This window comes from Budorcas taxicolor, chromosome 15 (assembly GCF_023091745.1).
Source record: "Budorcas taxicolor isolate Tak-1 chromosome 15, Takin1.1, whole genome shotgun sequence".
Taxonomy (NCBI): domain Eukaryota; kingdom Metazoa; phylum Chordata; class Mammalia; order Artiodactyla; family Bovidae; genus Budorcas; species Budorcas taxicolor.
The window spans coordinates 52,477,706-52,620,384 of record NC_068924.1 but is presented as its reverse complement, the minus strand read 5'-3'; the positions used below and the strand labels follow the sequence as shown (position 1 = coordinate 52,620,384).

At 49.1% G+C, this 142,679-nt stretch overlaps 3 protein-coding genes and 1 pseudogene across 5 annotated transcripts; 2 read left to right on the top strand and 2 right to left on the bottom strand.

The window, feature by feature from the left end:
* Nucleotides 1–9,551: 9,551 nt before the first annotated feature.
* TPBGL (trophoblast glycoprotein like) lies at nucleotides 9,552–10,724 on the bottom strand. Its single transcript, XM_052653381.1, has one exon. It carries the CDS (start codon nucleotides 10,722–10,724, stop codon nucleotides 9,552–9,554), a length of 1,173 nt encoding a protein of 390 aa, XP_052509341.1.
* A 38,942-nt stretch (nucleotides 10,725–49,666) lies between these two features.
* On the bottom strand, nucleotides 49,667–102,086 carry SLCO2B1 (solute carrier organic anion transporter family member 2B1). 3 transcript variants are annotated; one of them, XM_052652616.1, is made up of 14 exons: nucleotides 101,773–102,086; nucleotides 88,904–89,034; nucleotides 87,729–87,866; nucleotides 85,182–85,344; nucleotides 81,515–81,748; nucleotides 81,183–81,281; nucleotides 78,489–78,679; nucleotides 65,943–66,045; nucleotides 61,440–61,797; nucleotides 59,061–59,226; nucleotides 54,169–54,332; nucleotides 52,957–53,021; nucleotides 52,490–52,610; nucleotides 49,667–51,480 (listed from the first exon to the last, which is right to left on the bottom strand). In XM_052652616.1, exons 1-14 carry the CDS (start codon nucleotides 101,786–101,788, stop codon nucleotides 51,300–51,302), a joined length of 2,130 nt encoding a protein of 709 aa, XP_052508576.1. In that variant the 5' UTR covers nucleotides 101,789–102,086; the 3' UTR covers nucleotides 49,667–51,299. The 3 variants fall into 3 exon arrangements, with proteins under 3 accessions (XP_052508576.1, XP_052508577.1, XP_052508578.1); XM_052652617.1 differs by having other exon boundaries at nucleotides 81,515–81,745; XM_052652618.1 differs by lacking the exon at nucleotides 87,729–87,866.
* Nucleotides 102,087–116,247: 14,161 nt separating this feature from the next.
* LOC128059920 (olfactory receptor 2AT4-like) lies at nucleotides 116,248–124,949 on the top strand (annotated as a pseudogene).
* Nucleotides 124,950–126,694: 1,745 nt separating this feature from the next.
* Nucleotides 126,695–127,660, top strand: LOC128059919 (olfactory receptor 2AT4-like). The gene has a single exon (XM_052652171.1). The coding sequence runs from the start codon at nucleotides 126,695–126,697 to the stop codon at nucleotides 127,658–127,660; it is 966 nt and encodes a 321-aa protein (XP_052508131.1).
* The last annotated feature ends 15,019 nt before the right edge of the window (nucleotides 127,661–142,679 follow it).

Here is a 142,679-nt window from a genome sequence, read left to right as displayed (position 1 = left end):
ATAGTAACATTAAACAACTGGATCTTGAAATTTAAAAGATGATGCCAAATAAAAAGATAATACCACCTACAATAGCACCAAAATGGAAATACTTAGGTGTAAGTATAGCAAAATATGTGCACAGACTCTGTGTACATCTGTAAACCAGCAAATATTGATGAAAGAAAGAAGACTGAAACAGATTGAGGCATGTGCTGTGTTCATGGATTAGAAAACTCAATATTGTTAAGGTAGCAATTCTTTCCAAACTGACTATAGATTCAGTGCAATCCAAGATCTCTGCAGGATCTTTTTTACAGATATAGACAAGGTAATCCTAAAATTTATATGGAAAAATAAAGGAACTAGACTAGCCAGGCAATTTTTAAAAGGAAGAACAATTAGAGTTTTTTACTTCCTGATCTCAAGACTTAACTGTGAAGCTGCAGTAATTAAGACAGGGTGGTTCTGGTGAAAAAACAGACACATCAATGAAATGAACTCCAGAATCCAGAAATAGGCCAGCACATATCAACTGATTTTCCAGAAAGGTGCAAAGGCTATCTAATTGTTCTTTCCCATAAATAGAGCTGGTGAGGCTGTGAAGGAACTGGAACACTGCTGGTAGGGATACAGAATGGTACAGATGCTTTGGAGAACAATTTGGCAGTTATAAGTCTGCTTGTGTGCTAAGTTGCTTCAGTTGTGTTGAACAGTGCGATCTAATGGACTGTCACCCGCCAGGCTCCTCTTTCTATGGGACTCTCCAGGCAAGAATACTGGAGTAAATTGTCATTTCCTCCTCCAGGGGATCTTCGCAACCCAGGAACTGAACCTGTGACTCTTAGGTCTTCTGCACTGGCACACAGGTTCTTTACCACTATTAAAGATACTTATTATAAGACTTAGAAGTTCCACTCCCAGAATAAAAAGTTCTGTCCCTGCAAAAATTTGTATGTGAACATAAATAATGGATGTACACATAGCTTAAAATATCCCAAATGCTCAAGCTAGTGTGAATGGATAAACTATTGTATAGTTACACAATGGAATACTACTCAGCAATAAAAATGAACAAATGAATGATACATACAATAAGGATGAGTCTCAAAAGCATCATGCTAGTGAAAGAAGCTAGACTTAAAAGGACAAATATATATGCATCTATTTATATGACATTCTGGAAAAGGCAAAACTATGGGGATGGAAAACAGCCCACTAGTAGCCAGTGTCTGGAGTTGATCTGAAGGGTTGGCTACATTAGGGGCAGCAGGAAGTACTTTGGAGGGTGATGGAACTGTTTCATATTTTGATTGTCAAAATCAACTGTATGCCAGAAAAGAGTGTATTTTTACTCTATGCACATATGTATCTCAATAAAAAGCAAAAAAAAGTAAACAATTTATAGCTCGCAAACTACAAACAATATTTATAGGGCTTGTACCATTTGCTGGGGCTAATGCTGGATCCTGAAGACAAAAAGATAAGTAAGATAATCCTTTCCTTCAAGGAGCTCACAAATTCACAAGAATATAAGGCATGACGACAAAGATTTGGACTTGATGTTGAGGGATATTGGGGATGGGGGCTGACACCACTCATGTCATGCCATGGAGCACTAAGGAGGGGTGGGTAGGGTAGGAAATAAGGCAAGCTTCCTAGAGAAGGCGTTCCTTCAACTGACTTTTGAAGGATGAGAAGCAGTTAAGCAAGTGAGGAGAAGCTACAGGCATTCCAAATAGAAGAGGTGGCACATGGGAAGCCTCAGGGGTGAGAAAAACAGACCTTCAGGGAATTGTAAGGACTTCGATGTGGCTAGAATGAAGGGAACCAGAAGAGCTAACGGGAGATGGGACCAAACACAGCCGTGGAGAGGAAGGTTACAGATAATTAGCCCAAAGGGCTTGTTGTTGTTGTTTTTTATTCAGAAGGTAGGTAGTGGGACAGGTTTTAAGCAGGACAGTGTGATGGATCAGATTTATGCATTTTTAGGGTCACTTTGGCTGTATTGCAGAGGATGGGCCAGAGGGGAAGGCCAGAGGCAGAGGGATCAGGGAGGAAGCTGCGAAAGGGATGTGGCTTAGAGATGCAGAGGCTGTGACCAGGTAGGGAAGAACTGATTGGCAAGGTATTTAGGGGCAGAATGGCCAGAACCGGCTTCCCACTCAATATTTAATATTCAGTCTCAGCACCTTTGCACTCGGTTTCTCCTGCCTGGATTCATCTTTCCCAGGCTCTTTGCAGAGCTCCTTCCTTCCCGTTCTTCAGGGTAAGACCTTCTCAGAGAAGTCTGCCTGACTACCCCATTCAAAGGACACCCTTGCCCATCACTCCTACATCATTCTATTTTCCTCATAAAAAGTATCTTGTTTGTTTACTTGTTTATGGTCCAAGCACATGGGCTCTGAGTTCTTAGCCTACCTTGACCCCTATCAACACTGTGATCTTTAGCAAATTCTCCTTCAGTTGCCATAGTTTCATTTGTGAAGTAGGAATAATAATAATTCATAGGGACTTCCCTGGTGGTCTAGTGGTTAAGAAGCAGTCTGCCAATGCAGGAGACATAGTTCAGTCCCTGGTCTGGAGGATTCCATGCTGCAGGACGACCAAGCCCACGTGCCGCAACTACTGAAGCCCGAGTGCATAGAGCATGTGCTGTGCAACCAGAGAAGCCACCGCGATGAGGAGCCACACGCTGCAACAAAGAGCAGCCCCCTCTCCCCGCAGCTAGAGAAAGCTGGCACAGCCAAAAACAAATAGCTACTTCATAGAACTGTCATCAGGCTAAAATGGGGTAATATACGTAAAGTGCCTAGAAAAACTCCTAGCTTCTGTCGAACATAGTGCTTGGCACATAGTAGGCACTTAATAAAATAGTTGCTGAACTCCTGCTGCAGCAAAGTCGCTTCAGTCGTGTCCGATTCTGTGCCCACCGGGCTCCCCCGTCCCTGGGATTCTCCAGGCAAGAGTTTACTAAATGAAAGAAGGCATAGTCCCATGTCCACCAGCAGATGGCACATGTATGGAAAACATTTTTTAAAACTGGTTCGGCTCTTACACAAATCAGCCAATAGATGTCACTGTTGCTCCCTGGGTCAAGGAACCAAGCCAGAGCCAGAGGCAGATGTTGCCCAGCTAGGACGCTCAAGAATCCCAAACGGAGGACCAGAAAGCGATAATCGTATGAAAAAGTCAAAGTCTAGAAACTAAAGCTAAATGACGTTTTACATATATATTCTAAAGCCCCGTTTTCCGTTTTCTCACTTTCTTGACTAGTAACAAGGGACTGGCCACACAGGCATCTTCTGTACCTGCAGCCCCAGTTCAATGAGGTGAGAGGTTGTGGGAGTTAGAGGGTGTGGGCATCTGACACGCCGCAGAGGGAGGCCACGAGCCCCATGTAATGGCTTTTCCTCCGTGCGTCGGATTTCTGTGGTGCAGAGGCAGTGCTCCCGTATTTCGGCGCACCAGGATCAGGCACCCAAAAGGGAACTGAGCCCAGCCCCTGGGGCAGGGGCGTCTGGTCTGGTGCAGACAATGGGCCAGAAAGCAAATCAGCCCACACGGAGGTCTGGGGGTCTGTCGACAGGAGGAAGACAGGCCAGGAAAGCAGAGGGGACTCTTGAAACGTCCTGCTGCTCTCTGTTGGGGGTAAGGATCCTGGGTAGAGGGTACTGTGCGAGCAAAGGTGTGGGGGGCCTGGAATAGCTAGATTCTTGTACTAAAAATCGGAGTAGCCTGGTATGGCTGGAGAATGGCATTCAAGAAGTCGTCTAGCATGGCTGGAGGACAGGGTCAAGGACAGGGAGTGAGTCCGGTGCTGCAGACTGGCAGTCTAGCACTTCTTTACCCCTCCAGGTCTTAGCCACTGGAGTCCAGGGCCAGCAGCCTGGTACTGTCCTAACTTCTTGTCCCAGCATAATTATTAATAGAGGCCCCTTGTGCTCTCCAAGATTTCCTAGTTTGGACAGTCACCTCAGTTAGCACTTGCCCCCCTCCCTTGCCTCCACTATCCCAGTGACCCCATCTTTACTAAGCACAGGATGTGGCCCATCTCAGCAGGTGCTAGCAGAGATGAGAGGCTCAGAAAGGATGACTTTCAGGCAGGGGGACCTCGGAGCCTGGGGGTCCAGAGCAAACCCCTTTCCCTCTCAGAGATGGGAAGAGATGTCCCTTCTTTTGAGAGGGAGCCCTCAGGAGGGTTTCTGCTGGTAGGGGGCTGGAGGGGGTTTCTGAGGCCTGCAGGAAGCTGCTGATAGAGGTTAAAGAGAGCTCCCCACCCCTTCTTTGTTGGCTTTTTATCTCCACGTCACCACAGGCCTGGCCACAGGAAGCAATGACCTCAGAGGCACAGATACAGAGTCAGGAGTTTGGGAAGCCCTGCCAGGTACTCAGACCCAGAGCAGGGCAAGGGAAGACCCCAGGGGGCGTCCGGAGCTGTGGATCTATCTGCTCCTAGCACCTGGCATGACCTGGACGGGCTCCTGCACTCGCTGAGCCTCAACTTCCCCATCAGTACACAGGAGGGTTAGCTGAGGTGGTCTCCAGAGGAGCGGCCACCCCTGAGCAAGTCACACGAAGCAGTGCTGAAGGAAGAGGGTAGAGGCGGCAAGAGAGGGGTGAGGGAGCCAAGAAGGGACTCTGGAGGCAGCCAAGCACATTACCACAGGAATAATAACTGCCCCGGTCACCTCTCCCAGTCCGGGAAAGGCCATGCCCATAAATTAGGGCCGTGAGTCTGCCAGGCAGACTTAATGAAGAAGGAGATGGGCCTCAGTGAGAGCAGACAGTGCCTCTGGAGGTCACAGGTCCAGCCCCAGTCTGGACAGAAGGAACCTGGAGCCAGGGAAGGGCAGGGGGTGTCCATGGTCAGGGGTGGAACAAACCAAATAGGTAAAAGCCGGCTCTTAGGTGTTCGTTGCTGAATCCCCAGCACCCAAGCACACAATGGGGCCTAACCTCTGTTTCTGACTGACCAGGGAACCAGATGACATGGCAAATCATGCTGAGCTCAGACTGAACCCCAGCCCTCTGGACTCCAGCTGGGCCCTCATCCCAGAACTGAGGGGCCTGGGTAGGAATGGGGGCACAGAAGTAAATGCCTTCTCAAGGAGATGGTGATTGTGGCTCTCCTCTGTTTTTGGGAGGAAATTTCAGGTTTTACAGGGCCACCGAACCCCAGGAAGTCTGACAGGTTTCTTGCCTCAGAGCCGCCTCATGTCTGTCACATTTCTGACAGTCACACATCTTTTTTCTCCCTTTCTCCCTGCTCTCTATCCTACCTGCTCTTTTTTAAAAAAAAAAATTTACTTGGCTGTGCTGAGTTTTAGTTGCAGAACTAGTGGGACCTAGTTCCCTGACCAGGGATGGCATCCCAGTCCCCTGCATTGGGAGCAAGAAATCTTATACAGTGGACACCAGGGAAGGCTTTACCCTACCTGCTGTTTCAGGGCACATCCTGGATGGAGCTTACCCCCAGCACTTGGGCCCTGTAGTCCCCTGCCTACCTCAAACTTCCAGCAGCATTCACAGCATCTGATTAGAGGGGGAGGCTGGCCATTCGGGGGGTCCTTGGTGCTGCTGAGAGGGTCTGCAGTGAGGGGGTGCATCAGGGTGTCAGGGGAGAACTAGCCAGACCCCTCCATCTCACCTTTTCCTGCAAGGACTCTTTGCAGCCCCTTCCCTTACCCCCATGCCCGTCTGGCCTCCTGTGGGCACAGCTTAGCTGATTCCTATGTCTCCTGTGCTCAGCATGAGGCTTGCCACAAAAAGGATGGGCACAAAAAGAAGGAAGGAACAAGCGAGAGAAGCATGCAGTTCTCTTGGCCCACATATCACATCTCCCTGCTTCCCTGAGTTCTCCTCTGAGGGCGGAAGTCCCTCTAGTGCAGTGGAGAGTGAGGGGAACACAGAACCATCTTACCCACAAACATCTTCCTATCTATCCCAGCCATAAACATTTTTTTTTGAATTCTCAGACTAATAGATCTTCCTGCCTCCACACCCTTGCAGAAGCTGATTCTTTTGATCTGTCTTTGTTCAGCAAACTCCTATTCATCCTTCAAAACCCTGTTCAAATGTGACTTTAAGACGTTTCCTTAGGCTGGGTACAGGGGCCTCTACTCTGAGCACACAGTTTCCTGTGACTTCGTTTCTCTAGAATTTGATTGAATGTAATTTCTCCCCTGGGTCATTAGCTTTTCTAGGACTGCAAAGTTGTATTCAGTAGAGAGTTAGCAAATGGCTGGATCTGCAGAAGAGGCTGGGACCCCTGGGGACCTGCTGATTGTCCCATAAAGCCCAAGGCCAGTGCAAGACTGCAAGAAGGGAAGCAGCTCAGAGACAACATTTAATGGGAATCAGTGAATGACACTAAGGTTAAACGTCAACTGGCATAACTTAGGTACTCAATTTGTTGATTTTTGACAACTATTGATTTGATGTTTAGCTTAGCATCAGCTCTCATCTAAAACCCTCCAAGATTTTTGCTGACAGTGAGCCACAGCTAGTAGCATGTTTTATATGCCAGGATTTACTGCAGTCTTAGGTTACAGTGCCAGAGGACATGTCTTTGGAACTGAGGGTAGGGGTGACCTGTTAGAGACATAGTTCTCTAACCTTGTTAGAAACCCATTACTATTTTGTCCTGCGGGACTGGCAGAGCATTCTTTGAAGGCCACTGACAGATGGATGGAAATGCTTCCAAATAATTTAACCCTTTCTCAAGAGGGATGACTGAGAAGAGGGGTAGGAAATTTGCTGGGAGAATATAAGGAGACTCATGACTGTTTTTACTTGGTGAAAAGCCAGCTGGGGTGGGGAGTGTTCCTGGCCTGACGGCAAAGCTGGGACTGTCAAGGAGTCCCAGGCTGCTTTCTCTGGCCCTAAAGTGGAAGGGAGGGATTGGGCTCTTCCCAGAGAGAGGGTGCTCCTTGCTGACACAGTTTACCAGGTTTCCCACATCACCTTGGAGGTCCCTTTCAATGTTTAGAAGACACATATTCTAGAACTTCAAGATTCTAAAATGCCAGAATTCTAGATATTCGCCATGCAGTTCCAGGGTTCTGAGACCCTGAATGTCAAATAATTCAGCCTGGGGACCTTGAGGAGGCGACAGCCTCTTGCCCTAACCCCACTGGCCTAGAACCCACCTATCGTCTCATCCACATTATCTCAAGGGGCTATTGTATACACACACACACACACACACACACACACACTGCTAGGCTGCCTCCCCTCAGCCTCTCATACACTCAAGGTGCAGGTCTTAGCCCTGTAGCCAGGAGAGCATGGCATGACACAGGACATAAGGGAGGATCAAGTAATTCAACAGAAGTGCTGTGTTTGGTCACTCAGTCGTATCCGACTCTTTGAGACTCCATGGACTGTAGCCTGCCACACTCCACTGGCAAGAATACTGGAATGGGTTGCCATGCCCTCCTCCAAGGGATCTGTTCAACCCAGGGATCAAACCCAGGTCTCCTGCATTGCAGGCTGATTCTTTACCATCTGAGCCACCAGGGAAGCCCAATTCAACAAAGGAGATGATGCCAAAGCAGCAGATCACGCATCCTCCTCTTGCCTGCCTGAATCAACTGCTTCTGATTCTCTGTAGCTGGACTTCCTCCCTTGACAGACTCATCTGATGCTAGTTAATTTGTCAGTCTAATGACACCACCCCCACGACCCCCCATTCCACCGAGTGTTGAGGAGTCGAAGGGTAAGAGAATGAAGAGGAACCATAGGGTCCCACCCTGGCTGTGGATAACTCTACCTCAGGATGAAAAGCAAAACTGGTTTGGAGAGCCATGCCATCCCAATGGGAAGTCCCTCCATATGTCTAGCCCCAATCCTACGATGTGCCGTCAGAGCCCGCTTCCCCCCAGCCCCCAGTCTGAGAAAAGACATCAAGAGTCACTGTTTCATCTCAGGAAGCTTCAAAATGCTCTGAGTGTCCCCTCCCCCCCTTCAGTGACCAAGGTCAGCAAGAATGACATGGCACCACTTCCAAGAGCAGAGTATCTGAGGTTATTGCAGACTTTATAGAAAACTGCCCAAAGGAGATCCAGATTTCTAGGGGGGGAGAGGCCTCAAGCCAATATGTTGGAGGAGGGTGACTTCCTGTGTGCAGAGGCAGCACAGGCCAGCCTTTCTGCTTGACCTAGGGGTGGGAGTCAGGGAGAGGCAGCCCCCTCCCACTCACCAATTGTGCTTTGGGATCATGCAGAAGGCAGGGTGCTGAGGCTCTGACCCTGGACAGGAGGGCTTGTGCCTGAGACAGGAGGAGAGGCCCCCTTCCTCTTCCAGAAGTCATATGGGGCAGGGGATGGGCAAGGATGGTGAGGTGGCAGCAAGGAAACTTCAGGGGAGAAGAGTCACATGGGTGGGAAAGAGGACGTGGCCAACAGCTCCCAGCCCTTCAGAGCCTCCTCTTCCACCCCTCTCTGTGGGCACAAACGTCAGCTGACCCAGGTTCTAAGGCCAGCGCATCTACTTTGCACCCCCAGGACTCTCTCCTCCAGGATCTCTCATGAGGATCTGCTAGCATGGTTGGGGGGGAGCGGTGCTTGGCACCTGCCTGTTTGGCAGGGCTAGAGAGCTCATCCTAAGAGGAAAGGGGGGTGGGCATCTCCCAGGGATGGAGTCCTCACTGGACCTGACCCAGTGAGTGGCAGGTGTGGTACTGAGTGCAAGCGATGGGTGTAGAGAGAACTGAGAGCCCAAAACTTGGGTAAAGAGATTTAACTCAGATCGGGGTAAAGAGCTGAGAGTCTCAAACTGGGAACAAGGACTGAGTATTGGGGTATGAGAACCCAAAGTGGGAAACGCTGAGGATCGGCTCCACACTAAGGGTTTAACGAGGTGTCCTTGTCCCTGGGACGGCAGAGTTAGGAGCTGAGTGCCAAGCCTGGGCCAAGGAGGGGCTTGAGCTAGAGCTGAGGTGGTGGGTGGTATGAAATACATCTTCAGATAGGGGGAGGGTGCCCAGCCCTCAGAGCCCCCAGATGTAGGTCTGTATGCAGGATGAGCGGGGAAAAGAAAAAAGGCTCAAAGTCCACAAAAACCTTCTGAAGGGGGTGCTCTGATTCTGAGACTAGAATGGGATGTGAGGGCCCCTGAGCACTAGAAGGGAGCTGAGGGCTGCAAGCTGGAGTGTAGTTTAGGGGGGTGTTTCCTAAAGAGAGGTCTGGGTTCAATGCACAGGGTGGTGGAAGCAGTCTCAGGGGCTTGGGATAGAAGGACAGGGTCTCCGAGTGAGTCCTGAAAGGGGGAAGGGGCTTCGGGTGGTTCAGGAGGGCTTTCAGAGCCTGGGATGAGTGGATGGGGGTGGTTCTGGAATCAGAAGAGGGTGTCTCTGGGTCTTCGATGGTGACAGCTCTCAGAAGCTGGGGAGAAGGGGTACAGCTCCAGGCCTCTGGGTGGGGGAGATGCCATAATCCAAAGGTCTCAGGGCAGGGGCAGGTCTCAAAGCCTCAAGCTCGCGGGTGTCCCATACCCACGGTCTCGGGCGAGGCGGCCTCAGTAAGGTCATCAGCTGGCAGGGGCAGTCCCCAAGTCAGAACAGCCGAAGCTCAGAGGCCCGAACCCGGGGAAGTGGCGCGAGAGCCGGTGGGCGCGGCCGGGGCGGGCGCGCGGCGCGGGTCGGCGGCATCCTGTTCGTAACGGTAGTGGTAGCCCTCCATCTGGTCCCGGCACGCCTCGCGCAAGTTGCGCATCCAGCGCTGGATGCCGCGGCGGTTTAGGTAGAGCACCATAAGGAAGATGAGACCGATGAGCGCCAGAACCAGCCCGAAGAAGACGTAGGAGGCTTCCAGCTCGGGGCCGGCGACTTCCACTTCATCCCCGCGACCGTCGGCATCGCTGTCGGCGCAGCGCAGCTGTGTCTCGTCCAAGTCCAGGAAAGGCCGATTGTGCAGCGCCCGCGGGGCGGCGCAGCGCAGGCGCCGCGCGTCGGGTACGCGCTCCGTGGCGTTGTGTAGCCAGGCCAGCAGGGGGCGCGCGGCGCAGCCGCAGCGCAGGGGGTTGTCCGCGAGCAGCAAGCGCGGAGCCGGGAGGCCGCCATCGCGTTCTAGCGCCCGCAGCTCGTCGGGGTCCAGGCCGGCCAGGGCGTTGAGGTGCACATCCAGCTGCTCCAGGCGCGGCCGGCGCAGAGCGGCGGGCGGCAGGCGGCTAAGCGCGTTGCCCGCCAGGCCCAGGAGGCGCAGCTCGTCGAGCGGAGCGAGCGCGGCGTCCAGCGCGGCCAGCAGTGCGGGGCCGCCCCGCGCCAGCGCGTGGTTGAGCTGCAGCGAGCGCAGCGCGGGCAGCCCGCGGAAGGCGCCGCCGCCCAGGGTGCGCAGCGGGTTGTGGCTCAGGTCGAGCGCCGTCAGGCTGGGTAGCCCGTCGAAGGCGCCGTCCTCCACCACCTCGATGTTGTTGTGCGTGAGGCGCAGGGCGGTCAGGTGCGGCAGGCGCACGCCGCCCTCCGCCGCCTCCTCCCCGTCCGCGTCCCCGCCGGCGAAGGCGGCCGCGCGCAGCACCGTCAGGTTGGCGCCCACGATGGTGAGGTTGCGCGCGTCGGGCGGCACGTCCCGCGGCGGCTGCCGGAGCTCGGCGCCGGACGCGCAGCGCAACATCAGCTTGGGGCCGCCGAAGCAGTAGCACTGGAAGGGACAGGGCGCGGCGGGTCGGCTCAGCGCCGCCGCCACGAGCAGCAGCCCCGGCAGCAGCGGGCCCCTGTGCTCCGGCTGTCCCGCGCGCGGGGCCATCGCAGCTGCCCCCACATCCAGCGCCCGGGTCGCGGCGCTCACCAGTGAGTGCGGAGCGCCTTGGGGGCGGGGAGGGGGGCGGGTGGGGCAAGTCCTTGAGCCCGAGCGCCCGGCGGTCGTGGTCCTTCCGTCCGCTGGCTCTAGAGTCCGAGGAGCCTTCACTTTCCTGGTTGGGGCGAGAGGGGACAGGCAGGGAGCGGAGCCCCCCGCCCCCGGTGCCCTCTTCGCCCTGCGCACCGGCCTCCGAGTTCCGCGGCCGCTCTGGGCTCAGAGCCGAGTGGGCAGGGTTTGCCTCCCCCCTCCCCGCCTCCCAGCCGCCTCCTCCTCCCCCAGCGGTGTCTCCGCGCCCTCCTAGCGGAGAGGCGGGGTGGAAGGCTCCCGAGAACCAGGGCTGTGGGCTGCTGCTCTTGTCCCCCCCACCTTTCGGCTCCCGGACTGCTGTGAAGTTTGACTCTCCGAGGTTCTGACTGAGTTCCCTCTCATCTCCCCCACCCTCCGCGTTTAAGCTGGCTCCTTCCTCTTACCTCTCAGGCACGTGTGGGGCGGGGCGGGACCAGGCTGGGGAGAGCTGGCAGGTGGGTCAGCATCTCCAAGGGAGAATTCAGGGGCAGGATTTTAGAGTTCTTCCTCCAAGTGCAGGCAGGGATGAGGGGTCAGCTGGGAAAGTTCCTCGTTTTTCAGCTGCTTCCTAATTCCTGTGATCAAGGAGAGGGCGTGCTAGGAGAGGAAAATCCCCAGCCTCAGCCCCCTCTTCTGCGACCCCAGTTTCATCTGATCTGGCTCTGCCAGCATCCCTCCACGTTCCAGGAGACCTCCATCTTTTCCACCCCACCCCATCTACCCGAGGAAATCAAGACAACCCCCCTCTTCCTTCCACCCCTCTTCCCCGCAAGTCACTGGCTGCTCCGCCAGGATTTCTTCCATCTGGTTTTCTCCACCAGGCTGGACTCCTCCCCCAAGCACTCTCCTAGGCCCTGGGACCTGGTGGGCGTGGTGATTAAGCTCTTTGCTGCCCCCCTCCTTGCCCCAGCACCTTGGACCCCTGCTTGATTGTCCTGGGTCTCAGGACCTTAGGGTTGTTGGATGACATCAGCTGCCCCTCCTCCTCTCCAGGGTACCCCACCTGTGAATGGGAAGGAGGGTTTGGGGCTCCAGATGTGGGGAGACCAGAAGCAGATTTTGCACTGTTGGAGTAGGGGGTCTCAGAAGGGACCAAGGCTGAGCTGTTTATAGGTTTGTTTTGCTCTGGATTCCCGCCCTCCCCCACCACCCCTCCAGGGAAGCTCCAGGCCTGATTTAAAGAGACAGGCTCCTGAGAAGGGAGCTCTCCTGGCCTTGGCATGAATTATTCAGGCTGTAGCAGTTGACACTTGATCCTCAGGCCCTTCTGGTATAAGCAGAGCTGGTTGGGATAAAGGCTCCCCCCAACCTAAGAAGCAGTCTGTTTCTCCTGAAATTAGGGATTGCTGGGTTCACTCCTTCCCTGAAAGTATATTTAACTGATCAACTGACAGATCAATACCACCTAAGGAGAGGCCTGGGTCTGAGACAGGGTTCAATACTGAAGTCCAGGGCTATTGATGCTGGGGGTGGGAGGAAGACCTCTCCTCCTTCCCACTCTCTCCCCTGTCCCTACTGTCACTCCCGAGGTTTGGCAGATGAGAATAGCAACTTGCACATGCATATTGGACATGTCTTTTCAGAAGTGGGGTTGTATACTTACATGTATGTGTAGAAGCCAACTTAACATGTAAGCAGGCCTAGGTGTGTCCACATGTGAGCACATACACACACTCATGCTCACTTGTGTGTGCCTACACATGCGCAGGAAGGCTTGCATAAGCTTGTGCACAGTTCCAGGCAGGCTCAGATGTGCTTCTTACACGTACTTGCGGAAGCATTCATATGTGTGTACATGTGAACATAGATTTGAGTGCATTCTAGTATGTGTCCATAGATTCATAAGCACGTACATATTTGAACATTCATACTTCTGGGCCCATGCAGGTGCCTGGGTGTGTTCTCAGAGGGACGAGCTTAACAGACTTATGCAAGCACATGCATCCAGAGGTCGGCCAACACACCGAGCCCACTCCTGCCCTCCACCACACCCTTGGTCCATGGAGTTAACAGGGTGTGTTGTCTTTTCTTATATGGCACAAGAGCTCAAGCATGCCATGGACGCTGGGCCCTCAGCTGTTGCATTCACCCCAGCCCTGGCCCATGTCAGCTCCAAGCCCCAGCTCTGACATCTTCCCCAGTGGGAGGCACTGGCTCTTCCTCATTGTTGTGTTTCTGGCACACTGACTAGCGCAAGAGACTATGCAGTAAGTGTTTGTAAATGAATGAGTGAATGAAAAGGTCTTTGGTTTCCTGTCCTGCTGCGTACAGCCCCTTCAGGCTCCAGCCACTAAGACATCACAGGCCAGCCGTCAAGGCCTGCTCTCCCTTCTCAGGCCCCATAGTGGCTGGTTTCTGATTGGCTGATGGCCTCCAGGGGAAGCCCTGCAGGGGAGCCAACAGCTTTGGTGATGGGGGTGGGGATGTGTGTGCATTTACTAGACACCTCAGTTGGGGAAAGGAGGCCCAGAGAGAACCTAGGACCATCAAAGGACAGAAAACAAGACAATGACTGTGTTTTATAAATGGGGTGGTGAGGCCAGAGGCCAGGGACTTGTCAAAAAACTTGTGGTCCTCAGGCCTTTGCCTGGAAACCTGACCCCAGCACCTGGCCCAGGGCTCTGTCCAAGGTAGTAGGTGTGTCTGAGTGGCCAGCACCACAGGAAAATCTCTTCTTGACCCCAGGGATCTGAGGCCAAGAACAGATGGCAAGTAGGGTCTGGTGTGACCTTGGACCTCTCTCCACCTCTGGGCTGTCAGCTTCTATTTCTGCAGAGTAGGTGGGCTTCTGAATTTGTCATTTCTGGTCCTTTTAGAGCAATTGTGATAATGTGAAGGGAAAATGTTTTGAAACCAGAAAAGCCATATTAGGGTCTAGGCACCTAGCACCCACATGATTCTGGATGAGGCATTGCCCTTTTCTGGGACTAATTAGTTCCCATGCTGTTTGGCTCTGTTCCATCTTCCTTCATCCCCCAACACCTCAAATTCATGGTAGATAGTAGAAGGAATGAGTTTCTACTTGCTGTCTCTCTCTATGCCTCTACCCTGCCTTCTCCCCTGTCTCCCCTCTTTCTGCAAGTGTTCCTTATCTCTGTCCAGTTTCCCTTAGAACCAAGTCTGTGAGCCAGTTGGGGGATCTCTGTTCTCTGGAGGAACAGCCTTCTGTGTCTTGGGAGTATCAGTGTTTGGTATGTAGTAGGTGTTCAATAAACGCATTCAGTAAATGCGTCTTGAGGCTGTGTGTTTATTCCCTGAGGCGTCCAGTGGATTGCTCACTGTTTAACTCTCATGGGGTGCTCTCTTCCCTTGATTCTTTTCCTCCAGTCTAGCCTACTGTCCCTCAGGGCTCTACTTGAGTTCTGTCTCCTCCAAGAAGCCTTCCTGGCTTCCTTCTCTCTCCTTTGAATTTCACTGAGTGATCAGAGGGCTAGAGCTGTCCTGAACCCCCTGACTGTCGGCAGCTGGAGCTCACGACAAGTCTAATTTCTTGCGTTGTCAGCACACAGCTTAGAGCTCAGCATGGAAAGGGCACCAAGGAACATTTACTAAGTGAAATAATGATTTAAGAATCTCTGGCTCTGTCCACCCCTGTGAAGCAGGCTAGGTGAGGATCCTTCACCTCTGCTTTACACCAGGAGACAGCTGCGCAGAAAGGTTAAGTGCTTTCCTCAAGGTTGCACAGCTAACTGGAACCCGCGCCTGACAGGAGCTCAGGTTTCCTGCTCATCTTCTCTGCTGCAGCCCTCCCCATCCTAGGTTCTCTCTCTAGGGAATGTGACTGGGTCAGATCCCAGGGGAGCCTGTGGGCAAAGAGCTCAGGCCCTCAGGGTTTCCTTAGGACTCAGCAAACAGATCACCCCAGCTCCACCCAGGCAGAATGATCACGTCTGCCATGCGCCAGGTTGTGAATCACCCATGTCAGCCTTGAGGGACCTGAATTCTTGAATTTGTTACCTCACTAGGTCCCAGAGCCCCCCTCAGGCTTCCAAGAAGCTGTCCTTCCCCTAAGCCCCAGTTCCTACATCCTCTTCTCCCTGCAAAGGCCCTACCCTCTGTATGCTCCACTAAGCCTTTATAGGGAAACTGGAGAGGTGTTCAACTTCCCCAAGGTCACCCAGCAGGTAGCTCTTACCCATCCATTTTGTCTAGCTCCATTTTGTCCAGCTCCATTTTGTCCCTTAGGGGAGACTCAGTGTTACTGGAACCTATGGGCAAGTCTGTCTTTCCAGCTCCGTTTCCCTGTTTGCAAAGGTGTATGTGTGTGTGTGCAGGGGATGGTCTTGGAAGGCTTTTAAGTACTGTGCCCCATGGCCTTTTAGGGACGAGGGTCCTGGAGCTGCCCAAGTTGGTGCCCCCATCTTTTCAATATGTGACCTTGAAGCTGGCCCCACCTTTAATTATAAAGTGCGCTAGGACGGCCTGTGGCTCCTCCAGAGTCCCATGCTGTAGTAGTAGTAACCCAGGCTCCCGCTTTCCTGGTCGCCCTCGTGCTGCCTGCCTTTCCCTCTGCTCCCCCTTCCTCCAAGGCAAGTGGAGGAGCAGCCCGGCAGGCCTGACATGATGAAGCTCAGTCATTAGGTAGTGGAGGAGGCCCCAGGTTCTCTCCTGTAGCTCCAGCACTGGTGGGGAGGGGAAAACTCCACTGCAGGCTTTACTGTTCCCATTTCTCACTGCCCCCCTCCCTCGCCCCACTGCCACGAGACACAGGAAAATCCGTAGACCCAAGATCCATTTTCTCCATTGAGTCAGCAGAGGCCACACTCTGCTTCTGAGGGACTGGCAACCGGCTTTTAAATAACTCAGATATTTAATACCCTCCTCCTCCACTCTGTGGCCAGGGCCTCTGGGGAAAGCCTAGAATAAAATTGGATGAATCCTCTGAAAGTCATAAGTGCTTCTGCCCACATCTCAACCCACCCTCCCCCACTCAGGCTGCCAGGCCATGGAGGAAAACCTGATTCCTTATCAGCTTTGCACAGTGCTTTAGGCAACCCAGTACTCTTAGTACTCTTCAGTACTCTTGCCTGGAGAATCCCACGGAGGGAGGAGCCTGGTAGGCTTGGGGTCGCAAAGGGTCAGACAAGACTGAGTGACTTCACTTTCGCTTTTAGAGTTTCTAAGTGGTGCCCCCGACTTGGTTTGTTATCACAAGTTCGGAACTGGAAACTGAAGTGTAGAAAAGGGGACTGACCCCATCTGACTTTAAGTCTTGGTCTGCTGCTGGCTGGCTGTGTGACTTTGAACAGGTCCCTGTCCCTCTCTGAGCTTCTATCTCCTCACCTGTGCTTCATGGTGGTTCAACCCGTGGGTTGCCACTGGTCCCTCTAGCTATTATGTTTCATGAATTGGTGCCCTGGTCTAGGTCTCTTCTCACGGAGCTACTTTTTGCCTCCATACTCTCCTTGGGGAAGGCTAAAGGCCAGAGCAGACTGAGGCTCAAGGCCATGCAGGGTCTGGCGCTAGGATTCCAGTGTAAGTCAGAGACAGGAGTGGGTGGGGGGAAGGGAAAAGAGCAGAGTTGGATTCTTTTGTCCCTTCCTCCCCACTCCCCTTCCTTTCTTCTGGAGGTGGAGGTCAGGACAGACCAAGGGCAATAGTACTTGAATTTTGGCTTCTTTAAGACTAAGGCTCTCAGCGGCTGTAGATATAATTTGAGAAGGTGGGAGCAGAACCCTCTTCCTAAGTTGTGTCAGGATCAAGGTCCTGATAATGAAAGTTAGCGGGCCCAGTTCTCCTGGCTTCACCTCTGTTCTGTGTCATTTGGAAGACAGGGATTGATGTCTGCATTGGTTATACGGGAACACTGGAAGATTAAGAGCTGTGCTTGGGGTCACCTCATGATGAGGTGACCCTAATGATGGAAGAGGGCATATAGTCTAGGGTTTTTGATTCCCAGCTCATCCCACCCTGCTCTAGCAGGAAACTGGGGGCCGAGGGATGGGAATGGAAGAGGCAAGTGGGTTCGCACTTAATCTGGGAGTGACCTTGCTTTGTTTTACTTCCCTTGCATCCTCTTGGGTCTTCCTGATCCTCCTGAGCTCTGCTAGGCCTTCTGTGTGTGTGTGTGTGTGTGTGTGTGTGTGTGTATCTGTTAGTTGCTCAGTCATGTCTGACTCTTTGCAACCCCATCAACTGTAGCTTGCCAGGCTCCTCTGTCCATGGAATTCTCCAGGCCAGAATACTGGAATGGGTAGCCTTTCCCTTCTCCAGGGGATCTTCCCAACCCAGGGATCAAAGCTGGCTATCCTCTGGTCTTTGCAGAGGAGATTCTTTACATTGCAGGCAGATTCCTTACTGTCTGAGCCACAGGGAAGCCCTACCAAAGCTTCTGCTTCTAAAATTACATAATTTTAGAATCAAAACACTGAATTTTAAGAACCACAGACTCTGGGAGCCATAGAACCATGGTCTGTTTCAGTCAGAACATAAGACTCTTATGCTGCTGGTAGTATGAATGGTGGTGAAGCACTTAGAGCTTGTGGTAGGTTGTTATATTAATATTCCTCAATGAAACCTGTCTTTCTGTATCCATACTTTTATGCTGTCCCTTCACCGAGTTTGGTTTGGCCATGTGAATTTCTTCGGCTATTGAGACATCAGAAAATGTGATGCAAGCAGAGGATTAAAAGGTGCTTGTCCCTGAGGCCTCCCCTCTTCTTGCTCCGCTGAGATCTCCAGGCATAGAAACCCCAGTAAGCCTCTTAGGGGAAGAGACCAGCAGTGAGCCATTCTGCTGAAGCCCTCTAGACCAACCAGCTCCCAGATGATCTTCCAGCTGATGCCAGCTGCCTGCATGACCCTAGATAAGACCAAGAGAACTACCCAGCTGACCTGAGCCCAAATTGCTGACTCACAGAATTGTGAACAGATAAAGTGATTTCTGTTTTAAGCTTTTAAGTTTTGGGGGGTGGTTTGTTACACAGCAGTAGATAACTGATTCAGAGCCTTAGCATTAGATTTGTAGAATCTTAGTCACCGATTCCACGTACCCCTACAATCATAGTATCGGAGATTCTTTGGTGTAGTACCTGAAGAATAGAAGGATCCTGAGAACTCATTTAACTCTCGCTCAGTGCTGCCCTCTAATTCACAGAGCAACTGACCCACTCACTCTCTTCCAACCTGGAGCCCCCTGCTCAGGGGTCCCTGATTCTTCAGTATCTGTCCATCATGTCACAGAGTCTTCTTGTTCCACTCCTCAGTTGGTTTCTCAGTTCTTAATTCTTAGAGAACCTTCCCATGCTGATCTGCTTGCTCTGGTCTTAGGAACTAAATGTGGACATGGTGGAAATTTGTTGTCATATTTATCCCAATTCCTGGCACAGTGCCTGGTACAGAGTGAGGGTTAATGAACATACCTTGAGGAAAAACAACCACCACAAAGCTTTTCTCATCTTTTCTGCCCTATCCCCCCTTACTGAGTTCTGTGATCTGTCCATGGTGCTGAATGCCTATCCTTGCTTCTATCTGCCTCAGAATGGCTACTTCCCAAGGGAAGAAGTCTCTCCCATGTCCTGGAATTCACTCAGTCTCCCTCCCTGTTTCCCTGTCTCTCTTTGCACCACCCCTCATGTCCTGTCTTCCTCACCTTGCCCCATCCTTCATATTCAGATCATTGGCCTGAACTATTTAATGCAAACTAATATGAGGCGATGTATACTGATTAGGATTAGATTTAGCTGTAGGCATCAGAATGCACAAAACAACGATCTCTAAAATGATATGGAAATAGGAGGGTTTTTTCCTTTCATAAAAGGAAGCCTGGATGTAGCAGTTCAGAGTCTGAATGGTTTCTCTATGGTTATGAGAAATCAGTACTTCTTCCAGCCTCCCACTCGGCTTGCCCTAGGGTGTAGTCCTCATTCTTGTGGTACAAAATGGCTCCTAGGGCACCAGCCATCACATCCGGTAGAAGACGGAGGCAAAAGATAAATAAAGGTGCCCTTTCCTTTTATGGTTACTTCTCATAATTTCATCCAACACATTCACTGGCATGGGCACATCTAACTAGCTTCAAGGGGCTTGGGAACTTTAGTCTTAACTAGGTTGGGGGGGAGGAGGCAATTTTTCCAGCAAAAAGTTGTGGTCCTTATTACTGAGGAAGGAGGAGAAGTAGTTATTGAAAAGTAACTAGAAATCTCTGACATTAGTGATGAAATAGTGCTGCTGATGGTGACCGTGACTATGGCATACTACTTATGTTGATGGTAACAGCAGTGCTTATGGTGGTGGTGGTGGTGGTGGTGATGATAGTGGTGGAGGTGATGATAAAGCTGGTGGTCAATATAAGCTCATGTCCAGGAGCAGAGCCTGGACCAGGAGAATACCCAGAAGATAGACCCAGGGACTACAAGGTGTCTGGAGCTCGGGGCCGGCTCCAAGCCACAGGAGAGTGATTTCTGGCACCCCTGCTGCTTTGCAGTTCATCAGCCATGGGCCTCTCACCTTCCTGAGTCCAGAAGAGCATGAATCAGATCCCTCCCACACCCCACTTAGGCTGGAAATAACCCTGGAATGAAAATTTAAGGCCTTAGGGAGGTGAAGCAGGAAGGGTGATAATGGGCTTCCATTTATTAGACAATAAACATTGATGGAATTTGTTGTTTCACTCAAGGAAATCTTTGCTGTGAAATGTACAGAGACACACATAGACACATAGCCTCCAACATAAGACAAACGGTTACAAAGATAGACATGCAGAGAGAATTACAGATATACAGAAACAGGCCCATTGTCATGGAGACCCATAGGCCCAGATGCACTTAGTCTAACAAAGAGGCATCAGGATAGCCCCTCTCCCCAATGAGATGCAGGCCATCCAGCCATCTTATTCCATAGGACAACTTACAAGTCACCCCTGGGTCCTGGAGGCTGAAGTCCTGAAGACACCAGGGAGCCAGAAGTGACATTGAAGAGGGGGCTCATAGATCAGTAGCCAATCAGAAAAGGAAGCAGTCTGACCTTTGATACGCCTCCCACCTGGGGAGGGATTGTACCATTGCACTGTGGCCTGCCCCAGGCCAGCCCAGGTTCTGTGGCTGAAGGTGACCAGGTGGGGTGGGAATTGGGTAGGAGGGGGTGTGTCCTCCAGGATGTCTCCCCCCAGGGGCCCAAGGACACACCTGGAGGCCATTAGCAGAGGAGCCATCAGGCAGCAGGCTCCAGCTCCAGGTGAGGAGGCGTGATGTGAACATGTGGCAGCCTCCCGCCAGCTGGAGCTGGATCCTGGAGGACACCTTGGCCTGGGTGGTTCCAGCATCACTCCCCCAACACCCACGTGGAATGTGGAGGTAACTGCAGCACAGGCCTTTGCGCTCAAGATTGTGGGTGAGCCCACCTCCAGTTTACCTCTTGAACCAGATTTCCTGAATTTCATGGTGACATTCTTCTCCTCAGAAGGCATCCTGATGACTTCACTGCCCCCTCCTCCATCACCCCACCGAGTCTTTCTCTGCTTCTGCTCAGAGCTCCTAGGTGACATCGCCCTGACCTGCCTACCCTTTCCATTGATCTGTGCTTCTTGGTAAGTGACAGCCCTGCCTAGCTCCAGCCGCTGCCACCCTCCCCCTATACCTAGCTGGAGCAGCTTTACTTCACTGTAGTTTCAGTTCTTTCTTCATGATGGGATGTTTGAGCCCCAAAGGGGGCTGAGCCCCAAAGCGGGCTAAGCCCCCTTTGGGGCTGACTCATTTCCCACCACTGGAGTGCTGGAACTCCCAGCTCGTGGAATAGCCCCCAGGGAGCCCCACTCTGTGCAGACAGACCATCTATTGCCACACTAGCCTAGGCTTGGTGGTTTCCTGCCATCCCAGAGCCTCTGCTACTTTCCCAGATGCTTGTTAACCATTTACCATGACAACTTAGTGCTGGCTTCCCCCAGTGGGTCATATTCTAGGTCCCTAGATTTTCCCAACTATATCCCAAAATGGTAGAGAAAGCATTCAACCTTAGGTGTGGTAGGGGTAGCTTTTCTCAACCCTAATAAGAGCCTGATTTCCTGGGCATCTCTCTGAGTTCATCACTTTATGGAAGGCTGCAGATGGGTAGCAAGACATTGAAGCCTCGCCAGAACATTGATTATTGGCTGCCCCACATGTTCCTGGACTTAGGACAGGAACCTCGGGGCAGAAAATAGACAGCAGCCCACACAGTCAAGAAGCAGTTTTCTACTGAGGCAGTCCCGCGCTCAGCAGCCCTGTGACAGACAGCCCTCCCTCCTCAGTGCAGGGCCTGACTGTGGTGACGGCTGCAGCTTGACTCTGCCAGTGTGTCCCCTGCCCTGCGCTGGGGAAGGAAAAGAGAAGCCAGTTGGAAGTTCAGAAAAAGAAAGGCCAAAAAGGAGCCCACAATTGGCCCTAATTAGCCACTGAGAGAGAAAAAAAGGAGGTCAGAGGGCTGAGTCTACTTCTGAAAGAAAGCGCCTGGCAGGCAGAGCCGTGCCTGATTTGTGCTCTGCACCTCCCAGCACAGGGCTGTGTATGGGCCCATCTGACCCCGAACTATTCGCCCCGCCAGCTGGGGAAGGGCACCACATCCATCCACAGCAGTCGTGGCCCTCTCCTCTGGAAGACGCAGCTGGCTCTAGGGAGGAGGGAGGGAGGGAGGGAAGGCCGACTGCACGGAGTTCAGCGCTTTACATACATAGTTGTGTTTAATGCTCACAGTGGCCCTGAAATGGAGGTACTTTGGCCCCAATTTTTAAATAAAGAAGTGGACACTCAGGTTAAGTAGTTGACCCAAGACCACACAGCTTAAAAGGGGCCCAGTGGGGAGTCCAGTTCAGGCTGTGGGCTCTGCAACCTGTGCTCGGGTGCTATAAAATGAGCACTCAGAGGCCAGAGCCCTGGTCTATGTCACCTCTGTGCCCCCAGCGCCCAGCCTGGGGAGGGGCAGGCACGTGGCAAGTGCTGAGAAGAGCTGTTGGACTCAACAGGCAGGACAGGCTGAACCGGGGAAGGACTTAGAGAGGAGGACAGATGGAGGGACAGTGGAGGCTCCACCAAGACAGGCAGATCACCACCATGCCTGGGAACACCGTGCAGAGGGCCCTCGGGGTGGGGTTTCCCTTGGGCTGAGGACAGTGCTGGACTGAACACAGCCTGTCCCCAGCCAAGGGGGGAGATGAGGAAGAGGTACGTTTCTTCTCCCCATTTTGCTGCTCCTCCTACCCCCCAGCCCACCCCAGATGGTTAAGCTGAAGCAGAGACAAAATGAGGAGCCTTTAGCTCTTGCTGGAGCTGAGCCACCCCCGCTTAGCCTGGGCAGATCACCAGCAGGCCAGCTGGGCCAGGGCCAGGCCGTGCTCCAAAGTGGTAGGGGGAGCACTGGGGAGGGGAGGAACACTGGGCATCAGGGCAGGACCCCTGTGGGTGCAGCACCCCTCCACGCAGGCTGCTTCTTCCAGGAGGTGCCGAATGCCCCTCGCATAGGAGAGAGCCAGTAGGGTGGGGAAGGGGAGGAGCTTCCTTTGGCCCTGTCTTATGAGCACCCTGGTAGCAACTGGAGAATAGGAGAGATCTATTTTGGGTCAGGCTGACTTCAAAGCCTGGTTCAGTCTTCACAATCACCACTCTGAAACACAGTGGTTCTCGAGTTGGATGTTAAAGTTGAGGAAACAGGCACAGAGGGAGCAAGTAAGTTGCCTAAGGTCACACAGTAGGAGGAGGGCTGGGATTCCACCCCAGGCTCTTTGGCTCCAGGCCTGCTCTTAATCATCATGCTCTCCTGAGAAGAGCAGTGAGAAGCTTGCCTGTCTGCACCCACCAACAATTAGGGGCCCTCAGTATTGTGAAAAACATCAGTAGAGTATGTCTGATTAGCCTCATCAGTGCCCAGCATGGGACACGTGTGTTTTTAAGAGGGATCACCATTATCCTTGGCTGAAGAATTGCATGGGGTTTTCTAATTACAAATTATTCCTGCTGGATTTCATTATTCTCCCACTTGTACTGGCTTTTTGTGTTCTCAATAATCTTACAAAACTTTGAAAATCATAATCGGCCCAGCTTATTCGCTAGGTCTTAAAATATACAGCTCAGCTTTTGTGAAGGCACAGTGTTGTTTAACAAGTGAATGTTTGACTCAGTATTATAAGAAGACAGCGATTATTTGAATTTTACCATTTCACATTTATCATGAGTCAGAACAGCAGGACAGAAATTTACCTGCCTATAGAAAACCTTCATTCATCCAGAAAGCAAATTTCCTGTGGTTGAGGGAGGTTTTAATTTAAGTGTTTTGAGCTGTTTTCAGCCACTAGTCAACTGTTGTAAGCAAGTAGCCTGGGTTAATTTGCTCATTTCTAAGTGCAACTTTTCACTGAGGACTAAAAATTATTCAGATTTCACAACACTAACAGAGAGAGCAGAAACAGAATGCTTTATATCATTCAAAAGAAGAAGAAAATGCAGTGGTCATCAGGACCCAGCATAGACTTACTTTCAGGCTAATCTCCTATCTCCTCCTTTGGGAGAACCTGAGATCAGTGGGTCTATCAGAGTCTTGACAAAATCTTGATTTCAAAAGGCATTTGACCATATGATATCACTTATGTGTGGAATCTAAAATATGACACAAATGAACCTATTTGTGAAACAAAAGCAGAATTACAGACATAAAGAACAGACTGGTGGTTCTATGGTTGGTGGTTCCAAGAGGGAGGGGTTTGGGGGAGGGATGGAGTGCAAGGTTGGGGTTAGCAGATGCAAGCTTTTATATAGAGAGCTGATAAACAGCAAGGTCCCATTGCATAGCACAGAACTATATTCAGTACCCTGATAAACCATATGGAAAAGAGTATATAAAAAAAGAATATATATGTTTAACTGAATCACTTTGCTGTACTGCAGAAATTAACACAACACTGTAAGTCAACTATAATCATGAAAAAAAAAAAAAAACCAAAAGGCAGTTGGAACATCTCCCAAGGTATTTTTATGGCAAGATGAGGGGCAGGATCAAATAGTGACTGACACTCCAGGGGAATCCCTAGCTGCCTGGCTAGCTGGTGAAGGAGAATTGATTAGCAGATCAATGGCAGCCTGGAGGGCAGACTAGAGCCCTGCTCAGGCTCCATCCCCCAGGTTGACTTGTGGGTCTGATGTATTTTTGAAGGACTTGGATGAGGCCAAATAAAATGTGTATCTAGTCTGTGGGTGGGAGTGTGACGGTGTCAGATGGCCAGACTAGGTTTCAAAATGATCTGAATTGACTTGGCCTATAGGTGACGACTGTAGGTTCAGGTTCATCCAGGTAAATGCCTAGTCCCTATCAGCGAAAATGTTGGGTGAGGGAGAGGGGAAGGAATTATTGAACACATGTGCATGTGGGTGCATGCTAAGTTGCTAAATTGTGTCCAACTCTTTGTGACGCCATAAACTGTAGCCCACCAGGCTCCTCTGTCCTTGGGATTCTCCACTATCTACCATAACCTTTGCATACTATCACTCACTTAATTATGAAACTCCTAAGAGGGGGATGTTGCTCTCATTTTGAGGGGAAGCAGCTGAGGCCCTGAGAAGCTAAGCACTTGCTCTTGGTTAAAAATGGGTGGAGCTGATGTCAAAACTAAGGCTGGTCAGACTCCACCTTCTCACTTAACAGCACTTGATGCGAAAAGACAAAAGTCCACATTTATGAGATGTTAGTCCCAAATTCTAGAGCTGAGGCTTTTCTGAGAATCTCTCTTATTTCTTTTTTTAAAATTTATTTATTTTTTAGTTGAAGGATAATTGCTTTACAGAATTTTGTTGTTTTCTGTCAAACATCAACATGAATCAGCCTTTGGTGTACATATATACCCTCTCTCTTGAACCTCCCTCCCATTTCCTTCCCATCCCACCCTTCTAGGTTGATACAGAGCCCCTGTTTGAGTTTCCTAAGTCATACGGCAAACTCCCATTGGCTATCTATTTTACATACGGTAATGTAAGTTTCCGTGTTACTCTCTCCATACATCTCACCCTCTCCTCCCCTCTCCCCATGTCCATAAGGCTGTTCCCTTTTTCTGTTTCTCCATTGCTAGCCTGCAAATAAATTCATCAGTACTGTCTTTCTAGATTCTGTATATATGCGTTAGCATTCTATATCTTGCTATTTCTGATTTACTTCACTCTGTATAATAGTCTCTAGGTTCATCCAACTCATTAGAACTGATTCAAATGCATTCCTTTACATGGCTGAGTAATATTTCTTTGTGTATATGTACCACAGCTTCTTTACCCATTCATCTGTCGATGGACATCTAGGATGCTTCCACATTCATGCAATTGTAAACAGTACTCCAATGAACAGTGGGGTACTGTGAATTTTTCAGTTTTGGTTTCCTCGGGGTATATGCCTGGGAGTGGGATTGCTGGGTCATATGGTTTTATTCCTAGCTCTTTAAGGAATCTCCATACCATCTTCCACAGTGTCTGTATCAAATACATTCCTACCAACAGTGCAAGAGGACTCCCTTTTCTCCACACCCTCTCCAGCATGTATTGTTTGTAGGCTTTTTGATGATGGACATTCTGACTGGTGTGAGGTGATATCTCATTGTAGTTTTGATTTGCATTTCTCTAATAATGAGCAATGTTGAGCATCATCTCGTGTGTTTATTAGCCATCTGTATGCCTTCTTTGGAGAAATGTCTGTTTAGGTGAGATACTCTTTTGAGATCACCCTGAAGCCAGACTCAGGGTGCAGAGATGAAATACCTAGCACCCAAGTAAGCTGATCAGAGAAACCAACACAACCACAGGCAAATTGGCAGTTCTGGGCATACTGAGTGCTGTGGGAGCCTGGGGAAGACAGCTCTCCTGCCCCAGAGAGTCCTGGAAAACTGTACAGAGAAGGCAGTACTTGGCCTGAGGTCTGAGGATGGCTGGCTGATCTGGGAGCCCAGGGAGCCCAGGGTTGCAAGCCCAGGCAGGGGGCACCAACTTGGGCACTACATTTCTGCCCCTCTGGGCTCACTGTAAGGCCCAGAAAGTGTCTGGGCTGAGGGGATGGTGAGATTTGCCCACCCTCCACTCCCAGACCCCAGTCCAGAAATGGAGGGAGAAAGCAGAGTAAAAGTGGGAGTTCTGGAAGGCACCTGGGAGCCAGAGTCGGGGCTGTGCCTCTGGGAATGCTGAGAGGTTCTGAGACCTTGGGTAGCAAATCTGCCGGTTACTCTGTGACCATTGGCTGTGTCCTTAAGCTATTCCTTCAAGTGAGAAGGGCCAGAGACTGGCATTCAGCGATGGTGAACATGCAAAGAACAGACATTCATGGAGTCAATTTGGCAAAGGAAAGGATGGCACACCACGTCTTTGTGCCCAAGGGGGAGGCAGTGTGAATGACATGTACAAAGGTCTCTGAGGTGGGGCCCCCAGGCTGGGGGTGGGGCAGAGACAGGAGATCAAGAGATGGAGGAGAGGGTTGCTGAGATACAGTTGGCGAGGTCTGCAAAGGCCAGGCCTTGTGGGCCTTGCAAGCCTTGTTCAAGATGTTAACCTTTCTCCCAAATGCAAGGAGAAGCCACTGAAGGCTTTTAAGCAGAAAGGTGACAATTTTATGTGCTGTTCGGAAAGACCACTGTCGCTGCAGGACAAGGGGGGAAAGTGTGAGAAAACAACTGAAGATATTCTTGGGGGCATGCAGGTGGAAGATGCCAGTGCTTGGGCTGGGTGGTGGGGGTGGGAGTAGCGAAGGGTTTGTCACTTGGTGCCTGGTGACAGACTGGGTATGGGGCTGAGGGAGGGATGGCTCTGGGGTGTCCAGCTTGTGGATGATGCGATCATGCACTGAGAGAGGGAAGGCCAGGTGTGGGGTGGCAGAGAGGGTGAACTTGGCCTTGATCCTGATGTGTTAGAGATGCCAAGACATCCAAGTGGAGATGCTGAATGGGCAGTTGGATAGTTAAGCCTGGCATTCGGGAGCCATGTCAAGGCTGGACCTGCAAGGCTGGGAGTTGTTGGCATTTAGTGGTACTTGAAGCTACTTGGATATTCAAGGCCCCCTGGGATCCATTGCCTGCCCTGGGAAGCAGTTCCTGAACTCTACCTTGCTGGGCCACCTCTGGGTTCCCACAGCTTCCCCAGCACTGTGAGTGCTCAATGTCTGTCTCCTTCCTTAGATGGAGAGCTCCTTGAGGGCAGGGGCCATGTTCATCCTTGCATCCCTAGGGCCCAGCCCAGGTCCTGGCACAGAGGAGACACTGGTGGCAGTTTGATAACTGAGCGTGGACAATTTCCCAGTGGATTGGGCTGCTGTAGGAGGGAAGGCGCTTCCCACCCCAGAAGGCACGTTGGGAATGCTCTGCAGCCACTGGGGAGTAGAAGAGATTCCTATATCCAGCAGGTGTTGTTTGGGGACCCTCTCAGCCCTGGATTCTAGATTGCCAGAAACTTAAGTCACAAGTCACACTCCCTAAGGAGGAGGAAGTGTCATTTCCTCTTATCCCTCTGTCCAGAGGTGGGGCTGGGACTCTCTGGGGCCTCCTCCTCTGCTGAAGAGGTTTCTGGAGGCTGTGCTGACCTCAGCAGATGCTTCCCTCCCCCAGAGCCTCTCAGCTCTGGAGTGGCCACCCGAGCGGAGTGAGCAGTGAACGTAGATGCCTTGCTGGAGTTTAGCAGGAGCTGCTGAGGCAGCTTTGGCCAAGGCTTCTCAGGCCGGCTGCCCGCCCTGCCCAGCCACGGCAGCCTCTGCCTTGGCCTGGGCCCTTTTCCCTTCCCCAGCCACCTCTACTCTACCCTATTGCATCCCTTACTGCGGCAGCTTGGCCACTGCAGGAGCCAAGTGGGCCTCCACCTGGAGATTCTGGGGGCTCGGCAAGAAGAGGGTGGGCAAGGAGGGAGAAAAAGAGGGAGCGGATTGGTGAAGAAACTGAGAAGGAAGGCGGAAGGGGAGGGGTCCAGGAAGGGGCAGTGAGATAAGAATGTCCCCACTGAGAGGGAGGGCCTGTCCGATGATCTAGCTCCCTCTCTTTGCCCAGGGGAGCAGGAAGGGGGAAGTAGAAGTGGGGGGTAGTGGTGTGTGTGACCTCCTGGAGGATGCCGGGGATGATACACAGGGCACAAGAAACCCCTGTGTGCTTGGGGAGGTCGGGGAGGGGAGGGAGCAGAGGGCCCAGGAGGCTATGACTGGGACTGTCCAACCTGGAGGAGGGGGTAAGGAGGTAGTGGGGTCCTGGCAGAAACTTTAGGAGTCAAGCTTGGCTGAGACTGATTACTTCCTGTATGAATAAACTCCTACTCTCTCCTGTCTTGTCTCCCCATTCCACTCCCCATTAGTGGAAAAACACTGCCTCTTCCATCTGATTGGGACATTCCTCCTGCATTGCAGGTGGATTCTTCACCCACTGAGCCACCTGGGAAGCCCTGATTGGGACATTCTTAAGGCAAGGAATAGTCTAGAGTCTCCCTGAGGTTGGAAGACTGACTCTGCCACCAGACAGGGGCCAGACAGGACCAAACCTCACTTGGCATTGGGGCAGTGCAGAGAGGAGAGGGGATAGGGGACCTGCAACTCAGACCAGGAGACACAGATGGCACCTTTGATGGACCTAAACTTCCCATGACTGAGCATCCCCACCCCATTCATAGGAGGGAAGGTGAACCCTGAAGCCTGGGAAAAGAGAGAGAAAACCAGCAGAGAGGAAGAGCCCAGCCCCCTGAGCTAAATCCTTAGAGGTTAGTAGAGTCTGATAACATGTACATTGTAACAAGAGGTGGGTATCCTGGGTTATTCCCATGATGGCTCAGAGTGTTCAGCCTGAGATAACTGGTGACTGTGATGCATGCCAGCTGTGCCAACTCTGGTAGCAAACACTGCAAGGGACTGCCAGGCTGCTCCAGAAAACCCAGAACCAACTTAGCTTCCAACCACTATAGGACATGACTATGGGAATTTGAAGGGTTTCCCTGGTGGCTCAGATGATAAAGAATCTGTCTACAATGCAGGAGACCCAGGTTTGATCCCTGGGTGGGGAAGATCCCCTGGAGAAGGAAATGGCAACCCACTCCAGTATTCTTGCCTGGGAAATTCCATGGACAGGGGAGCCTGGCAGACTACAGTCCTTGGGGTCACAAAAAGTTGGACACTATTGAGTGACTAACATACACACATGGGAACTTGAAAGGACTAAGACGGGGTTGTACCATCTCTTAGCTAATAGCATTTCTACACTGAGTTTTAAAATAAAACTTACTTTACTGTTTGTTTCAGAGTGTGCTCACTATAAAAAATTTGAAAAATGGAAGTTGAAAGAAAGCAGACCCATATCCCACTATCCAGAGACTTTTTGGACAAATTTCCTTCCAGTCTTTTTTCTATGCATGGTTTCTCCATGGTTCTGTTAATACTGGTAGAATCTTTTAAACTATTGTCATTTTATTTTGTCTTATAATTCTTAGAGTAATTATACTTTTTTAAAAAAGAGTATAGAAAAACATAAAAACGCAGGGAAAAATTATTCATAATTTTATTAGCCCATCAATCATTGTGTGAAGATATTGGAGCATTTACTTCTAGTCATTTTTATTTGCCCCATGCTTTAAAAAAAAAAACAAAAACATTTAGTGCAGTTCAGTTCAGTCACTCAGTCATGTCCGACTCTTTGTGACCCCATGAGTCACAGCACGCCAGGCCTCCCTGTCCATCACCAACTCCCGGAGTTCACTCGAACTCACGTTCATCGAGTCGGTGATGCCATCCAGCCATCTCATCCTGGGTCGTCCCCTTCTCCTCCTGCCCCCAATCCCTCGCAGCAGCAGAGTCTTTTCCAATGAGTCAACTCTTCGCATGAGGTGGACAAAGTACTGGAGTTTCAGCTTTAGTATCACTCCTTCCAAAGAACACCCAGGACTGATCTCCTTTACAATGGACTGGTTGGATCTCCTTGCAGTCCAAGGGACTTTCAAGAGTCTTCTCCAACACCACAGTTCAAAAGCATCAATTCTTCAGCGCTCAGCTTTCTTCACAGCGCAACTCTCAAATCCATACATGACTACTGGAAAAACCATAGCCTTGACTAGACGGACCTTTGTCGGCAAAGTAATGTCTCTGCTTTTGAATATGCTATCTAGGTTGGTCATAACTTTCCTTCCAAAGAGTAAGCGTCTTTTAATTTCATGGCTGCAATCACCATCTGCAGTGATTTTGGAGCCCCCCCAAATAAAGTCTGACACTGTTTCCACTGTTTCCTCATCTATTTCCCATTAAGAATCATAAACACAAATTCTCTGTAGTTACAATTTTGGAGACAGCGTAATATATTTATAACAACGAAACCATCCACTTGTATTGGAATCCTGGTTCCATCACTTACCAGATGAATGAATGTTAGTTCACTTCCAAAATCTCAATTTCCTCAGCTATAAAATGGGATCAACCAATGTCCTATTGAAAGACAGTTCGCTTTGCAGATTTGCTTATGTAGAACCCCTGGAACACACCCAGCATTTGGTGACTCCTCAATAAAGGTGTAGTGTGCATTTGTCGCATTTTCTGCTGCCTAAGGCCAATCCATTGCTTTGTATTATGTTTTGAGTGTATCTCCCACTAGGTGAGTCCTTGTGGAAACTAGGACCCAATCTTCAACTTCAAAGTCAAAAGGAGCCAGATTCTCTCCCACTCCCACTTCCTGCCAGTTTGACCAGCTGTACCTGTCTCAGAGCTTTGGTGTGACAATTAGTGAGGCTGGCAAGAAGATTCGTTGGCATTCATTTGTACTTACATCATGTAGCAGTGCCATGTCTGGGTCACAGTACGGTGGAGATGTTCAAAGGGCAGGCCAGTGGAAGTGCTGGGGCCATTGTTCCTGTGGTATTATATAACCCTGGCTATGAGTTCAGCTGCATGCTCATTTGGTTCTCCAGCTTTCTCAACCATTCTTAGCTGCCCAGTGGAACTGTTAATCTTTTTTTCTTTTTTTCTGTTTTGCTTAGTTTCAGTAAGTTTCTTTTGCTTGCAATCACAAAGGTTACTTCCTAAATCTTTTAAAAGTAGAATAAATTTCAGGCCTTAGCTTCAATTCCCAGCCAGCATTTTAGATGCAGACAAGTCCTGGATGTGCTGGAATGTCGTGCTTAATGCTGGTCATTTGGACAAAGAACAGGCTGACCCTAGGTCTGTGCCTCATTGTTCAACCCAGAGCCTGCTTGAAGAGAAGAGGTACTGAGAGCTGGTGAAGGAAAGACTGAAGGAAGGGAGAGAATAGGGAAGGGAAGGATTTCCACCAGCCACTTCCTACAGACCGCTTGTGTGTGGGCCACTTGAATTCCTAAGGTTCCATGCGCCACCACCCAGTGAATCCTGTAATTGAGGAGCTTGAAACTGTTGCAGCTCCTGACCTTACATCCTCCTGTTTCCCATAGGATGGCATGACCCAAGATAACAACCTGAGTGTCTCCTGAAACCCTTCGAGTCTAACTCTTTTACGTTTCTTGATCCATGCCTTGCCTCCCTCCCTAGGACACCAGCTCAGCTGGTCACTCTCCCCTATCTTATCTGAATTTGCTCATGGGGACCTTATTTGCCACAAGACTGGTCCTCAGGAGTTAAGTGTCCGGAGCAGGCCTCCAGAGGCCAGGTCACTTTTGACCAGCAAGACTGCTTGCCTGGGTATCTCAGTCCTTGGGCAAGGGGTTGTAGGCAGATCCAGCCAACAAGCAGAGCTCCAGAGACATCAGCCAGGTCTGAGTCCTACCTAGAGCCAAGCTGGGACTATGAGGTTGGTAAGGGGAAATATTTGTGTGCACTTCTAGAGCTCCTGGAGGACAAGACCTGGTTCTCAGTTATCTCTTTATCCCCACTCCCGTCTGCTCCCAGTCCCAGCATTGGGCCTGGTGCACTGTCAGTGCTCAGGAAGCGAGGGTTGATCAGAGCGACTCTGGGGTCCTTGCCTCTGTCCCTTCTTGGCATGCCATCAGAAGCAAGACTGGGACCAGCTACCTCTTCTGGCTCATCTCCCCCATTCCTACATCCTGCTCTAGGCTCCAGACAACCAACTAGTTCCCTGAATGTGTGCCAAGCTGTTTCACTGCCATGCCTTTGTACATGCCGTTCCCTCCACCCAAGGCCCTCCCTCAACCAGGTCAGCGCAGTGAACTCCCACTAATCCATCCTTCCTTTAAGGCTCAGTGAGTGCAATTACTGCCTTCCCTGGGGAGCCTTCTGGAACTGGCCCCAGGAAGTCTTCCACATTGTGACCTCTCTGGGTCCTGCCCATGCGGGCCTGTGTTGTTCCATTTGGCATAGAACGTTGTAGGTCTACGTCCCCTCCCCTAGGCCATACTTCTCGGTCTGTTTCTCTCTGTACCTCCAGTGCCTAGCTAGGACCAGGCAGAGAGGGAAAAACCAGGAGGTATTTTTTGCCTCTCTACCCACCCCCACCCCTTGGAGACAGGAGATGCAGCTGGCAAATTTGCAGGGCTTTGAATGCCAGGCTAAGGAGAGAGGCTTGGTCAGATTTTCATTTTTGAAAAATCCTGGTGGCTGGGACACCCTCATTTGGGGGTCATTTTTTCAATTTGTCCCTCTCTCAGACCAGAGGACAGGGAGTTAGTTCTCAGCAGGAAGATAGAATATGGGCCCCCATGTGGGCTCATGGCTGCCCTTTCCCCTGCAGCCCCTCTTTTCCCCCTCTGCTTTTACTCGCAACCCCTGAGGTCTCTTCCCAAAAGCTTCAGGTCTGGTATCCACGCCCACTACTCAGGGGCCAAGTCTAAACCTCAATCCCCTGTTATGTAAGTGAATTATCCACTGTTCCTAACCAGCGCCAGCCAGATCTCCTCCTCCTCCTAATTGATTTAATCTTCTCATACAGGAGAGCTGGGCAGGGTTGGGGAGACAGTGTTGATCAGAAGCCAACACGTCCATGACGTAGGCTCATTAATTACAGAGAATCTAGGTCATGGATTGGCTCTGGGTGGCTCTGATTCTCCCCCTCCCTTGTCATTTGGGCCTCTGAAAGGACATTTTCAGTTTCTCCTCATTCCTCATACCCCAGACCCAAACAGAATGTTGAGGGTTCCATTAGATCCTATTTCTGTCTCTCATATCTCCCCAAACCCTCAGTGCTAGATGGAAATTCCCCACATTTTAATGTGAACACAGGACACAGCTAAACCTAATTGTTGAGGATTGAAGAGATCAGCAGATGATTTAATTTGGGGGTGGGAAGAGACTGTAGAGTTGCCTTTATTTGCTTTCCACACGAAGCAACTCTCCACTTTGTAGCTTCTCTGCTAGAGGATGTCCTTCTTGTGCAGCCCTAGAGATGGAAGTCTCACTCTCCCAAGAAAGTTCTTCTCATTGTATGATGTCCTTCCTCCCATGAGGCCGAGACCTCAGTCTTGTGACTTCCTCTGGGAGTTAGCTTTGCCTCTGGGGCCATAGGGCATGCCCCAGGACAGCCAGCCAGTTCCTGAGCCATCAGTTTAGTTCAGTTCAGTTCAGTTCAGTCGCTCAGTTGTGTCCAACGCTTTGCGACCCCATGAATTGCAGCACGCCAGGCCTCCCTGTCCATCACCATCTCCCAGAGTTCACTCAGACTCACATCCATTGAGTCCGTGATGCCATCCAGCCATCTCATCCTGGGTCGTCCCCTTCTCCTCCTGCCCCCAATCCCTCCCAGCATCAGAGTCTTTTCCAATGACTCAACTCTTCGCATGAGGTGGCCAAAGTACTGGAGCTTCAGCTTTAGCATCATTCCTTCCAAAGAAATCCCAGGGCTGATCTCCTTCAGAATGGACTGGTTGGATCTCCCTGCAGTCCAAGGGACTTTCAAGAGTCTTCTCCAACACCACAGTTCAAACGCATCAATTCTTTGGCGCTCAGCCTTCTTCACAGTCCAACTCTCACATCCGTACATGACCACAGGAAAAACCATAGCCTTGACTAGGCGGACCTTTGTCGGCAAAGTAATGTCTCTGCTTTTGAATATACTATCCAGGTTGGTCATAACTTTCCTTCCAAGGAGTAAGAGTCTTTTAATTTCATGGCTGCAATCACCATCTGCAGTGATTTTGGAGCCCCAAAAAATAAAGTCTGACACTGTTTCTACTGTTTCCCCATCTATTTCCCATGAAGTGATGGGACCAGATGCCATGATCTTCGTTTTCTGAATGTTGAGCTTTAAGCCAACCTTTTCACTCTCCTCTTTCACTTTCATCAAGAGGCTTTTAGCTCCTCTTCACTTTCTGCCATAAGGGTGGTGTCATCTGCATATCTGAGGTTATTAATATTTCTCCCAGCAATCTTGATTCCAGCTTGTGTTTCTTCCAGTCCAGTGTTTCTCATGATGTACTCTGCATATAAGTTAAATAAGCAGGGTGACAATATACAGCTTTGACGTACTCCTTTTCCTATTTGGAACCAGCCTGTTGTTCCATGTCCAGTTCTAACTGTTGCTTCCTGACCTGCATACAGATTTGTCAAGAGGCAGGTTAGGTGGTCTGGTATTCCCATCTCTTTCAGAATTTTCCACAGTTTATTGTGATCTATACAGTCAAAGGCTTTGACATAGTCAATAAAGCAGAAATAGATGGTTTTTCTGGAACTCTTTTGTTTTTCCATGATCCAGAAGATGTTGGCAATTTGATCTCTGGTTCCTCTGCCTTTTTTAAAACCAGCTTGAACATCAGGGAGTTCACGGTTCACATATTGCTGAAGTCTGGCTTGGAGAATTTTGAGCATTACTTCACTAGCGTGTGAGATGAGTGCAATTGTGCAGTAGTTTGAGCATTCTTTGGCATTGCCTTTCTTTGGGATTGGAATGAAAACTGACCTTTTCCAGTCCTGTGGCCACTGCTGAGTTTTCCAAATTTGCTGGCATATTGAGTGCAGCACTTTCACAGCATCATCTTTCAGGATTTGAAATAGCTCTACTGGAATTCCATCACCTCCACTAGCTTTGTTTGTAGTGATGCTTTCTAAGGCCCACTGGACTTCACTTTCCAAGATGTCTGGCTCTAGATTAGTGATCACATCATCATGATTATCCGGGTTGTGAAGATGTTTTTTGTACAGTTCTTCCGTGTATTCTTGCCACCTCTTCTTAATATCTTCTGTTTCTGTTAGGTCCAGACCATTTCTGTCCTTTATCGAGCCCATTTTTGCATGAAATGTTCCCTTGGTGTCTCTAATTTTCTTGAAGAGATCTCTAGTCTTTCCCATTCTGTTATTTTCCTCTATTTCTTTGCATTGATCGCTGAAGAAGGCTTTCTTATCTCTTCTTGCTATTCTCTGGAACTCTGCATTCAGATGCTTATATCTTTCCTTTTCTCCTTTGCTTTTCACCTCTCTTCTTTTCACAGCTATTTGCAAGGCCTCCCCAGACAGCCATTTTGCTTTTTTGCATTTCTTTTCCATGGGGATGGTCTTGATCCCTGTCTCCTGTACAATGTCACGAACCTCAGTCCATAGTTCCTCAGGCACTCTATCTATCAGATCTAGACCTTTAAATCTATTTCTCACTTCCACTGTATAATCATAAGGGATTTGATTTAGGTCATACCTGAATGGTCTAGCGGTTTTCCCTACTTTCTTCAATTTAAGTCTAAATTTGGCAATAAGGAGTTCATGATCTGAGCCACAGTCAGCTCCCGGTCTTGTTTTTGTTGACTGTATAGAGTTTCTCCATCTTTGGCTCCAAAGAATATAATTAATCTGATTTCGGTGTTGACCATCTGGTGATGTCCATGTGTAGAGTCTTCTCTTGTGTTGTTGGAAGAGGGTGTTTGCTATGACCAGTGCATTTTCTTGGCAAAACTCTATTAGTCTTTGCCCTGCTTCATTCCACATTCCAAGGCCAAATTTGCCTGTTACTCCAGGTGTTTCTTGACTTCTACTTTTGCATTCCAGTCCCTTATAATGAAAAGGACATCTTTTTTGGGTGTTAGTTCTAAAAGATCTTGTAGGTCTTCATAAAACTGTTCAACTTCAGTTTCTTCAGTGTTACTGGTTGGGGCATAGACTTGGATAACTGTGATATTGAATGGTTTGCTTGGAGATGAACAGAGATAATTCTGTCTTTTTTGAGATTGCATCCAAGTACTGCATTTTGGACTCTTTTGTTGACCTTGATAGCTACTCCATTTCTTCTGAGGGATTCCTGCCCGCAGTAGTAGATGTAATGGCCATCTGAGTTAAATTCACCCATTCCAGTCCATTTTAGTTCGCTGATTCCTAGAATGTCGACATTCACCCTTGCCATCTCTTGTTTGACCACTTCCAATTTACCTTGATTCATGGACCTGACATTTCAGGTTCCTATGCAATATTGCTCTTTACAGCATCGGATCTTGCTTCTATCACCAGTCACGTCTACAACTGGGTATTGTTTTTGCTTTGGTTCCATCCCTTCATTCTTTCTGGCGTTATTTCTCCACTGATCTCCAGTAGCATATTGGCACCTACCGACCTGGGGAGTTCCTCTTTTGGTGTCCTATCATTTTGCCTTTTCATACTGTTCATGGGGTTCTCAAGGCAAGAATACTGAAGTGGTTTGCCATTCCCTTCTCCAGTGGACCACATTCTGTCAGGTCTCTCCACCATGACCCGCCCGTCTTGGGTTGCCCCACAGGCATGGCTTGGTTTCATTGAGTTAGACAAGGCTGTGGTCCTAGTGTGATTAGATTGACTAGTTTTCTGTGTGTATGGTTACAGTTTGTCTGCCCTCTGATGCCCTCTTGCAACACTTACCATCTAACTTGGATTTCTCTTACCTTGGCGTGGGGTATCTCTTCACGGCTGCTCAGGCAAGGCACAGCCGCTGTTCCTTACCTTGGAGGAGGGGTATCTCCTTACCGCCACTGTTCCTGACCTTCAACGTGGGATAGCTCCTCTAGGCCCTCCTGCGCGCGCAGCCACCACTCCTCTGGTTGCTCCTCCCGGCCTCCGTCCCTGGCCTCGGAGGTGGGTGGCTCCTCCCAGCTGCCGCCCCTGGCCTCGGGCTCGGGGTGGCTCCTCAAGGTCACCGCCCCTGGCCTCAGGCGCAAGGTGGCTTCTCCTGGCCGCCCCTGATCTCGGACGGAGAGTGTCTCCTCCCGGCCGCCACTGGCCTCGGACTCGGGGTAGCTCCTCCTGGCCGCTGCCCTGACCTCAGACACGGGGTATTGCAGCGCAGGTGGCTGCGAGCCGGCTCACTAAGCGCAGGCGGCTGCGAGCCGGCTCACGGATTATCAACCCTGATTTTTCTCCAGGCTGAATACTCCTGGTTCTTTCACCAGTTCCTCATTTGGTAGACTTGACAGATTACTCCTCACTGTATCTACTATGTGGATAAGACATGGATGTCATCATCCCTCCTGATGAACAGAGCAGAACACACGCCCCAGAAAAAGACCACTACCTTTTTTGATCATGTTATTAGACTTTCACTGATATCAGCCTGAGATCTTTTGGGGTCTTAGCACACTTTTGACTCAATTTAAGGATAGCATCAACTCACCTCCATGGTCATTTTTCTGATGTTAGCAATAGAAAGTCTCCATGATTGCCAACATCTGCTGGATCACGGAAAAAGCAAGAGAGTTCCAGAAAAACATCTATTTCTGCTTTATTGACTATGCCAAAGTCTTTGACTGTGTGGATCACAATAAACTGTGGAAAATTCTGAAAGAGATGGGAATACCAGACCACCTAACCTGCCTCTTGACAAATCTGTATGCAGGTCAGGAGGCAACAGTTAGAACTGGACATGGAACAACAGACTGGTTCCAAATAGGAAAAGGAGTACGTTAAGGCTGTATATTGTCACCCTGCTTATTTAAGTTATATGCAGAGTACATCATGAGAAACACTGGACTGGAAGAAACACAAGCTGGAATCAAGATTGCCGGGAGAAATATCAATAACCTCAGATATGCAGATGACACCACCCTTATGGCAGAAAGTGAAGAGGAACTAAAAAGCCTCTTGATGAAAGTGAAAGAGGAGAGTGAAAAGGTTGGCTTAAAGCTCAATATTCAGAAAACGAAGATCATGGCATCTGGTCCCATCACTTCATGGGAAATAGATGGGGAAACAGTAGAAACAGTGTCAGACTTTATTTTTTTGGGCTCCAAAATCACTGCAGATGGTGATTGCAGCCATGAAATTAAAAGACTCTTACTCCTTGGAAGGAAAGTTATGACCAACCTAGATAGCATATTCAAAAGCAGAGACATTACTTTGCCGACAAAGGTCCGCCTAGTCAAGGCTATGGTTTTTCCTGTGGTCATGTACGGATGTGAGAGTTGGACTGTGAAGAAGGCTGAGCGCCGAAGAATTGATGCGTTTGAACTGTGGTGTTGGAGAAGACTCTTGAAAGTCCCTTGGACTGCAAGGAGATCCAACCAGTCCATTCTGAAGGAGATCAGCCCTGGGATTTCTTTGGAAGGAATGATGCTAAAGCTGAAGCTCCAGTATTTTGGCCACCTCATGCGAAGAGTTGAGTCATTGGAAAAGACTGCTGTTGGGAGGGATTGGGGGCAGGAGGAGAAGGGGACGACCCAGGATGAGATGGCTGGATGGCATCACGGACTCAATGGATGTGAGTCTGAGTGAACTCTGAGAGATGGTGATGGACAGGGAGGCCTGGCTTGCTGCGATTCATGGGGTCGCAAAGAGTCAGACACGACTGAGTGACTGAACTGAACTGAACTGAACTGATGATGATCTTTATGATATTTAAGAATGTCTCCATGTTTCCCATAATTATTCTTTCCTTATACCCTGACATTTATCTTACCATATAATCATGTAATTATACATCATTTGCCCACACAACTATCTAACTATGTATTAATCTATCCACTCACCAACCACACTGTCCACCTACATACCCTTCGTTTAGCTGTGCATAGAATCACTCATGTACTTTTTCACCTGTCCATCTTCCCACCTACCTACCAACCTGATTACCTTTTCCCCACCTATATTTTGTACTTATCTGTACATCCATAAATTTACCCACCATCCACCCATACACCCACTTACCCATCCACACATCCATCCCTTCATCTACTCTCTTTCCCGGTCACCCATACATCAATATTCATCATCCACCCATCTATCCATCCATCCAATACTTTCTGAGATTCTATCACATCTCAGATCTTGTGTTGAGTATTCTGAGTGCTTCAAAGCTGAATAAAATGCAAGCTCTCTGTCGTCTCAGGGGAGGGGATGGGAGCAGATAAGACAGGTGATGCTGAGTATGATAAAACAGGAAGAAAGAAAATGTGTTGGAGGTTCAGAGGAGAGAGAAGTGGCATCTGGATAAGATTATGGATGCTTTCCCAACAGGGGAAACTTTGGTTTGAGCCTTGATGGGACAGTAGTATTTGAGCATACACAGATGTATTGAAAGTAATTCCAAGTAGAAGCAGCACATCAGAGGTATAGAAAGCAGAACTCATGTCTCATTTTGTATGTTCCTGCCAAAGATGCTAGTGCAGATCTGGGCACATTTTAGTAACCTAATACATACTTCCTGATTGATATTTTTTTCTTCTCTGATGGGGACACCCCCAACACTTGATCAGGATAAGAGTTCGCTCTTTCTGTTTAAGAGGATTCTACAGTTGCCTTGCTGATGGCCTTGGGCAAAACGCAAAACGTCTCTGGATTTCTCTAAGTTTAGGGCTGAATTTCTGTCTGTCAGGTGTTCCTTTCCCCCAATCTTAGTTATTTTTATCATGCTTTCTGAAGAGAGATTAGCCTTTCCACATATCTTGAATTTTATTTCCTTTTGTTGGTACAAATGAACTCAATCCCTCCTGTCCTTGACTTCTTCAGCCCTGTTCCCAGGCAAAAAGTCTGTGATGTGGACAAAGTGGGGAGTTCTATGCAAGGGAAATATCACTGAAGTAGAAACCAGGAGCCATGAATTCAGACCCACCTTTGCCATCAGCTTGCTATATGGCCTTGGGCAAATCTCTTCCCCTGTCTGTTTTAAATAATTTTAGCACTGAACACAACATTTGAGATTGCCTAATCCAACATCCTCATCTTAAAAATGAAAAAAAAACAGTCTCATAAAGGGCATGCCACTTGCTATAGATCCTATCTAGATTAGTAGCAAAGTCAGAACTAAGCTTCAGATTTCCTGACTTTCAGTTTGGGATTTTCTTTACCCAACCACAACATTTCATCTCCAGCCACAGCCCCCTATACATTTCAGGGAAAGCTTCCACTCCCACCTCCATTCTCCAAGAAAAAAATGTGAGTCTTTCAGTTGTTCTGGCTATGTGTTCCTGATTCATGTCTAGGTGGGGGCTGGGCAGGCAGTATTTAAGAGCAAGTATTCCCAGCCTGACGGAGTTAATTATGTTCATCAGGAAGAGAGAAGAGAAAGGAACAAGGAGCTCTGGTTATCTACTGGGCTTTAATCAAATTGAGGAACGAGGAAATCCATCACCCAGAGGCTAGGGGAAGTTGAAGAGCTTGGCTTCCGCTGGCTCCGAGTCCTGTAATGGGTTGGGCGCTGTCCAATGTGCTGACATCTTCACTTACTGTTCTGAGTTGCTGGGAGGGGCCAAATCTGGGCAGAGGGACGGCAGCTCTTAGGAGATGGCCCAGGATAGAGCAAGAAAAGGTCTGAACATGTTGGGGAAAAGGTTTGAGTTTCTAATCTTCTCTTCTTCATTTGTCTGTCTGATTTAGAGAAAATATCTGTTCTTAAGACTAGAGTCCTGAACTGGGGTTAAAGAAATAGAAAGAGAAGGGAGCACCCTGAACCCCTTGATTTCAGGAAGTTGCCCCCAGTGTGAGGGCAAAAGCCCAGTCCTTGATCTTTGCAGATTCCCCATATTAAGGGGAGATGTATCTTCTGCTTTTATAAAGTCCTCAGTCTATGGCAGAGAAATGAACTTATCTTTGGGAATTTATTAATCTGGTGGAGAAACCAGATTCTGCCTTTAACTCAAGCTCAAGTATGATATAAGAGAGGCATAGACCATGCCTATATGGAGCCTCCAGTCTGATGGGGAAGACATTGTCTTCCTCTAGAAAACTCTGTTTGGTTGAAGAGACACTCTTCATTTATGGAGGAGCCTGAATTATAATCAGAGAGACAAGATAACAGATAAATTAAAATATGCTCTATAATCAACCAAAGATGTCAGATCTTCACATTTGTGATTAAGGTTTTTGGTGCTAGATATTCAGTATCAACCAAATAAGGCTTTCTGGTAGAGGTGAGTTTGAGTTGAAACTAAAAGCAAGGAACTTGAGCCCTTAGTATTACAATCATGCCTTTTCATTCTCTTATATTCCTTTTGGAATAAGAATAAGCCTGGGCACAGAGAAGGTTCTTATTTAATGAACAATCACCAGAAGATAGAGAGTGAATATACCTGCTTTGTGGGTGTGGAGACTGCAGAGTGAGGCTGAGGTAGGAATCAGGGAGGAGGGTCAGTTGGAACAGAGAGCCCAAGGCTGGGTGAGGGGCGGCAGTGGGTGACAGCATGAGCAGAGAGGTAGCCCAATGTGTGTCCCAGCCAGGGAAGCACTACATACAGAGCAACTCCTTCATGCTTTTGGAGCTGGTAAGAGACATTTTATTGAATCTGGGATTGTTAAAGCTAGAGACTATTAAATTACAAAATCATAGACTGTGCAGCTTCTAGAGTCACACAATCATGGCAAGTTAGAATATTAAAATCATAGCATGTTAGCCGGGCAGAATTACAGTGTGTTAAAATTATAGAACTGTGGCATATTAAAGCCAAATGGCCAACAATCCATATTAGAGCATCTTAAAATCCAAGAATCTCAGTGTCAAAAAGGAAAAGAAACTGCAATTCATTGACTCTATTTGTATCAGTTATGGTGCTGGGAGTATTAGAATATACTAGAGTATTTGATCCCATTTAATTCCTACCCCAGGTTTTAAGCCATTCTACTCCATTCCTACTCAATGCAGTACTTCTGGCAAATGTTTATCAAGCACAGCCTTGGGTCAATTTCGTGACAGGGGCGTCATTGCCTCTCTGCATACCCCACCCCCCAGCTGAATGGAAGCTAAGAAGCTCTCCATTATATAAGCTGCCTCCCTGTAGTGTCCACATATCAGTCCAGTTCATGTCCTCTGAGATACACTAGGTCTAATCTTCCACTCACATGACAGCTTTTCAGATGGCTAAAGACAGTCCTTATTTCTTTCTTCTCTAGGATAAGCTGGTTTGTTCATCATGTAGCTAGAAATGGGACAGCAAGTCAAAGAATATTTGAGCTAAAAAGGCCCTTAGAGGTCATCTTGTCCAGAGACTTCCTTTTACTGCAAAGCAATATAGCATTATGTTTAGGAGCCAGGTCTTTTGAGAAGAGAGATGAGCCTGAATTCAGAATCCAAAGATCCAGCACTAACTTGCTCTGTAACCTTGGGCAAGTTACCTAAAATCCCTGAGCCTCAGTCTCCTTATCTAAAAAATAAAGACAATAATAATATTGACATAGCACAGTTGATGGGAGGATTGAATGAGATAATGCAAGGGAAGCTCTTAGCAGAATGCTTGGCACAGAGCAAGCAGTCAATAAATATTAGCTATGATCATTGGAGGCCCATAGGAGCAGAGATTTGCTCAAGATCACAGAGCAACTCAGAGACAGAACTGGGGTTAGACCAAGGACTCCTGCCTCCCAGCCAAGGACCCTTACATGTACTACAGTTTCACTCTACCTTCCTGGGGAAAAGGAAACTCAGAGGGGACTGGAATTCTTTGCTCTCAGTTAGAATGCAAGTAAGAGAAAGCCTGGTGGCTTATGAGGGCCACAACTACTGAAGCCTGTGTGCCCTGGAGCCCATGCTCTGCGACAAGAGAAGCCACTGCAAAATAAGCCCACACACCACAACTAGGACACAGCCCCCTCTCATTGTAACTAGGAAAAAGCCCACTTGCAGCCATGAAGGCCTAGCACAGCCAAAAATAAAGAAATAAATAAAATCTAAAAACAACACCACAAAGCCAAATGTCTATGGCACACCACCTAAAATTATTCTGAATGCTCCCATGACTAGGCTTACTACACTTTTGGAAATACTGAGACATATATTGAAACGAATGTATATTTGAAACCTTCTCGGTTGGGGTAACTATCAAATCCATAAATGAGCAAGGAGGTCAGGGCAAGGTATTGTGTCTCCTTAAAGTATTCTCTGTACTGTTTTATTATCAAGTTCCTCTAACTTTCTGTCCATCCTCACTTGACCATACCTTCTAAGCCTGTGTGCACTCCTCTAGGTAACAGAGGCCATCACAATAACACACCTCAGTCCCCACATTATTGATCACATGAGTCTTAGCTGAAGAGTTCAAAACATGCATTCCCCACTCTACTGGACAGCACATCAGCCCAACTGGAAATTTAAATATTTTCATTGTATTGCTTTGTCAAAAATTTCACTCAGGTATCATGTAACCAGCCACCCTCCCCCTCTGATGTATTTATTCCTTTCTTTCTCATATCTCTCAAAATTCCTTTCCCAGATAAGAGGATGTCTTAGGTTTTCTTGTGACACCCATTCCAATCTCCTATCACACCCCTGTCTCCACACAGTAGGGACTCCAGTTAGTTTAAAATTCTCTTTTAGTTCTTACACATTTTTCACAATTTAAATATATTTTCCTCCAACCTCAAAAGGACTTCTCAGGTGGCGCTAGTGGTAAAGAATCCCCCTGCCAATGAAGGAGATGCAAGAGACGTGGGTTCAATCCCTAGGATGGGAAGATCTCCTGGAGTAGGAAATGGCAACTTGCTCCAGTATTCTTGCCTGGAAAATTCCATGGAAAGAGGAGCCTGGCAGGCCAAAGAGAGTTGGACACAGCTGAGCACACAGAGCACATGACCTCAAAAACAAACAAAAAACGACTGGTGTGGGGACTTCCCTGGTGGTGCAGTGGATAAGAATCTGCCTGCCAATGCAGGGGACACCGATTTGATCCCTGGGCTGTGACGATCCCACATGCCATGGAGCAACTAAGCTCATGTGCCATGACTACTGAGCCTGTGCTCCACAAGAGAAGCCACCTCAATGAGAAGCCCAAGCACCACAACAAAGAGTAGCCCCCACTCACCATGACTAGAGGAAGCCCACGTGCAAAGCAGCAAAAACCCAGAACTGCCCCCCTCTCCCCTCAAAAAAACAAAACTGATGGCTTAAACTTTCTATTTCCTTAACAAGGAAGCCAGAGGGACGTGGAGCCAGGGTTGGTCTGGCTATTCAACCATGTCTCTGACGACCCACGCTTTTTCCATTCTAAGCCTTGAGAGAGAGGTTCTCCTTGTGATCACAAAGTGGCTGATGTGGCACCAAGTATCCTGACCTCCCAAGCAGGAAGAAAGGGCATGGAAATGAAAAGGATCTTCTCTCATGCCTCTCTCTTATCCAAGAGGGGTGCTTTCCAAGAAGACCATCCCCTCAAATCTCACTGACCAAAATGAAGTCACACATTCATTCTTAGACTACTCACTGGCAAAGAGGAAGGCATCTCCATGAATGGCTTGGATCATCCTGTGGCTGGGCACCTTGTTATTGGAAGGAGAAAAAGGGGATTGGCTGTTGGAAGGCAACCAACAGTGCACGCCACACTCACCCTCTGTCTCCTCTCTGAAGTCTCCCTTCTCAGCTCCACCTCCTCCAGGTGGCTTTTCTTTATTTCCACCCCTTTGTCCTGCGGATCCTCTTCCATCATGTAATTGAACATTCACAGTCTACTCTGCCAAGCTTTTCATCTTTTCATGTCCAAATCTTGTCTCTTTGGCTAGCCTGTGAGCATTGGGAGAATAATAGCAGCTACTAATGAATAAGTACCTATTGGGTGCCAGGCCCTGTTTTGACACTTGTGGTAGCTTGTTTCCAACAGCTCCCAAAGATCCACACCTCCTGGTATCCACACCTGTGTGTGTTCCTGTCCCACGCTGTGCCAAGTTTAGTCTGTGTGACCAAAAGAGTATGATAAAAGTAATGGTATGTCACTTCCAAGATTAGATTATAAAGGATACTGTGGCTTCCATCTTAGTAGATTCTCTTTCTTGGCTCACTCATTTAGTGAAAGTTAGCCCCCGGTCATGAGCAGTCTCATGGAGCCTCTTGTGTAAAATGGAACTGAAACTTTTGACCAACTGCCAGCAAAGGATGGAGACCGGACAACTATCACAGAGGGAGCTTGGAAGTGGATCTTCGAATCCTGGTTGAGCTTTCTGATGACAGCACCCCTGGCTGACACTTGACTGCAACCCCATGAGACATTCTGAGCCAGAATCTCTCAGCTCTGAGTTCTTGATCCTCAGAAATTGTATGTTGCACTCTGCTCAGTCACTCAGTCCTGTCTGACTCTTTGTAGCCCCATGAACTGTAGCCCGCTAGGCTCCTCTGCCCATGGAATTTTCTAGGCAAGAACACTGAAGTGGGTTGCCATTTCCTCTTTCAGAAATTTTGTGAGATAATAAATATTTGTTGCTTTAAACTGCTAACTTCAGGGATAAATTGTTACTCAGCAATAGTTAACTGCTACAGGGCTACATTATCACATTAAACCCTCATCAAAGTCTTGAAACATAGGACTTTTTTCTCCCAATTTTCTGACGAGAAAACCAAGGATGAGATGAATGCAGCTGACTTCCCACACCTGGAAAGTGAGGAGCTGGGATTTGTCCTCATGTCTACTGGATTCCAAAGCAGAGGGAACTTGGTTCTGTTTTCCCAGCTGGAATGTCTCCAGCTTCAAGGTGAAGGTTCCAGTCACATCAGTTAGCAGCTACTACATCTGTTGTGTGTGTGTGAGTCGGGGACAAATACGTTTATTAGAAAAAACACTGGGGTTTAAGAGGGGGATACCTGAGCGACCTTGGACAAGTTCCTGCCTTGGTTTCTCTAGCCATTGTGTGGAGATAATAGTTTTTGTTCTACATTCTTCCCAGGCAGCTCTGAGAATCAGTGTGAAGGGACTTTGTAAAGTGTAATGCTGTGTAGCTCTGTGAGAGGCTCTCACAGACTGTGGAGAGGCTCTCACAGTCTGCAGGGGAGACAGCCCCACAAGGTCACCTCTGTACACAAGGCCAGCGCGCCCTCTCTTCTTCCACCTGACTCTAGGTTCAGGAGACAGAGAATACTGAGAGCAATTGAGGGTCCCAACCAACTGCTCCAGCATCATCCCTCACTATGATCTCTCTTAGACTACACTGTAGTCCTGCTGAACTAGTGGAAATTTCCCAAGCTTGATAGGAACTCTCTGTATTTTGAGCTTTTATCTGTGTAGTTTCTTGTCCCTGCACACTGTCCCCCAACTTCTCCACCTGGTATGTTCCTACTCATCTTTTAAGATTCATCTTAGATGTCCAAACTTATAGGATGCTGCCGCTGACCTGGTTCAAGGCTTCCTACATCTCCTCTTCACTAGAACACCAGTCTCCTGCCTGAGCTCTTGGCATCCAGCTTCTTGTTTCCTTTCAAAGCCCCCATGATGCAGCCTGCAGTCTTTCTAAAGCACAAATCTTGTCATGTCACTCCCTGCTTAAAATAACCAGTCAATTGACTGATCCATCAATCAGTGCTTCAAGGGCTCCTCTGTGCCCTCAGGAAGACATCCAAAGCCTTCAGCTGGAAATCAAGGCTTGGTCCCCACAGGTATCTCCAGCTTCGGCTCTCCTTTCTCTCCTGGTGGCCCTGCACATGTAGTACATCCCAACCACATCACTCTTGTACCGTATCTCAGACACACTTTGCTCTTTCTCTTTTTTTTTTTTATAAAAATGTGATTTTTATTTATTGCTGTTGTGCCGGGTCTTCATTGCTATGTGGCCTTTTCTCTAGTCGCTGGGAGCAGGGGCTACTCTTCGTTTCAGTCCGTGGGATCCTCTTGTTGCACAGCACAGGCTCTAGGCTCACGGGTTCAGTGGTTGTGGCACAGGGACTCGGTTGTGGCTCACCTACGCTAGAGCACAAGCTCAGTCGGGGTGGCTCCCGGGCTTAGTTGCTCCGAGACACGTGGGATCTTCCCAGACCAGGGGTGGAACCTGTGCCGCCTGCAGTTTTTTCTTTACCCCTGAGCCACCAGGGAAGCCCACACCTTGCTCTTTTGTTCCTTCCTACCTTTGCTCTTCCCACTGTTTCTCATGCCCATTCACAGATCCTCTACCTGGGGATTTCCTGCCTAATCTTCAAGGCCAGCTCTGACTTAACCTTTTATGGGAAGCCTTCCATGGTGGCTCCAGGGAGAATCCATAGCATGCCCTTCTCCTCTCTCCAAAATGACTACTCATGCTTTTGTTACTATTTGTCAACTTATCTGCTTATACTGTGAGTTTCCCATCCTTGCCCCAAGGCAGCATCCCCAGCAGGGCCAGGACAAGGGTGTAGAGCAGCCATATAGATTGCTGGTTGGTTGGGTGGTCGAATAACTGAATGAATGAATGGTCAATAGATCCATTCCGGAACTATCACTTCTTGGCCAGCGCCAGAACTGTTTCCAGCATTAGCCCATTTTATAGCAAAAGGGGAAGCAGAAGGAAGGGGCTGCTGGGACTGCTGGAAGGGAGAAAGAAAATCAATAAAAATGTAAATCTAGTTGAGAAAAGCTGTCCCAGGCTGGCTGTGGGGAGAGATAAGACTGGGCTGGCTGAGCCCTGGCTGACAGGGGAAGAGAGATTAGGGGACAGGCAGAGCGGCAGCCAGGGCAGGGCAGAGGGAACGTGTCTCCCCCGATTGGTGCCTCCTCCCTCTGTCTTCACTGTCCTCTTGCACCCCCGTGTGCTCCCTAAATTCTTTCAGGGACAGGAGAAGCGGGGGGAAACTTGCAAACACTGCTCATCAGGTGTACTGTCTGTGAATGGGTATATTATCATTATTTTGTCTTCATACTTTTTTAGGGTACAGGAAGTAGGGATAATCAACCTCACTTTACAGGTGAAGAAACTCAGGCAGAGAAGTTAAATCTTGCTCAGGGTCACACCATAAGTCAGTGGCAGAGTCCAGATTTGAACTGACTTTAAAATTCTGTTCTGTTTTCTCCACTCTGCTGGAGGTCTACAGCCAGGCTTTAGATGATCCCCAACCTCTGAAATCAGATGCACAATTGTGTATAAGTCTCTGAGCATCTTTAATGGGGCATCTATATCTTTTATCTGATTCCCTAAGGTGGTAGTCACCCCCTCCCGTTGCTTATATGATGCTCTGTCCCTGGAGGTGGTGGCCTTTGAGCTGGAAGTTTGGGCAGGACTTCATGAAGTGAGACTGAGAGACTAACAGTGGAGTGGGATGTGAACAAGGCCAGATGGATAGAGGGACAAGCACATGTAGGGGTTCTAGGGGGAAAGAATTCAGCACATCCAAAGAATGGCAAGAGTGCCGTAGCTTCTTGTCCTTGTTTATTTGTGCTCCAGTCGTGGCTTCTGAGGGCGATCTGCCTGCCCTGCAGTTTCTCAGGATGGGTCTGCGGCCCAAAGGAGCTCCCGGCCAGGAATCAGGATGTCCAGTCTGGTTCCAGTTCTGTTCTCAGCTGGTTTTACCACCACAGAATCTAGCAGGAGACTCTACACCTTCTCCTCCAACTCCCAGGGACAGGGTGAGAAGAAAGGGGGCTAAGAGGTGCAACTGCTCATGGCTTCTCATTGGCCAGAAGCCTTGTCAGGGAAGAGGGCTGCTCCCTGTATCTGGGAAGTCCGCTGGCCCTTAGCTGTTCCACCCCTGGCTCTCAGCCCCACATGTCTCTTGCGATTTACTCCTAGAGTCTCCTCATACTGACCAGCCTGGATGATTTTAAGCACCTCAACTTCTTTGAATCTCAGCTCAACCCAGAGGTGGACTCAGCATGAAGCTAAGGCTGCTTGAGCATCAGGGCCTCTACCCAGGCCCAGGGAGAGGCCTCTGCAATACATCCGCGTTGTCAAGTTCTCAGGAAATTTGCAAAGGTTGACACTTTCACCACAATGGGTCAAGATTGCTAGTTCTTTCCACTCCAATTTCCCTTGTATCCCAGCTTCCCTTTATGTAAGGTCGTTGGCATGGGCATTTCTGGAATATGGCTCAGGGGGAGTAGAGTTGGAGATCAATTTAATTTGGGCTTATTGGAATATCTTTATGTGGTTATCAATCACCTCCATGAAGAGATAAATCATTGCTAGCTACCTCTGTATAAAGAATGGCTTCTAGGAATCTTCCTATCCACAGTCCAACTCATTTGGCCTTGTGACATCAAACTGTCATATTCAGAGGTCATCTCGTGACATGAATGTGTTTTCTGCTGCCTTGCCCTGAAGTATATGGACAATAGAGGAGAAACAGTTTTGAAATCTACAGAACCAGAAGCTAGTCTGTAGAAAATATTTCCAATCATTAGGGGGAAATTTTGGGGAGTGTGCACAGCAGATAGTAAAAAAATCTTAGGCTATTTTTCTGAATTGTGAGATACATTGTTTTGACTTCTTTTTAATTCTAAGTAAATATTCACCTTCTTACCTAATCTTGTATTCTTTTGCTTAAAGAGAACTTCCCAAGTTGTATAAGCTCCAGTTCTCACAAAATTGAAGTCTAATCCTGGCTCCAGCATTTACTTTGTGTAATCTTGGTCAAGTTGCTTATCCTTTCTGAACCATTTCCTCTTCTGTAAAACGTGAATGACAATTTGGGCAGGTAAGGACTTGGAAAGACTTGTGACCTTATTCCACTTCTGAAAATGTTACTAGAGGAAGTAGCCCAGCCAAAGGAAAATGAGACCAGACTATACAGAGAGGGGAAGATGTAATATACAAGAAATAATGGTAAGCAATGAATCCAGTAAAACTTAAATCTAAATGACTGGAAATAATGTGGCTGCAAACTGTAAGGCAGTTTGTGAGAAAGATTTCTGTAATAGAAGAGACACTGTGCAAGAACAAATTTATTGATAAGCTATATTTATGATTCCAGATTATTTCTGCAAAACATGGGAAACAAGAGGGAAGGAGGAGGAATACGCAGATACAAACAGCCTCATCTTATTGGATGAGACTTTGAAATTTCTGGCATTGATAAGTACAGGCTCAGATATTTGTTAAACGTCTAAAGGTATCAACCAGTAGAATAAAAATGGGGATTAGAACGTTTGTATCTCCCTCTTCTTTCATACAGAATAGCACTGAGAGCTGCACAGAAGGCCAGAGCTTCTGGCTAAACCCCCAGCTTCTCCCCTGGCCCCCAGCACAGGGCTGCACCTGGGCTGGGGAAGCTCCTGCTAATGACTCCCTGTCTCCTGTCTCCCAAGGATGGGTATGGGTGGCGACAGAATGGGCTGGGAGCAGGTTGGGAAGCCCTCTCTGCTTCCCAGGAAGATAATCCAGGTAGATAAGACCTGGCCGAAAACCAGACAAGGCCTGACACAGACAAGCGCCTGTCTGTTCGGGCCCAAGCAGCCCATAGACCCACTTATTACACAGAATCAGGCATTACTGCTCCTGGGTCACAGGGCTGGGCATCACAAAGAACAGGTTCTCATGCCAACCCAGGCGTCACAGAGAAGATGTTATCCCAATATGTGGGTGTCACAGGAGACATTGTCTACACAATCCCAGCTGACACAGGATCAGGCACTGGGGAGGAAATGGTGAAATTAAGATTCTCGTCACAAAAGTCACAGTAGTGGGCCCACGTTAAACGTATGAAATCTTGGCAATAATGGATGCCAGTGAGTCTATGATGAGTGGGTTTGGTCTTTGAAATTAGAAAATGCCCAAGAGTGGGGCCTGGATCCCCCTCACCACCAGGCAGAGAATAGGCCTCACCCAGACTCTGACACCTTGAGGGCGAGGGCTGGGGTTTCCTGAGTCCAGAGAGGCGGCTCCCTGCTCAGCCAAGGCCCCTGGGGCCTTCACCAGGTTTCTTGAAGGCCCTGCATACCTGGACATCCTGTCTCCCACTGCTCAGGACTCTGCCTCCAGGGGGCGCCAAATAGACACATCTCAATAGAGGCTGTGCTGGCCCCACATTCAGGCTGAGTGGGGCTGGGGAGGAGACCTGAGTTGGATGTCCAGGCCACATAGATGGTCCCAGATGGAAGAGGCCTGAAAGCTGACAAGTTCATTTCCACCTGACCAAGATGGAGGCTGAGGCTCAGATGGAGGCTGAGGCTCCAGGTGAGCAGCAGAGAGGGGCCCGGACCCAGGGTGTGGGGGAGCCTGGCTTACCATTGTCCACTTCTCCATCCTAGGGCCCTGGGGAAGATATGCAGTCCTTCCACCCAGGAAAGTCTGTTTTCAGGCCAGCCTGTGTGGCTGAGGGAGAAAGGCGGAAGACCCTCATGCTCCAGGAGGGGTCAACACAACAAACCCCCAAGGAACTCTTTGGTTCAGATGAACAAACACAGGCCCAGAGAGGGTCAGTGGCTTGCTCGAAGCCACACAACAAGTTAGTGGAAGACTCACAATTGGAAAACAGGGTTCCCAATACCCAATTTCAGGCAAAGGGCCCTGAGGAGGTACTCGCTGTGGCTGCCACTCTTGGCTAGGCTGGGGCCCTGGGACAGCTCACACTCTGGATTCCTCAGGCTCCTTCTTTGCCTCTGATGCTAACAGCTGCTGCTGCAGGCCAGGGTTGGGTTTGGTCGCCTTGGTCCTCTCCTCTTTGTCCTGCTGCCTTAAGATGGCCAAAATCAAGGCAAAGCAGGCCAGGGAGCCTGTCTTGAAGAAGAACTGGAGGCCGATGAACCTGGGAAAGAGTAAGGAACCCTTGAACTCAGGACCTCCCCATTCAAAGCCTGGATGTGCTGTGGCTGGGAGCAGAGTCAGGTCAGCAGTCATCACCCATTATGCAGTGGAGACACTGAGGCCTTGTCAGGGAGAGGCCTCCAGCCCCAGGGCAGTGAACCCAGTCACCATGGCTTTGGCTGGGGAGGCAGGGGAGCCCCTGAAGTTGACCCCCCTGGGAGTCCTTCCTTGGAAAGTGGGAAAGGCTCTGAAAAGGGAGCCCTGGGTTGGGGGAGAAGCCTGGGCATCTCCCCTGCCCTGTCCTGACTGCCTCATGGCCTGGGCTGGCCCTGCCTCTCTCTAGGTCTTTCTAAGGGCTCCAGGGGCCTGTTAGTTGCAACTCTGGATCACCTCGCCTGCCACAAGAGAAGGATTCCTGCTTCTCTAATTCACCCCTCTTCTTTGAGTTTTCCTCCTCTAGGCAGCCCTCCTGGAACCATGCACTCCTGAGCTGGAAGTAAACAGCTCCCTGCTTCCAGATCTACTAGTAAGTCCCTCTCCTCAACTGTCCATTGATCCCAGGGCCAGTAGCCTCTCTGCCTTCAGGGTCCTTTGGGCTCCCCATTATACAGATGGGAAGACTAAGTCCCCAAAAAGGTAGGTCTCACAATGAGGGAGACAGAGCTGGGCCTGGATCCTAGGCCTCCTGTATCCTAGATAGAGCCATCTTCCTACCCCATGCCAACTTCCTGTCTTTCTCACCACTGCTTGGCTTCCCTTAGTCTCCCCTCACTCAGCCCACCTTTGCTAGTTATCAGCTGTGTGACTTTGGGCCACTTACTTGAATCTCACTATCTTCATCCATCCACAGGGGAGACAATATCTAGCTAACAGGCCTGGGGATTAGCACTGGAGAGAGCCTGTGTCACCTTGCTGGTGGGTGTCAGTGGACCTCCCCTCCCTGATGGGACCCCAAGAATATTTTTAGCAGTTTCCCTATAGCCCCCTGGCAATTGACTCCCAGGTCTCACCGGTTTCGGAGGAGGTCATGGTCATAGTAGCGGCAGACGGCCCGACGCCCGCAGCTCTGGGCCCAGTACACACAGGTGGTGTCGATGGCACTGCCGTGGATCACGGGGCTGGGCATCCAGGCTGAAGGAGGAGGTGCTCAGGGGACAGTGGAACCTTGGCATCCCTGTACCCCTCGCCCCGCCCCGTCCCTGGCACTGAACCACTGGGGCTCTGAGCCACTGGGAGCCTCTTAGCCCATTAAGTCCTCAGCCTTCAAGCCTACCCCTCACCCTCGTATTGGATGCTGTTTCCCTGATGGGCTGTTTAGCTGCTTGCGCACCCACGTCCAGGGTACCTAGGTCAGATTTGGAGCCCTGTGGACTGGTGAAGCCTAAGGTCAGGGACTGGTTCCCACTCATCCCTGTGCCCCCCCCAGGCCTGGCACACAGCAGGTATCTGGACCAGTGGTCCCCAGCACGTTCTTTACCCAAAACTCTCATGAGCATGAACTGGATCCCCACAGCCAGAGTCTTGTCTTCTTTCTTCACTCCCCTAACAAGCAGGGAAAGAATGACATGGGGACTGAGAGGGCTCCAGCCTTCAAGGGGTTCTCACCATCCCCCTCTCCCCGACTACCCAACATCAGCCTGCCCCCAGTCTGAAGTCCTTTGTGGATAGGGCACAGGCTCCACACTCCCTTCAACCTATAGAGCCTGTTCCTAGGTATATCCATTGACCATCAGGGCCCTGTGCTGCCCTACCTGTGCGTCACAGCACCCCTCTCTTCCCACGCCCTGGTCCCACCAAATTCTCCCCTTCCTTCTACACTTGGCAAAACTTGGAGCTGGGCAGTCAGACACATGGTTTAACTTCCCTGATCACTATGATACCTCAGCCTGGGTGGCCCTGGTGACCACTGGCTCTTCTTCTTAGTAACCCCAGAGTGCTCGCTATGGTTCAGTTATTCTCTAGTGTGCGCCCCCACCATGTCACCGCCATATAGTAGGTATAGCATTATGCCCATTTTACAGATAAAGAGACTGAAAGATATTTAGACAGGTTGAGTGACTTGGCCAAGATCCCACAGCTGATGGGTGTCAGGAGTCAGAATTTGCGCAGCAGACTGACTGTATTAACTCCTCTTAGGCTGCCTGCTGGGGCATCTGATTCCTCTACTTTCACTCTTGCAGCCAGCCTGACTTATGGATCTCCATGCCTTCTAATATTGTAAGGATGCCTCTTCTAATTTTCTAGAAAAGAAATAGGGAATAACATAATCCCAGCATAAGGAAAATTTGGAAATATCCTGCTCTGAGGTCCTCTTATTACAGCCTCCACCTCAGGAGGTGCTGACTCTGGCCTCAAGTGACAGTTTGTCGGTCCCAGCAGGTATCCTCAGGTCAATGGCTAGGAAGATCTTGGACCAAGAGGGAGTGCACAGCACAGGCTAGGTCCACAGTGGGCACTTAATCCCTTCAACACTTGCTCCTGACTTTCTCTGAGCCTCAGTTCTCCTATCTATAAGATGGGGAGAAAACTTCATCTCAGCAGTTGCCATGAGGATGATGATACGACAGCCTGATCTGCTGCAGGGGCCCAGGACACCGGCTTCTTCAAACCCCTCCCTCCAGATTCCCTGTCCTGCTTGTGGTTAAGGACCTGTTGGTCTCCCCCTGTTCTGGCATGCCCCTGCTTTCACCTTAGGATGAGCATGAAGGAGGGTGTGTGGGTGACACTCGCCAGCGCGGCACCCAGGCTGACCAGGATCATGAAGGGAAGCACCAGGTGGCTGCAGGCCGAGTCGCAGGAGCCAGCTGGCACAGGGCCGCCCCCCGCCACGCAGCTGCAGTTGGTGTAGAGGACCTAGGGTGGGGAGGGGGGAAGAAGAGCCTTCAGGAACCTCTAAGGACAAGCAGCTGGCCAAGGGCACGAGGCTCCAGGAGGCGTGTGAGAGAGCCACGGACACCAGCGGCAGCGAACTGGGGCAGAGCTGGCTGGATGCTGGGACTTCTGACCCATTGGCTGAGTCAGGATTGCTTGAGCTCCAGACAGTATCTGGACACAGGCTGTCTGCACACAGGTGGGCTGAAGCTGTGGGGAGAGGGGGGCAGGGAGAAGAGAAAAGGGAGAAAGAACCAGAAGAGAGTCACCCCCAACACAGCACAGACACACACAGGCACGTTCGCTACACATGCTCGTGTATGTGCTCACACACTCTCACACACATACATTTAATCACACACTCACTACCTGTACACACACATACCTTCACTCATGCTGACAACTCACACCCCACATACATGCTCGTGTACTTATACACACACACACACACCACATACGCTCGCTCATTTTTTTCACCTGGCAATGTCAGAATGTTTGAAATTCCTGATGGTCTGTGCAAATACTAAAGCAGCAAAGAGTATCTGGGGGGAAGGAACTCAGATTTTCCAGTTCAGTGTCCCCCTTTCTGCCTTCCTGAGGTCTTCCCGGACACTGGAGGCTCGAGTGGATTCTCAAGGAGAGATTCAAGTACAGGATGGAGAGACAGACATCACACGGGGAGTCTTGGATCAGCAGGCAAGGGAGGACCAAGGAAGGCTTCACCAAAGAGAGGTGTTGGGTTTGGGTCTTGAGGAATGAATAGGAGTTCGCCAAGAGGAAAACTGGAGTGAGTAGAAGGAGTGCCAAATGAAATTACAGCGGCATGAAAGAAGCCAGAAAACCTTTCCTTGCATGTATGCGAGGGCAGAGGGGAGGCCCCTGGGGTGCGGGACGCTGTGTGCTGGGGCCGCACTGTGAAGAGCCTTGGACACAAAAGGGAACCGACTGCTGTCTCCAGAAGAGGGTGGGCCAGGTGCCCTGTCAGCCATCCTGCTGACAGCGATTTAAAACACTGGATAAAACGTTGAAAGCAATGTTCCGAAAGCATCCATAGGCTAGAAAAAAGGAAAAAGTCCTCAGGTTCAGAACTAAGGGAGGCGAACCCAGGGAGCCGAGCAGAGTCCTGACACAGGTTTTGGCTGCCAGGGTGTTTGCAGAACCCTGTACGATGGAACACAGCTTTCCGGGGTTTGGGGGCTGCAGGGCCAGAGGACGAGCCCTGGCCCTCCCTCCAGCCAGGTGAAAAGCCTAATAGGAGACGCCCGGAAAACTGGGACCCCACCAAAGGCTTAAGAATGAGAAAAAGCAGACCACTTTCTAAAGTGCAAAGAAGTGTCCTTAGGCTGGTGTGGGGTGCATTTGATTCCATCCTTCATCCCCATCCCCAGGTGGCCTGGAAGACCCCCAGTTCTTTCAGAATTGGTCTATACCACCTCAGGCGCCTGAAGGGAGCAAAGCTGACCCAATAAGACCTGGCTTTGCTCCTCTTCCCTGTAGATCAGAGTTTCCCAACCAGCGTGTCCAGAGGCCCTCAGCCTCAGCCAAGAGACAGGTGAGCAGGGATGCCAGCGGCCCTCGGGATGACCTGGTGAGCTCCGGGCAGAGAGAACCCTCTGGACATTTCACCTCCAGCTGTGGCAGCTGTAGACTCTTCCTAGTGTGGAAAGGGCTGGGAAGCCCTGACGTGGATGCCCAAAACCACAGGGAGATTTTAAGCATGGGAGAGACGACCTGATAGCACACAAGCTGCTCTGCTGATTCAAGAGGGTGGACCTGATCCAGGAGTTGAAGAGGCAGGAGGGAGGGAGAGTGGGATGGAGAAAAGGGTTTTGATTTGAGAGATATTGCTTTGGCCAGAATGTTCATTCGGGTTTTTTCCAAACATACATCATATGGGAAAACCTGAACGAACCTTTTGGCCAACCCTATATTTAGGAGGTGGAATTAGGGCAAGGTGAGACACACACACACAGAAACAGAGGAGAGATTAGAGACCTAGGATTCCAGCTTGGGTGACTGGGTGCTCCATCCATTGCATGACAAGGCTATGCTGGCCATATATGGGTCTCCCCTGAGCAGACACCATTTGGACCTTCACTACACTGAGCAACCCACTGGGTTGGAGATACAATAGAGGGACAGGTAAGTGGAGAAATATACCAAGGCCAGGTTACTGGACGTGAACGTGCATCCTGTTCTGAGAGGCAGAATGTTGCTGGGAGGGGTGAAAAAGCTACAGGCCTTTCTCTTGGGGTTTTCCCAGCCCTTTTTTCATATTCATCTAATTCCACGGCAGGAAGTTGTTCTTGTGAATGGCTTCAATCTCTCCAGCTGCTTCTGAGTCTCACTCCCTAGGGCCCCACCCCCTAAGCCCTAGATGCTGCCAGCCAGCCACATCTCCCTTTCTTTCCTCTGGGCCTTCACTCATTCATAAATGGTTACTGAGTGCAGCTGTGATGGACACTGACTGACTCATCCCTGGGCGGAGGAGCTCAAGTCGGCCTGAGGAGGCAGGCTCATCAAGAGACAATTCCAGGACTGCCCTGGCGTCCAGAGTGATCCCTGGTCCAGGAGGATTCCACATGCCACGATGTGGCTGGACCTGTGTGCCACAGCTACAGAGGCCCATGCACTCTAGAGCCTGTGCTTTGCAACAAGAGAAGCCACTGTAACGAGAAAGCTGCACGCTGCAACTAGAGAAAGCCCGTGTGCAGCACTGAAGACCCGGCACAACCAAAAATACATCAATTAATTTTAAAAAGAGAAACAATTCCAGGCCAGCGTGACAGTTTCTGAGTATCAACCAGGACTCAGCTGTACCCTCCCCCAAATGCCATACCTTACATTACCTCTGAGGGTGCTCTGGAGAGGGAGCCGGGCTCAGAGGCCAGAGCCCTTGGGTCTAGTCCCAGCTCTAGCATTAAAACCTTGGGCAATGCCTTGTCCTTTCCTGGGCCTCCATTTCCCATCTGTATAATGGGCATAACAGAAGTGTGTATCACTGCATCCTTAAAATTTCTCAGGCTGAGTGCTTTTCATGGATCATGTCATGTGGCTCTTCACTTAATAAATGTATCTAGATGAAGAATTCTGCACAGTGCCTGGTGTTTATCAGGCACTCAATACTCTCACCCCCACTTTGCAGAGCAGGAAACTGAGGCACAGATTAAACCATTTGCTGAAGGTAACAGAGCCAGCTGGAAGCAGAACAGGGATCTGAACCAGATAGCCTGGCCTCCATGCTCATAGCCCCATATCTGCAGGAGTTCACAGTCACGTGGAGGATCCTGGCCCAGCCCTCAGGGCTGGAGACCTCTAGAATTAGTCTCGCGGAGATCAAACAAGGTCAGGACAGTGAGTGCTAGGACACTTGAAAAGGCTTTGATTGCGATTATTCCAAATGCAAACAGTATACATAGCTCGGGAGGCGCCTGGCTGGCTTCTGAAGTACCATCAACCAGGTGCTTCCCTCCATGCCAGCCTGTGCGGCCCAGGTCCCTCCCCAAAGGGGTCTTGGGCTTAGAGGCTGCTGCCCAGCAGGACACAAAGGCAGGGGTTCTGCATGATGTGGGTGGGGCTCTGGAGAGAGGGAGGTATTGTCATAACAACCAGCCTGACACTACCCACCCACCCACACACACACATACACACACACACACACACACACACACACACACACTATATTCCAGCCTGGGGACCTGAGGAAGGTGAGTATCGTCCCCATTTGCCCTTCAGGGGCAATGAGGGGAGAGGAGGGGAGGAGCCAGCTGGCCCCGGTGGTCTTTCTAAGGCTCCCATAGGACGCCCTGCAGTTACTTATGCTGCCCACTCCTCCCCTTCTGTCCCCAACACCCCACCCCTGCGAGCTCCTTGAGAGCAGGGCCCCTTGGCTCTGGGTCTGTCCTTAGCCCCCAGCACAGGACCTGGCACAAAGGTGGGGCTCCACAAAGGTTTATTGACTGAGTGATTGACTAACTGAATGGGCTCGTTGCTCCAGCCTCCCCCTCACCTCCCTGCCTCCTGGTCTGCATTCTACTCACCTTCCTCCATACTATGGCCTCAAATGTGATCAAACACAGGTCTGACCTCCCCGGCTCAAAACCCATCCAAGTCTCCCCACTGCTCTCCAGATAAAGTCTCTACTCATGGCCCTTCCTTATTCGAGGCTCTTCCTTGTCTGGGCCTTGCTTTCCCTCCATGAACTCTCAGGCTTCTGCCCCAGTTGTATGTGCAAGTGTGTGGATGTGTGCCTGCATGCCATGTGCCGGGCCCTCCCTGCCGGGAAAGCCCTTCCCTAGTTTGCCTGCTCACCCTTGAAGATCCAGCACAAATGCCATGTCCCATGAAGCCTTCTGGGACCCTCCCAGGTGGGCTACATCTCCTTCCATCATTGATTGTCCTTGTGGGGGCCACTCTGTCTGTCACGACCCCTGGAATTCCTGAGTTACTTCCTTCTGCACCTCCCCTGCCTGGACAGCTGGGACCAGATCTGATTCACGTCCGCACTCGGGGCCCTGGCCCAAGACTGGCAATGAAGTCTTATTGAAAGAATAACATTCTGTATCTGCCAACAGAAGGAGAAGACAGGTGATAAACAGAAAGAAGAGCCAGAGAATGAGGACATTCAGAGGTGGAGGGTGTGACAGGCACACAGAGACAGAGAAAGCGGAGTCCGTGAGAGGCAGAGGGGCAGCCGGAGGCCTGACCCACCTGGCTTTTGTCTGGCAGCTCCTGGACTACCCGGCTTGTACAGCCTGCGTGGCAAGGCGTGATGTACTCCACACGAGTGCTGGAGTCGCAGACAGGGTTAAAGTCGTCTGAGGGGCAGGAACAGGACTCCATGCAGCCTGGAAATAGGTCCAGGCCAGGCTGGGCGCTGGTGGGAGAGAAGGCGGGCATGGTTGGTCTGGTTCTCCCTTCCTCAGGCCCGGGCTACCTCGCCCCTGCAACCTCCCCTGAGAGCCACGGTCAGATCTCAGCTCTGCACAGAGTTTTTTACCATCAGAGCTGTTCCATGACACGCAGTGGTGAGCCCCTCTCCAAGGAAACTGCAAGAGGCCTCCAATGGGAGAAGTGGGAAGCAGGGTATGGGCCAGAGGGTCTGAGACCCCTTCCAGCCCCAAGATCCTACAAGTCTTTGAGCTGCTTCTGTGACCATCTCTGTTCTTCAGTGACCCTCTTTTTAGGGGACATATGATAAATTCTTCCCAGAATTTAGTCTCAGATGAAAAGTACCTTTATCTCGATGAGCTGGATTGCTTCCTTTTCTGATAGTTAGAACTATACGTGTGGGGCCCGTCAGGGTACCTGAGTAGCTGTGAGGTCTCCGACCTGTTCCTGCCTCTCTCTGGCCTCAGTCGCTCTGCCACCTTTGCGGATTCCCTCTCCCCATTGCCATCCTGCAGTCTCACGACCTCCCTCTCACTGTAACTCCCCTGTTCACTGCCCAGGGCAGGTATCAGTCCCATCTGACTCCCTTTGAGGGTCTGTTCCCAAGTCTCAGGAGATCCCCTGCTCTAGTCTGGCCAGGCTCGGCACACGGGGACAGGAGATCAGAAGGGAGGGGCCTTGCTATCCTCATCTGTGAAATGGGGATAATGGTAGGACCTCTCCTGGAGATCCCACCAGGGTTCAGTGAGATGGAATATGGGAGCGTCTGAGCGCATGGAAGACCCTCAGTTCTTGGCAGCTGCAGATACCATTAGTTATGATGGAGTATGAAAGTGAAAGTGAAAGTCACTCAGTCGTGTCTGACTTTTTGTGATCCCATGGACGATACAGTCCAAGGAATTCTCCAGGCCAGAATACTGGAGTGGATAGACTTTCCCTTCTCCAGGGGATGTTCCTAACCCAGGGCTCCCGCATTGCAGGCTGATTCTTTACCAGCTGAGCCACAAGGGAAGCCCACGATGGAGTATGAGATATTCTCAATTTGTTAAGTTGGTCCCCAAAAGCTTCTTCAATGAATTAGAACCCAAAGCTCAGTGAGTAAATTGCAAGAATATAGATGAGAATCTGGGTGAGATGAAATGTCAGGTCAAGGTGAGAGACTTCAGAAGAAGAGACAAATGGGGCATGTGAGGTAGGCTGACTTTTCCCCATTTGCTTTAAAAAAAAAAAAAACTGTAGTAAAATATTCATTTACTTTTTAATCTAAAAATGATTAAAAGGCCCTGGCTCCCTCCTCTGACCAGAGGCTTCCTGAAGGCCTGGTTGAAGCCCCTCCTTCATGCCCAGAAGGAACCTCTGCAGACCTTCGAGAAGAGAAGAGACAAGGAAAGAGGGGAGAGGTCAACGAGGTGGGACCTGGGACAGGGTGGGCAAGAGCTGAGTATATCTGGACTGAGCCTCCCCAACAGTTACACAGAAAGAGCCCCTGGTGTGGAAAGTTGGCACGTGGATGGAGGGAGGAGATGCCAAAGGAGAGGAGTGAACAGAGCACGTTGGGGGATGTTAGCTGGGTGTTGTGCCAGCCTGAGCCTGGAGTGGCTTCCCAGGAAAAATGCAATCATTCTGGAGAAGAGGCATCAATGGAACTTCCAACATCCTCTCCAAGATGGTTCCCTAGGGGAAAGAGTCTGTGTCTATGAGGGTTTAGGGGGCAGAAGGGGAAGGGAGAGAGGCTTTCCTCCTGGAGGGTAGAGGTCCTGCCCCTCACATCTGGGGAAAAAGACTGGTACTTTAGGGTCACAGGACAACAGGATTTTAGCTCGCAGCCTATAAGGACCAAGAATCTCCAAGGTCTCCAGTCCAACTCCCTCCCAGGGCATATGTCCCCTGGGCAGCGTTCCTGAGAAGGGCTTTCTTACACGTGCCATCCACACAAGTGGCTTTGCCCTTCCTCAGTCTCCAGCCCGTCCCAGACCTGAGCTGTCCTGCACACAAGTTCCACCCTTCCCTGGTGGTGACTGACACCTTCACTGAGCCTTCGAGGGAGAAGTCCCACTGCTCACAGCGAGCTAAGCGGGGAGAGGTGGGGAGATGTGAGGTGGGGGCTACTCCACTGACCTGGCCTTTTCTGGGCCACCCCTTCCTATGCCCCTGGCACCCTCCTCCAGCTTATGCTCACCGGCTCTGAAACATACTCACCCAGGCTGGTGGCTGATGCCTGCAACCTGATGGGAAGAGCAGCCCATGAAGAAGAGGGGCGTGCTGAGGATCAGGCAGCACAGCGCCCCCAGCAGGCAAAGGGTGCCACAGTGCAGGGGGCCCAGGCGGAGGCGCTTGACCAGGATGCCCCCCACCACGATGCCCACAATGGCCAGCGGGATGGTGAGGCAGCCTATGAGCAGGTTGGCGTAGGATGCTGTGATGGAGAATTGGCGTTCCAGGAACTTGGGCAGGAAGGTGGCCATGCCCGCCACCATGGACGACATGCACACCTGGGACAGGACCACCAGCAGAAAGATGGGGTGGCGCAGGGTCCTCAGCAGCACCCTGGGGAAGACTGTTGGGGTGAGTGGGGGGACAGTCAGGGTGGGCTGGCCGTGCCACACGTTTCCGTCCCATCCTGCCCTGTTCAGCTTGTTCCGTGTCTTCCATCCTGTCTCATTCCATTTAATTCTATTGCATTGAGTTTCATCCCATGACATTCCATCTACTTCTGTTTCATCTTTGAAGTTCGGTTGCATTTCATTCCATTGAGTTAGACTGCATTTTAATCAACTACATTTCTTTCCAACTCAATTCTACTCAAGATGCAATTCCATGTAGTTTGGTTCTATATTATCCTGTTTGATTCTCATTCAGCTCATCCCATCTTATTTCGTCTGTTCTATTATCCATCTCATTCCCCCAACTCAGTCCTTTCCAACCTGTCCTGCAATAGCTCTTTCCAAGGTAACCCAGGCCTCTGTCTTCCCTTCTGTGTCTCCAACATGGGACAGCACCCACTGCCTTGATTTCCCCATTCCTAGTTTATGTTTCTCCATAGCACTTTACCTAACATACTACCCATTTCACTCATTTAGCCATTTTATTGTCACCCAATCAGAATATAAGCATCACCAGAGCAGGGATTTTTATCTATTATGTCAATTGCTGAATCTCCAGAGCCCAGGGTATAGTAGGCACTCAATAAATATTTATGGAATGAATGAGAAAATGAGTGAATGCACATATAGACTCAAGGTGATCAAAGAGTAAAATGTTAGGGTGGAAACTAAAATCTTCAGAGAAAGTTAAAACTGAGCAGGCCTGGTGCTAGGCAGCTTCCTGGAGGTAGGACAGAGGCAGGGCCTGAAGAAGGGGAGGATTTGGAGTGGGGCAGTCCTATAGGGGAGAAGCCAGGGCAAAAGCCCATAGACAAGAATAGAAGGGATGGCTCTCCCCTCTCCTGCCACCTCCTAAACCAATGCCTATGTACAGGTCTCCTCGCTGCAAGTCGACACATTGAGTCAGTCCCGCGGTCTGGGCTTCGGGGCCTTCATCAGCAAGGCCACCCAAGGTGATGCCCAAGAAGGCTTTGTGTGACCTCTTTCCACTGACAACAGATGAGAAATACATGTTTCTGCCCTCAGAAGGCGAGATGAAGTTAGAGACATAAGGCGTGAAGGAGACAGGAGAAAAGGCCTTTCTAAGAAGAGGCATCTAGGTATCGGGGACTTCCCTGGAGGTTCAGTGGTTAAGACATCATGTTTCCCTTGCAGGGGGCATGTATTTAATCCCTGGTCAGGGAACTAAGATCCTGCATGCCGCATAGTGGCCAAAAAAAGGAAAAAAAATCCTGATTCATACCAATAGGTCATTCTATAGGATTATATCTAAAACAATAAACAGTATTTATCAAAAAAGAAAAAAGAAAAGAGGCATCAGAGGAGCAAACTACTTGCCAGGCTGGGCTGGGGCGGGGAGACATGGACATGGGATCCTCTGGGCTGAGTCTGGGGGGGTCCCTTCTGTTCCTGCAGCAGCAGGGCCAGCGTCCCTGTCATGGGAAGTTTCTGTTTGTCCTCAGAGCGTGGGGAGAGCCAAGCCAGCTGGTTCCCTAGCACCCTGGCCTGGCCAAGAACACTTCTCCTTGGGCGCCAGAGAATCAAAACAGAGTCTAGGCAGGGTGTAGCGGGGAGAGCTGGGGCTGTGGAATTCCCCTTCCTTCATGTCCCAGGCCTCCTCCTGTCCGAGTCCCTGGCCACACACGCAGCACATCCAGCCGGCACTTGGGGTGGGGAAGGTGTGACACCGGGCCTTCACCCCAGCCAGCTGCTCCACTTTCCTCCCTCCTTGAACTGCTCTGGCCAGGAGTAGCCTGGGCTTGGTCCAAGCCATATAGGTGACCTCATGGTACAGGTAGGGCCAGGAGTGGGGCAGGGACTGGCCCAAGTTCATCTAGGAAGGTCTGAATCAGGCCAGGAGTTGCTGGGGGTTTCCTGACTCCTGGTGTCAGGGTCATTTCCCCTTCTGTGCCCCAACCCCCACCCCAGCCTACATTCCTAGGCCTCTGGCTGCCTGACTTCAGAGGGAGGGCTCCATCTCATGGACTGCTTCCATCCCGTTCTCCTGGGCTGATCACTACAGTGCAGCTCCTATTCTCTAAACCCCTTCGTCATCTTCAATTGTCCCTAGGGCAGATGGAAAATTCCTGGAGGGCAGGGCTATGCCTATAGCTTAGATAAGGGATACCTGAAGGGGAATTCCAAGGCTGTCCCTAGCTCAGAGACTTTAGCTAGACAGGTGCTTCCCTTGGCTCATCACAATGTCTTCTCCCCTTGGACAAGCCAGGGCCTCTTACCGCTTAGAGACTGTGTCTCCCTTATCAGACAGGAGAACCTCCTCCAGCACAGAAGCCAGGTCTCCTCCTTTAGCCAAGGCAAGTTCTCCCCCCATTCAGGGACTAGGGATCCTCTATCAGACAGGGACTTATGTCTCCCCATCAAACAGCGCCTCTCCCAGCTCAGGGACTATGTCTCCCCCATCAGATTAGGTCAGAGACTGTCTTCTTCTAAGAATCAAGGATTCCAGAAGCTGAAGGACTGTGTCTGCTTCTTCTCTCTGCTGCTCCCTCTCCCAGTCCCAGGTTGTCAAGGCCAAACCTTAGGATTAGACTGGCCTCCCTGGAGCTCAGCAGGAAGCCGAGAAGCTGGCCTGTGCCAGCCCTGTCTTGGTCTCTCCTAGGATCATGTAGGAGCTTGAAACCATCAGAGATAATCTGGCCCAGGACACCCACTCTAGGATCCAATTTCTGCGACTGGCCCCAGCTTTCTTCTGGGCTAAAGCCAAAGCAGTGATTAATAAGCTCTTCCATGGAGCAGGGCACTGGGGCCTTCCAGCAGCTGGGGGTGACCTCAGGTTAGGGAGTCTAAGCCCCTGCCTCTAGGTCCAGCCTCATAGGTTCCAGGCCTTTCTTTCCCTAGGAATAGAGGACAACCAGGCTACTGGTACCCTAACATCAAATCCTAGGACACCAGGGGATAAGTGGCTGATATCCTAATATCAAATCTGAGGACACCAGGGGCTAGATTACTAGTGCCCCAACATCAAATCCTAGGAAACTTTCCCTAAGAAACTCTCCGCTAATTAACTTCCTAATGCAAAAGTCCTTGGGGACTGGGGGTTGGTTTAACCAAACCCTGTGGTTATCACCCTCTTAAACCATAGGCAACTCAATTTACTGTCCTGAGATATAGTCAGAATAATAACAGCAGGGCAGACACGATAATTGAAAAAAATAATTGTACCTTATATAAGCATAGTTTTTTAATAGTATGTAAAGCACCTTTCATTCATCATCCCATTTGAGTCTCCTAACAGTCCTTGAGAGAGGCAGAGCAAAGATTACTGACCCAGTCTTTTAGATGAGGAAACTCTGGTTAGGGGACGAAAGTAACTTCTAAAACATTGTACACTGGGCAGTGCCAGGGGTGGGCCTCTAACCCACCCCTTCTTCTGACTTGCCATCCTGTGCCCTACAAGATCCCGATGCACAGCAGGCACTGTGTTTGCAGGATCAGACTCTTTAGCTAGGATGATGGGGCCACAGCATGGACCCTGGTTACTGATCAATTTAGCTCAAAGTCTCAGGGTCAGAGTGAAATGGATTTCACCCCTCACTGTACAGATGGAGAAAGTGAGGCCCAGAGAGGAGGAGCAAGGACCCAAGATGAAAGTCTAGATTTCTGGACTTCAGCCCAGAGCTCCTTTCACCAATGCTACAGCCAAAGAATTTAATTTAAAAAAAAATTTACTGAGAGCCTCCCGTGTGCAGGCTTTATAGTGGGAGGAGGAAAAGGGTCACAGATGAGCCGTCACAAGCCAGACGCTCAGGAGCTCACTGCTTGGTAGAAGGGTTGGACAGCACAGATCTGAGCTGATACAGGCGCCCTGAGAATTCAGAGAGCTGACAGCAGGGAGAGCCAGGCTGGGGGAAGGAGAGAATGGCTTGACTTCGAGGTAAAAGGAAGCTTTTAATAGATAGTGATAAAAAATGATGTTCTAGGCAAAAGGGACCCTATGAGCAAAGTCTTACAAGAAATGTATGGTGCTTATGAGGGGCCTGTAGGTATGGAAGATGAATCAAGAAAGGTAGATGGGGGGCTGGATTCTGTACAGTCTCACCTGCCTCTCTGGCCCCACCTCTGGCCTCAGCTCACTTACCTTTGATAAACTGGATCACAGTCAAGTCTGGGGCAATCTGAGCTAGGTTGTCTTTCTTCTCTGGGGAGTCTGCAGGGCTCCGCTCAGAAGAGGAATCCTCACCCTGGGAAGACACACGGCCGAGGGCAGTCAGTTAGATGCCCAACATTCTGCTCAGAAGTGCTGTGGGTGAGGGAAGGGAGCTCTGGGGGAGGAGAGGACAAGGGGTCTGTCACTGCCAGCAGCGTCCCATTTGTTCTTGGCCCCGCAGATACTTAGCAAGTGGTTTTTGAAAAGTGGGTGAAATTCCAATGGTTGAACTTTGTCATCACCATCATTAACATCATAATAACCAACATGACCATGAAAATTCCCACAACCGCCATCATCATTATTCTCATCATCTTAAATATCACCCCCATTCATATCACCAATTTCACCACCAACAAACAACCAAGATTGGCCTTACTATTGTTGTTGTCTCTGGGAAGGTCACCAACCACCTGCACAATCTCACAATCATTGTCATCATCATGGTCACTTGACCCTTTACGTCACCAGCAACAACGTCATGATCAGAATCACTGTCATCATCGCTGTCTCTCCCGTCATTGTCATCCCTACCACTGTCTTCACCACAACCGGCAGCATCGCCAGCTTCTATACAAGGTTATCACCATGCTACCTTCAGTTTTATATCACTCACGGCTGTCATCACATGGAGAGTCACCACGAGCAGGTACCTCCAGGGCCTGTCCTGTTCCATCCTGTCTGCAGCAACAGGAAGGGGTCTGGGTTGGGGGAGGCAAGAGGCAACAGCCCCCTTCTCCTCTTGGAGGAGTCAGACCACAGCCAGAGGGGATTGCTCAGCCCCTGGACCACATTGCAAGGAGCCTCACAGCTACCCTGGGGTGTGCTCTTCCACGTGGGAGAGGATGGCTTCTGTGCAACTCCTGAGAAAAAGGTCTTCAATCCCAGAAAAGAGATCAGAGGTGATACAATTATAGTCTTCTGACTGCACCAAGGAGGGAAGGGTAAAATGACAAATAACAGTTAATGGTTATTAAGCATTTACTACCACCCCAGTGCTGTTCCAATGACAAGTCCGTTAACTCATTGAAACCCCACAGCAACTTTCTTAAGAACAGTATAATGCCTGTTTTTCAGGGGAATAAAACTGGGACACAGAGAGATGAAGTAATTTGCCTGGTCACACAACTAGTAAGTGGTCTGGCTAGAACCTGAATCCAGATGGCTTGACTCCAGGGCCTATGTGCATTTGGTCAGTTTACCCTAAAAGCAGGAGGGAACCAATGCTCTGCTCCGATACAACAATGCTTTCATACAGCTACTATCACTGTGCACATTTTTATATGAGTAACTAAGTCTTAGAGAAGTTGCTACTGGGTCACTCAAATATACGTGATCTAGTGAAGTCTGATTTTACTACATTAAAAAAAATTTTTTTTTAATTTATTTTTCTGGTTGCACTGAGTCTTCGTTGTTGTGCTCCAGCTTTCTTGAGTTGTGGAGAACAGGGGCCACTCTTCATTGCAGTGCCTGGGTTTTTCATTGCAGCAGCTTCTCTTGTTGTAGAGCACAGGCTCCAGAAGCATGAACTGCAGTAGTTGCAGCTCACGGGCTGAGTAGTTGTGGCACACAGGCTTAGCTGCTCCGTGGCACGTGGAATCTTCCCGGACCTTGGATCGAACCCGTGTCCCTTCATTGGCGGGTGGATTCTTATCCACTGTACCACCAGGGAAGTCCTGATTTTACTACGTTTTTATGTGCAGTCTGAGACGAGGATTAGAAGCAACAAGTTCCATGGAAGAAGACTGAAGCCCAGTGTGACAAGCAGTTTGGACAAGGCTGTCCTGGGAGGAAGTGAGTACTTCCTTGCACAACATCACCCAACTAGCACGGGACAGAACTAAGATTTAGCTTAAGCCTGCCTGAGTTAAAAACACACATCTGATCCACCAAGCCTGTGAATCTGAGATCTGGTGCAGGGCTGGCAAAATTAGGAAGCACCATTGTGGGAGGATGTGAAGGGGCCTGAAATCCCATAACTAGGAGCATGCTAGCACAAGCTGGCTTCCCCTGGTCTGGAGTGCTGTCCACCCTGGGGAAGGGTGGGTTGGGCTGGAGAGTCCATCTGGGGTCTCAGTTCTGCCTCTTTTCTCCCTGTAGAGCCTCTGTGAGGCCCCTACAAGCTTCACCCTCTGGCTGGTATATGACACCTTCTCTTTTGTTGCCCATCTTTTATGCTAAGGAGCAAATGTGGGATTTCCCCACATTTTAGAACCTCCATGAGGGCTCCCAGGCCAAGAGTGCCCTGTTCCAAGCCTCCTCCACCTTGCTTCCAGGTGTTGACTGGCTTAAGCCTAGCCTCGCCCCCGTAAGGAAATTTATTCCAAAATCAGTTCAAGTGTGTTTGTTCCCCTGTAGGCTTCTCCCTTCCTCCTCTCTACTTCTATCCCAGCAGGTACTGGCCTCTGGATTCCCTGGCCTCAGGGGAGGTTTGTAGCAGGGCAAAAAGTCATGGCTGCAAGATTTTCTCCCTTCTGGCTTTTGTTTCCAAAGCCTGACTCCATCGAAGAGATTACACTGAGAGTTGTGGGGAGGGTGAGGTGAGAGGGAGGCCCCTGAGCAGTCTGTGGGTTCCCTGAGCAGCAGGAAGCCACATAGCCTCTGTGACAGTGTCCAAGGAAGCAGTTCACTTCAAAAGGGCAGGCTGCAGACTGACTGAAAGAGGCTGAGTTCCCATGTTGCCACCCACATGGAGCTCCTCAACCCCAAACAAGTTAAGGGGGACCACATGGACCGTGGGGAATTGAGGCTGATGCCTGCTGGGGGTGCGGTGGTGGTGAGGATGGGACCTCCCTGGTGCCTAGATATCCTGTAAGACCTCAGGACATTTGCTTTACCTTGGTGCGAGAGCCCCGAGAAAGGCTGAGGTTGACTTTCCTGCTGAGCCAGCAGGGTGGGCATTCAGAGTAGAAGTTGATTTTCAGAGGAAACCAGGAATAATCTACCTTATAGACACTTAGAGTCTGAGTCAAACCTTGTTTGACCTCTCTCCTGCTGAACTCTGAGCTCAGCAAGAGCAGGGACTGCGTTTACCTCATTCCCTGTTGAAACCCTGGTGCCTAGCCCAAGGCCTTGAGCCAAATGGTGGCTGTCTGAGGAACATCTATGGAAAGAAGGAGTGCAGGAGATGGCTTCAATGGGCAGTGGGTATAGGCAGCACCAGGCTCTTGGAAGAAATGTGAGAACATCAACAGGAGATGCTATTGTGTTGGCAGGAAGCTTGTAGCTATCTGAGATGCCCAGGCTAGAGTCCTCCTTTTGCTCCAAATAAAACTTCACTCACAATTCTTGTGTTGTGCTTTTTTTTTTTTTTTTTCCAGTCAAAAGTAACTTGCACAACATCACCCAACTAGCACGGGACAGAACTAAGATTTAGCTTAAGCCTGCCTGAGTTAAAAACACACATCTGATCCACCAAGCCTATGAATCAGAGATCTGGTGCAGGGTTGGCAAAATTAGGAAGCACCACTGAGGGAGGATGTGAAGGGGCCTGAAATCTGAGTTTTATTTTTCTGGATGAGGCACTGTGGATCTATTATGCATTTTTTTCTCAGAGCTGTGCTGTCTGACGCACCGCTGGAACTGTGACTAGTCCAAACAGAGATGGGCCAGAGTGCAAAGTACGCACTGCATTTCAAAGACTCAGTATGAAGAAAAGGAATGGAAAATATCTCACAATTAGTCTTTTATACTTATGATATGGTAAAACGGAAATATTTTAAATATAGGAGATTAAAGAAAATATTTTATTAAAATTAATTTCTTTTATTTTTGAATGCCATTTGGGCTTCCCAGATGGCTCAGCAGTAAAGAATCCACCTGCCAACGCAGGGTTTGATCTCTGGGTCAGGAAGATCCCTTGGAGAAGGAAAAGGCAACCCACTCCGGTATTCTTGCCTGGGAAATCCCGTGGACATAGGAGCCTGGCAAGTGACAGTCCACTGAGTCACAAAGAGTGGGACGTGACTTAGCAAATAAATAACAACTAGACCATTTAGAACGATGTTTGTGACTCACGTTGATATTTCTTTTGGACATGCTGTCTTAAGGAGAATTAGAAACTCTCCTTACTCCATTCTCAGGCCTAGCCTAGCTATAGGAGAGCATGTGGGAAGTTCCTGGGTCCCAGAGGGAGAGGGTGCCGCCCCAGGAATGGGAGTAAGAAGGGTCGGGATAGATTGATTTCTTCCCAATCTTCCTATTGGGGGTGGGGCAGGCCCATCCTTCAGACACGCAGCATCTTGTGAGTTCCTTGCCTGGGGTTCCTTGTCCCCGAGTAAACAGTAAAAGCCACAGTGTCATCTGCTGTGATACGTGCAAACCCTCTGTGGTCTACACTGCACTTTCACATCCACCCTGTCATTTAATTCCCACAACAGTCTGATGGAGGGATTGTTATTGCACCTACTTCACAGAAGAGGAAACAGAGGGCCTCCCCCAAAAAGGGCACGTGTCACCAGGGAGTAATTGGCAGAGCAGTCTCCGTTACCACCCCCAGCACCATCTTGACCTCTGGGGTTTGGAGACAGGAGGGGAGGGACAGTCCTTAAGGGGCTGGGGGGTCCGGAGGGCATCCAGGGAGAGGTGAGTCTGAGATTGGATCCACAGGAAGGGAGAGGTTATTTGAAGCAGAGGCCTAGTACTAGCAGAAGGGTGGTGGCGGGAAGAGCGGGGTGTGGGAGGTGGGGGGAACCACCCTGACGGCGGCTAAGAGCCTCTCAGGACCATGGCAAGAGAACCACCGCAGAAAAGCACCCCATCAACCTCTACTTGTTACAAGAAATGGCCAGACCCCAAAACCTGCCAGGGTTAACACTGAACAACCATTTCTCCTTTGAAATGCTCACAAACTACTCTCTTTTCCCCTCCATAGGTTGTCAAATATATCTGGAAACCAATTAGAGATTCTCCCCCACTTCCAAAGAAACAGTTTTAATAGAATGCTTGCCAATCAGAAATTGTCTCAGTATTCTTTATACTCTTTAAAACTCACTTTTCTTTCTAACACCTTTGATCCTCTCAAGAAAAGAATGTAACAGCAGATGGGTTCACTTGTCAAGTTTATGAATAAACAGTCACTGTTAACTTTGGGGGGGAAAAAAAGAACTTCTCAGGGCAAGAGTGGGGCGGTTCAGAGGGCCAGAGTGGGGCGGTTCAGAGGGCCAGACTGAGGGGTTTGGGCTTTCTTCTGTGGGTACTGGGAACACTGACCTCCAGTCCCTGTCTCTGAGGCCTTCAGAAGTTCCTTCTCCCTCCCCCATCTGTTTCTGAGGACTCCAGAGCGGGCTTCAGAGAATGACACATCTGGGCTGTGGTTTGCCCAGGTCAGCAGGTCTGGGATCTGGTCTGAACTTCCCCTCTTGGGCTGTGTGCTGACTGCTGCAGCCCGCAGGAGTCGGGGAGCTGTGTGTGGTCCAGCCCATGGGAGAGCCCGCTGCCTGCAGGGCCTGCAGAGGCCAGGAGCTGTCCTTGGAGGAAGCTGGGTTCCTCGAAGGCGCTGGGGCAGAACTGGGACCCCAGCCCCATGGAGCCAGTGCTGACCCTAGTGGGTGATGTGGAACTCTCTGGCAGCCCTCAGCTTCCATCCCACGTGGTCATAGGAAGCAGCCACAGGATGGCTGCTCAACTTGTACACACACACAAACACACACACATGCACACACAAACACGTGCACGCACACATACACGCACGTACACACATGCTTTAATCAGACAAATTCTACTTTTCCATGTCTTTATACCAGTCTTTTGAGTGAGATATAAATTGAGAAAGGGGTTCTACTGCAAAAAACAGTATTTAAAAACACTGGTATAGTCCAATACCACCAAGTTTTAGAGGAGGATACTGAGGCTCCTCCAGGGTTTTCTATTCAACTTCTCATCTCCCACAGGAGGGAGATGGTGTTTTCTAGCAGAGTTCCTGGGCATCTGAGATTCTATGGGGCGGGGGGTGGGAGAGGAGGGTGGTGTGCTCCCAGCTCTTTTACATCCATGGGTTTCTTGCAACTGACCGTGTCTCTTTTCCTTGTGGCTACCAGAAAGCTCAGGACCAAGTGAGTGTTTCCATAATAGCATCTAAATTCGTCTCTCTTTCTCTTTCATTCTGAGAACCTTTTGCTGTTATTTCTATCTTTCTGTGTCTTGGTCTTGATTGAGTGACTCAGCACAGGCCCTGCGACAGCTTTTCTGAGCCTGAATCCCAGCTCCACCTTTTACTAGCAATTCTACTAGGTTATTTTATCTCTCTGCAATTCAGACCCTCGGGTGCAAAACAGGGGTAAAAACTGAACCTATTTCATAGGTAAGTTACAGGGAATAAATGGGCTAATTAATACAAAGGGCGTAGAACAGAGTAGGCAATACAAGTTGGCTTATTTTCCACTCTCTTACGAGCACTGTACGTGTATGTGGTGTGAATAGCCTTGAAACCTTTCATGGAAAATAGTGGAAGTAGGATATAGAAAAGCATCTAAGAAGAATATCAGAAAAAAAAGTCATTTTTCCTTTTAAGAGCTGGCCTGATCCACGCTAAGAACAAGCACTCCTGGTTACTGAGACTGCAGGCTAGGTATTGAACAACCCACCTCACAACCTCGCCTCATTTCCTTTTACAAGCCCCGCCACATGGATATAGATGGTCTGGTTATTCCCATTTTACAGATTTCAGATTAGTAAGTGACAGAGTTAGACTTTGCATGCAGGCTGGGATGGTGCAGACAAAGCTGCTGCTGGCCTTCCTCCCTGCCACAGAGGGAGGTCTTAGACTCAGGCACCAAGGAAATGCTTACATGGTGCATCCTGGGCCAGATCAGCTGGAGTCAGCTCTCTTCTTTAGCCTCAATCTCCTCCTCTATCATTTGGCAGTGTTGGACTACACCAGTGTTTTTAAAACTGGTTTTTGCAATAGAACCCCCTTCTCAATTTATATCTCACCCAAAAGACTGGTATAAAAACATCAAAAAGTAGAACTTGTCTGATTAAAGTGTGTGAAGTAGAACTTGTCTGATTAAAGTGTGTGTGTATGTGTGAGTATAAGGGAGGAAGGTCCTTGGCCCTGCTGGGGAGCCCTTCTCTCAGTCTCCCTGTGGTGGCAGCCTTGGGGTCCTATGGGGTGCAGTTGAAAAGCCACAGAGCAGATCACCCCAAAGGACTTTCCATACCCAGTGACTGAGGAAGCTTGCATCTGTATCAGGCCGGGCAGAAGAAGCCTCTCTTCAGCCCTTTGGGGCCAAGCCCTGCCCTTGCACAGACTGGTGCAGCAGGAAGTGCCACTGGCCAAGCTCTGGACACAATCTTGACCCAATCCCTCTGTCTGTAAGATGCAGTGACGGTTGAGCTGGATGAGGTGGGGTGAGGATCACAAGAGCGGGGTCACTTGGGAAGGAGAAGGACTCCTAAACCAACTGGGAGGGATCTGGAGGCAGTGCCAGCTAAGGAGAGACATTGGGCACAGAGAAGACCATGTCACCCGGCACCCAGCAGGCTCTGCAAGATGGGGCACAGAGTCTTAGGCCAAAACTATAACTACTTGGAAAAGTGAATTTTGGGAGTCACATAGCATTTGAGGCACAGAATCTTAAAGTAATGGAACACAAATACTTGAGAACCTACAACTAGTATAAACTTAGAACTTTAAAACCAGATAATATTAGAATCCCAGACTCTGGGAGATACCCTAAAATAATAGACATGGAGGCTCCTGGGAAATATAACAGAGGCCAGTGGTGCTCAGAGGGTGGGTGCGGACCTGCAGTCCCCAGGGGATCTGATTTCAGTCCTGGGCCCAGGACCAAGGGCAGCTCAGAAGGGCCAAAGGGCCAAAGTGCCAAAGGGCCTGGAGAGCAAAGATGGCTGCTAGCTGAATGGGTCCTATAGCCACTGCCCATATGGGGCCAGATGACCTGCTAGGTGCACTTAGGAGACCTCTTTACTACATGAGCCCTGCAGAGCCGTCTGCCAGGAGCCCTGAGCCTTTGACAGGACCTTAGAAACTGGCTAATTGAAGACAGGGAAACAGAGGCCTAAGAGAGGTGAGGCCTACCCTGGTTCCCTTCTAGAAAGATGTCTGCGTAGCCACCCGAGCTCGAGGTCACAGACACATGGGCAGAGTCAAAGGGAGGGAAGCTGAGCTCCTGACGCTTCTGTACGGCCATGGCTTCCCCCACCCCCCACCTCACAGTCTTCTCTGTGGAGACTGTTAATCCCCTGCCCCCTGGCAGAGAACTCTGTCATTCAAACCTCAGCTGTGTTTCAGTCATGTTCCACCTCTCCGCACCTGGCCTTCTTTCATGACCTGAGAGCTCCCTGGGGCAGGGGCTGTGGGATGCACCCCACTGTCCCCCTGTGAAAGTGGTCATGTTACTATCAAACCTCCCAGAGCTAGCAAACTTTGTTCAGTCTTCTGCCTATTGCATGGACAGACAGACTGAGGCCAGAGACCTCTGGGTCATACAACCCTTTCTATTACATACCACCATCTCCTGGACACCAGTAAAAGCTGCACTTACTTCTAGGAAGGTATTTAGAGAACCCCTGTGAGGGAGTGCTTGAAGGGACTTCAGAAATAGCCTCCCCCTTGACCCTTCATTTTCTCGTGCCTGTTTCTACTCTCTGCAAAAGATACACGACCATGTCGAAACACTTGGACTTTCACCTAATTGGGCCCTTCCTCCTGGTCCATCCACCTCATCAGTGGCCTGAGCACACTGGGCAAGCCCAAGCAACTGCAAGCCGAGGCAGCCTCAGCAGGCGGGGGAACAGTTCCTCCCACTTCAATATTTATTACCTGAGAGCTGCTGGAAGCAGATCGTCATGTTCTCGGCCCTCGGTTCTTTTTTCAGAACCTCTCACCCCCTTCCCTCCCCACTCCCCATCCCCCATGTGCTGACGAATGAATCCAGACAGTCAGACAGGTTCACAGCCTAGGAGCCAGGGTTTCAAGGCATCACAGAGACACAGCTCTCAAAATGAGGATCTCTGCATCACAGCAGCTTTGACTCAAGAAATCGTGTGTTCTCAGAATCCAAGGCACACAAGACATTGCTTCAGGAATCTAAACCCAGTGTCTTACACAATAGAACAGAATGGGGAAGTGACTTGCTCAAGGTCACATGACCGAACAAGGACATATGACTGAGCCCAGCCTAGCCTAGTCTCACCCTTGTTTCTTCCACCTATTCCACCCCATGGCCCAAGTAGCACTTCTCTGTTCAGATTTAGTACCCAACTTGGAGATTACCCATAACTGGTAACCAGTCTCTTCCCTTCTTCTGTGATCATCCCTGCTTCTAAGAACTCTTCTGCAAGTTCCAGGAATTTCGTCTCATTCATATTTTGGCCTGAGCTAGGCAGAAGCGGGAAGGACCATCTGTGGTTCCAAGCTGTCTTCTTCCTTTCCCTGAAACTGATCTCTCTCCAGCACCTGCCTCCCCCTGCCTCTGAGCCAGCATCAGCCCTTCGCTGTCTCTGGGATGACTGACCCATAGCAGAGCAGGATCCAGGTCTGTGTGTTTCCCCTCCTGTGTGGTGCTTTGGACTCATCCCCACACCCTGCCTTACTGCAAATGCACCAGTTCCTGCCTGGACCGACGCCATAGCTGTCACATCAGTCTTCCTGTCCCCAGCTGCTCTCTGCACATCTTCCCTTGCCTTCCAATCCTTTCTGTGCTAGCACCTGGTGATAGAGCCGCAGGACTCCCTCCAGGGCTATCCGCTGCTCTTGAAGCTGGCAGGCAAGGCTTTAATTGTTCTGGCCCCTGCTGGCTGTCCTGACATCAATTTTCTTTAGTGCCCCAGCCCCAGGTATACACCCTTTGCTGCAGCAGGGGGTGGGCAACAGAGTGGTGTGGGTGCCGTATCAGACTGATTTGGGGGTTGAATCTCAGCTTTTCCAGCAGAGGCATTTTCAGCCCTTCATCTTAAGCCCAGACTTTCTTGTTCTAAGAAGGAGACACTATCTCACATTATGGCAAATGTATTCAAATGCACCAACCTGCAACATTAAATTGAATTATTCTTCCTGCAAAATATTTGACAGGATTTTTTATAAATTGTCCCTTTGAAATTAGAATTACTTAGCAACAACTGACTTCCTTAATTTATGATTGTTTGTGGTTTCTCAAAATTCTGGCACAGAGATCCTAAAACTCCTGTAAACAAGGGTGCTAAGAAAATCTTTTGTTCTAATATTTAGCCTTTGATCCTGGTTCCTGACCCAGAGCTCCTAAGAGCTTTGTAATTTCCTGATTGGTAAGAGCATCTGACACCGAGCCCCTAAATCCCTTGGCATTTCCTGGTGATAAGAACATCGTTTGTTTTAATGAGGTGACTCCACTGGGCTCCAGGTTAGCGCTGGTCACCAAAAAGACCAAGCCATGATTGGAAGCTTAGAACTTTCAGCCCACCACTGCAACCTAATTCTGCAGAGAAGGGAGAGAAGCTAAAAATAGACTTAATAATCAATCACGCCGACATGATGAAGCCTCTATAAAAATCCCAATAGTATAGGGTTCAGGGAGTTTCCAGGTTGGTGAACACAGCCACGTGCCGAGTAGGCGATGCACCCAAACTCCACAGGGACAGAGCTCTTGTGCTCAGCACCCTCCTAGACCTCGCCCTAGGCATCTCTTTATCTGGCTGTTTATCTGTATCATTTATCATATCCTTTATTATGCAATGGAGACCTTCCCTGGTGGCTCAGAGGGTAAAGCGTCTGCCTGCAATGCGAGAGACCTGGGTTCAATCCCTGGGTCAGGAAGATCCCCTGGAGAAGGAAATGGCAACCTACTCCAGTACTCTTGCCTGGAAAATCCCATGGATGGAGGAGCCTGGTAGGCTACAGTCCATGGGGTCGCAAAGGGTCGGACACAACTGAGGGACTTCACTTTTTCACTTTATTATGTAATAAACTGGTAAACAAGTGTTTCTCTGAGCTCTGTTAGCCATTCCAGCAAATAACCAAATCCAAGGAGGGCATTGTGGGAAACTCTGACTTGTAGCCAAGTCAGACAGAAGTTGAAGGTAACTTGGGGGCCTCCTACTTGTGATCGGCATCTGCAGCAGGGGCAGTCTTGTGGAAGTGAGCCTTACCCTGTGACATCTGATACTGTCTCCAGGTAGACAGAGGCAGGATGGAGTTAGGTTGTAGGACACCCAGTGGATGTTGCAGAGAATTGATCAGTGTGGGAACAGCCCCATACATCTGGTCACTGAAGTATTGTTTATGTGTTTGTGTGGGGGGCGTGGGAGGTGAGGTGTAAAGGTGAAATAGTATTTGTCTTTATACACCCAGACTTGGGAAAAGAGAAAATCTAACGCACAAATTTTCAGAATATAATGAGTGGTGAATATAATGAAATGTGTATGAGCATTAAAGAAAAATGAATGAAGCTGACTCTAATGACGTATAATTGAGCTTTTATAAGACATTTCCATTTTGTCATTTTTCTTTTGTATTTTAGAGCCAATGTATTATTTCTCGGGCCTCGTGTTTTTGTGGGCCCCTGGAAAACGTAGAGAACCCTAGGCCAGAATCCTCTCTCCTGTCCAGTGGCCTCACACAGTCCTGCCTTCTCCTGTCACATGTGACCTTGAGCACATCCCTGCACCTTCTGGGTCTTAGGACGGTCCTCTGAGGAGAGACGACCTGTCCCAGGAGCTGAGCAGAATGGTTCAGCGAATCCCCTTGCAGCACCCGGCCAGTTGTTACTTATCCAAGAGCCTCTGTCCTCACTAGGCTATGTCTGTTTTAAGGGTGGGGCTCACATGCTGAGCCCCGGGGTCCAGCCTGATGCCTGGTCCCCAGCGAGGCACTCAATAACTGTTTGTCCCCTCACTGTCCCTGAAAAGGCCCTGGTCATTTCTACAGCCAAGTCCTTTGTCCAGGCTGTTTCCCACCTAGAATGGCCCTCCCCGTCCTTGCCACACTTCCACACAGGCTTCAAAGTCCAGTGGAATACCCCTCTCCTCAGAGAAGTCTTCCTAGACCCTCCTGTAAGCTCTCCACATCCTTCCAGTTCTCAGCACTGCTGTAGCATTTCACAATCTACTAAGCACGTTCAGCGACAAGCAGAGGCAGGAGGGTAGTGGTTAGAGTGAAGGGCATGGGCTCAGACAGGCTTTGGGTTCTGGTCCCAGCGGTACTTAACCATGGCACACACTGCCATAAAGCTGAGAAAGTCAAGGCCCAGGGAGGGTCAGGGACGTGCCCAAGGTCACACAAGACACACCTGGCAGAGCCACAGCTGGTACCCAGATCTCCCTGGGTGGGTCACTTCCGGCTCTGGCCCTCGATCCCCTCAGCGGCAGAAGGGGCTGGGGAGATGCACCATGCAGGAATGCTGGGGAATGCAACGGCATGGAGATGGCTTTGGAGGCTGTGACGTGCTGTGCCCAGGAGAATGGAGTTGAAGGTTATACCGGAGGACAAGCGTGTGGGGGCTGGAGCTTGGGTTAGGGTGGGGCAGGGAGGGGGCTTACCTTGCTGACAGGTAGGTCTGAAACTTCCAAGCCCTTTCGCCGGAAGCGAAGCTCTTGCTTCTCCTTGGGCATCTCCTTGGGGAAGAAGAAGTAGGGGATGGCGGCCAGGGCCACTGCGCCAGCCGAGATGAGGAAGCCCAGCCACCAGGCACCCACCCATCGGGGGTCCTTTGAGGTCAGGTTGATGCCACCTGGAAGAGAGGGTGTTAGGGTCGGGATGGGCTGTAGCTTCTTGGCCACCACTCTCGGACCAGCCTCTGAGGTAGGACATGACCTGGGCCGGGGTGGGGAGATCTGGGTATCAGCTGTGGCTCTGCCAGGTGTGTCTTGTGTGACCTTGGGCACGTCCCTGATCCTTCCTGGGCCTTGACTTTCTCAGCTTTATGGCAGCGTGTGTCGTGGTTAAGGTCATGGACTTTGGAAATGGCGTGACCTTGGGCAAGTTACTTAACCTCTTTGTGCCTTGGTTTCTTCCCCTGTAAAGCGTAGATGCTAGTAGTACCTACATCATAAGGCTGATGTGAGAATCATAGAAACTAATACGTGTAGACCACTTAGAATAGTGTTGGCACATAGAATGTCGACAGCGTTTGCTCTTTGCTTACTGTTACTTTTGTGATTGTTATTAAACTGATGGCTAGAATGATTCTTGGGGTTCTCAGACCTGCATGATGGTTAAAATCACAAGGGGTGTGTATCAAAACTACTCAGCCTTTTCCAAGATCAACTTAGAACTGCCACCGGATGGGGTGGAAAGGTGGCCAAGGAATCTATAACTTTAACAAGTTTCCTAGGTGATTTTGAGCCCCATCTAGGTATAATCAGGACAAGATTAACTCAGATATGGGCTTCCCTGGTGGCTCAGGGGTGAGGAATCTGCCTGCCAATGCAGGAGGCACAGGAGACGCAGGCTCGATCCCTGGGTCAGGAAGATCCCCTTGGAGAAGGAAATGGCAACCAACTCCAGTATTCTTGCCTGGGAAATCCCATGGACAGGCGAGCCTGGCGGGCAACAATCCATGGGATTGAAAAAGAATTGGGCACAACCTAACGAGTAAACAACAACAGTCCCAGATGCGCCTCCCTACTGGAGTGCCCATCTCTGCCATCAGACCTCTTGACCCCAAGGCTGTTAGGTACCTCCTTCTTCAACTGCCACAGCACCTGCAAACACTTTCTAACAGTACGGATGCATGAGGACATCAACCCCCTGAGTGGGGCTGGCTCCCAGATGCTTTGTCCTGAGCGCCTCTGGCAGCGGGCCCAGAGGACACAGTCAGCGATCAGCAAAAGCATCTGGAAAGGTGGGGATGGGGTTGGCTTTTGTGCAGTTTCCTCCTCCGCTTATTGTTCCCCCATCTTCTGTTCCAGGCTGGTGGGAATTCACGCACACCCATCTCAGATCTTCCGCTTCTCACATGCTGGTCTGGGCTTGCAGTGGATGTGACCCACACAACCAGTGAAATCCCCCAGAGAGAAAGAAGGAATAGAGAGACAGCACCTTGGTTCACAGTCCACAGGAATGCCATGTCTGCCTGTGAAGGTGTCAGCACCACCAGGATGATGTCAAGAGAGCCAGAAACATACTCCCTTCTCCTGAACTGGGGTGTGTCTGGGAAACTGAGCCCTGACTTTTAAGACTGTTTCATCAGGGGAGAATGGAATTACAACCAGAGACCATGCTGGGCTCCTGGGCCCAGATTTCTAGAAAGAAGGGCGTTGGGGCAGGGCCACCCCTAGTGACTCCTGTTCAGAGCCGCCCAGACCTATCCTGACTAGAGGCGCTCTTGGGCAAAAGCTGGATAACGAGAAGCAGAATCTGCCTGTCCATATTTTTGTGCATGTGCCCCCTGAGGCTTCCAGGGTTGCTGGAAAATCTCCAAGTGAGGGATGGGACATCTGAGCAGCAGGATGCGGCAGGCAGAGCTGGGGGCTTGGAGCTGCTTGGTGTGACCAGCAGGCAGCTGGGACGCCACAGTGACCTGTTCTAGAAACAATCCCCTCCCACTCCCCACAGAACGCCAGAGCTCTGAGACCCCCAACACTCCCCCTTCCTGACTGTCTTTGAACCAACTTCAGTTCTACACCTTGGCCCACCCTGACCACCACCTGGATCAGAGACCCCTTTTCCCCAAATGGTGCCCTCAGCATAGATGGCCAAGCTTTGAGGTGGTCAGAACTTGAAGGGTCCTTAGAGGTCACTCTGAATTTCCCCTCTGAAATGGCCCAAGTTACTGAGTCCTGCTCCAAAATTTTCTCCATCATGTCAGTGTCTTCTCTGGGTCCTGAAGTCTGTCCCCCATAAAGGTGGGAGCACCCCAGAGACCAAGAGAATACATGGCCCTGTCTGTCCTATAATATATCTGAGCAGAGGGCTGAGGGCCTAGGGTTGGGGGAAGTCAGGGTAGAACTAAGTGAAGACTCATAACAACAGTAGCAACAATTACAACTCTCCATCTGATGGCAACTTCTGGCTTATCTCCACATTCTCACTGCATTCTGATTGCAGCTTTGGGAGGTGGACAGGGCAGAGAATATCTTAAAGACGGGGAAGCTGAGGCTCAGAGAGGTTAAGAGGCATGTCCCAGGTCAGTGGGGTTGCTGGGTCCTCTGGTTCAGCGTCTTCTATGAGACCAGCAGTTGATCAACTGTGTCTGTGTGCCCCTGGGGACAGCTGTGTGCTCTGAAGCTCACCTTCTGGCATTCGATCAATGTCCACGTAAAGGCGCAACATGAGGCTGCCCAGCCCATAGGCCATGCCTGGCCCCATCATGGTCACTGCAAACAGGATACCTGCGATAGGAAGCCTGGGTTAGTGCCCTCTGGCCCAGCTTCCTTTCACAGGTCAGGGCCTGCTCAGCCTCCACTGGGCAGGAGCAGCCCATCTCCCCGACTCAGGCCTGGGAAGCTCTCCAGGGCTCCTCTGGGCCTCTAGTGGCCACAGAGGGCAGAGGTCAGGGATTCGTACTTAGCCCGACCTGAGCCTGGCCCTCCCTCAGAGCCCAAAGTGTGGGACAGATCCTCACCAAGGTAGAGGGGCGAGTTGCTGTTGTGGGAAAAGTCATCGATGTAGGAAATGCCAAAGGGCTGAATGGGCACCCCACCCACGCCGAGCAGGGTCTGGGCTGTGAACATGATCCCCACCACAGCCAGGTGCCGAGCCTCTGTGTAGCTAGAGCAGCTGCTGTTGGATGAGGCTGAAGATAGGGCCTTGTTGCTTGGCAGGCACAGGGAAGCCTCAAAGTCTTGTGACATGTCTGCTGAGAGATGATAAAAGTATTAGGACAATAGTTAAGACTCCTATAGCACTTACTGATGGGAGGTACTCTTCTGAATCCCTCTGACCCCCACAACAAACCCAGGGGATGGGTACTCTCATTACTCCCATTTTGCAGATGAGAAAATTGATGCTCAGGCAGCAACTAACAAGGGGTGGAGCCAGGACTGGAACCCAGGCAGTCCAGTTCTAAGTCCGCCCTATGCCACATCTCTGAGCAGAGGTACGTGGAAGTGCCATGGCAACGGCGGGTCTTGAGTGAGGGTGGGGTAGGACAGCTGAAAGACGTGGTTTGAACTGGGTGGAAAAGAATGAACAGGATTTTCCAGAACGGGAAGGTGGTGGTCAGGGGTGGGGTCCAGAAAGAGGCCGCAGCACATGTAAAACCAAGGTCTTGAGAAGTTCAGCATGGCTGGCTCACAGAGTGTAAGGGTCAAGGCCAGGGCTGAAGGCAGGGCCCAACAAGGGAGGGGCGCTGCGTCTGGGCTGTGGAAGCAATGGTTCCCTTAGGCCTTCATTCTGGGAAGGGCTCCTGTCAGCTCGGGATGCAGAGGTAGAGTGCAATAAAGGGAAATTTCTTAATTTAGTGCCAGACATTTGTTTCCTGTAGCTCACCAATATTTGGTGAGCAAACTTAAGAAGACCCTCATACTATTATTACCCCAAATGTGGGTAGAGAAGTGGCCTCCTCTCTGCAGCTGGCCAAGTCCTTTCTGGGAGCTGGGTCTCTGAGCCATGTCCACCCAGCCCAGTGAGACACTCTCTAGGGCTGGAAAAAGCCATGTGAACCAAGTTCAAGGACTTAGACCCTCAACAGATTGCCTGGGTTGAAGACGGTGAGACTTTGGCGGAGGACCTCAGCCCCTCTGGCCTTGGTTTCCTCATCTGTCGAAAAAGCCTTGTAGAATGAAAGTTCTACAGAAATATGGAACTTACAAGCAGAAGAATTCAGTGGTCAGAGCAGAGGCTCTAGGGGCCAGGCTAGCAGGGGATGTCTACTAGTTGTGGGCCTTGAGGAAGTACCTCCCTCTCTGAGAGTCAGTTTCCTCATTCATAAAATAGGATAATGATAACACCTGCTCTAAGGGTTGTAAGCGATAGGAGTGGTGAGTGATGCCTGTGACAGTGCTTACTAGATGTGAAAGTGATTATAGGGATCTGTCTTTTTTTCCACCCCTGAGTCCCCAGCAGAGGGCCTGGCACATAAATATTAATGTGCTGGATGCTAAGTTGCTTCAGTCATGTCTGACTCTTTGCAACCCCATGGACTATAGCCCACCAGGCTCCTCTGTCCATGGGGATTCTCCAGGCAAGAATATTGGAGTGGGTTGCCATTTCCTCCTCCAGGGGATCTTCCCGACCCAGGAATCGTACCCGTGTCTCTCAAGTCTCCTGTATTGGCAAGTGGATTCTTACCAACTAGCGCCACCTGGGAAGCCCAAGGATATCTTTTGAAGGTTTTTTGTGTGTGTGTTAGTCCCCTAGCCGTGTCCAACTCTTTGTGACCCCTGGACTGTCGGCTGCCAGGCTCCTCTGTCCATGGGATTCTCCAGGCAAGAATACTGGAGTGGGTTGCCATTTCCTTCTCCAGGGGATCTTCCCAACCCAGGAATCGAACCTGGGTCTCCTGCATTGCAGGCAGTTTCTTTACCATCTGGGCCACCTTAATGATAATTAATAAATTAATGATGAGGAATGAGTGAATGAAATAGCCTTGTATGTCAGTTCAGGGTGGGTACTTAGAGGTCACCAAGTCCAGTTCACCCATTGGACAGATGTGGAGACTGAGGCCCAGACAGGAGAAGTTTGCCTGGGGTTCCATAAGGAGCAGAAGGGTGTGGTATGGTGGTGAGGATGGAGAATGTGTGTGACCCTGCACAGGAAAAGCTCTGTTAAGGTGAAAATTCTGGATGGGGAAATATGAGTAAGTATAATTTTTTGGCATCTGAGTCAGACCTCTTGACAGTTCTCCACTCTGGCCTAGAGAACCACTCGGCTGTCTTCTGGGACTTCCCCCCTTTCCAGCCACTGCCTGAGCAGCTTCTTCTACCTTCTTTCTACATCACAGTCAGACGCCGCCTCCTCCAGCTCACTCCAGCCTCCAGGGTCCATCCTCTACTCGGGTCTCTACCTGCTCCCCCTGGCTGTCCTGTGCTGGACTCTCTGTCTGCAGCAGAGCTGCCCATGCTCACACCAACCCACGCTCCCTCAGAGCTTCTTAGGGCTGGTGGTATCTCCTCCATCTTTCCATTGCTCGGCCTGGCACAGAGTAGGAGCTCTGGGGTCCGAGCTGATGGGAAGACAAGGGAGAAAGGATGCTTTCTGATAGCTCTCCTCCCCTGGGAAGCCTTCCATGATGCCCGGCTGGGCTGTGGGCTCCTTCCCTGGGCTTCTTCTGCCCAGCTCTTCCTCACACAGTTGATACACTGGGTGGGGGCAAGGGAGGTATTGTTTGTTTCTGTTTTCTCTCCCAGACTGGGAGCTCCCAGAGGGCAAGGACTGAGTCCCTCAAGAGGGTCCAACACAAAGTAGGAAGCACAAATATTTTCTGGGGTGGACCACCAGATGGACAGATGGGTGGAGAGGGTAGGAGGGGTAACGGAGGGGAGGATAAGTAGGTGGATGGATAGGTAGGTGGGTGGATGAATAGATGGGTAGATATGTAGGTGGATGGATAGGTGGATGGGTGGGTAGGTGGGTAGGTAGATGGATGAATTGATGAATGGATGGGTATGTACGTGGATGGGTAGATGGATAGGATGGGTAGGTGGATGGATGGGTAGATGAGTGAATGGGTGGAGAGATGGATGGGACAGGGAGGGTTGCTTGAGTTCTTCTCCAAGGGACAGGCATCCATCTGTCAAGCTGACTCTCAACAAAATCCCACTGGGCTAAACAGGGGCTTCACTATTCTGTCTAAAATTCTTTCATGTTTGTGTCTGTTCTTTCATTCATCCATTCTTTCATCATGCTTTGACTTCCTGTGTAAATTAAGCATCAGTACACATCAAGTGCTTAGAACAGTGGTACCTAGTAGGTGGTGTGTGATACTGGTATTATTATTCCACAGATATTTATTGAGGACCCACACAGACCAGGGCCTGCCTAAATCCACCTCCACCTCAAAAAAAAAAAAAAAAAAGCAGCACCATACAAGCAGGCCCTTACCAAGAGAAACCCAGAGGGCCTCAGCTTTCTGCCCCAGGACTACCCCCCCCCCCCCATCACCACTGCCCAGGGCTGCCAGAAGGACTCATCTGGGCTGAAGCTGAAGGAGGTAGTGAGGTGGGGTGTGGGGGACTAGTAGGTGTTCTGGGAAGCTGGGCCCATCCTGACCGCTGGAAGCCTGGGGGTGGACCCTGTGTATGAGTGTGGCAACTCATATCCACCCTCAGCCCAGCCCCTCCTGTTCTTACCGGGGCTGGTGTGGTCATAGCGGTATGGCTCTGAGATGAAGTGCGGGACAGTCATTAGTATGCCCGCCAGGGCCGCAAGGATGGCTCCACACCCGATCAGGCGGGGCCGATGTACTCGGCTGCCGAAATAGCTCACAAACACGATCAGGGCTGTGTTCCCCACCTGCAAAGGCATGAGAGTGAAAGGTTGTTGTTGAATCACGACGCCGGGATTCTTGGCCCCCGGAGGAGAAGAATTCAATCCGGGGCCAGAGACGAGGCTTGATCGCTCAGAGCTTTTGTGTAATAAAGTTTTATTAAAGTATAAAGGAGATATAGAAAGCTTCTGACATAGGCATCAGAAGGGGGTAGAAAGAGTACCCCCTTGCTAGTGTTAACAATGGAGTTATATACTCTCCAGTAAATCAAAAGAATGTCTGGAGGTTGTAAAGACCTCATCAGACCTACTCCCATAATTTACATTTTAGGATAATGGAATTAGCCAGAAGGTTTAATCCAGACTGTCCTAAAGCAGAATACATTGTTGGTATATAATCCTAGTAAAGAGCAGGTCTACTCCCATAATTTACACAATCAGCCAGAAGGTTTAATCCAGAGACTGTCCTCAGGCAGGATACATTGTTGTTCTATAATCCTAAGGAATGTAGAGAAGGAAAAAGTTTGTCCTTTCTTCCTCCTTGAGAATTCCAGACCCCTCTCTCCTTGGGGACCCCTAGACTTCTTATCAACCTGCCTAGGAAATGACTCTCTCAAGAGGACCCATGAAAGTAGAGCCCTTCTGCAGAATGGTTGAATTAGAATCATTCGGGTCCCTGTTAAAAACACAGATTCTGGATCCTCCTAGGATGTGTTCTATTTACTGCTCCAATAGAGGCGAGAAATAAGAGCAGCATGGACAGGGCCAGAAGTTCAATTTCATTCTAGAATGCGGGTTGGGTCCCATGTTAAAACACAGGTAGTAGGACAGTCAAGGACAGGGATTTGAGCTTCTGGGATGTCATGAATGGGAAATAAACGAAGTCTGGGTCTCCCAGGTGGCGCTATGGAAGAGAATCTGCCTACCAATGCAGGAGACATGGGAGACCCTGGTTCGATTCCCAAGGTCAAGAAGATCCCTTAAAATAGCAAATGGCAACTCACTCCAGTATTCTTGCCTGGAAAGTTCCATGGACAGAGTTGCCTGGTGGGCTACAGTCCAAAGAGCTGGACACGACTGAGCACAGCACAGAGTAGATCTGCCCGTGTGTCTAAACCCAGAATCAGAACTTCCGTCTTGTTTAGTGCTTCCCTGGTGGCTCAGATGGTAAAGAATCCCCCTGCAGTGTGCGAAACCTGGGTTTGATCCCTGGGTTGGGAAGATCCCCTGGAGGTGGGCATGGCAACCCACTCCAGTATTCTTGCCCGGAGAATCCCCATGGATAGAGGAGCCTGGCAGGCTATAGTCCATGTGGTCACAAAGAGTCAGACACGACTGAGCAACTAAGTACAAAAAAAGTCTAAAGCCACAGGACTAAGGCTGGTATTTCAAGCCTTAGAATTAGAATCCTTGGATGTGGGTGCTGGAGGGGCCTGGAGGGCTGTCAGGGCAGGGCGGGCTCTGCTGTCAGAAGCTGGGGTGTGTGTGCTGCACTCCACTCCTTCTTGGTTGTGACTGTGGGTGGGGTACTCACCTGTGAACCCCAGTTCTTTGCTGATGGAGTGGGGCAGTATCAGCAGAGGGGCCTTGGGAGGACTGATCCTGAGAGGGACAGCCACTCTCCATTTTTCAGACGGGACACTGAGACCTACAGTCAGGGAGTGACTTGTCCGAGGTCCCACAACTGCATAATGACGGTAATGACATTCTTTCCCCATCTCTGACATCTGGGAGTGGGGTGATAAGGAGAGTCTGGGGACTGAGTGGAGACCATGGGCCTTGGGTTGGGAGGAATGTGACATATCACCCAAGGGAGAGACAATTTCACAGAAATCTTGAGGGCTGGGGAGAGAGTGTTCTCTGAACAACAGCCTTCTCCCAGGCAGAAAACATCTGGTGGGGGAGGGGCTGGGCACAGCTGGACTCTGATCTCCAAATCCACCCAGAGGAGCTTGTCCAGGCCTCACGGCTGGGCTGTCAGCCCAGAGGCAGAGGCCTGTGGATCCTGCAGCAACTCCGCGCCCTAGTATCATCCGCTCCCTTCTCTGCCCTAAGGTCCCAAAGTTTTGCCTTTGATCTCATTTAAACCTCTCTCCCTACTGTTGAGTTGGCTTCCTCTGATTCCTTCCTGGGCCAGACAATTGTCGGGTGCCTGAAAAGGTGAAGGAACCAAAAGGAGAACGGTGGGGAGGTGTGGGTAATGGGGACCCTGCCTAGCTCTAAAATCCTCTGTGAACCCCAGCAGAAGGCCCTCCCCAAGGGTGCGATTGGAAGGAGCTCTGATGGGGTTGCACGTGGCACTGGGGGAAGGGTTTACATTAGGGCCGTGAGGGAGGGGGAGTGGAGGTGAGAATCTCCCTCAATTCCCCACCACCTCCCCTGCCCCGTGGCTACGCTGCCGGGGCCAGTACCTCATTGAAGGCGGCCAGCAGCCCCGAGGTCTGACTGGAGAGGCCGAAGCGCTTCTCCACCGTGGAGATGGAGCTCTTGAGGTAACCGGAGATCATGAGCTGTGCCAGCTGCAGCAGGCTGTGGCACAGGACGAAGAACTGGTGGAGGCGCCGCAGGTGGAGACAGTTGTGGAGGAGCATGCAGAGAGACAGAGACAGAGAAAGGGAGGAAGAGTCAGAGGGGACAGACATACAGGAGGAGCAGAAGGAGGGAGAGGAAGAGAGGGGGAGTCCAGGGCAAGAAGAGAGAAAGTGTTATCGGGGTAGTGCATGGATTCTCACAGGCCTGAAAAATAGGAAAGCTGTCCTGGGTACCCCGGGGGTCTGGGGGAGACTTGAAATCCACAGGACTGAGAGTAGGGTCTTCACGGGGCCAAGGATGGTGGGAGCCCCTCTGTCCTCAGAGGTCTCCCAGGCTGGACTAGAACCCCACCCCCATCCCTAGGAAGCTCCCCAGATCTCACCTCGCCCCGCCCCACCCAGTCCTTGCCTGAACTTCCCTGGGCGACCACCTGCACACAGCGAACCCCCAGCTACACTCTCACCTTACTCAGCCTCATGCAAACACCCTGCCTGCCTGCAGCCCTCCTGAAAACCTGGTCGAATTCCTAAGAGAAAAACGTGTCTCACAGAATTAAAAATAGGGTGTTTACGCTGGAGCTTAAAAAATAGAATGTTTGTTCTGAGTTTTGGTTTCCTCATCTGTGTAACAAGGATGACACCCCTGCTTTGCCAGGTTACTGTGAGAGCTAAATAAGACTGTGTGGAGTGGCCCCTGGCACAGGGCCTGGCACCGTGCAGGTGCTGGTACAGATTTGGCTGTTTAGGGCTGCCCTTGGTTGAGCCAGCGCTCCCAGGATTCACACAGGTTCAGAATCCTTCTCTTTCCCCCTAGAAAAACTGGCGCCAAGAAGACTGGTCCCCCAGTGCCCACAGAAGAGCCTCTCTGGAAGGAGAGAATGTGTGCCTGAAATCAAGCTAAGTGCTTCTAGAGATCACGATCACCCATCCTACAGATGAGGAAACTGAGGCTCAGGGAAAGGCAGCACCTTGCTTGGCATTTAACAGCCTGTAAGTGGCATAGCCTGCTCTGTCAGGCTCAGATGACCCTTCTCCTGCCAGGTCCCGAGAGGTACCTTGATGCTGTGGAACACACTTGGCCGCAAATTTTGAGGATTTGGGCTGGCTTTGCCTCCAGGTGTGTCTTCTGTGCCCATCATGGCCTTGGCATCCTTGTCTGGCATCTGGAGCTCCTCACCCATTGGCCCTGTGGGACAGAAAGCCAGGGAGTGAGAGTGGAGATGGAATCTCAGAGGATGACCCTGACCAGGCAACCCGAGGTGTTTCTTGGGTTGGTGAGAATCTGAGTCAAAGCACTGACAGCTTTCCTGCATCTCAGGAGCTGAAGGAGCCCTTCCTCAGAGGGTATGTGTGTGCTCCATGTGCCTAAGCTGCCAGATCCCACTGAGACCACCTATCCACCTCTTCATTCCATTCCTAGCATAAAGCTTCCTTCCAGTGAGAAGCTTCAGATGCCGCCACACATCCTTTGAGCTGTGGTGCTAGTGCAGAAATGCATAGCCCTACCCTCCTGGGGCCTGTATCTGTGAGATGTCCAGTGTTCCTGGAGGCTAACTCTTGGTCAGGGTTTGTCTGGCTTAGTCTAAGATCAGAGGTCTAGGGCCCCGTGTATGGTCAAGGCTTGGTGCAAAGTCAGGGCATAAAGGTTTTTCCTAGGGGTAGTTTGGAATAGATAGCAATACTTCCACAGGGCACCACACAGCATATAATCACAGAACTCACCAGTCCAATGCCCAAATCATGGTCTCATGACCCACGGCAACCATGGTAACCTTGTCAGTCTCCCACTCACTGCAGCCCTTTCAGAGGCATCTTTCAGGGTTTCCTGAGGTTTAATCTCAGTGAGGAGCCTGGAAGCCCAGCCTTGGGAGACTCCACCTCTCCATTAGAGGAAAACCTCAGGCAGCCCAGGCTTCTAGGACTTTCCTCCCCTCCTGGGGCCCTGCTTCCTGCGGAAGCCTCTCCATTGTCTCAAATGTCTCTCAACCTGGCAGGAATTTCCCCTCATTCAACAAGCTCCTTATGGAGCCTGAAAGATGCCCTGAGGACACTGCTGACCGAGGGAAGTGGTGCGGGCCCTCTCAGGACATCTCTGGGCCTAGAAGACCAGCTCAGCCAGAGGGATAAGGAAGCCTGCAGCCGCCACCAGCGAGGGTTTCCTGCTCCTCACACAGAGTACCTGGGAACCTAAGGAATCTTTAAAAATGGAGATATAATTCATATACCATAAAATCTATCCTTTCAGAGTATATAATTCAATGGTTTTAGTATATTCAAAAAGTCACGACTATCTAATTAGTTATATACTATCTAATTAGTAATATAGTATCACCACTCTCTAATTCCAGAATACTTTCACCACCCCAGTAAGAAATCCCATACCCATGAGCAGTCATTTCCCATTCTTCTATCCGTCCAGCTCCTGGCAACGAATGATCTATTTTCTGACTCTCTGAGTTTGCTTATTGTGGATATTTCAAATGCGTTCACATAAAGGAAATCATACATGTGGTATTTTGTGACTGGCTTCTTTTACCTAGCCTAATATCTCAAGGCTTGTCCATGTTGTAGCTTGTATCTGTGTTCCATTCCTTTTAATGACTGAAATAATACTCCAGGGTATGTGTATATACACAAATACATACATTTAGTTTATCCATTTATCTGCTGATGGACATTTGGGTTGTTTCAGGTCCGGTGAACATTCATATACCAACTTTCGTGTAGATACACATGCTCAGTTCTCTTGAGTATACAGCCAGGAGTTGAATTCCTAATCCATAGTTTAACTCTGTTTCACTTCTGGAGGAACTGTCAAACTGTTTTCTAACACCATCTAACACCCACTCTTACTAGCAGTGGGTCATGGTTCCAATTTCTCCACATTTTCACTAATATTTATTGTCTGTCTCTTTGATTACAACCATTCTCATGGGTGTGAAATGATATCGCATGTGGTTTTGATTTGCATTTCCCTAATGACTAATGCTGTTGAGCATCTTTTCATTGCTTATTGGCCATATCTTTGGAAAAGTATCTATTCAAATAGCTTGAGTAATTTGGCTGAGGAAATGGAAGCGTGTGTGGCTGGGGAGGAGTCCCTTTAATGGGTACGAACATTCAGAGGAAACAAGGAGATACTGAAGTAAAAGTGACACCTGACAGAGAGGAGGTGAGGGATTGGCCTAGGTGGGGGAAGTGGAGGTAATGCTCCATGGACATCACTTTGAAGAAGAGAAAGTAAGGGGGTTCCCAGCAAACTCAGTTCAGTTCAGTTCAGTCGCTCAGTCGTGTCCGACTCTTTGCGACCCCATGAATCACAGCACTCCAGGCCTCCCTGTCCATCACCAACTCCCGGAGTTCACTCCGACTCACGTCCATCGAGTCCGTGATGCCATCCAGCCATCTCATCCTCGGTCGTCCCCTTCTCCTCCTGCCCCCAATCCCTCCCAGCATCAGAGTCTTTTCCAATGAGTCAACTCTTCGCATGAGGTGGCCAAAGTACTGGAGTTTCAGCTTTAGCATCATTCCTTCCAAAGAAATCCCAGGGCTGATCTCCTTCAGAATGGCCTGGTTGGATCTCCTTGCAGTCCAAGGGACTCTCAAGAGTCTTCTCCAACACCACAGTTCCAAAGCATCAATTAAGGAGATTGACAGGACAATTTCCGAACTCCAGCTCCTCTCACAAGCAGAGCCCAGTCACCCGTGAAAACATAAATGCTGTGCTACATGCTTTCCATGTATGTAAAGGCTTGCGTGCACAAGCTGTGCTGGCCCAAAAGTTCGTTCGGGTCCACCCACTTATGGACAAGTCCGAATGAACTTTTTGGCCAAACGGTAAGTGCTTGGGAAGCCTCTCCACAGCTCCATGCCTTCGGTGCAGTCATGAGCTTTGTGCTTCTGATGGGGACACCGAGGTTCACAGGTAACTAGATCTGCTAGCTCACACTAGTACAGGAACTCAAGCCCAGGTGTTAACCTCATGCTGCTCTGCACTACTTGCACAGATTTAATGAGGGGTAGAAGCACAACATTCTTCTCTGTCTTGGCCCAGCCAGTCCTAGCCAGGCCACCTGAAAGGCAGCAGTGCCTGCCTCCCGAGGGGCAGGCCAACCAGATGATGGAGTGGGAGCTGAGGTTGGGAGGGCAGAGTCACTAACGTGGATCCCCAGCTCTGAGAGAAGCCCAGGGCATGGGTGAGAGAGGGAACTAAAGGTCAACGGACCCGATCAGAACTTTCCACCCTCCTGTGACTCAGCCTATAGTATGAGCCTCTGGGGGGAGAGGGGAAGCCCTGGCCCCGTTCCACTGGGTTCTGAGAGCAGCTGCCAGTCAGTGTGTGGATGGCCAGCTGGTCTCTAAACAGGGCTGGTCAGACTGGTTGTCGATCCCCTTTGAGCCCTTCCTGTGGGCTGGAGTCCTCTATAGAGGGGCTGGCAGCAGAGAGTCTGATGCCCCGATAAGGGGTAGAGCTTCCCCTGGGAGGAAAGTCCTGAGTCCAGAGCTGTAGGTCCACCTCACCTGCTGACTCGGAAGTCCTTACCATCCTGTGAAGGCTTTTTCAAGGGCCAGCTCTGCAGGAGAGAGGGCAGCTGAGGGAGTGCCCCTGAGCTGAGCCCGGGGGCCCTGTAGGAACGAGGGGAGAGGCAGGGAGCCAGGCCCCAGGAGAAAATGACAGCCCCTTCCTCTCCCAGTTGGGCAGCCAGGTTTGGGGGCCCCAGGTAGGCCAGGTGGTTCCAAGGCCTAGCTCCTACAGCCCCAGAGCTGGCAGGCAAGGTGTCTGTGTGCCTGTCAGTGGGTCACATGGCTGGCCATGGGCACAGGCACACTCACGTCTGTCAGCTGGTGAGTCACTGGGCTACCAGTCCTGTGTCCTTTAGGAGATTTATCTGTTCAGGTTTGTCAGTTCTTGAACAGAACCTACAACTGCAGAACCTACTGTTCTGCAATTGCTCAGAAAGTCAGTCAGTTCAGAGATTGACTCAGAAATTGCCCTCAGAAATTCAGGGCAGTTTCAGCTGCCCTGAAATTCTGTCAACCAGAGACCTTCCGTTCAGACGCTCCAGATGTCTACAAGGCAGAGTGTACCGGCCACGGCCAAACCCCCTCCAGGGCCAGGAATTTGAGTCTGGGAGATGAGGGCTGAGATTCAGAGAGCAGCCTGACAGGAAGGGCCGCTTTTCTCTGCCTGTTCTGTTTTCCTTAAAGACTCAAGGATCTGCCTCCTCCAGCCACCTCCCAGCTATAAACAGCAAATCTAAGGCAGATATGGGACTGAGTATATGTTTCAAGGGGCTTCCCAAGTGGTGCTAGTGGTAAAGAACCCGCCTGACAGTGCAGGAGATGTAAGAGACGCCCGTTCGATCCCCGGGTTGGGAAGATCCCCTGGAGAAGGACATGGCAAATCCCCTCCAGTATTCTTGCCTGGAGAACCCCATGGACAGAGGAACCTGATGGGCTACAGTCCATGGGGGTCACAAAGCACTGGACTCGAATGAAGTGACCTAGCACGCACGTACACAAAGGTTGCAAAGTCCCCAGACCTGGGTCTGAACCCCAGCCCAGCCACTGGTCCTCTGTGGAGCATGGATGTGCCCTTGATTAGCTTGTCTCCTCTGTAAAGTGAGAATATAGCCTCTACTCAGGGAGGTAAGGCATCTCAGGAGCCTGGCTCAGACCTGGCACACCATAGGCCCCCTGAGGGCCAATCTTCCCCTCTCCTGAAATCTTCAAGCACCTCTGAGGCTACAGGCCCAGCTGAACCCTTCCACACACAGCTAGCTCCTCCACGTGAACCTCTTCCTCTGACAGTGCCATCATCCATCTCTGGATTCTCTCTCTCCCTCCGGTCCAAGCCCCAGTCAACCACAAGACCGGAGGACCTAGGTTCCTTCCCGCTGTGCACATTCATAGCCAAGCAGGCAGTTGCACAGGTTTCAATCCTCCAGCTGAGATCCTCATCCTCAACGCAGGGACGGCAACCCCTGCTTCCCACTGCCAAGAGCGCCCACTGAGAACCTGAACCTTCCCTCCACATCCAGCGAGGACCCTTAAAGCCCCAAACCACACCTTACCAATGACATTAACTTGACTTTGCTACTCTACTGTCTTCATTAGCAATTTTCTTCTTACTTTTCTTACTTTTCCAGCAAATTGCTTGATTTTTCATTACAGAAACTTCAGAAAGACGGAGCAACTGTTCAAGAAAAACTGTCAGCACCTCTGATTCTCTGAATCTCTACCCGCGAAATCTTCACCCAGATGTTTCTGCCAACAAACCCTGGACTGTTGTATCATGATTCTTGCTCAATGCTATTGATCTTTTCTCCCTATTCTGAGACACTGCCAAAAATTCAAGAGGTGTGTTGGCCCTTATCTTGGTAAAAAGCAGACTTTGTCTTATCAACAGGTTGTGTCACTAAGGTAGGAGAGCCAGCACGGACATGACACAGAGCAGATGCTCAGTTAGCATTGTTTTCTTCGCTGTCAGGTACAAACACCCTGCCTGCCTCCATAACTGCTTTGGGACAGGAAGAGCATTGCTGCCTAGAACCTGGGAACCAGGAGAAACGTCCACCCAGGAGGGCCACGGAGATGGGGGCTGGAGACCCAGCTCTCTGGCTCACCGCCACCGCTGATGGGAGAGGCTCACTGTCTCCCCTTAAGGCTACCCTATGTGCTGCGCTGGGCACACTCACCCATCTGCCTGGCAAACCATTGAGGCAGATGCTGTGACTCCATGAATGAGGAAACTGAAGCACAGAGAGGGCAGGGGGCCTGTCCAGGTCCTAGGGCTGGTAAACAGCAAAGCCTAGACTGGAGCTCAGACCTGTTTGACTCTTGGGCCCCTAATAGCAGCCACAAAATTGTGGCTACCAATGATGGCCTTAGAACCTATGAAAAATACTCCCCCTGTAGCCATTTCTGATTCTGGCCTGGCTTCCCTCCAGTGAATTGCCAAAGGTGGTTGCAATGGGGACAGTTCTACCAGCTGATTTTTTAGCTTATCAGTCACTTAGTCAGTTCATTGATCAGTTCAAGGCTGGACAGAGAAATGTGGTGAGAAGGACATGGCTCCTAGTCTAGGGGATCTGCGTGTGGTGAAAGCATGGGACTTGCAAAAAGGCCCAGATTTGAACTTTGAGGAGGGACGAGCTGAGGAATGCTGAGAGAGCTGGGAGGGTTCTCACATCCTGAGGATGGAGCAGGAGGGCTTGGACTAAGGAAGGACAAGAAAAGGGCACTTTCTCTCCAGAATATTCCAGCCTGTCCCTCAGCAGAGAGACCACGACCTAGGGTCACTCAGACCCAGTGTGGCCTTGGGCCAGCGGCTCTCTGAGCCTCTGCAAAATAGAAATAATGAGCCTTGCCTCTTAAGCCTGTATGAGGGTCCCAGAGGTAGCATCCTTTGTCAACTCCAGGATGACACACAGTGTCAGTTTTGTCCGCGTTTGCCCCAAACTCACCTGGGAGCTCTCACCTGGGAGCTATCTCTAGGCCTGGTCACCAGGCCTCAGAACTTACTGTCCTCCAGGGGGGCACCCATCCTCGGTACTACTCTCTCACCTCCCACTGGCCCCTGAAGAGACACGGACCCCTCAGGAAGCCTCCCTCTGCTGTCTCCTGGTCTTCCCTCTGTGCTCCATAATCACCTGCTGCATTCCATTCCATGACCTCAGGGAAGCTAAATCCCACACGCCTCCAGCTAAAGGTTTGCATGCTGCAACTAAAGATCTCGCACGCTACAATGAAGATCAGAGATTTCCCACGTGCTGCAACTAAGATCCAGCACAGCCAAGAAAATAAATATCTTAAATTCCAAAAAGAGAGAAGGTAAGGCCTCTCCCGGAAACCTGCCACCACACACACTTTGCCTGGGCCGTCAGAGGAACTGGCAGAGAGATAATACAGGGCAATGGTCACAACACGGAGGCCCTGGACAAAGGCCCTCTGTGCAGCTGCGTGAGCTGTGTGCCGTGAGGTGAAGGGTGCCCTCTGGAGTTGTGCAGTGGATGGCAGTCCTGCCTGGAGCCGCATCTGACTCCTAGCCGTTTTCATTTGGCTTGAACAATGCGACAATGCTGGCTCACTGAGTGTTTTTAAGCTAGTTGCCAGCATTTAAAAGTCAGGAAATTTCACACAAAACTCCCACTTTTTGTTTTTTCTTGAAAGATTAGCAGATCTGGCCACATTGGGCCTACTTTCCCATATGGAAACAGCTGGTCTAAGATGTTGGCCTTTCATGTGGCAATTTGCCCTGTGAGAGCCTCTTTGAGCTCATCTGGCTTGCTCCAGGACCGTTTACACTTGCCTATGGGTTTCCCTGTCTGTGACCCACAGCACCCCTGGGAACTGAGGAGTGCTGCAGGACAGGAAGCCAGGGCTGGGTGAACCCTGTGAAGGGTGAGGCAACAAGACCACAAAAGGCCAGGACTTGCCCAGGGTCACCACGGTGGGGGACACAGCTGGTCTCTGCTGCTTCTAGGAGTAAGAATGAAGGTTTCACACGTGCTAACAGCTCCACAAGACAGGTGGCCGGGGTTTTGGAAGCAAGCAACCTAGGTCCCTGCTCTCAGGGAGCTATGAGGGTGTGTGTGTGTGTATGTGTGTGTGGTGACAGGGCAAACGTCTAACACAGAACCACAGCAAGTGCTCACTATGTGACATAAGGAGTTCCAAGACTTTCGAAACATAGTGAAGAAGCTCTAACCTACGTTGGAAGATTCTGGAAGGCTTCCTCAGGGAAGAAACATCAGAGTAAAGGGAAGAAGTATGAAAGTGCAAAGACTGCTCAGGAAGCAAATAGTCCAGGAAGACAGGAGCTCTGGGGTCAAGGTGGGGAGGTGAGGCTAGAGTGGCCAGTCTATGGCTGCCCTTGAATGCCAGGCTGGAGGGCTGGGCTTCATCCTGGGGTCAGGCGTGAGGTCTAATTTGGTTTCCTATGAAGACCTCTGTGCCGTTTGGATGAGAGTGGAGAAGTCAGGCTGTGGGCTGGGACCAGGGAGAAGGCAGGGGTAAGGAGAAGTGGAGCAGATGGTCGTGGGGCCTGGGCCAGGTAGAGGCTGTAGGGATGCTGAGTAATGAGCTGATGAACCACAGATGGGAGGTGGAATGGACAGGATTTGCTGGAAAAGCAGGTGGGTGGGGAGTGCAGGAAGCCGAGGAACCCTGGGGGCAGGGGAGTGGGGAGTGGGGAGAGATACAGCTTTTGGTCTGGGAGTACTGCCATGGAAGGTGGGATTGTAAGGTAATGGTGAGCTCAGCCATGTGTGAGTCTGGGCTGGTAGGGGAGCTCCCAGAGGAAGAGGCCTAGGGGGCCATGGGCTCCAGGAGAGCCCATGAGAGGACATGGGCCAAAGCCAGTCCTCTGGCTCTCCGTCTGGAAGGCACGTGTGGAGAGAAGGAAAGAAAAGCCACACGTGGGCAAACTTGGCTTGTAAAGTGAGAAGATCCACTGCATATACGCCCTACAGAGCAAAAGGAGGAACCCATCCTGGAACCATGTTCAGATGCCAAGGTTAAGGTGATAGAGCAGTGTCACAAAGAAGTCTGGATGTTTCTGGAAAACCTACCAACCTCCAGCACTCACACACCCACAGCCTGAGCCTGGGGAGGCAAATATTCACAGCAGCACACACTGGGCGATGCATCTGTCACAGTGACAGCAGGTACCTCCCTCCGGAAGTGTTGGGATAGGAGGAGGCCAGCCTCATGGACAACCCCACCTCCAGCCCTTCCTACCTCCTAGATTTCCCTGGGCTCCCTCCGCCTGCTGGCTCCGCCGCCTAGCTCCTGCAGCCCACGCCAGCTCCTGCAGCCCACGCCAGCTCCTTCTCCCTCCCCCTCCCCTCCCCCTCCTGGTTCAGTTCCCTCAGCCCTTTCTCTGGGCTACCAGGCTGGTCACCCACCTGCATCATTTACGTCCCCCTCCTATCTGCCTGATATGCCAGTGGACTACCCCCAGGCAGAGGCTCTCCTTTCCTGGGTATAGCAGGCCCCTGTTGAAACTCTCTGGATCAGAACCTTTGAGTTCAAATATTTGTTTGCTACACTGTATGACCTTGGGCAGTTTATTTAGCCTCTCTAAGCCTCAGCTACCCTCTCTGGGCACACAGCATTTTTGGTAGGATTAAAGAAGACCATCCTGCCTGGTACACTGTGGTCCTCAACAATGGTTAACCACCCTTCCACCCCATCGGCAGCACGTGAGTCCAGACGCCTCAGCATCCAGGAGATCAAGGCCACCCTAGTGAACATTCTTCTGTAACTCCAGTAGATGCCGGCCATTCCCCAAATTCATCCTGTTCTTTTCCGCCTCTCTGCCTTCGTACATGTTATACCCTCAGCCTGGCTTCCCAAGGTGTCCTACCTTCTCAGAAAACCACTTCTCATCTTGCAAGGGCTCAGTTTAAAAACATGATTGTTGAATTGAGTTAAACTGAAGGAGGGAGAAGAGAAAGCTGGAGTGTGGGGGGTCTGGGGCAGCAGGGGCTGCGGCAGGCTGGGGGTAGGGTCGAGGAGCTTGGGGCTCCAAGGGGCTTCAGTGCCCCATGTGACCCCATGGGGCTTCTGCACAGTGGGGGCGGGGGGGAGGTTATAATCAAAGACAGGAAGCAGGGTCAGGTCTCAGGCTTTGGCCTTGGCTTTCCTCTTTGGGAAATTCCTCCTAGCAGGACCCTTGGGTGGTCTGTTGGAAAGACAATAACATGCTGCAGGCTTCCAGCTGTTGCTTTTTTCTGGTGGTTTCCAAGCTGGGTCACAGACCCTGCGCTGGGACTTTCTATTCCCGATTCTGACCCCGACTACCCCATCTAGACCCAAGATGACCCTAAAAAATAGAGATGAAGGCACAGAGAAGGGAGGGTGAGCCCTGAGCCTGCAGGGAATCCAGGCCGGCCTCCTTAGACCTAAAATACAGAGCCTGAGGCTCAGAGACACATGGGCATTGGCTCAGGCCACACCCTGTCCACCAACCACAAGTTCTGGTTCATCTCTCTCTGTGTTTACATTTACTCCCCAGCACCTCACTGTAGCCCCATCTCACTCCTTATCATGAATCTCCAGTCCTCAACAAGAGTAGGCTTTCAAAGCAGGTTGGAGGAGGGAAGGAATGTCATGGGAGTGGGGGTGGAAGCATGAGGAAGCTTCCAGGAGGCTGCATCTTCCCCAATACCTGACCTCTGCCCAGCCTGTGCAGAGTTCTGGGGCCTCAGGAATGGATCAAGTCAGACCCCATTCCCAGGGAGCTCCCAGGCTGGGGAGGTGGGCCTTGTTCTCCATCACTCTAAACATTAGCACTTAGGGTTCTGGACTGTAGCCCAGTAGGGGTAGCAGGAGCCAAGTTTATGTCCTCTCTACCCCCAGGGTATGGATGGGCCCAGACTTGCACCCTGGAGATAGCCAAGCCCCTGCCCCATATAAGAGGCCTCTTCCCTCCAGAGACAGAAAGCTGAGCATCTCAGCAGTGGAAGGGACCAAGTGACCACCTCAGCCAACCCCTACCATCAACTGCACAGACGGAGAAAGTGAATCCCAGAGAGAGACAGACACAGACCGGGGAGTAGATACCTGGCACCCAATTGTGGGGTCTAAGCAAGCTCGCCATGTGTTTCCCAGCTGCCTGAGATCTGGCCCAGAGGAACAGCCCAGCCTGGGAGGAATAACTCTCCTGCCCCCTCTGCAGTCACTAGCTCCCAGACAAGAGCTTGCTTTGTCTGGAGCCAGTGGAGAAGTGCCCAAGTTGGGTGGAGACTCGGCAGTGTGGGGTATGTGGAGGGAAGAGGAAACCCCAAAGGCAAGGAGGCAGAAGGGAAAGGGCTTTGGCGTCCGGCTGATCTGGTTCTGGCCCCCCACTCTGCTGCTTGCTTGCTGGGTGACCTTGGCCATGTCACTTACCCTCTGTGAACATGTGTTTCCTCACATATTAAAAAAAGGGTGAGAATGTGCATTCTCATCAGGTCAGTGATGCAGAGCTGCCGTGTGAACCTGGTTCTTTCCCTTGCCCTACCTCCTACCCTGGGTTGGCCCACATGTGAACCTAGGACTGAAGAGAACAACAGAAACACCACCAGGAACCTCCCTGCAAAGGGAAGGTCAAACAGCATATGGGAGAGAGGTTACTTTCAACTGGGAGGATCAGTCAGGGAGGCTTCCTGGAAGAGGTGGCATTTGGAAGAATTAGAAAACAAGGCAGATTTCACCAGAATGGAATGTGGGCACGTGCCTTCCTTTGGGTAGAGGGAAAGCTGAGTAAAGGTGCAGAGAAGGGAAAGTGGCTTCTCTGAATCGCAAAAATAGGAATGGCCTGGCGAGATAATTTTTCTCAAGCACCTCTCCCTCAGACTGGGACGCTCTGCCTGTTATCTAAAAGCACATGGTGAGTTGGTGGTGAGGCTTCACGGAGGCCCAGTTCTGACCCCGGTTCCTCTCTCTGCTGTCTGCCCCTGGCAGGGACTGCTGGCCCCTCTCCCTCGGGCAAGCTGGGTGTGGGTCTTTTCCCAGGCTTTTTGTCCTGCCCGCAACCCTCAGACCAGAAAGAGGGCATGGGGGAAGCCTGGCCTCAGCTCAGATTAGGGCTCAGGAAGGGAGGCCAGAGATGGCTTCTGGTGGCTCAGTGGGCAGATGCTGGGGTCAGCCTCCCTCCAGCTGTATGTGTGGGAAGTGGAGGACCAGCTAGAGAACATTCCAGAACCAAGCCCTGCTGGCATCAGAATAACAACTGAGGGACAGGTGCAGTACAACCAAAGTCTCTAGTTTTTTCCCATTACCATAGGATCACCAGGATCCCACAGCTTGCCAAGGCTGACTGGGAATTTGGTTTGTTGGTGGCCCATCTCCAAACCAACTCACCTGAATCTGACCTCGTTGTCATTTCTCCTGTGAGGCCCTCAGAGGAAGCATCCATCCCCACCCTTCCTTCCACACCACCGTCCCCAAGTCGGGGCTGCAACACAGCCACATTTGCCCGCTCGACCCAGGAAGCCCGCACGTCTCCTCCCTCTGGACGCAAGTCAGGCCTTGTCTGAGTGGGTGAGAGGCACACAGACAGCTGCAGGGAGGCCAGAGGTGATCACCACATGGTGTCCAGCCCAAGAGCAACCCTGTCTGAAGATCCTTTGTTTCTTCCACCTCCCTCTTCCTGCCCCAGAAACTGGGCGCTCCTGTTCCCAGAACCACTGCCCTCTCCAAACAGTGCTTCCGTCACCCTCTGGTCTCAGCTTCTCTTCTCAAGGTTTCAAGACACCTTCCCACCTGCCTCCTCCACACCCCAACGCTCAAGGTCTCTGCAGGTCTCTCTCTGATTCCACTTCTCAGCTTTCCGACGCGGTCTGCTGTCTCCTGATCTCTGTTGTCAGTTTCCCCTCTCTCTGTGGCTGCCTCTCTTTACTTCTCCGGTTTCCTCCGGAGTCCCTGTCTTGCACACGCTGCAGCTGACACCTGTCGATCTTTGTCTTCTGCCGTCTCTGGCCTCTGTCTCTGCCTTTGTCCAACTCTGAGTGTCTCTGGACTTGCCGGCTCTCTGACTGTATACTTCTGCCTCTATTTTTGTCTGCTTTGTCTGTCTCTAGCTTTGCCTGCTTCAGAGAGGGAACAGGACATGGAGAGTAACAGGAGGCCTGCCCTTCCATTGCTCTTTCGGTCTCTCTGTCTCAGCAGGGAGGTTAAGCTGGCTGCCCGGTCTCCAGCTGAATAAACAGCAACCCTTCTTACCTCTCTGGTCCTTCACTCATTCAACACACCCTCACTAGATCTGGCCATATGCCTGGCTCTATGTAGGGAACTGGGAGCCCCTACTCCCCTGACCCCAGCGCACATATGTTAGCTCTACAGCCCCCCCCCCGCCCCCCCCCCCCCCGCCTTCACCACGGGAACGTGGCCCCCAGACTCCCTACCAGTGCCCCTTTCTTGCTTTGTCCAGACTTACCTATCCTGGGTGCCATGACTTCTGGAGTGGGGCAGTGAGTGTCAGCCCCTATTCCAATCACAGGACTGGATTTTAGCAGGAGAGAGGCAGTGAGAGCTTAGGGGAGCTCCCAGAGACAGCAGCTGGGGAGCCACAGTGGGGATGCGCCAGTGTGCGGATTCCAGCCACTGGGTTGACCGATGCTTCTTGGGCCACACTGGACAGCAGCCCCCTCTTCCAGGTGGGTAAGGAAGTCCTGCTCAGACTTGACCCTGCCCCCAAAGGGCCTATCTCCTTTAGTCACTTGTTCTTACTCTCTGTCTCTTTCTCTGAGTCCCTGTGATTTCTGGCTGGGGCAGCCCAGGACCAGAGTTGTGGAGGAGGCTGGGTTTGTTTAGATACAGCCCCGCTGGTGGGAGGAGGCTGCTGACAGCCTTCCCTCAGCCTGTTCCTTCCCAGCTTCTTGGTGTGGCATTTCCCTAGGATATTTTCTCCTACTAGTGGTGGAGAGATTGGGGGGTGGAGGGAATGTGGACGGCCCCTCCCAGCCTTGGGGTCATTCAGTCCTGATTTTCCAGTTTCCTCTCAGCACTCGCTCTGAGCCTCCTCCCTCATCAAACTCTTGTCTCAGTTACAGAACTTTTTTCACCCTTCACGAGCCCCATATAAGGCCGTTTCTCCCACCGTCCTCCTTCACTGAACCTCTGTCTCCCTCAAGCTCTCTTCCCCTCTCACTGAACCCCTATTTCTTCTCTGAGCTCCACAGATCCAGAGCAAGGAGGAACCGCATCCACTGGGAATCACAGTGGCCAGCCCGTGGGAGATGGGGAATCATGGCAGCAGCTCCATAAAGTATGGCCCTCTCAGTGGAGGGTGGGGTTGGAGAGCAGAAGAGCATATAAGAGATCCCCAGAGTTTTTTGCATTGAAGACTGAAGATGGAGGCCTTGGAGCCAGACAGACCTGAGTCCTATCTCAGCTTTGTCATTCCACGGTCAAGTGACTCTAGGCAAGTCCCTGCACCTCTCTGAGAGTCAGCTGCCTCCTCTATAAAGAGGGACTGATAGTCCTCACTCACAGGGCCACTGTGCAAAGTCAGTGCAGGAAAGAACCGAAGCCTGAGGCCCGGAGCTCAGAGAAGGGAGTGGCAGAGGCGGGACTCAGAACAGGGCAGGGAAAGGGAAAGTGAACCTGGTTGGCCTCTTCTGCCTTGCTCAGCACTTTCACATGTGAGGCCCCCCGGCCCCTCCTAATGACCTTTCAGGCCAGGAACATATTCCCCCATTTTACAGATGAGGCATTGAGTCTCAGTAACCACCCAGAGGTCACCTGGCTAGGAGGTGGTGGGGTCTTGCCTTGAACCTCTGATACTAGGAACCAGGCTTTTTCCTCCACCCAAGCTGCCTTTTCTGAGAAAGACCTCTGCTGCTGCTGCTGCTGCTAAGTTGCTTCAGTCGTGTCTGACTCTGTGAGACCCCCAAATACAAGATACAGAAGTGAACCCGACCCAGTTCCAAGAATAGAGTCTTTGCATGTTACAAGGTTGTGGATTGGAGTCCAGCTTTTGGAGTGCAACAACAGAGAGATGCACATGAGCCCCACTTGGTTCCTAGTGGCATAAGGGATGCTAGAAGGAAGTGGGGAGTATCTGAAACAATCACAGCAGCCTGGCACATAGTAGACCCTTGACAGATACTCGTAGTGTGAGTGAGTCTCTGAGAGATCAGAAATGGGAATGCAGGACCACCACCCAGGGAGAGGTCAACAATTGGCTTCAGTTGATAGGAAGTTCAGTTCAGTTCAGTCGCTCAGTCGTGTCCGACTCTTTGCGACCCCATGAATCGCTAGGAAGTTCAGTTCAGTTCAGTCGCTCAGTCGTGTCCGACTCTTTGCGACCCCATGAATCGCAGCACTCCAGGCCTCCCTGTCCATCACCAACTCCCAGAGTTAACTCAAACTCCTGTCTATCGAGTCGGTGATGCCATCCAGCCATCTCATCCTCTGTCGTCCCCTTCTCCTCCTGCCCCTAATCCCTCCCAGCATCAGAGTTTTTTCCAGTGAGTCAACTCTTCACATGAGGTGGCCAAAGTACTGGAGTTTCAGCTTTAGCATCATTCCTTCCAAAGAACACCCAGGGCTGATCTCATTTAGAATGGACTGGTTGGATCTCCTTGCAGTCCAAGGGACTCTTAAGAGTCTTCTCCAACACCACAGTTCAAAAGCACCAGTTCTTGAAACCAGACCCCAATTCTGTTTGAGAAAGCCAAACTGGCTTTCCCTCTCTAAATCCTTCAGACAGGCACTGTGAGTCCTCACAGAGATTGGCAGAGGTGCGGCCTCCCAGACTCCAAATTGCAGGCACGTGGTTGAGAGAGGAAAGGTCCCTTTTAACTTTCTGGAAGCTCACTACCCCCACAGTGGCTCCAGAGGCCGCGGAAGCTCTGCACATGGAATGATGTTGGGACCGGCTTGGCTGGCTAAGTTCATTTCACCAATCTCTGAGTCTAAGCATGCACAGCACCCCACAGGGCACAGAATATACAGTAACCTCAGGCATGAGCAGCCTTCATTTATCACTTCAGCCTCCCCAGGCTGACCTAGGTCCAAGAATATTCCTGAATTCAGCTGTGGAATTAGAGGATGAGTCCAATCTCCAGGACCTTCTGGGAGTTAGGCTAACAGGCCTTCAGATAACTCTTGGACTAATCCAGCAGTGAGGTGTCCATTTTGGGTGGCCCAGGCTTAAGGTTCAACCAACCTGGTTTGCACCCCACCATTGCCACTTACCATCGTGGTGTTTGCTAAGCCCTGTACATTTCACAGGGCCCTAGGATGTGTGTGGATTGCAACACCATCTGTGGATACACACAGTTTGCAAAGCTTGATGCCTTTTTAGAGTCCCATGTTGGTGGCAAAGCCTGGCACAGTTTACAGAACTCTGCAGCTTCCAGGGCCCCATGATGTTTGCACAGTCCTGCATCTTGTATCGAGTCTGATGCTGCTTGTGAAACTCCAAGCCATTTGCAGAACCCAAGCTCTTTTGCAAACCAGGCAAGATAGGGGACTCTTCATTTTGTAGAACTATCTGAATTTGGAGACAAGGGGAGAGCCCCAGGCTTCAGCCTTAAGACCTCTGGTCCCAGCTCTGTAACAACATTGCCTTGGGACTTGGAGCAAGCCCTTTCTCTTCCCTGGGCCTCAGTCTTCTCATCTGTTAAATGGAGATGCTGATATCAAATGGCCCAACCCCAGGACTGTTCTGAGGATCACTGGAAAAGTGTCCAGAAGATGGAGGTCAGGGCAGGGCACTGGGGGAAGGGGAAGAGTGGCAGAGGCTCCTTCCTAAAAAAGGCCCTAAACTGCCACATCAGCACTGCTGTTCCCACTTCCCTCTGGCCTGGCAGCCAGGGAGCGGATATCTATAAATGAGCCCTTGGCCAGGCAGATGAGCAATGGCCTCTGTCAGAACCTCAGTCATACTTACCCCCAGATGCTGTTCGGGAGTCAGAGCCCAAGATGTGTCCACATGATACCCTGCATAGCTCATTAGATCTGCCCAAGGGAGGCAGTATCATACTGACTTCAGCCACGAGGACTCTGACACTCAGAGAGGCCATGTGGCTTGCCCAGGGCTACATGTTGAGGATACTTTCAGGCTGGGGTCTGAGCCAAGGACAGCCAGGATGGTACTCAGAAGGTCAGAGCCCAGCAGGAACTTGGAGCTCATTTAATTCAATCCCCCACTCTTTCAGACTGGGAGACTGAGGCCAGGAGACCAGCAGGTTCTGCTGCGTTGTGACCACGGGGAAGTCACAGTCTCTCCCTGGGCTTTGATATCTCCCTCTGGTAGAAGAGAAACAGAAACCCCTCCTGCCAAGGGTTCAGGACTTTCCCACCTTTGTTGGCATGGCTCCTGGATCAGAACATAGCAAATTTCCCAGCTGGGTGAGAAGACAGGTCTGCAGGCAGGTAAGCGTCCAGCCTGGCCACTTAGCCCTACCCACCTTGGCTGAGCACAGCCGCTGGCTCCTCCAGCCCACCCAAGCCCTGTGCAGCCCAGCCCTGCTTTCTGCAGCTTAAACCTGGCCTGGAGTTTCTTCCTGGAGAAGCCCATTTGCCCTAACAGCAGCCTTCCCCTGTGGCCAATGGCTGCTACCTCTCACCAGCCTCTCCCTCCAGCCTGGAGAGAATATGTACTCTGCTAGAAACTCTGCATGCGCTGTGCCCAGACAGAGCATGTGTGTGGCAACAGATGGTTTCATCCTGACCCAGTAAGATCTCTGAGGCTGTTTCCTCATCTGTAGAGATGATGGGAAACCTCCCAGCAGGGCTACACTAAACCCAACCATCTCACTGTCTTCAAATCTATGTGCGCAGCTCTCCCAGGAAACTGTGAACTCTCCAGAGACCTAGCTGGGTGATCTGAGGTTGGTCTCTTGCCGTCTCTGATTCTTGGTGCCCTTGTCTGTGAAATACCTTTCCAGGGCTATCCAAGGGCTCAGATGAGTTGATGGATTAGTGCTCACTAAGTCTGAGAGCTGAGCAGACACAAGCCATTATTAATATGATGATGATGGTAATGGCAATGACTCGTAATTCTGGAGGCGGAGGATGAGGAAGAAGTAAATCAGGTGCGTGCCAGGGCGGTCCGACCTCACCGACAACCCCATGGGATTCAGTTACCCCTGAGGTGGGAGGGAGTTCAAGGGCGAATTTGGGGCTCCCAGGCCGGTGGGGTGGCCTGTTGTTCTGTGGGTGCACAGGGTCCAGACTGGGCACTGGCTGGCTTGTTGCTCCCAACCCTGGCTCTAACTAACACCCTGTCTTTGGTTAGGTCCTATTTCCTGCCTGGCTCTAGGTTTCCTTATTATAAACTGGTAGTCCCGGGTCTCTTCCTGCTCTGCCCCGTCTTTGGGGAAGGAACATGTGAGCTAATCAATGTACCACTGCTTTTGTAAGGTGTCAAGTGTGGGACATGAGAGATTACAGTTAGTATTAATTTGACTTCCGGGAGAGAGGACACAAGTGTGGCGGTGCAGCGGAGACGGAGGGGAGCAAGCCTTTGCCTCTGGCTGCAAGCGCCCCAGTGCCCTGCAGACTTTGTAACACTGCCCCCTGGAGGCCAGAGAGGAGATCTGCGCCCCTGGCTCTTCCTTTAAGACTCCAGTCGCGGGGTGCGGGGTGTGGGGAGGAGGGGGCTGGAAAGGAGACTGTCAGAGGAGGCTGAAGTGGACAGGCCAGGGAAGCCCAGTGTGTGCAGTCACTGCCTGTTCCCCTCTCTCCCTCTCCACACTCGTCTCTCAAACCAGCCTACTTCTTCCCATTCTGCTGTCACTGCCCTGGTGCTGGCCACTAACAGCTCTGGCCTGGGCAGTGTCCCAGCCTCTTCCCTGTCTCCAGTCTCCATCTTGCTGTGAGCCAGAGGGAACTTTCCAGCCCTTAAATTTGACCATGCCTCTCCCTGCTTCAAACTCTGCCCTGGCCCACACCCTGGGGCCCTCAGGATCAACCTCTCTCTGAGCCTGATGTGGATGCTTACTCCTTCTCTGTCTTCTGCCAGATCAGAAGTTCCACTTGTAATGAGAAGAAATTGTGGGTGGACAAGAACAAGGCTCTGGGGCAGGAGTACTGGTTTTTTCCACTTGGTAGCTGTGTCACTTAATTTTTTTGCGGGGGAGGGGTGTGGTTGTTGTTTTCAGTCGCCCAGTCATGTCTGACTCTTTTGCAGCACGCCAGGCTTCCCTGTCCTTCACCATCTCCCAGAGCTTGGTCAAACTCGTGTCCATTGAGTCGGTGATGCCAACAAACCATCGCTTGTCCCCTCTCCTCTGTTGTCCCCTTCTCCTCCTGCGTTCAATCTTTCCCAGGATCAGGGTCTTTTCCAACGAGTCAGTTCTTTGCATCAGGTGGCCAAAGTATTGGAACTTCAGCTTCAGCACCAGTCTTTCCAATGAATATTCAGGGCTGATTTCCTTTAGGATTGACTGGTTGATCTCCTTGCAGTCCAAGGGACTCTCAAGGGTCTTCTCCAACACCACAATTCGAAAGCATCAATTCTTTGCCACTTGGTCCAACTCTCACATCCATATGTGACTACTGGAAAAAGAATAGCCTTCTGTATGTGTGGTTACATATCTAAAACATTAAATTTACTATATTAAACATTTTAAGTGGTTCAGTGACATTAAGTACAGTTGCATTGTGGTAGAACCACTACCATCCATCTCCAGAACTTCTTCAACCCTCTTCCAACAACACAAGAGAGGACTCTACACATGGACATCACCAGATGGTCAATATCAAAATCAGATTGATTATATTCTTTGCAGCGAAAGATGGAGAAGCTCTACACAGTCAGCAAAAATAAGACTGACTATGGCTCAGATCATGAACTCCTTATTGCAAAATTCAGATTTAAATTGAAAAAAGTAGGGAAAGTCACTATGACCTAAATCAAATCCCTTATGATTATACAGTGGAAGTGACAAATAGATTCAAGGGATTAGATCTGATAGACAGATTACCTGAAGAACTATGGATGGAGATTCGTGACATCATACAGGAGGCGGTGATCAAGACCATCCCCAAGAAAAAGAAATGCAAAAAGGCAAAACGGTGTCTAACAAGGCCTTACAAATAGCTGAAAAACAGAAGCTAAAGGTAAAGGAGAAAAGGAAAGTTCTACCCATTTGAATGCAGAATTCCAAAGAAAAGCAAGGAGAGATAAGAAAGCCTTCCTCACTGATCAATGCAAAGAAAAAGAGGAAAACAATAGAATGGGAAAGACTACAGATCTCTTCAAGAAAATTAGAGATAACAAGGAACATTTCATGCAAATGTGGGCACAATAAAGGACAGAAATGGTATGGACCTAACAGAAGCAGAAGAGATTAAGAAGAGGTGGCAAGAATACACAGAAGAACTATACAAAAAAGATCTTCATGATCCAGATAGCCACGATGGTGTGATCACCCACCTAGAGCCAGACATCCTGGAACGTGAAGTCAAGTGGGCCTTAGGAAGCATCACTGCAAACAAAGCTAGCGGTGGTGATGGAATTCCAGTTGAGTTATTTCAAATCCTAAAAGATGATGCTGTGAAAGTGCTGCACTCAATAAGCCAGCAAATTTGGAAAACTCAGCAGTGGCCACAGGGCTGGAAAAGGTCAGTTTTCCTTTCAATCCCAAAGAAAGGCAATGACAAAAAATGTTTAAACTACTGCACAATTGTACTCATCTAGCAAAGTAATATCCCATGGACAGAGGAGCCTGGTAGGCTGCAGTCCATGATGTCGCTGAGTCGGACACGACTGAGCGACTTCACTTTCACTTTTCACTTTCATGCATTGGAGAAGGAAATGGCAACCCACTCCAATGTTCATGCCTGGAGAATCCCAGGGACGGGAGAGCCTGGTGGGCTGCTGTCTATGGGGTCGCACAGAGTCGGACATGACTGAAGCAACTTAGCAGTAGCAGTAGTAGCAAAGTAATGCTCAAAATTGTCTAAGTGAGGCTTCAACAGTATGTGAACCATGAACTTCCAAATTGTTCAAGCTGGATTTAGAGAAGGCAGAGGAGGAACCTGAGATCAAATTACCAACATCCATTGGATCATCAAAAAAGCAAGAGAATTTCAGAAAAACATCTACTTCTGCTTTATTGACTACATCAAAACCTCTGACTGTGTTTGGTCACAGCAAACTGTGGAAAATCCTTAAAGAGATAGGAATATCATTGGTTGGTTGGGAACATTGGTTCCCATTAACATTGGTTAGCCAGGGATAATGCTACATGTCCTACCCTATACAGGTTAGTGTTGTGCAATGAGATTTGAGGGACACGTGCAAGTGATGTCCCAGTCCCACAGGCCAGGAGCGTGTGGTGAGACATGAACCTTCACCACACTTCCCCTCACCTGAGGAGGCTTTCACAGCATTTCACACTTACTTCTGATGTGACAGATACCAGAGCCCCCTCACCTGAGGAGACTGTGAGAGCGGTGCAGGGGTGCCCCTGACATGACCACTAACAGTAAATTCTCTACCTGAGGGGACTGTGACAGCAGTGTATGTGCCCCTCAGACATGGCTGATACCACCCCCTCCTCACCGGTGGAGGCTGTCACAGCAGACGTGGCTGATACCACCCCCTCCTCATCAGTGGAGGCTGTCACAGCAGACGTGGCTGATACCACCCCTCCTCACCGGTGGAGGCTGTCACAGCAGACGTGGCTGATACCACCCCCTCCTCACCGGTGGAGGCTGTCACAGCAGTTCAAGGGTACCTCAGGGGTGACTGGTCACCACAGGTCCCGTTACCTGAGGAGACAGTGACAGTGACGCACTTGTACCTAAGACCTGACCACCAGGCACATATCCCCTTGCATGACCAGCTGTCACAGTACTTGTACCTCACTTGTGGCCAACAGCACAAGCTGCTTCACCAGAGGAAGCTGTCCCCCTGCAGAGGGGAAGACATCTAGGGGGTGGCCTCTCAGTGACTATGGTGGTGATAATATAGAAAACTTCTTCACAGCACTTCACAGCTTGCAAAGAACTCTCGCCTGGAGTGTCTCACTAAACCTTCACTCCAGCCAGTACAGCCGCTGCTGTTACCTACTGTTCATGAAGGGGAGACAAAGAGGGAAGTGACGTCACTGCCCAAATGGAGGAGCTGGGATTTGAACTCAAGTGTGTGGCCCCCAAAGCCAATGGCACACTGACTCCTGGTGGAAGGAACGATGGTGACAGTGATGAGTGTGCTGGAGGCCCCAGTAATGGCCCTGGATTCTAGACTCTCCTCCCCAGCACTCCAGGAGCCTCCTGCCCACACCAGGAGGCAGCCCAGTCTCTCCCCCAATGTATTTATAACTTCCCTTCCCCCCTTGGCACCTTCTTTTTCCAGCCTCTTGAATCTGTCGAAGCCTGACGCCAGGGAAGGTGAGGAGCAGTAGGGGCGAGATGGAGACAGACAGAGCGTCACTGACGGCTTTCCAGGGCAGAGTGGCTTAGGCAGCTGGCCTCCACTGGGTGCGGGAGCAGGGCGGGGAGGAATTTAGAGGGCCAGCCTGTCTTCTGTTCGGAGCTCAAAAATATTCCTGAGATAGGACATCCCTGGTGGCCCAGTGGTTAAGACTCCACCCTTCTACTGTAGGGAGCACAGGTTCAGTCCTTGGTAAGGGAAATGAGATCCTATATGCCACACAGTGTGGCCACAAAAACAAATAAAATAATTTTTTAATAAAAAGTAAAGGAACCTATAAATTTAAAAAAATGTTCCTGAGATACATGGACTCCTCCTGGAGACATTTCTGGACCACCCCATCCACTTTCTCAGATGGACAAGACCTGGACTGGGAATGTTATGGGCCTTCCCACAGTCCCGGGAGAGACAAGGTCACGTAACCTGGGTGGGAGATGCTTCTGACAACTGCTGGCCCCCTTCGCCTCTTCTCACCCTGCACCTCACCAGTACAGAGCTTGCACAGAACAGACTCCTGTTCAACAGAAGAGGAAATAGAACCTCAGAGAGCTCCAAGCCAGGCTTGAACCCAAACTGGTCTGCCACCAGGGCCCGAGCACATATCCACTCTATGGCCTCCCAGACTCATTCGATGGAGAACAAACTCCATCTAAGAAAGACAGAGTAAGAGAAGCCAAGGAGAGAGAGTGAACATTTGGGAAACTGAGTAGCTCTCTGCTCAGTAACACCTGTTCTCTAGTTTCAGTTCAGTTCAGTCACTCAGTTGTGTCCGACTCTTTGCGACCCCATGAATCACAGAACACCAGGCCTCCCTGTCCATCACCAACTCCTGGAGTTTACTCAAACTCATGATGCCATCCAGCCATCTCATCTTCTGTCATCCCCTTCTCCTCCTGCCCCCAATCCCTCCCAGCATCAGAGTCTTTTCCAATGAGTCAACTCTTCGCATGAGGTGGCCAAAGTATTGGAGTTTCAGCTTCAGCATCAGTCCTTCCAATGAACACCCAGGACTAATCTTTAGGATGGACTGGTTGGATCTCCTTGCAGTCCAAGGGACTCTCAAGAGTCTTTTCCAACACCACAGTTCAAAAGCATCAGTTCTTCGGCACTCAGTTTTCTTTATAGTCCAATTCTCACATCCATACATGACCACTGGAAAAACCATAGCCTTGACTAGACTGACCTTTGTTGGCAAAGTAACGTCTCTGCTTTTTAATATGTCTAGGTTGGTCATAACTTTCCTTCCAAGGAGTAAGCATCTTTTAATTTCATGGCTGCAATCACCATCTGCAGTGATTTTGGAGCCCCCCAAAATAAAGTCTGACACTGTTTCCACTGTTTCCCCATCCATTCAAAACCCTCAAAAGTTCCCCAGACCCCATCCTCTGGCCAATAGCACAGTTTACAATTACATGGAGATTTTTTCACAAACTTTTTCTCCTTTGTGTGAGTCGTTGGCTCAGAGGCTAGACTAAGAATTAGCAAACCTGAGATCTCCATCCTGCCTTGTCCTGTGTGAACTGGGCAATTCCTCTCACCTCTGCACTCAGTTTCCTCGCCTGTCACGTGGGGCTCTGAATTGTTTTTCAGTTGGTGGGAAACCTCCATAGACCACAGAGTTCTGTGCCCCAGTGAGGACTATTAATATTGTTGTTCTCATATCAGCAAAGCCCAGTGGTATCTGCTAACCAGCCACTTGGGAGTCCCCAGAAAAGCAATACACAGGGCCCTACTAGAAGGAGGCCTCAGGGGACAGGACCCCAACGGGCTAGGGATGAGGGCTTAGCGGTCTAATGAATCCAGTTTCAGACCCAGCCTGGTCCTCCCTACTGAGGTGATGCTGGCCTGGGGAGAGGAAGGGGCTGGAGTGGCCTGAGCTACAGGTGAGCTGAGCCCCCCTCATGTAGACTTGGAGGCTACAAGGAAGTGCCCAGAGTCTGTCAGAGCCCAAGGAGGGACAAGGCTCTGGAAGGATATGGTTTAAGGGGGCAGACAGTCAAGGACCTTCACCCCACAATGAGAGGGGCTCCAAGAGAAGGGAAATGGGCTAAACTCTTTCTGCCTCAATTTATAGCATTGCAGGCTGACTTCCCAGTCGGTGCTAGTGGTAAAGAGCCTGCCTGCCAATGCAGGAGATGTAAGAGACGTGGGTTCGATCCCTGAGTTGGAAAGATCCCCTGGAGGAGGGCATGGCAACCTGCTCCAGTACTCTTGCCTGGAGAATCCCATTAACGGAGGAGCCTGGTGGGCTACATACAGTCCATGGGGTTGCAAAGAATAGGACATGGCTGAAGCTACTGGGCATGCAGGCTGGCTGCTGACTCACTGACTGTGTAACTATGGCCAGGCACAGCCCCTCTCTAGGCTCCTCCTCCCTATTAGTAACAGTAAGGGAGCAGGGCCAGAAGCTTTCACAGAATCAAGGGTCTATTCCACAGGACGCTGGAGGGAAAGCCCTGGGGGGGGTGGTCAGGACAACTCTGTGGAAACACTGAGAAATGAGGTGCTGGGCCCCACGGAGATGCTGGGCTTACAGGAGAGGAGCTGGCTCAGTCTCCAGCCCCAAGAAAGCCGCAGGCTGGTGAGGGAAACATGAATGATCCTGGCTGTCAGACAGGGGCACTTCAGTGCCTCTTCCATGGTGGACTCTTAGGAGCCCTGGGCAGGGAGTCGGGGATCTGACTTTCATCTCTTTGTGTGACCTTGATTGAGCAAGTCTCTCCCTTCTCTGAGTAACTTTATTGGATAAATGAGGGGAGGGCCATGGGAATTGGACTACATTGCTTGCTTTTAAGGATCCTTCTGGCTCTGATATTCTGTGACAGCCCTGCAAACCTTGCACAAACCTCACACAACTCACTCACATGGGCTAAGTCAGTGGGGAGAGAACAGCATCTCAGAATTGTATCAACTTCCCTGGAAATATGGTTTGTATTAATTTAGATGCTAAAACAAAAGAAGGTAAAAATCCCTGCTGATTAGTCCATGAGGGGAAAAAGTTAAGTTGAACTCGGGTTAACTGTCTCATTCATTAGTTCATTTATTTAAAAAGTATTTGTCAAGGGTTTGTTATGAGCTAAGCTCCACCAGGCACAAAGTGTACAACAGCTTTACTCAGGATGGGTGCTTTGACTGCCATGACTTTTTTGCATGCAGAAGCATCCAGTCCACCTCTTCTTTAAGTCATTTCTTTCTTTTTTAAAAAATTTATTTGGGTGCATCAGGTCTTAGTTACAGAATGTGGGATCTTCCCTTCCTTGCGTTGCAGACTCTGGAGTTGTAGCTCACAGGCTCAGTAGCTGTGACTCTCAGACTTAGTTCCCCTGCAGCATGAGGGGTCCTAGTTCCCCCACCAGGGATCAAACCTGGGTCCCCTGCATTGCAAGGCAGTTTCTCAACCACTGGACCACCAAGGAAGTCCCCTTAAGTCACTTCTTGAGGATAGCTTTTTTTTTTCTAGCCATGCAGAGCCTCTGTTTAGTAACCAGTCCACTTGAAACTGTTTGAAAACACCCTCAGAACAAAAGAGAAATTCATAACTGTCTTTGACAGCAGTCTAAGAAACAGAGAGAGGAAAAGGAAAATTTTGGCCTTTTTTTTCCCCAGGTACAGACCAGAGCTTCTGAATTCTCCAGGTGGCCTTTCTTGGTGGAAAGAGTGTAAGACCAGATCTAGAGGCCTAGATTCCAGGACCGAGGCTGGTACAGACCAGCTGTTTACCTGAGGCTGCTCGCCATTCCCACCCCAGCCTGAAGATTCATCTGTGAAAGAAAGGGTTAGGGACTCAACTGTCTGCAAGCAATTTTCATGCTTACATAATCTTTGACACAAGAAGGTTTTGTTAGAAGAGGGAGAGAAGCTGGAGATGGTTCTGGAAAATCAAGTGGACCAGCTCCAGGTGTTCCTGGGGCAGAGAGGCAGTGAACGTCAACGTAACCTGGCCCTGGATCTCTCAGTCAAGGTGAAGGGTGAGTCAACACTGCCATTGGCTCAGTTCTGAGGGTTGGAAAGTCTCACTCTGGGGGCCTTGGGCTGCCACGCATCCTCAGGAGCTTTCTTCAGTGGTCTCCCAGGAGTGGAGTTACTCTCTGCAGAGGGCTTGGTTGTCTCTCCTGACACTGCTTCTGAGATGTTTTAGTTCCCCGTGGTGCACTCTGGACTGGGGCCCAGGCAGTGGGCATGAAGTGGCTAAACAGTGATACCTGCTGAGCTACAGCAGCCGGGCATGGGGAAGACCATGGAGTGGTCCAGAAAGTGCCTGGGAGTCTGGTTTTTTCTTTTTTTTCCCAATAGGTGGAGAATCCATGTTCCACTTGGATTCACTGGGGAAAATGACTCCTTTTACCAAAAGCATATAAAATGCTCCTACCCTAGTAGGGCGACTAACATCTCAGTTTGCCGGGGACTAAGGGATTTCCTGGGATGTGGCACTAGCAGTGCTAAAACCAGGCAGATCTGAGCAGAACAGGATGGTTGGTCGCTGGACATGACAAAGAGACAGGATCCAAGGGCAGGTCCCAGGGCATTCATGCTAGATTGGGACAGAGCCCCAGCAGCAGCCACATGGAAAGAGGAGCTGTTCTCAGCTGAAGCAGATGGCATTTTGTAGTGGCCCTTGAGGAAAGCAGCTGCCTTTATCAATAAGACATCATAGAAAGGGAATCCTCCACATTCTGATTAATGTCACTCAGTTATATTACTTTTTAAAAAGAACAATGGATCTAGGGTCAGACGGTTGCTTAAAGATTTTTAATCTAGCTCCTATCTAAACATTAAACTTCCTCTGCACCATTTTAGCCAAAAAGACCTCAGCTTTGCATACCTCTAGTTATATGGAACAGAGAAGGCAACGGCACCCCACTCCAGTACTCTTGCCTGGAAAATCCCATGGATGGAGGAACCTGGTAGGCTGCAGTCCTTGGGATTGCTAAGAGTCAGACACAACTGAGCGACTTCACTTTCACGCATTGGAGAAGGAAATGGCAACCCACTCCAGTGTTCTTGCCTGGAGAATCCCAGGGACAGGGGAGCCTGATGGGCTGCCATCTATGGAGTTGCACAGAGTCAGACACGACTGAAGTGACTTAGCAGCAGTAGCAGCAGCAGTTATATGAAATTTGCTCATTTTCAAGCCAATCTTTTGCCACATGGGATAATGCTGATTGTAAGAAACTTATGTCTCATGTGGGACTCCCTGCATCCCTGGAGCTGCTCACACTGGCCCCAGTTCTTGGTATGTGTTCTACCTGTCCTTTGACAGCCCTTTAGAGGTTAATGTCCATTTCTCTTCCCCACCAGACAGGACCAGCTTTGCAACCAATGCTCCTTAGACAACTCACAATCCTGGGCATCTTAGTTGTGCAATGAAATTCTAGGCACAAAGAAACTGTTAGGATTGAAATCCATGGTTGGAAAGAAAAAGATACATGTTTCAGTTGACATTTTCATGCTTGTTCTGGTTTACAGGAATGTACTGATATTTCCAGTCTGTCTGCTGATATCCAGCACTGACTCACAATGGAAGCCATCTGCAGTGGATCAAAGGGCTCCTCACCTGTCTTCTACTTGGTGGGCATCCCCTTTCTGCCCGAATCCCTCTTCCTCCTTGTCTTTGTCATTTTCCTCTTACTCTACCTGCTCATCCTGGTGGGAAACGCCCTGATCCTTGCGGCCGTGGTGATAGAGCCCAGCCTTACAAGCCTATGTATTTCTTCCTGATCAGCCTCTCAGCCCTGGACATCCTCTTCACCACAACCACTGTCCCCAAGATGCTGTCCTTATTCTTGCGTGGGGACCGCTGCCTCAGCTCCCCTGCCTGCTTCCTGCAGATGTGCCTCTTCCACAGCTTCTCCTGCTCTGAAGCCTTCATCCTGGTGGTCATGGCCTATGACCGCTGTGTGGCCATCTGCCACCCGCTGCATTACCCTGTGCCCATGACCCCGCAGACCAGTGCTGCCCTGGCATCCAGTGCCTGGCCCACCGCCCTCCTCCTGCCCATCCCGGCGGTGGTGCAGACCTCCCACATGGCTTTTGAAAACACCGCTCACATCTACCACTGCTTCTGTGACCACTTAGCAGTGGTCCAGGCCTCCTGCTCTGACACCAGCCCCCAGACCCTCATGGGCTTCTGCATTGCCATGGTGGTGTCCTTCCTGCCCCTTCTCCTGGTGCTTCTCTCCTATGCCCACATCCTGGCCTCAGTGCTTCGCATCAACTCCTGAGAAGGACGCTCCAAAGCCTTCTTCACCTGCAGCTCCCACCTCCTGGTGGTTGGCACTTACTACTCATCCATTGCCATAGCCTATGTGGCCTACAGGGCTGACCTGCCCCTCGACTTCCACATCATGGGCAACGTGGTGTATGCTATTCTCACAGCTGTCCTCAACCCTCTCATCTACACGCTGAGGAGCAAGGATGTCAAAGCAGCCATCACCAAAATGGCATGTCCCCAGAACCTAGAGAATTCCAGGGCCCTTGATCCTTCAGTTCAGTTCAGTTCAGTTCAGTCGCTCAGTCTTGTCCGACTCTTTGGGACCCCATGATTTGCAGCACGCCAGGCCTCCCTGTCCATCACCAACTCCCGGAGTTCACTCAGACTCACGTCCATCAAGTCAGTGATGCCATCAAGCCATCTCATCCTCTGTCGTCACCTTCTCCTCCTGCCCCCAATTCCTCCCAGCATCAGAGTCTTTTCTGATGAGTCAACTCTTCGCATGAGATGGCCAGAGTACTGGAGTTTCAGCGTTAGCATCATTCTTTCCAAAGAATACCCAGGACTGATCTCCTTTAGAACAGACTGGTTGGATCTCTTTGCAGTCCAAGGGACTCTCAAGAGTCTTCTCCAACACCACAGTTCAAAAGCATCAATTCTTCAGCACTCAGCTTTCTTCACAGTCCAACTCTCACAACCATAGTTACAACTAATTCAGCTCCCTGGACACAAATGACAGTATGCAGTACAGAATAAACACAATAAACATTTTTAAATGAATTATAGCAATCCAAATTGACTTCATTTGGTTGATCAGACATCTAAAACCTAGTCCTCAAATAACGGATCAAGAAGTCTTCCCACTGGTGCTACAGAATAATTGATTTTCACAATTTCCCCCAGTTGTTAACATGATGAATAAAATTTGATCATTCAGTGATTCATATTAAAAATCTTTACTTGATCTGCACAGAAATAAACCAGACCTATTTGCTGCTCCCGTGGTATTTATGGTTTAACTGCAGAGTCAGACCCAAAGAAATACTATAAGGCAATATGACCGAGAGAAGCAACAGGGGAGGGGACTGAAGGAGACAAGAAGTTAGCATTTGATTCAATGTGAAAATTTTCCTATAAGTTCTTCTATTTTTGGCATTGATATCACTTGTTTGTTAGCAAATATTCATGAATCAGCAATACAGTTGGGGGAGAGGCTTGAAAAGATTGCGTAAGAAAACCATTAGCTTCTCCAGTCAGGGAGTGGTAACAGGGTCCGTGTTCTTGTCCAGTGGAATGGATCCATTTTCAGCTTGGCTGTCCATTAAAAAGTGATGCTTCCTGCCAAGAACTGGCGGGTGGAAGTTAGAGTGGCTCCACTCATCATTACCCTCAGTGACCCAGCTGGGGAAATGTGTGTCTCCAGTCCTGATGACTCTGGCCTCTGTGGATTAAGCAGTCCTGATTCAACTGGAGACACAATAAATCTCACTAAATTTAAAGCTACAACTTCTGCCTGGTCATTTTAAGCTCACTGTGAGAGTAGACCAGCAGTCACAAAAAGGAGTTACCATGTTAACAAGGGCAATTTACCGTGATATTCAGGAGGAAGGAAAACTGCTCTTCCATAATGGGGACTGGGAGGTCGGCACTCAGGCAAGTGAGCATTTCTTATTTCTGCCAACTCTAACTCTTAGTGGGCCATGAAAACAACCATAGCATGATGAAGCATAGCAACCAGGAGTTCAGAACCGACATGGACGAGGATCTGGATCATGCTAGCAGGGACTCCATCTAGAGCCACTGAAAAGATTGAGTGTGAAGGAAAAGGGGAAGGGGAACTAGAATGGGCGAGAGAGGAGGCAGAAGGGCAGGACTGCTTGCAGCCTTGGGACTGACTGCAGCAGCAGGGGCAGTCGTCAATTCAACTGATCTTTTTCTTGGAAATTTCCCTCGAAAATGTGACCAGTCAGAATTCTGGAAACCCTATGTCCAAATGGAGTGAACTTCTGAAAAGTGAATGGATCTAGGACTTTCCTGGTGGTCCAGTTGCTAAGACTTTGCCTTCCAGTGCAGGGGATGTGGGTTCAATTGCTGGGGAAGTGAAGTCGCTCAGTTATGTCCAACTCTTTGCGGCTCCATGGACTGTAGCTTGCCAGGCTCCTCTGTCCATGGGATTTTCCAGGCAAGAGTACTGGAGTGGGTTGCCATTTCCTTCTCCAATCCCTGGTTGGGGAGCCTAAAATCCCACATGCCTCACAGGCAAGAAACCAAAACATAAAAAAAGAAACAATATTATAACAAACTCAATAAAGATGTTTAAAATGGTCCGTGTTAGAAAAACTTTTTAAAAAGTGAATGAATCTGAGAGGTTCAAGGGATAGACTGGAGTAGACAGTGTTCTGTCCTCTAGGAGCTGAGTGCTGGCTGCTAACAACTCACACGCATATACCCTAAGATAGAGGCGTGCTGAACCTGACCCTCATTGCTTTCCTTTTTGGGGGAAAGGGAATAAGAGAGTAACTTTATAAGTAGAACAAACCAACTACTGGGTACTAAGCAGTCTAAGCTTTGATGCCAGCTGTTGACATCCTATAGAAGTACAGTATCTATAAAGCCAGCTGTTAGGCATCTAGAGACCCTAAGACCCCATGAAAAGTGCATCTTCCCCTGCAGGAGATGAACATCACTAGTCCCCTGGGAAACTGAATGTATGCAGGCAGCCTCTCCCCTGGATATTGCTAGAAAATGCAAATAAAACTCCTGGAGTAATTTTCACATAATTGTGTTTCACTCCAAATACCCTATGTCTGTTATCTCATTCAGTTCAGTTCAGTTGCTCAGTCATGTCTGACTCTGCGACCCCATGGACCACAGCATGCCAGGCCTCCCTGCCCATCACCAACTCCTGGAGTTTACTCAAACTCATGTCCATTGAGTCGGTGATGCCATCCAACTGCCTCATCCTCTTCTCCCACCTTCAATCTTTTCCAGCATCAGTCTTTTCAGATGAGTCAGTTTTTCACATCAGGTGGCCAAAGTACTGGAGTTTCATTTTCAACATCAGTCCTTCCAATGAATCTTTAGGACTGTTTTCTTTTAGGATGGACTGGTTGGATCTCCTTGCAGTCCAAGGGACTTTTAAGAGTCTTCTCCAACACCACAGTTCAAAAGCATCAATTCTTCAGCGCTCAGCTTTCTTGATAGTCCAACTCTCACATCCATACATGACTACTGGAAAAACCATAGCCTTGACTAGATGGACCTTAGTTGACAAAGTTATGTCTCTGCTTTTTAATATACTGTCTAGGTTGGTCATTACTTTCCTTCCAAGGAGTAAATGTCTTATAATTTCATGGCTGCAGTCACCATCTGCAGTGATTTTGGAGCCCCCCAAAATAAAGTCTGACACTGTTTCCACTGTTTCCCTATCTATTTCCCATGAAGTGATGGGACCAGATGCCATGATCTTCGTTTTCTGAATGTTGAGCTTTAAGCCAACTTTTTCACTCTCCTCTTTCACTTTCATCAAGAGGCTCTTTAATTCTTCGCTTTCTGCCATCAGGGTGGTGTCATCTGCATATCTGAGGTTATTGATATTTCTCCCAGAAATCTTGATTCCAGCTTGTGCTTCCTCCAGCCCAGCGTTTCTCATGATGTACTCTGCATATAAGTTAAATAAGCAGGGTGACAATATACAGCCTTGATGTACTCCTTTTCCTATTTAGAACCAGTCTGTTGTTCCATGTCCAGGTCTAACTTTGCTTCCTGACCTGCATACACATTTCTCTAGAGGCAGGTCAGGTGGTCTGGTATTCCCATCTCTTTCAGAATTTTCCACAGTTTGTGATGATCCACACAGTCAAAGGCTTTTGCATAGTCAATAAAGCAGAAATAGATGTTTCTCTGGAACTCTCTTGCTTTCCCCATGATCCATTGAATGTTGGCAATTTAATCTCTGGTTCCTCTGCCTTTTCTAAAACTAACTTGAACATCTGGAAGTTCATGGTTCACATATTGTTGAAGCCTGGCTTGGGGAATTTTGAGCATTACATTACTAGTGTGTGAGATGAGTGCAATTGTGCAGGAGTTTGAGCATTCTTTGGCATTGCCTTTCTTTGGGATTGGAATAAAAACTGACCTTTTCCAGTCCTGTGGCCACTGCTGAGTTTTCCAAACTTGCTGGCATATTGAATGCAGCACTTTCACAGCATCATCTTTTAGTATTTGAAATAGCTCAACCAGAATTCCATCACCTCCACTAGCTTTATTCGTAGTAATGCTTCCTAAGGCCCACTTGACTTCACGTTCCAGGATGTCTGGCTCTAGGTGAGTGATCACACCATTGTGATTATCTGGGTCATGAAGATCTTTTTTGTATAGTTCTTCTGTGTATTCTTGCCACCTCTTCTTAACATCTTCTGCTTCTGTTAGATCTATACCATTTCTGTCCTTTATTCTGCCCATCTTTGCATGAAATATTCCCTTGATATCTCTAATTTTCTTGGAGAGATCTCTAGTCTTTCCCATTCTATTGTTTTCCTCCATTTCTTTGCACTGATCACTGAGCAAGGCTTTCATATCTCTCCTTGCTATTGTTTGGAACTCTGCATTCAAATGGGTTTATCTTTCCATTTCTCCTTTGCTTTTTGCTTCTCTTCTTTTCACAGCTATTTGTAAGCCCTCCTTAGACAGCCATTTTGGTTTTTTGCATTTCTTTTCCTTGGAGATGGTCTTGATCCCTGTCCTCTGCACAATGTCATGATCCTTTGTCCATAGTTTATAAGACACTCTGTCTGCCAGATCTATTTCTTACTTCCACTGTATAATCATAAGGGATTTGATTTAGGTCATGCCTGAATGGTCTAGTGGTTTCCCCTACTTTCTTCAATTTAAGTTATCTCATTAAATTCTCTCAAAAACTCTATGAGATGGGTAATATTGTTATGTTCCATTTTATAGATGGAGAAACTCAGACTCAGAGTTCAAAAAAGTGACATGCTGTGCTTAGTCACTCAGTTGTGTCTGACTCTTTGTGACCCCGTGGATTAGCCCTTCAGGCTCCTCCATCCATGGGGATTCTCCAGGCAGGAATCCTGGGGTGGGTTGCCATGCCCTCCTCCAGGGGATCTTCCCAACCCATAGACTGAACCCAGGTCTCCCACATTGGAGGCAGATTTTTACTGTCTGAGTCACCAGGGAAGCCCAAGAATACTGGAGTGGGTAGCCTATCCCTTCTCTAGGGGATCTTCCCAACCATAGCTAAAATACATTAGAAGTGGTATTCAAACCCAGGACCCTATTTAGACCCTCTGCCCTGATGCATATGCAGAGTACGGTTCTGGGGATGAAGTTCTGGGTCTGCCATGTAACTTTAATACTAAACATTATCATAAGCATCAGTAAGTCATTTCACTTCTCTGGACCTCAATTTCCTCCTCTTGACCTGCCTGTCTCCCTTGGCTGTTCTGGGGACCAAATGGAATAATGTCAGTAAAAGCTGCCCCATTGGTTGTAAAGTTTTGGAACCCATGAGGGCTATTAACAATGTTGTTCTCATTATCGGAACATCTCAGAGGTAAATCCCACCCCAACATAAAGAACTCAATCCTGGGTGAGTAGGAGGCTCAGTGCCCCAAAGGAGCCCTGCCTCGAGGGATAGTACTCCAGCAGGCCTGGCCAAAAGGGAGAGTTAGGGGTTTAATTAGCCATAGCCCATCTGCTACCAGGCTCTTCTCTGCCAGCCAGGTTGGAAGACACATAGGGGACACCACGAGAGGCATCAAGGTAGACAGGACTTGGCAGGTGAGTGAGCTGGGGGTGATGTGCCAGAGCTCAGCAAAGACCAGAGTGTGGAGACAGGGCAAGGATGTGGGAGGGAGGGATAGAACTGGGACCAGGGATCAGGAAAACTAGCTGGACATGCACAACAGGCAGGCACGCAGCAGCCAGGTTGCTGTGTGTATGTGGGCTGCAGGGCCTTGGACCACATACCCTGTCCGGTCTGTGTGCTCAGAGGTGGGATTCAAATCGTCCTGGTCAAGGGCTTCCATAGGAAAGCAAGGCTGATGGCAGCAGTAACATTGGAGACACTAGCCCAGTTGGGGTTTATAGTTGTTCCAGGTTCTTGTGTAGCATTGCTTAAGCATTCTCTGCAGGACTCAGCAACCCCGGGGGTCACAGATGAAGGAAATAAGCTGCAATTAGAAGCTGTGACGGGAATCTGGTCCTTTCTGACTCATAGTGCACACACTTGACCACTAAGGCCCTCAGGACATGCTGCAGATAAAGCCCCTGGCTGGGCAGCAGGTGCTCACTAGCTGGGAGAGCCCTCACCCTCGCCCTTTCCCTTTGAGTCATGGACCATGTGACATGCGCTCCGCCAGACACAGAGCGGACGCTTGGGAAAGGGTTCATCAGATTAGAAACCCCTCAGAGTTCTTTTCCTTTAAACCCATCACTACACAGATGAGAAAACCAAGTATTGGAGGATGGAGAGAATGAAAATTACCTGCCAAATTGAGAAGGCATTCTGAGACTGTAAAATGAGGCAGGCAGCTCCATATGATCAATGGATCTTTTTATTATAGGGTAACTTACAAGGTGGTTTTATTATAGGGTAACTTATCAGGATCAAGCAGACAATCTGGAAGCATTCATAGCTGCACTATGCACCATGGAGGGGCCACTGGGACAATTTTATAGTTAATCTAGGGCATGGGGGTAAGTGCTTGGAGACAGGATAAGCTTTCCTAAATCAAGATTAATGAATGGATGACTGGTCTCGTGAGTGCTGGGAGTACATCACAGAAGATTTTCAGCATTGTTTGGGGACTAACAGCATAGAGGCCACATGATCCTCATTACTAAACAATATCTGTTAACTACAAAGCCCTTGATGACAGAGAAGTGGTTTACTGTACAGTACAATCCTGGTTAGGGTCAGTGGAAGGACAGGAGACACTGAAAGGGGCCAAGATGGCGTCAGTTATGCTAACAGCCATACGCCAGAGTCACAAGAAGTGAGTGGCAGAGCTGGTCCAGGAGCCAGGACTTCTGGTTGCTAAAGGCAGGGTTCTTCTACAGCAGGCTGGCTCCAGAATGATCTGTGCTCTTACCCCTCACCAACCATTGCCTTAAACAAGGGTCTTGTTCCAACCCTCAGTTTCTCATATGCTGAAGGGAACAACTACTCCCTGGCAGGGTTGGATGATGGGAGAAGATGATGCACATGAAGCAAAGCATCAGGTTGGATCCTTGGTGATTCTCTATCCTTCCCGGTCCCCACCTGCACTGTAACATTCTCCTAGACAATCCCAACAGGGAGGACCTGCTGGGGCAAGTTCTGTACCCTGGGAAATAGTACCTATTAGGTCCTAGTGGCTCAGCGGTAAAGAACTTGCCTGCAATGCTGAAGATGCAGGTTTGATTCCGAGATCAGGAAGATCTCCTAGAGAAGGAAATGGCAAGCCACTCTAGTATTCTAGACTGGGAAATCCCATGAACAGAGGAACCTGGCGGGCTACAGACCATGGGGTTGCAAAGAGTCAGACACGACTGAGTGATTAAGAACAGCAACAAAAGATCCTAAGCACAGGACTGTGTCACTCAGATGTAGTGTGCAATCCAGAACAAAATGAGAACACTAACCTCTAAAATAGTGTAAGAAAGTCCAGCTAACTCTAGATATTTCCTAAGATAGCCAGCTGAATTGCACTTTGAAAGATTAAATGTTAAATTCTTTCCAAAATTATTCTTGGTGCCCCTGCTTGGCTGATGACCCAGCATATGCCTAGTCTGCCTGTTGGACAGTCCAGCACCAGTTGGTGTGAAAAACCACATGCCACCTCTCCTCTGGAGTCTCAGCATCCCTCTCTCCATCTGCAAGGGGGAAGGGAACTTGACTTGATGGCTCCCTTAGGGCCCCTCTGGCTTCAGATCCCTGCCTTTCTGCCCCTCCAACCCCCTGCTCTGCCTCACCCAGGACCAGCAGCAACAGATGCTTCTCTGAGAGCAGAAATGTGCAGGGCAGTGCAGTCTGCATTCCTTCAGGTGTGAAAAAACCTGGTGACCATACTTGTTGGACCAGGGTTCTGGTTAGCTGAGAGTGAACCCTTTAACATGGAGACAATCAGGTCAGTGTCTTGCCAGGTCCTGGGTGTGACCTCTGAGATTCTCTTTCCAGGAGCACACACACAGGACAGTTGTCCTTCCTGTGCTCATTTTAGACAAAGTAGTTGCCAGTTACCACTTCCAAATCTAGAAGCCAGACTGTACAATCCAAATCCATCACAGAGCAAACTAGTGAATTTTTTAAAGGTGGGCAAGAAGTGTGGGGTAGGGGAAATGGGTTGGAATTGAAGATTTAAAAAACCTTTTTGTTCCAGTCGGACAGTCTCTGATTACAGGACGTGAGGGGTGTTTGTAGCTAGTCTGTTTTGCATTTGTTTTAGAAAAGAAAGAAAGTAGCTGTTGTTCCTAAGAATTTCAAGGACAGTTGCTTGATGACATCAATAGCGTTCAAACAGCAGTGATAGAGTTGTAAACATAAAATTACCTGGACTGCTCATTAGAGGCTCATCTTGAAGTAGGGATGAACCAAAATTGCCTCAGCAGTCCCTGAATTGACCCCAGTGCACATTTAACGAATAACCTACGGTATGAGGTTTTTCTATTTGGGCAGCTACAGTTTTGAGTTCTCTGGGTCCTTTCTAGCTCTCATGACAGCTCCTTGTGTCTTCTGAGCTGATATTTGATGCCCACACCACAGTTGGCATCAAAGAGCTAAATACAACACTGGCTGGGCAGTGGCAGCCAGGAGGAAGGATGTTGACAGACCCTAAACGAGAAGATGCACCATCAGCTTGGGCTCCATCAGGAAGAGGGCAGTCCCTCTGAAGGCATAGGTCCATCCCATCACTGAAACATGAATGAGAGAGAACCCAGAGAACTTGGCAGGGAGAGAAACCAGCAGAGTTTCTGAACCCAAAATATGAAAGGGGAGCCCTTCCCTGGGTAATGAGTAAGCTGGGCAAGCAGCAGGCTGCAAAAAATATTGGAAAAATCAGATCTTTCTAGTGATGTGGTAGAGTGATGTCACTTAGTAGAACTTGAAACAAGAGCAAAAGAAGAAGCAATGACGTAGGAATCTTAAGCGATCATCTAAGATCTGATGCTCAAAAGATACTGTGGGACATGGAGCAGAGAAGGAACAGAAGCTCTTTCAAGGCACTTATCATAGCTATAACTAATAATTAACCCTGTGATTGGCTTTTAAAAAAATATTTATTTATTTCTTTGGCTCTTCGGGGTCTCAGTTGCCACACAGGGAATCTTCGTTGCAGTATGTGGGATCTAGTCCTCTGACCAAAGATTGAATTCAGGCCCTCTGCATTGGGAGTACAGAGTCTTGACCACTGGACCACCAGGGAATGCCTATGTGGTTTGCTTTTAAACCCACCACCCTTCTACTAGAATTTAAGCCTTGTAAAGGCAGGGCCTGTATGTGCCTTATTTACCTTCTCACAGCCTTGTGCACTATAGGTACTTACTAAATACATTACGGAAGAAGGAAGAAGAAAATTGTGGGTTAAGATGGAAGAATGATAGCCCCAGTCCTCTAAACTCAGTCATAAATGATTTGGATTGCAATCATCATAGAGTGAACTATACAGAATTCTCCTTCCAAACTTCTGTTTTATCTAGTTTCCAGATGCTCTGACAGCCTGTCACCCTGGCATATAGCTCTCTCCCACCATGTATGCCACAGCCTGTAATGGATCAAAAGACTCTTCACCCATCTTCTACCTGGTGGGCATCACCTCTCTACAGGACGTCTTCTTCCTTCCTATCTTCTTCATCTTCTTGTCCTTCTACCTGCTCATCCTGGTGGGAAACGCCCTGATCCTGGTGGCTGTGGTGATAGAGCCCAGCCTTCACAAGCCCATGTACTTCTTCCTGATCAATCTCTCAGCCCTGGACATCCTCTTCACCACAACCACTGTCCCTGAGATGCTGTCCTTATTCTTGCGTGGGGACCACTGCCTCAGCTCCCCTGCCTGCTTCCTGCAGATGTGCCTCTTCCACAGCTTCTCCTGCTCTGAAGCCTTCATCCTGGTGGTCATGGCCTATGACTGCTATGTGGCTATCTGCCACCCGCTGCATTACCCTGTGCCCATGACCCCGCAGACCAGTGCTGCCCTGGCAGCCAGTGCCTGGCTCACCGCCCTCCTCCTGCCCATCCTGGTGGTGGTGCAGGCCTCCCACATGGCTTTTGAAAACACCGCTCACATCTACCACTGCTTCTGTGACCACTTAGCTGTGGTCCAGGCCTCCTGCTCTGACACCAGCCCCCAGACCCTCATGGGCTTCTGCATCGCCATGGTGGTGTCCTTCCTGCCCCTTCTCCTGGTGCTTCTCTCCTATGCCCACATCCTGGCCTCAGTGCTTCGCATCAACTCCCGAGAAGGACGCTCCAAAGCCTTCTCCACCTGCAGCTCCCACCTCCTGGTGGTTGGCACCTACTACTCATCCATTGCCATAGCCTATGTGGCCTACAGGGCTGACCTGCCTCTTGACTTCCACATCGTGGGCAACATGGTGTTTGCTATTCTCACACCTGTCCTCAACCCTCTCATCTACATGCTGAGGAATAAGGATGTCAAAGCAGCCATCACCAAAATATCATGTCCTCAAGACCTAGGGCATTCTGAGGACTTTTGATCCTTAGATATAGTTAACCCTGTACCCAGGATACCTGTGTGTTAAGAAGAGAGAATGCCATAAACAAAATTTTTCTGAAGGAAAGAATGACTTATAGCAGGACCAAAAATGCACTATTGGAGCTTCCCTTTCCAAAATTAATGAAAAGCTAAGTAATGAAATCAGTCTTTTGGTGGAAAGAAATAAGAATGTCAGATACAGTATGTAAAGTATCTTCTTAAAAGTATCAATTAGATTTTTTTTAACATAATAGGTCTAAAGTAAGAATAAAGACAGGAATGCAGACAAAGTAGTTATTAAGACATAGATGGACATGTAGATCAATGAAACACAGCAGAGAGCCTAGAAACAGACCCTTGAACATATGGGCAATTGATATATAAATGAGACTGTAGATCAGTGTATGATAGTATTAGAACTATCAGATATCCACACGTCAAAAGATGAAATTTGTCTCTTACCTCAAACGCATACAAAAATCAATCTCAACTGAAATAGGAAAGGCGGAACTATACAATTGTGTAAAAGACTATAGTCCTGATCTTGGAGAAGGAAAGTATTTCTTAAGTAAGATTTTTAAAACTCTCAATGTAAAGAAAAAAAGCATAAATTTGACTGCTTTAATATGTAAAATTTCTATTCATCCAAAGGCACCAAAAACAGACTGGAAAGCCAGGCTACAGAACAAAATAAGTTATTTCTTATGTATATTACCAACAAAAAAACTCAAGATTGATAGCCAGGATATACAGAAAATCAAATCAATTTTTAAAACAGGTAGTCAAGCCATAAAAAAATACTGCTAGAGCAAAAAACTGCACAAATGGGAATAAACAAATGTCCAATAAATATAAGAAAATGTGTTCAAGCTCTTTAGTAATAGAAGTGTAAATTACAACAGCAAATAGTTACCACTAGAAGCCAATCAGACTGGCTAAAATGCCAAAGTCTGATGATAGCCGGGTTGGCTAGGATGTGAATGGATGGAGCTCTCATATATGGAGAGTGGAAATGCTAATTGGTACAGCCATTTTGGAAAATACTTTATCATTCTCTTATGATGTTGAAGACACACATATTCTATGATCTAGCAACAGCAGCATTTCCCCAATTTGTGAAATGTTCCTAAATTGTAACACTATATGCCAATAAAATATGAAGGAATTATGTATACATGCAACAACCTAGAAGAATCTCACAGTACTGAAAGAATCATAGCTCAAAAGGACACATATAATATGATTTCAGTTGTATAAAGCTTAAAGACAGGCAAAGCTACATACATTTTTTATCAATGCACACAGATGTCATTAACTATGAAGAAAAGAGAAGGTATATTTATTACAAACATCAAAATCATGGTTATTTCTGCAGGAGAGGGAGAGGGTTGTTCTCAGAGAGGGCTGCCGAGGGGCTTATGAGGTGTCGTCAATGTTTCATTCTCTCCTGAGTGATGGTGACATGAGTATTTTCTTTACAATTAAACTATATATTTAGGCTTTATACAGTTCTGCTCTGTATGAATATTGTATCTCATTGTAACCTCTGACAAGGCATCATTCCATTGGACAGAGTTTCCAGTAGTAGTTCTCAATGTTTGGTCCAAGTCTTCCCATGGGTACAATGGATGGTGGTGGTTTTCACATCCATGGTAAGCATCAAGCTGCTGAATATCATTTTCTTCATTTGTCCGTTCATTTAAGAAGTCTTTACTGAGCATCTGGGAAGTATTAATCTATATAGTGGGCTTCCCAGGTGGTGCTAGTGGTAAAGAATCTGCCTGCCAATGCAGGAGACGTAAGTGATGTGGGTTCAGTCCTTGGGCCAACAAGATCCTTTGAAGCAGGGCATGGCAACCCACTCCAGTATTCTTGCCTGAAGAATCCCATGGACAGAGGAGCCTGGCGGGCTACGGTCTATAGGGTCACAAAGAGTTGGACACAACTGAAGCGACTTAGCATGCATGCACACCCGCACAATCTATACTGTAAAGGCTAAGAGACAGAGGTAATTCGGGACCACCACTGCCCTCAGTTCACTCACAGTCTGGTGAGGAAGACAGACATGGGTGGAAAAAGTGTAGTGAGGTAGACGATGTTTCAGAGGGAAGCACAAGGGGCAGCAGGAACCCAGGGTAATATCTAATCCAAGATATCAATAAAAATGTCTTCCATAAATACTGTTAACCTATGCGCTTGTTTCTGTTTGTTGGAGTCCTCATGGAGTTAACCCCAGGATGGATGTGAACTGATTGAATAGAAGCCCTAAACTGCTCCAATTGGAGAAGGAGAGAGTTCATTCTAGTGCTGACCAGGGAACATGGCTGCCATCCCTGGTCCAGGAAGACCCCACATGGCCTGGAGCAAACATGCAGCCACTGAAGCCCGTGAGCCTGCAGCCAGCGCTCCGCAGCAAGAGAAGCCACGCCAAGGAGAAGCCTGGGCTCCATAACCAAGAGCAGCCCCTGCTCTCTGCAGCTAGAGAAAGCCAGGAGTACAAAGCAACAAAGACCAGCACAGCCAAAAAAAGAGAGAGAAATGGAGTGACCACTCAAACCCAAAGGATTTTAACACCCAATCCCTTTCAGGAATAACACAAGTCAAAAAGGGATCAGGATGTAGTTCTCTACACTGTTAGGCTCCCCCCAACCCCCACCCAAACAGGCAGGAAGGGAAAACCATTCTCAGAATAGTGAATGGAGCAGGCAATGACATTTTCATGGCATGGGTTAAACGGAAGAACATTTTCCTTAGCAAATTTTGATAAAGGTGCAGCACTTCAGTGCAACTTAAAGCAAGGGCATTAGCAGAGAGTGAGAATTCCAGTGAATAATAATGAGTGTCTTCATACCTGATTTAAAAAAAAATTATATCAGTTTTCGGCCATACCGCATGACATGTGGAATCTTTGTTCCCCAGCCTGGGATTGAACCCATGCCCCCTCACAGTGGTAGCAAGGAGTCTTAGTCTCTAGACTGCCAGGGAAGTCTCCATACCTGATTCTAAAGTCATAAATACAATAATTCTAAGTCAAAATTATGAAACAAGTCATTTTTTAGTGAATTCTAGCCTCCATTTCTGCTCCCTTCACCTGTAAAAACAATTTTTATTCTTTTTTTTTGTTTTTTTCCTTTCCATTTTTAATATAAGCAAAACCATATATTTACAAATATATGCATAATAAATAAACACAACTATATTATTTTAAAATATGGCAATTTGGGCCATGTTTCCACTCTGTCTTAGAGGAATGGTAGCATATTATAGTACTGTTCAAGACCCTGATTTAAAAAATTTAATCAGACTTGTGGTTGCCAAGGGAGAGGGGAGGAGAGGGATAGACTGGGAGTCTGGGGTTCGTGGATGCAAACTATTATGTTTGGAATAGATTAACAAGGTCCTAAAGTATAGCACAGGGAACTGTATTCAATATCTTGTGATAAACCATAATGGAAAAGAATGTTTTTTTAAAGTATGTGTAAAAATATTTGTATATTGCTGCAAGTTTTGTTATAAATAATTTTAGGCATAATATTCATTCAAAGAACACTGTTATTACAGATTAAATATTTAGAGAGTAACATACTAATGTAACTGAAAAATACCTTGATCTAATACACTGAATTATTTTGTCTTTTGTATTTACTGTTATCTGAATTTGCTTTCACTCTTTAAAAAAATCTTAGTTCAGTTCAGTTCAGTCATTCAGTTGTGTCTGAATCTTTGCGACCCCATGAACCGAAGCACCCCAGGCCTCCCTGTCCATCACCAACTCCCAGAGTCCACACAAACCCATGTCCATTGAGTCGGTGATGCCATCCAATCATCTCATCCTCTGTCCTCCCCTTCTGCTCATGCCCTCAATCTTTCCCAGAATCATTGACTTTTCCAATGAGTCAGCTCTTTGCATCAGGTGGCCAAAGTATTGGGGTTTCAGCTTCAACATCAGTCCTTCCAATGAACACCCAGGACTGATTTCTTTTAGGATGGACTGGTTGGATCTCCTTGCAGTCCAAGGGACTCTCAAGAGTCTTCTCCAACACCATAGTTCAAAACCATCAGTTCTTCAGTGCTCAGCTTTCTTTAGAGTCCATCTCTTACATCCATACATGACTACTGGAAAAACCATAGCCTTGACTAGACAGACCTTTGTTAGCAAAGTAATGTCTCTGATTTTTAATATGCTGTCTAGGTTGGTCATAACTTTCCTTCCAAGGAGTAAGCATCTTTTAATTTCATGGCTGCAATCACCATCTGCAGTGATTTTGGAGCCCAGAAAAATAAAGTCAGCCACTGTTTCCACTGTTACATCTTATAAATACTGAACTTTGTTTCCCTCCTAATGAACATATTTTGTCATATACTGTCCTTTTCTTACCCCCTAAAATCACAGTCTGTCTGTATTTTAAACTTTTTTGAATCCTAAAAAATAAAAATTTAATCAGTAGTTTAAGATGGGAGTAAAAAACAGCATATTTGTATATTGATGGAAATAATTCAGGAGAGCATAAAAAAATTGGTGATACGAGGCAGAAGGGAACATTATTGAAAGGACTGGCTTCAGATAGGAGCATGAAAAGTTTATGGGAACAGAGCAACTTCCTAGGCAGGGTGTGAGCACAGATGCTGGTAGGTGAGTGAAGATGGGATGGAACTCTGCAGGACTTCTCTCCTCATTCGCTGTAGTGACAATGGGAATAGGTATCAGTGGACTGAGAAGAGAAGGAATGAAAAAGACGTGTAGAAGAGAAGACAAGGGAACGAAACAGGGACGTATAGGATGACTGCCTGCCAGTGTTAAGGTCCTACCTGAGTTAGGTTTATCGCCTACAGAACGTTCTTACATTAAACTCAGATAAGGTGTACTTACAATAGGAAAATATTTCCTGAAGATCAATTTCACTCTAATCTAAAAGTATAGTGCTCATCCTGAGTCATAGGGTGTACAACTAATAGTCCTAATGTTACTGATTCTTCCCAGTGGAGACTTAAAAACAACTAAGCATTGGAGTAATCACATAAGCCAAGCTGTATTACAGGCAGAGATGACCAGATTTTTAAAAAGCAATCTGTCCTCACAAATGGCTACCTAAGCTTCTTGTCAGAAAAATCAAATCTGTCAGCTAAATGACGCAAGCTGTCATGTATTAAGTATGTATACAGGAGCCTACTCTGTATTATATTTCATATTTCAATGCGACTCAATGTTACTTGGAGAGGAGGGAAGAAGAAATATTAAAAAATAATTTAAAAAATGATTCTAAGATTTCAAAAACTAGTTTAAAATACGTTTAAACTTAATTAGAATGTTAAATTCTAAAGCTAACTTTACTTATCACTTATGCAAAGTGAAAATTCTTTCTTGAAAGTTAAAGTTGCTGAGTCATGTCTGACTCTTCGCGACTCCACAGACTGTAGCCTGCCAGGCTCCTTTGTCTCTGGAATTCTCCAGGTCAGAAAACTGGAGTGGGTAGCTGTTCCCTGCTCCAGGGGTTTTTCCCAATCCAGAAATTGAATCCAGGTCTCTTGAATTGCTGGCAGATTCTTTACCATCTGAGCCACCAGGAAAGCCCAAGAATACTGGAGTGGGTAGCCCATCCCTTCTCCAGGGGATCTTGCCGACCCAGGAATCAAATCGGGGTGGATTCTTTACCAGCTGAGCTACCAGGGAAGCATATTTATGTAACAATCTATTTTGGCCACACTTCACAGTATGCAGGGTCTTAGTTCCCTGACCAGGGATCAGACTCACGCTCCCACACACTGAGAGTGCGGATTCTTAACCACTGGACTGACAGGGAGGTCCCTGTAATACTATTTTTATGCATTGACTGCTTATATTTTTTATGGTAAATGAAGTGATTATAATATACTAAGTTCTTATTTTGTTCTTTCTGTTTGTATTCTAAATAACATGGTTCACTTTAATTTCTTTTGTCTTCTCATGTTTTTTCAATTGTATTGCCAGAATTGATCACACTAACCTTGTCTAGTTTCACCTTTGACTTCGTTATTTCTACACTAATTTATTTGGTTCTAAGCAATACATTTAAAAAATAATACGCACACTTTTTCTATGCTTTCTTTGAAATAATAGAGGCTGTCACTGTATGCTGTGCTGTGCTGTGCTTAGCCACTCAGTCGTGTCCAATCTTCATGACCCTTTGGACTCTAGCCCACCATGCCCCTCTGGTCGTGGGGATTCTCCAGGCAAGAATACTGGAGTGGGTTGCCATACCCTCCTCCAGGAGATCTTCCCAACTGGGGGATCAAACCCAGGTCTCCCACACTGCAGGGAGATTCTTTATCGTCTGAGACACCAGAGAAGCCCGTTACTGAATACTAGTTCCACAATGTTTAGAAATTAAACAGCACACTCCTAAATAACCAATGGGTCAAAAAATGATATCACAATGGGAATCAAAAATATTGTGAAATGAGTGAAAGTGAAAACATAATATGTCAAAACTCATGAGATGGAGCTAAAACAGTGCTTGTGCTGTGCCGTGCTTAGTCGCTCAGCAGCGCCAGACTCTTTGCAACCCCATGGACTGTAGCCCGCCAGGCTCCTCTGTCCATGGGGATTCTCCAGGCAAGAATACTGGAGTGGGTTGCCATACCCTCCTCCAGGGGATCTTCCCAACCCAGGGATCAAACCCAGGTTTCCCACATTGCAGGCAGATTCTTTACTGTCTGAGCCACCAGGGAATCTCAAAAATACCGGAGAGGGTAGCCTATCCCTTCTGCAGGGGATCGTCCTGACTCAGGAATAGAACTGGGGTCTCCTGTATTGCAGGTGGACTCTTCACCTGCTGAACTACCAGGGAAGCCCAAAACAGAGCTTAGAGGGAAATTTATAGCTGTAAATACTTAAATTAATATTTACATTAAAAAGGGGGAATCTCAAAATTAATAACCTAATTTTTAACTTTAAGATATTAGAAAGGAAAAGCAAACTAAATTCAAAGTAAGCAGTAGGCATGAAATAATGATCAAGATTCAGTTCAGTTCAGTTCAGTCGCTCAGTCATGTCTGACTCTTTGCGACCCCATGAGGTGCAGCATTCCAGGCCTCCCTGTCCAACACCAACTCCTGGAGTTCACCCAAACCCATGTCCATCGAGTCAATGATGACATCCAGCCACCTCATCCTCTGTTGTCCCCTTCTCTTCCTGCCCCCAATCCCTCCCAGCATCAGAGTCTTTTCCAATGAGTCAACTCTTCACATGAGCTGGCCAAAATATTGGAGTTTCAGCTTCAGCATCAGTCCTTCCAAAGAATACCCAGGGCTGATATCCTTTAGAATGGACTGGTTGGATCTCCTTGCAGTCCAAGGGACTCTCAAGAGTCTTCTCCAACAACACAGTTCAAAAGCATCAATTCTTTGGAGATAAGCTTTCTTCACAGTCCAACTCTCACATCCATACATGGCTACTGGAAAAACCATAGCCTTGACTAGACAGACCTTTGTTGGCAAAGTAATGTCTCTGCTTTTGAATATGCTATCTAGGTTGGTCATAACTTTCCTTCCAAGGAGTAAGCAACTTTTAATTTCATGGCTGCAATCACCATCTGCAGTGATTTTGGAGCCCCCCAAAATAAAGTCTGACACTGTTTCCACTGTTTCCCCATTTATTTCCCATGTAGAGATGGGACCAGATGCCATGATCTTCGTTTTCTGAATGTTGAGCTTTAAGCCAACTTTTTCACTCTCCTCTTTCACTTTCATCAAGAGGTTTTTTAGTTCCTCTTCACTTTCTGCCATAAGGGTGGTGTCATCTGCATATCTGAGGTTATTGATATTTCTCCTGGCAATCTTGATTCCAGCTTGTGCTTCTTCCAGCCCAGTGTTTTTCATGATGTACTCTGCATATAAGTTAAATAAGCAGGGTGACAATATACAGACCTGATGTACTCCTTTTCCTATTTGGAACCAGTCTGTTGTTCCATGTCCAGTTCTAACTGTTGCTTCCTGACCTGTGTATAGGTTTCTCAAGAGGCAGGTCAGGTGGTCTGGTATTCCCATCTCTGAAGAATTTTCCGCACAGTCAAAGGCTTTCGCATAGTCAATAAAGCAGAAATAGATGTTTTTCTGGAACTCTCTTGCTTTTTCCATGATCCAGCAGATGTTGGCAATTTAATCTCTGGTTCCTCTGCCTTTTCTAAAACCAGCTTAGACATCTGGAAGTTCACAGTTCATGTATTGCTGAAGCCTGGCTTGGGGAATTTTGAGCATTACATTACTAGCATGTGAGATGAGTGCAACTGTGCAGTAGTTTGAGCATTCTTTGGCATTGCCTTTCTTTGGGATTGGAATGAAAACTGACCTTTTCCAGTCCTGTGGCCACTGCTGAGTTTTCCAAATTTGCTGGCATATTGAGCGCAGCACTTTCACAACATCATCTTTCAGGATTTGAAACAGCTCAACTGGAATTCCATCACCTCCACTAGCTTTGTTCATAGTGATGCTTCCTAAGGCCCACTTGACTTCACATTCCAGGATGTCTGGCTCTAGGTGAGTGAATCACACCATTGTGATTATCTTGGTCATGAAGATCTTTTTTGTACAGTTCTTCTTCTGTGTATTCTTGCCACCTCTTCTTAATATTTTCTGCTTTTGTTAGGTCCATACCATTTCTGTCCTTTATTCTGCCCATCTTTGCATGAAATGTTCCCTTGGTATCTCTAATTTTCTTGAAGAGATCTCTGGTCTTTCCCATTCTGTTGTTTTCCTCTATTTCTTTGCACTGATTGCTGAAGAAGGCTTTCTTATCTCTTCTTGCTATTCTTTGGAACTCTGCATTCAGATGCTTATATCTTTCCTTTTCTCCTTTGCTTTTTGCTTCTCTTCTTTTCACAGCTATTTGTAAGGCCTCCCCAGATAGCAATTTTGCTTTTTTGCATTTCTTTTCCATGGGGATGGTCTTGATCCCTATCTCCTGTACAATGTCACGAACCTCCATCCATAGTTCATCAGGCACTCTATCTATCAGATCTAGTCCCTTAAATCTATTTATCACTTCCACTGTATAATCATAAGGAATTTGATTTAGGTCATACCTGAATGGTCTAGTGGTTTGCCCTACTTTCTTCAGTTTCAGTCTGAATTTGGCAATAAGGAGTTCATGATATGAACCACCCAAGATGGCCAGGTCATGGTGGAGAGGTCTGACAGAATGTGGTCCACTAGAGCAGGGAATGGCAAACCACTTCAGTATTCTTGCCTTGAGAACGCCATGAACAGTATGAAAAGGCAAAATGATAGGATACTGAAAGAGGAACTTCCCCGGTCTGTAGGTGCCCAATATGCTACTGGAGATCAGTGGAGAAATAACTCCAGAAAGAATGAAGGGATGGAGCCAAAGCAAAAGCAATACCCAGTTGTGGATGTGACTTGTGATAGAAGCAATGTCCAATGCTGTAAAGAGCAATATTGCATAGGAACCTGGAATGTTAGGTCCATGAATCAAGGCAAATTGGAAGTGGTCAAACAAGAGATTGCAAGAGTGAACGTCGACATTCTAGGAATCAGTGAACTAAAATGGACTGGAATGGGTGAGTTTAACTCAGATGACCATTATATCTACTATTGTGGGCAGGAACCCCTTAGAAGAAATGGAGTAGCCATCACAGTCAACAAAAGAGTCCGAAATGCAGTACTTGGATGGAATCTCAGAAATGACAGAATGAACTCTGTTCATTTCCAAGGCAAACCATTCAATATCACAGTAATCCAAGTCTATGCCCCAACCAGTAACGCTGAAGAAGCTGAAGTTGAACGGTCCTATGAAGACCTACAAGACCTTTTTGAACTAACACCCAAAAAAGATGTCCTTTTCATTATAGGGGACTGGAATGCAAAAGTAGGAAGTCAAGAAACACCTGGGGTAACAGGCAAATTTGGCCTTGGAATACGGAATGAAGCAGACTAATAGAGTTTTGCCAAGAGAATGCACTGGTCATAGCAAACACCCTCTTCCAACAACACAAGAGAAGACTCTACACATGGACATCACCAGATGGTCAACACTGAAATCAGATTGATTATATTCTTTGCAGCCAAAGATGAAGAAGCTTTATATACTCAGCAAAAACAAGACTGGGAGCTGACTGTGGCTCAGATCATGAACTCCTTATCGCCAAATGATAAAGATTAGACTGAAAATAAATGAAAAGGGAATAGAAAAGCTGGAGAGAAGAGACAAAATCAACACTGATTCTTTAAATGTATCAACAAACTTGACAGAACTTTATCTGGACTGACCATGAAAAAAGAAAGAAGAGCTAATTACTAAAATAAAAATGAAAAGAAAGACATTAATACCATCTACAGAGACATAAATAAGAAATATTAAAAGAGACCACCATACGACATCTGAAATGAAAAGTTGAGTTCATCACTAGCTTAAGCATAGGAAAGCTATAGTTTCTGGCATGGTTTGTTTCTGAGCAACACAGGGAGCTGATCTTAAATAGAGTTGTGGAAAATGTGGAGATTAGTGATTGGTAGACTTTCAGGAGTAGGAGTATCTAGGGATTGGTTTGCCTTTAGCCATGGAAGTGTGGTTACTGGAGTGAAGTAGTTTCTGGGTGACTGATTGATTGACTGGCTTTCAGCAATATGTGTACTGATGCAGAACTGTCATCGAGTGATGAAAACAGATTTTTAAAAGTTATGATGACTATTTGTCACCATAGTTCTAGAAGAACCAGTAATTTCCTAGAAGTCTGAGAACATTTTTATTCTCAGAGGTAAAGAAATAAATCATATTTTATTCCATAATGTGATAATAGTAAGTCGTAGAATAATGGCTTTTTACATGGAAATCTCAGCCAACTGTTTAGCTCTTCTATTTAAGTTCATTTTCTTTAGTAAAACAAAATAAAGTTAGAAACCTAAAAGGAATCTAAATCTTGGTTTGTGCTTGTTTTCTCTGGCTTAACTGTTGTACTCCATGCAGGTTCTTCTGGCCCAAGTTTCCAAGTCTTTCAATTAGTTTCATCCGTAACATCCCAGAAAGCCTTTAGTCATTCTCATGCTGCCAAAAGCTGGCTCTGATTGTTTATTAAGGAGTTCTGCAGTGTCCGAGAAACAGAAAACAGAACAAAAGAATTCACCTAACAATCTGGTTATTCTATAAAATTCTTTGCCTTTTACTTAAGAATGGTTAGATTATCTCCCCCAGAAACACTTTCAGCATTTACCATTACCATCCAGAAGCAGAGATGCACATGTATAAATTTATCCCCAACTCAAATTTCTCTCTTCAATCAAAAGGAGTAGATCTGGAGAGGAAGAGATGACATATATAGTTCTCGTTTGTTATTCAAAGAAATTCCAAAACCATCTTCAGCTCCATCATGAAGTTCATTGGATCAGGAGGGGCTGCAGTTTTTGGTTTCCACAAAGTTTTGTACTCAGCTGCCAAGGCTTAGTAACCTTGCATCCTGCAGTTATAAATCTATAGTGCTGTTGCTGCTGCTGCTAAGTCGCTTCAGTCGTGTCCGAATCTATGTGACCCCAGAAATGGCAACCCACTCCAGTATTCTTGCCTGGAGAATCCCAATGGACAGAGGAGCCTGAACGGGCTACAGTCCACGTGGTCACAAAGAGTCGGACACGGCTGAGTGTCTTCACTTCACTTCACTTCATAGATGGCAGCCCACCAGGCTCCCCTGTCCCTAGGACTCTTCAGGCAAGAACACTGGAGTGGGTTGCCATTTCCTTTTCCAATGCATGAAAGTGAAAAGTGAAAGTGAGGTCACTCAGTCGTGTCCGACTCTGTGCGACCCCATGGACTGCAGCATACCAGGCTCCTCCATCCATGGGATTTTCCAGGCAAGAGTACTGGAGTGAGGTGCCATTGCCTTCTCCAAAATCTATAGTGAGTAGATATTAACTATGGAAGTTTCTTCTCAGTGTCCTCAGACTCTGTGGGTTTGAAGCTGTGACCTTCTTTGTCCATGCACACATGCAGATTTTAAAATCTATAAAATAAAATAAAATCTATTCATACAGTAGAAACTAATACAACAGTGCAAAACATCTGTACTCCAATAAAAAGGAATTTTAAGACATAAATAAAATAAAACAAAATCTACTTACTGCTCACCCCAGAATTCCTACTTCTAAGAGTCATCTCAGAGATATATTTGGGCATATGTGCCCCTCAAATGTATGTTACAGGATGGGAGAAAAGAACTGCAAATGAAACCACCAACAAAAGATTAATCTCCAAAGTATATAAGCAGCTAATGGAGCTCAACACCAGGAAAACAAACAACCCAATCAAAAAATGGGTGGAATACCTAAATAGACATTTCTCCAAAGAGGACATACAGATAGCCAATAAACACATGAGAAAGTGCTCAACATAGCTCATTATTAGAGAAATACAAATCAAAATTACAATGAGGTAAAACTAAGATCATAGCATCTGGTCCCATCACTTCATAGCAAATAGATGGGGAAACAGTGAAAACAGTAGCTGACTTTATTTTTGGGGCTCCAAAATCACTGCAGATGGTGACTGCAGCCATGAAATTAAAAGACATACTCCTTGGAAGGAAAGTTATGACCAACCTAGACAGCATATTAAAAAGCAGAGATATTACTTTGCCAACAAAGGTCCATCTAGTCAAAGCTATGGTGTTGCCAGTAGTCATGTATGGATGTGAGAGTTGGACCATAAAGAAAGTTGAGCACCGAAGAATTGATGCTTTTGAAACGTGGTGTTGGAGAAGACTCGAGAGGCCCTTTGACTGCAAGGAGATCCAACCAGTCCATCCTAAAGATCAGTCCTGGGTGTTCATTGGAAGGACTGATGTTGAAGCTGAAACTCCAATATTTCAGCCACCTGATGGCAAAGAGCTGACTCATTTGAAAAGACCCTGATGCTGGGAAAGACTGAGGGCAGGAGGAGAAGGGGACGACAGAGGATGAGATGGCTGGATGGCATCACAGACTCGATGGACATGAGTTTGGGTAAACTCCAGGAGTTGGTGATGGACAGGGAGGCCTGGCGTGCTGTGATCCATGGGGTCACAAAGAGTCGCACACTACTGAGTGACTGAACTGAACTGAACCAATCACCTCACACCAGTCAGAGTGATCATCAACAAAAAATCTACAAACAATAAATCTGGAGAGGATGTGGAGAGAAGGGTACCTTCTTTCACTGCACTTGGGAATGTAAACTGATACAGCTACTACAGAGAACAGTATGGAGATTACTTTAAAAATTATGAATCAATCAGATGAACCAGCAATTCCACTATTGGGCATATACCCTGAGAAAATCATAATTCAAAAAGACACATGTATCCCAATGTTCACTGCAGTATTATTTACAATAGTCAAGACATGGAAGCAGCCTAGATGTTCATCAACAGATGGATGGATAAAGAATCAGTGGTATGTTTTTTACAATGAAATATTACTCAGCCATAAAAAGGAACAAATCAGAGCCAGTTGTAGTGAGGTAGATGAACCTAGACCCTGTTATACAGAGTGAAGCAAGCCAGAAAGAGAAAAACAAATATCCTATGCATACATATGAAATCTAGGAAAACTGTACTGATGAACCTATTTTCAGGGCAGGAGTAGAGATGCAGTCATAGAGAGCAGAGTTGTGAACAGGGGGTGGGGGGAGGAGAGGGTGGGGCAAAGTGAGGGAGTAACAGTGAAACATACACATTACCATATGTAAAGTAGTTAGTGGGAAGTTGCTCTATGACACAGACAGCTCAGTCTGGTGCTCTGTGACAACCCAGAGGAGTGGGATGGGGTAGGGGGTGGGAGGGAGGTTCAAGAAGGAGGGGACATATGTATACTTATGGCCGATTATCATCGTTGTACAACAGAAACCAATACAGCATTGTAAAGCAATTAGTCTCCAACTAAAAGTAAATTTTTTTAAAAAGTATGTTAATTATAACATTGTTCATAATATCAATAATTGTATATAGCTCAAATATCCACTAGCAGGATAATTATTAGATAAAGTATATAATGCCCATACCACCAAATACCAAATATCAGATAAAAGAATGAAGTAGATCAGACATAGAAAGATTTCAAGACTTGTTAAGTTAGAATATAAGTGACACAATAAGTACAAAATGATTCCATTTATGCTAAAAGCAAAACACAGCTATGCACACACAAATGTTTAGAGAAGGTCTGAAAGGAACACAGCAAATCGGTCATAGTGATGACTTGTGAGGAGGGAAGGGGAACTGTGCGGAAGGGCTGATGTGAAGAAAATTTCCATTTTTTATTCAAAAAGGCTCTGAATTGATGAAAATACTTAACAAAGGGATCTATTTGTTACTTGTGAAATTTAAAAAACCTTTTTTTTTTTTTTTAACATTTTACACACGTGGGTGAAAGAATAACGGAAAGAGAGCTGTGGAGCCGAAGGAGAGAATCAGAAAGCCTGAGGCAGGAACGGGCTGCGGTGCTGCCTGGGGGTGGGGCACAGACCCTCACCTCACATATAGCAGCACTAATTGTGTTCTGATCATGGGACAGGGTTTCCTAGCTAAGTTCATTAAAATGATAGTTCTGGAGACCTCCCTAGTGGTCCAGTGGTTAAGAATCTACTTTGCAGTGCAGGGCACTCAAGTTCAATCCCTGTCCCGGAAAATAAAATCCAACATGCCATGATGCAATTAAGCCCACAAGCCACAACAGAAGGTCCTGCATGAGGCAACTAAAGCCCAACACAGCCAAATAAATAAAGCTTGACTATTAGCAAAATATTCACCTTCTGTTCATCAAGCAAAGTGTTAAAAGTCAATATTGCAGTATATTTGTTTAATCAGAAAAAAAAATAATAGCTCTCACTTAATTGAATGTTTATCATGTGATAGACACTGGGCTAAGCACGAAATCTTCCCAGGAGCCGCTTACACTCTTACAAGATAGGGGAAGGAAGGCTCAGTGAGGTTAAGGTGACATCATTGGAAAGAACTCAGGTCTCAGCCACGAGGTGATGCACAGCTGAACCAGATTAGGGG

Coding starts and splice junctions, on each gene's coding strand:
- TPBGL (XM_052653381.1), bottom strand. CDS start 10,724: ATGGCCCCGCGCGCGGGACAGCCGGAGCACAGGGGCCCGCTGCTGCCG.
- SLCO2B1 (XM_052652616.1), bottom strand. Junction 81,749..85,181: donor CTATGACCACACCAGCCCCG/GTAAGAACAGGA, acceptor ATCATCTCTCAG/CAGACATGTCACAAGACTTT. Junction 53,022..54,168: donor TCCTTCATGCTCATCCTAAG/GTGAAAGCAGGG, acceptor CCTGCTTGTTAG/GGGAGTGAAGAAAGAAGACA.
- LOC128059919 (XM_052652171.1), top strand. CDS start 126,695: ATGTATGCCACAGCCTGTAATGGATCAAAAGACTCTTCACCCATCTTC.